The sequence below is a fragment of the Rattus rattus genome, chromosome 13, assembly GCF_011064425.1.
Source record: "Rattus rattus isolate New Zealand chromosome 13, Rrattus_CSIRO_v1, whole genome shotgun sequence".
Classification (NCBI taxonomy): domain Eukaryota; kingdom Metazoa; phylum Chordata; class Mammalia; order Rodentia; family Muridae; genus Rattus; species Rattus rattus.
Window position 1 is genome coordinate 61,200,191 of NC_046166.1, and position 143,116 is coordinate 61,343,306.

General features: G+C 47.1%; 1 protein-coding gene across 3 annotated transcripts; it reads left to right on the top strand.

Annotated features, from left to right (window-relative positions):
* Positions 1–65,571: 65,571 nt before the first annotated feature.
* Tacc1 (transforming acidic coiled-coil containing protein 1) lies at positions 65,572–114,161 on the top strand. 3 transcript variants are annotated; one of them, XM_032918444.1, is made up of 16 exons: positions 65,572–65,910; positions 66,830–66,945; positions 87,439–88,555; positions 91,024–91,059; positions 92,366–92,426; positions 95,030–95,196; positions 97,590–97,608; positions 98,840–98,861; positions 99,037–99,089; positions 101,394–101,519; positions 103,055–103,131; positions 103,539–103,582; positions 104,780–104,940; positions 105,756–105,862; positions 108,766–108,886; positions 110,157–114,161. In XM_032918444.1, the coding sequence occupies exons 1-16, from the start codon at positions 65,747–65,749 to the stop codon at positions 110,223–110,225; spliced, it is 2,460 nt and encodes an 819-aa protein (XP_032774335.1). In that variant the 5' UTR covers positions 65,572–65,746; the 3' UTR covers positions 110,226–114,161. The 3 variants fall into 3 exon arrangements, with proteins under 3 accessions (XP_032774335.1, XP_032774337.1, XP_032774336.1); XM_032918445.1 differs by lacking the exon at positions 91,024–91,059 and having other exon boundaries at positions 65,649–65,910; XM_032918446.1 differs by lacking the exons at positions 66,830–66,945; positions 87,439–88,555; positions 91,024–91,059 and having other exon boundaries at positions 65,575–65,910.
* The last annotated feature ends 28,955 nt before the right edge of the window (positions 114,162–143,116 follow it).

Genomic DNA, 143,116 nt, shown 5'->3' on the forward strand with positions numbered 1-143,116 from the left:
AGCAGCCTGGGACCACGGAACATGTGGGAAATCCCTGTGCTTCTTAGTTCTGCTGTGAACCTTAAAGTGCACTTGAGAGGTTTGGGGGGAACAAAAAAAAAAAAAGACCAAAAAAGAAAGAAGGCAGGGAGGATGTTAGAGGAAAGAAGGAAGAAAAAGAGTCTTGGACCAGCAAGATGGCTTAGCAGGAAAAGGTGCTTGCCACCCAAATCCAGCTTGACGATCATAGCTGGAGCCCAGGAACTACCTTAAGGTGAGAGGAGAAAACAAACTCTATGGAGTTGTCCTCTGCATCCCCTACACTAATAATAATAATAATAATAATAATAATAATAATAATAATAATAATAATAAATTAATTAAAATACTTTTTAAGGCCAGCCAGAAATGTGAATAAATGCCCAGCTCAGGCTATTCTGTTCCTGGCTCGTGACGCATCAACACACTCGTACTCTTTGAGTTCTACTAAGATTTTCTTCCCAGACATGTCAGGAGAAAGTAGGACAAGCCTTGAAACAGAAGATGAGAAGTGAGGCTATTTTGATGTGCGGGACCTGCCCCGCCCTCCCCATCACTTATTTCCTGAGCTGATTTTCAACCCTGTGAGTTTCTGGTACCCAAGAGCAGTACAAATGGGTGTTTTCCATGCTCCTACTCTGTCCAGTGAGGAACATCCAGCCTTCTAATACCTACTTGGCATCCAAGTTTATATATTCACTTCGTGACGGACCTCAAGAGGCGTGGTGCTTTCAATTCTCCTCCGACTCAACCATCGTATTGGGCTGCTTTTCTCATAAATCTATGCAGTAAATGCACCTCTGGCAGATGGACCTGTTACATCTGTATAAGAATCATGAGTTCCCTTTTAAGAAAAATATCCTGTGGGCTGAGGGTGTGTCCCAGTGACCCAGTACTTGGTTAGCATGAATGAGGAACTGGGTTCCACCCCTAGCACTGAGACAGACAGACAGAGACAGACCCTTTAACACATTCCTTCATATTATATTCTTTCTCTTTGCCCATCTAGCTCTGTTTATTCTTTAGGTCTGAGCTCTGATGTCACCCCCTTAGAGAGGCCATCTCAAATCCACAAGTCCTTTCTGATCCCTTCTCTTACTGCTCTGTGACTCGGAAGTACTTAGCATATAGCTTACGATCTGTATTTTGTGTGCTTCTGGGAATCAAACTGCCTGGCAGTTACGTTTTTCTTCTTTGTATTTTTCTTTCTTCCTTTCATCATCATAGCATCATAGCCCATGCTGTCTTCAAATTCATGCCACTTCTGCCTGTCTCACAAGTGGTGGCTTTACAGGTCCCTCCCACCATACTCTGCTTATAATATTCTTTATTTTGTATATTTTCTACCAGGAATGTGTATACTTTTGTAATGTCTAAGACAGTATCTGTAATCATTACTTTCAAGAGGAATAGAAGAACTAAAAAGAACCATAGAATTCTCGTAGATTGATTGCCTCTTGCATCTCCATGGAAACCTCTATCCCCCCAAAACTCTAGCCTACCCAGATTGCTCCCCACACAAATTCCTATTGCAAAGTACAGTTACAGTCACTTCTATGCAGTCATCCTTACTGCAGAATTCAGTGACAAGGTAGCGTGCGTGTGTGTGTGTGTGGGAGTGGGAGTGTGTGTGTGTATTACAGTTCCTACTCAATAAGAGTTTGTGTTGTGGTGGTTGGGAGAAGAGTAAAAAGGCAGAGGAGGGTTGGGGATTTGGCTCAGTGGTAGAGCGCTTGCCTAGCAAGCGCAAGGCCCTGAGTTCAGTCCCCAGCTCCGGGGGGGAAAAAAAAAAAAGAAAGAAAGAAAGAAAAAAAGAAAAGGCAGGGGTTGGGGATTTAGCTCAGTGGTAGAGCACTTGCCTGGGAAGTGCAAGGCCCTGGGTTCGATCCCCAGCCCCAAAAAAAAAAACCAAAAAAAAAAAAAAGAAAAAGAAAGGTGCCCAGCTCAGGGTTAGAACCTGTGCTTATAATAAATAAGGCTGTGGGTTCAGTCCCCAGCACCAAACATACAAACAAACGAGCAAACAAACAAACACACACAGAAGTCACATAGCACTATGAGATACCATCAAACCAAGTGCCAGAACTTTATACAAATGTTCGGCCTTGAGCTCATGGATGATTTCATGCCCTGTTGTGACTTTAGCTTTGCCTCTTTAGAATCTTGTGAATTAGGCTACGACAGTGTAGCTACACAGAAGAGACAGCCCCACTTTGCTGGCTTTAACATGGTACACTATCACAGTTGCAGCCTAGATAGATGGCAAACCTTCCCAATGATGGGTCTACTTACCACCCAGGTCAGTGGGCTGGGTCCACTGGGAAGACTTAGTTTATCTGGGATAGGCATTCTCTCCTACCTTAGCGCAACGTGTCTGTTCCCATTATGTACGTGTTCTCTCATTGTCTAATCCTTGTGTTTGATTTCAAACCCCTAGGATGGCTTAGTCGAAATGAAGAAACTACTCGGAGGCTGGATTAAAGATGCCTGTGTCCATTCCAGAGCTCTTTTGCCATCGGAGAAGGGCAAGGGCTCCTTCCTGAGCAAGCTGTGTTCTTGGAAACCCAGATACAGACAGCAACAGTGCTTCTAGAATGTGTGTCTTGGCTTAAATAGAAGCCTTAGACCGGTTGCCTTGTCAATGCCTGACTCTTCGCTGTGGCAGCAAAAGCGCCACCTGTTGAAAAGCCTGGCTTCTGCAGCGTCTCTGCAGAGAGAGCTTTTAAGTCAGGCCACTGCTGAGCTGATACATTGTAGCTTCCCAGCCTCCCACTCCAGAGCCCTCTCCCAGGTACCCATGAAAATGCTACCATTGGGCAGTTGAGAACTTTGGCTGGGAACATTACCTAGTCGTCTCTTCGCATAGGTTTGCCTGTCAGTCTAATCAGGAACAGAACCAAGTGGACCAGAGGAATCCGGCTGGGAGAGGGAGTCACTTCGAATCCTAATACTCTATTGCATTCCTAGGTGTGCTTAGGAACTGTCCTGAAAGTGTCCTTTTGTCCTTCAGACTGGAGAACTATTTCACTATCCTCCTGCATCCTTTGTTGTTGAAAGCTCTTACCCAATCTGAGTCTTCTTGCGAGACTCAGCTGGACCCCTTTCTTGGGGACGCGCCCTTTCTCTTATCTATCTTCTCCCTAAGATGTCAAAAGTCGTCATACGGTTCCTCCCGTTTCCTTATTTATTCCCTCCCTCCCTCCCTCCTTACATTTTTGTACTGAGGATGGAACCCAGGACCACAGCACGCTAAACCATGCTCTATCGTGTAGCTGCACCCCAATCTCCTGTGATGCTGACTCCAGGATGTACCGGGGTTTTAACCCATCCTTTGAATGGCTTTGCAGGAGAAACCACGCTGAGGCAGCTCTGGCTGGCGACTAAGGATAGAAAGTTTCTCAGAAGCTGTTATGGTGACCTAGTAGGAGTCTCAGAACCACACTGCGAATCTCTCCCAATGTGACAGTCCTGAATACAACAGAGGCAGCCAAGTGTAGGGCTGGAATGCCAGGCAACAGAGCTCTCGGCTCCCAGTGAGGCCTCTCAGGCCACTCTAGGACAATGTCAAAGATTGTCATGTGTTCTTTGCAACTTGGCTGAGATGGTTTTCATGCAGGCTTGCGGGCCATATTGTTCTTCCTCTCTTGGCAGATCTTTGGCACCCACTCTCCTTTCTGGCTGCCTGCAGGCCTCCCTGTAGCTCTGCTTTGGCCTGATTAATGGAATCCAGCTTCCCCCAAGGTGCCTGGGCAGTGGGGGCTAAGTCATGCTAGAAGCCCTAATTGACTGGTCACTTTTATTTGGGAGGGGTGGGGGTGTAGACTTCCTGTTTACCGCTCTTTCCTACACAAAGCTAAGCAGACACATGATGGTTTAAGAGTTTCTTCATTCAAGGATAGCCAAGAAACAAAACCAGAGTCTGCTAAGAAAACAATAGAAGCGGTGACTGCAGAGCATTCTGGCTCTGGGAAACGACTGCGTCCCCTTGCGGGAGTTAGGGGGTGGAGGGAGGTGAGGGGAGTTAGAGGGGTGGGGGCAGGGGTGAGGGGTGGCTGCCACCACTATGCTCTACGTGATGACTGTCAGTTATTAAGCCTGTCTGGCTGAGGGGGAAGCCAACGAAGAAAACAACAATAAAAGAGAGATAAATGACTCCTGAGAAATAGGAACTAGGCAGACTGTGGGCGGTGGGAGTGGAGGTGGGGAGGTGGATCCCCTGAACTGGCTTAGAGTTTATAGGCAGGAGGTTAAAGACCACGTAATTCACAAACGATTACCATTTGGAAATGATAAAACAAGTTAAAACTATCCCTGGAAGGAAAGTTTACAGGATAGAAACCCGTGATAGCCTGTGCAGAACATTCCCGAATTCTGTCTTGGGTCTGGGGTGTGCTCATTTCCAGCTCGGCTTCTGGGGTTGTGGGGGCCACAGGAACCTCTCCCTTACATCACTGGATGATGGTTCTCCACCCATCCTAACGTTCAAAGGGAGGAGGGGCGAGTCCTGGCACATCCTTAGGGCGAGGCTGCTGTGCTCCGAAAAGCATCCCCCTCCTCGTCTTTCTAGTCCAAAACGCCCACCGCGCAGAGGCTGAAAAGGTCTCAACTTCCCGAAAGATGTTAAGCAAAGAGTTCCCGATTTTCCAGAAACACGGAAGTTATGGGGGTCTATGGAGCTGGCATCCCAATCTTGGTGTGGCTGAAATGTCTCCCGTGCTTCTGAAACCCTGCACTTGGGCCGGAGGGTCACTCAGGTCCTCGGAATCCAATTGCCAACAGCTCAGATGCGGGCGGTTGGCGCCCTCTTGAGGAAGAAATGCGCACTCGCCCAGCGGGCTGGAATGCTAGGTCCTGTGGGCCTCCTAAGCATCCCAGTGCCCAGGGGAGAGCCCAGGCTTTGCTTGACGAGTCTGGTTTCAGTTCCAGCTGGTCTGCTGGTTCCCAGTGACTAACGAGGCACCTCTGCGTCAGCGCTGTGCAGGAGCTCTCAGGACTTCTCAAGGGAGTAAGCAGTGAGCAAGCGCAAAGGCACGGGTCAGTTGCAGCCCTGACATTTTATGCTCGCAAGTATCTGATCATTGCCAAAAGGCCCCTATGAATAGGGCAAAAAACCCGTGGTGAGTATGGGAGCGGTGCATAATACACAATGTCATGTCTACCGTAGCTCCTGCCTGCGGTCCGGACACTCGAGCCCTAGTTTGAAACCCTGCTTTAAAACAAACCCTAAATGAGATACAGTGTAATTCCAGGATGGGTTGACTGTTTTGAACAACACAGAAAGCAGCAGGATGCAGACATTTGGGGGCGGGGAGGTGGGCACACTCTCGGGTGTTCAGAGTAGGCTAGGAAGGTCTTGGAGCAAAGAAGTCCTAAGCGAGAAGAGAGGCATGACCTTACTGAGAGTTACCTTTGGCCAAGGCAATAGAGGCCACACCCTGGGCCGTGGGATTCAGAGGCCCGTGTTTACTCATCTTGGTCAGACTCCAAGCAGATGCTTCTCTACCACCTCATCCGCATGCGTCACTGTTGTGGGCTGTGGTCTGCCAAAGTTGAGACAAACACAGGGTCACATGGCTGACGCGCTTGGGTAAGAGGACAAACAGATTAATGCACCCAGGGCTTCTGCTCAGATAACATCTGTGCGGTGGGCTGAACGAAGAATAGAGTCCGGAAGTCTGGGCATCCCCTGTGTTTGCGCTCTGCAGATGCTCGGGGGTTAAAGCAGTATCTGCAACCACGCACACAGAATGAGGAACGTTTGGTGGTGTTAACCTTAAACAATTTACCTCTCTGAGGCTTGAAACTGGCCAGTCCCTTATCTTAATAGCCATCTGGATGGGCAGTGGTGGTCTATGCAGACTTTTGGTCCCAGCCCTGGGGAGGCAGAGGCAGGTGAATGTCTGAGTTTGAGGCTAGCCTGGTCTACAGAGTAAGTTCCAGGACTGCACAGAGAAACCCTGTCTCCAAAACCTAAAACCAAAACTAAAGTCAAACCAAAACCAATGAAACAACCCTCCAACGGCCAGATGGGAACGGCACGCTAAAGCTGAAAGCATTTAAGGGTTATAGCTTAAAGTAGTATATATTTAGCATAAATGAGGCCCAGGCTCAATCGTTAGGAAAAACAAACGGGCAAACAAACAAAAATACAAGTAAAAAAAAAACTGTTTTATGTAATTTAGTTGAATTCTTAAGCAGTTTCTTCTAATGTAATTTAGCTGAATCCTCAAATGGTCTTTCAAGTAATTATTATAAAAATTCACACCACACATTTGAGTATGAATTTATGTAATTATAAATAATTTTGAGTACTCAAGTAAAAGTAACTTTTCTTGAAAGCATACGTTGAAAAAACATCTTAACTTCTAATTTATGGCTGTCCTATTTTAAGTGATAATGTGCTTAAGTTCTGTACACGTTGAGACAGTGACATTTAAAAACCTTTATAGCTCACCTTAATAGAACATAAGTTACTTGATGGTGACCATAGTAGTGATTTTCTTTAACTCAAAGTATCTCTGTGCAATCAATGTATACTTTGTTATAAATAATGCATGTTTCCGTTTGATTACTTGTTCACGTTTCAGTAACAAGAACCCAGACCACTCAGACAGGCACAGTGATAATTGAATTCAGTTGTCCTATTTTGCTCACATGTGTTTAGCACAGACTCTTCAGTTTTGTCATTAGGAAGAATTTGTCATGGTAGGAACAGAGGACGTATTTTATGTAACAGTTTTTAGTGTGCTTTTGGCTTGTTTGAGTTCCCAGAGACATGGTATACATGACCAATCTGTACCATCAGTCAAGGTCCCTGTGAGGGGAACATTTGAGAGGCAAAGCAAGGATTATATTTGAAGACACAGAAGCAGCAAGGTACTGGGCATGGTTGAGGGTCAGAAAGGGACCTGACAGACGAGACTAGAGGACATAGGCAGGTCTAACCACCATGGGGCATTTGAAGGATACTACACTAACACTGGGAAGTTGTTGGAGTTTGAACTACAGAACGTGCGTTGTTCTGGCGGCTGGATGACGGGGAGCAAGAACAGAAATTGGCCCATTGGGAGCGTCTTGCTTTGGCACTGATGAAATACCAGGCACGGTGTGCTTCCTTTGAGTTTTGTCAGCAGAGGTGATGATGAGACGTCATCTGAGAAAAGGAGTTGACAGGGCTCGCCGGTGGATTGAGTGTCCATGACAGGGAAAGGAAAGACTGCTTTCTGTGCTGTTGGTTTACGTGACTGAGTTTGCAGCCGTCCCCAGCATCTGTGGTATTGTTTCTAGGAATTCCCCCAGAGACGCCCAGACTGCAGATGCTCATATCAGGTTCGAATTTAGCCTATGCTTATCCTCCAGTGTGCTTCAAGTCGTCTGCGCTTAGGATCCCTCATACAGAGCGAATGCAGAGTCTAATTGTTAGAATGCATTGTTCAGGAAATTACAACGCACAAAGACTGTGCGTGATCCATAGAGATGGAAAATGGTCTTACTACCAGTATTTGTTTGGATCCTTATATATGGAACCTATAGATACCAAGGTCCCATAGACAGACAGACAGACAGGTGTGTAGATATAGATGGACATTTGAAATAGAAATTTGACTTTGGGGCTGGAGAAATGGCTCAGCAGTTAAGAGCACTGACTGCTCTTCCAGAGGTCTTGAGTTCAAATCCCAGCAACCACATGGTGGCTCGCAACCATCTGTAATGAGATCTGGTGCCCTCTTCTGGTGTGTCTGAAGACAGCTACAGGGTACTCGCATAAAATAAATAAATAAATCTTTTTTAGAAAAAGAAATTTGGCTTTGTACAAGCGTGTGAGTATCTGATGATGGTCAGGGGAGAAATTGATGAGGCAGCAGAAATGTCCCTATATACCTGCTCAGAGCCTTATCAAGTTTGCAGGGCTCACTGGGGCTTGTCACCCACATCTGATCAAGCAGTCAGTCAACTGAGGCTACAGAGTTCTCACTGAACACCTCAACTCTTTGCCGAGCTCCTTTTGACCTTGAAACCCCAGCCATTGAGTAACACAGTGGGGCTCGGAGGATCTGAATTTTCAAAATGAATACCTTCCCTCCCCCCTTCCCTTCCAGACTGGGATTACAGGCGGCGTGTGTCCCAACACACTCGGGGCTAAGGATCAAACTCCGGTTCCTTTATCCTCTGACCTACATGCCCAGTCCAAAAGTCAATAGACATGTTCTCTCTGACCATCTTCCGACTGGCGGTTCACATGCCAGGATCATTAGGTCGGTACTTGCACAGCACGAGTCTCTGTGCAGGTCCTGTTTTTGAAATGAACAAGTTTATGTAGATGTCACAGTGTACCCCATAGACTCATAGCTCTGTGTACTTAAAGACACAAGGAAGCAGAACAAGGAGCCTCAGGGACCGTGTTAGAGCTCAGTGATGGAGTACCTAATTCAGCGCACGCGCACACACACACACACACACACACACACACACACACACACGCAAGGCCTGAAGTTCTATCCCCAGCACCGGGAAAAATTGACTGACTGAATGAATGAATGAGTAAATAGAAAAAAAGGAAAAGGGAACTTGAGCGCTCAGCTGCTCAGCCCCTCTGCTGCCCTAATGAAGCGGGGACTAGAACTTCACTGTGACACTGGATGGCCACACGGCTGAGACTTCAAGTGTGTTTCCCAATAAGTACAGCCCCTGCCCCAGGGTAACATGACAGATCACATGGTCGAGAACGTGACTGTGAGGAGGTTTAAATGGCTTCCTGCAGCAGTGGTGGCCTTAGGTCATTTCCTAATGGGTAGAGTCTTAACAGGCCTCTCAGGAATTCTGAATTCTGTTCTAAGTAAATTTAAGCCAGTCTCTACCACCAAATCCAGTCCACCAGCATCTGTCGAGAACCTTGTAGCAGCCCTGTGGAGGGTGGGGCCTCAGTGATCCTATGGTGGGGGGTGGGGGTGGGGGGTTAGGGGTGGAGAAGCTGATGTGATTGTTCCAACGGAGTTTGTCACTGTGTCCACAGGGTCACCAGGGGTGACTCAACGCTAACAGAAAAGCCAGGGGAGGGAAGACATATGCAGCCCTGGGCAATACAGAGGGACGGACAGGAACTAAGCAGGCCAGAAGGAAGCCAGAGGCAATGGCGGTTCTGGGAACAGCTTGTTGCAATGACAAAGTGGCAACCAGCAGGATCTGGGACATCTGAAGAGTCCCAAGACCTTGTTTATGACTGTGGTTGTGGGGTGGCAGCTGGGGGGAGGAGGGGAGCTGAGGTGGGTGGGGTCATTGCCTTAGGGTTTTACTGCTGTGAAGAGAGACACATGACCAAGGCAACTTTAATAAGGACAGGCAGTGTGTATCACAATTGGGGGGCTGGCTTACAGGTTCAGGGGTTCAGTCCATTATCATCAAGGTGGGAACATGGCAGGGTCCACGCAGACGTGAGGCTGGAGGAGCTGAGAGTTCTACATCTTGCTCTGAAGGCAGCTAGCTAGGAGAAGACTGGCTTTCCTTCAGGTGTGACCTGTGTATGCCCTTCAGGTTTGACCTCTCTGTGTGAGGGTCTTAAACGCCCACAGTGACACACTTCGAAGTTCCTCCAACAAGGCCACACATACTCCAAGAAAGTCACACCTCCAAATAGTGCCACTCTCTGGGCCAAGCATATTCAAACCACCACAGCCATCTACTGAAGTGACATCAGATAGGTCTCAGAGCCCCGGGCCTTCTTGTTATTTATTTCAGAGGGTCAAGAAATGCCCTAAATGAAGATTGCATCCCCATTATGGTAGCTCCCTGCCTCCTTCAACATCCCTCCTGAGCAAGTGTTTTAGATTAGTGAAGCAGACAGAGTAACAATCAATGATACAACTGGGGCCTTCTGGGAAAGAGGCTGTGTGAGGGCCAGGCCAGGCTATTTCCTGTCAGTGAGGGTGTTTACAGCTGCTTCTGGATCCTTCTTTTGCCTTACCTGGTATGTTACCCTGTCCCTGCCCCTCACACCTAAGCAACATAAAGCTCCTTAGTTTACCCATAAAGTGGGATGGGCTCATTGCAGTCATTAACTGAATGCAAGGTGGTTCCTCTGATCAGCAGTTTTTGACCTGTGGGCTGAGACCCCTTCAGGATCAATGACCCTTCCACAGGGGTCACATATCAGATATCCCGCATATCAGATATTTACATTACAATTCCTAACAGTACCAAAATGACAGTTATGAAGTAGCAATGGAATAATTCTATGGTTGTGGGGTCACCACAGCTGTATTTAAAGGGTTGCAACATTAGGAAGGTGGAGAACCGCTGTTGTAGACATGTTATAGACGTGGGTGTCACGATCTACATGTGTCAGTGGGGACAGTTTTGTGTCCTTCTGGGCTTTTTACCTAATTTTGCAGACTCTAATTAGCATGGATAGGGACAGAAGAGCCCTGGAAGCCCTGGAGTGTGCGTGTGTGACCTCTCTGTGCGTGCCCTTCAGGTGTGACCTCTCTGTGCATGCCCTTCAGGTGTGACCTCTCTGTGCATGCCCTTCAGGTGTGACCTCTCTGTGCATGCCCTTCAGGTGTGACCTCTCTGCGCATGCCCTTCAGGTGTGACCTCTCTCATGTGTCCTTCAGGTGTGACCTCTCTGTGTGTGCCCTTCAGGTGTGACCTCTCTGTGTGTGCCCTTCAGGTGTGACCTGTTTCATGTGCCCTTCAGGTGTGACCTCTCTGTGTGTGCCCTTCAGGTGTGTACACCCTCAGCGTTTACATCAACCCAGCAGCTCTTACCAGAGGCTAAATGTGCTTTGGGGTTCTGAATCTTTTCAGATTTTGGAAAGGTAATCCACAGTAAATATATTTTTGATGTGGTGAACCTCTACTGGATAGGGGAGCACCCTGTGGCCCAACAGACAGAGCCTTTTGCCTTGCCATGTAGGGCTATCGGCACACAGTAGGCCCTCGTGGGATTTAGGTAGGGCAGTGTGGTGCCCACGTGCCAACACACACACACATACACACACATATGTGTTTACAGGTCTTAAGTAGCTCAAGGTAGTTTTGAACTCGGTATGTATCCAAGGCTGGTCTTAAGTCCTGGATCCTTCTGTCCTTGCTTTCCTAATGCTGGGATCATAGGTCTGTTACATTAGCAGAATGGGGATCTTCGGAACTTGTGGAGTCCTCAGTTTTTGGACCCTGTGGGTGAGGGCTCTAGAGAGGTGAAGTCATGAGCCTGAGGTTGCTTTGCCTAGGGTTATCATGTGTCTATGTCAGACCCCCTACGGCCCATGCTTCTCCTGCATAGTTCTGGCCTACATGACTGGCACCTGATAGAAAAGACCTGGTTGGGGGCTGGGGATTTAGCTCAGTGGTAGAGCGCTTACCTAGGAAGCACAAGACCCTGGGTTCGGTCCCCAGCTCCGAAAAAAAAGAACCAAAAAAAAAAAAAAAAAAAAAAGAAAAGACCTGGTTGGTCTCCCGGCAATGACCCTCTGCAGAACAAAATGAAGTTGGGAATTTCTTCTGCAAACAGCAATGCCGCCATCTACTGGACACTTTGAGAATGACCTCTATCTGCCAAAAGATGTGAATTCACTCACGGTTCTGGCAGAGGGCTCAGAAGGGCCACTGGTCCGTTTTTCCTTTCTGTACAAATGGTGTTTCAGGGCCTGGGATGGAGCCACTAACTTACTCCTATATAATCTGTACCATGAGGTGTTAATAGCAGTCGCAGCAAGTAAAGCGTCAACACTAATAATGAAACCTTTGGCCAGAGACTCTAGAAAGTACCAGTTTCACAGTTAGCCAAGCTGACAGAAGAGAGGGGTTGTGGGAGAGGGAGGGAGAAGACACAAATAACAAACTTAGAGGTCAAAGGGTATCACTACAACGGACTCCACTGGAATGCAGAGCGTCATTAGACAGTCTCACGAAAACCATGCTCCAAAAGGCTGGATAAATAGAAGAATTTCTAAAAGTGCATCATTCACCAAAACACAGCCCAGAAGACAGAAGTGAACAGACTAATTCCAAGCAACAAGTTGGGATTTCCACTCAAAGGCCTGGACCAATCGGAGCCACTGCGAAGTCCTATCTCACCTCTCCAGGAGACCTGAGAACCAGTTCCTCTTACCCTGTCCTCAAACTAGAACCCGAAGGAACACTGTCAGATCTACAAAGTCAGCATTATTCTGATGCCCGGACTAGGTAAAGACCTGGGAAAAAAGAGAAAGAAAGGAAGAAAGAAAGAAAGAAAGAAAGAAAGAAAGAAAGAAAGAAAGAGAAAGAAAGAAAGAGAAAGGAAGAAAGAGAGAAAGGAAGAAAGAAAGAGAAAGAAAGAAAGAAAGAGGAAGAAAGAAAGAAAGAGGAAGAAAGAAAGAAAGAGAAAGAAAAAAAGAAAAAGAAAGAAAGAAAGAAAGAAAGAAAGAAAGAAAGAAAGAAAAAACTATAGATCAATTTGATGAAAATAGTTGCAAAAATTCTCAACAAGGTGCTTGCAAACTGAGTTCAGGAACACATTAGATTATACCTTATGTAAGTGGACTTTGTCCCAAAAAAGTAAGGTTGATTAGTGCTGATGAAGATCAGCAAGTGTAATTTAGCTTATAAATAAACTTAAGGTCAAACACCACATAGCTATTTCAATTGATGCTGAAAAAAACCTTGATATATATATATATTATATATTATATAATATATAATAGATACATTATATATTATATATAATATATAATAGATACATTATATATTATATATAATATATATTATATATAATATTATATATAATATATATATGCGCTAACATTGTATTAAATGGAGACAAACAGTGTTTTCTCTAAAAGTCAAGAATGAGACATTGTTGTCACTCTCATCTCTCATTATTTACATAGTGCTTCAAGTCTTAGCAGTGATCAATTTGGTGAAAGACACAGAAGAAAAATGACCCACTCTTGCAGAAGACGTGATCCTGTATTTAGAAGACACTACGGCTGTCTCGGCTGGCCTCAGTGGGAGAGGATGTGTCTAGTCCTGCAGTGACCCAATGTGTGTGTGGGGGGGGGGTAGTGAAGAGGTTGGGGAGCAGTGGGGGAAGGTGATACTTAGAGGTGGACTCCCCCTTCTCAAAGGAGAAGGGGAGGGAGGGAGGGGAGTTCTGCCTGAGCAGGTACTGAGAGGAAGGGGGAGCCGATATTGGGATGTAAAATGAATAAATAAATGTGTGTGTGGGGGAACCACTGTAGCATCTACAGAAAACTCTTAGACCTAATAAATACAGTAAGGTTGTAGGATACAAAATCAATATATTTTAAAAAAAGTACTCTTTACCATTTCCTGATGTTTATGTCAACTTGACACAAGCTAGAGTCATCTGTGAAGAGAGAGCCTCGGGAAAATGTCCCTGTAAGAGCAGCTGGAGGTAGGCCTGTAGGGCATTTTTTCTTTCTTTTCTTTTCTTTTTTCCTTCCTTCTCTTCCTTCTCCTTCTCCTTCTCCTTCCTTCTCCTCCTCCCCCTCCTCCTCCTTGTTTTGTTTTTCAAGATAAGGATTCTCCATGTATCCCTGGCTGTCCTGGAACTCACTCTAGACCAGGCTGGCCTCAAACTCAGAGATCTGCCTGCCTCTGTCTCCCAAGTGCTAGGATTAAAGGTCTGTACCACCATTTCCCACCAAGGGGCATTTTCTTATTAGTGATTGATGTCTGAGGACCCAGCCCATTCTGGGTGGGGCCATTCCTGGGCTGGTGGTCCTGGTTGCTATAAGAAAGCAGGCTGAGCAAGCCTTGGGGAGCAAGTCAGTAAGTAGCACCCTTCCATGGCCTCTGCATCAGCTCTGCCTTCCCTGCTTGAGTTCCTGTCCTCACTGCTTTTGATGATGAACCGTTGCATGGAACTGTGTGTGAAACAAACCCTTTCCGCCCCAAGTTGCCTTTGGCTATGGTGTTTCTTCACAGCAATAGAGACCCTTATTAAGATACTAGAACTCTAAAACATGCCTTTATTTAAAAAAAAATTATTTTGTACTACTCTTTACATTTTTTTTTTTTTCGGAGCTGAGGATTGAACCCAGGGCCTTGCGCTTGCTAGGCAAGCGCTCTACCACTGAGCTAAATCCTCAACCCTACTCTTTACATTTTTAGAATACATTTATTATTTGTGTGTGTGTGTGTGTGTGTGTGTGTGTGTGTGTGTGTGTGTACACACGCACTCACTATGGTACATGTGTAGAGGTCAGAGGATAATTTGTGTCAGGTTCTCTCCCACACCATGTGGGTCCTGGGCACCCTGTTTGTTCTGGGGTTTGAGCTCAGATTTGGCAGCAAGCACCTTAATCTTCTTTTTTTTTTTTTTTTTTTTTAATTCTTTTTTTTACGGAGCTGGGGACCGAACCCAGGGCCTTGCGCTTCCTAGGCAAGCACTCTACCACTGAGCCAAATCCCCAACCCCCACCTTAATCTTCTGATCCCTCTCACTGGCCCCATTATATGATTTCTAAGTGGAGAGATGACTCAGAAGTTAAGAGCACTTGACACTCTCTTCCGGAGGTCATAAATTTGGTTTGCAACACCCAGCTCCAGGGGATCTGGTGCCCTCTTCTGGCCTCCACAGGCATTCACACATATAGTGTACATTCATGCAAATATGCGTCCTAGTTAATAAAATTAAGCTTTCAAAGCATAGTCTGTCTCTGTCTCTGTCTCTCTGTCTGTCTCTCTGTCTCTGTCTCTGTCTCTCTCGCTCTCTCTCTGGTTTGACCATGTTATGATTTGTATATGCTTGGCCCAGGGAATGGCACTGTTGGGAGGCGTGGCCTTGTTGGAGTGGGTGCGGTCACTGTGGGTCTGGGCTTTAAGACCCTTATCCTAGCTGCCTGGAAGCCAGTCTTCCACCAGCAGCCTTCAGATGAAGCTGTAGAACTCTCAGCTCCTCCTGCACCGTACCTGCCTGGATGCTGCCATATTCCCACCTTGATGATAATGGACTGAACCTCTGAACCTGTAAGCCAGCCCCAGTTAAATGTTGTCCTTATGAGTGTTGCCTTGGTCATGGTGTCTGTTCATAACAGTAAAACCCAAATTAAGACACCTGCATACCACAGAGGTCCCGGTTCTGTCTGGCCTGGCACACCATGGTCCACTAACCCTGCCTGCTCTAGGTCACCTGTGTATGCTACTGTAAAGTCCCAAGCTTCCTACACACTGCCAGACCCACTTCCTGACGCTTGCAAAGATCCTGGAATAGAGTCAGAGTTTGCTCATATCTACACAATGAAAAATTAGGGTGAATTTTCATTTGCTTGAGGCAGCAAATACAAATACAGTGACTATTCTTAGGCTTCTGAGTGTATGATTTTCCTTTTATGAAATCCCTTAAAAGGGGTTGGGGACTTAGCTCAGTGGTAGAGCGCTTGCCTAGCAAGCGCAAGGCCCTGGGTTGGGTCCCCAGCTCCAAAAAAAAAAAAAAAAAAAAAAAAAAAAAAAAAAAAAAAAAAAAAAAATCAAGCAATAAAATCCCTTAAATATGTTATTTATTTGTTTACTCGAGAACTTATTTATGTTATCCTAGCTGCCTGTTATGAGACAGGTCCTCATGTTGCCTAGGTTGGTCTGGAACTTGCTCTGGAGCCCAGGTCAGCCTTGAACTTTGATCCTCAGTTCTCTTGAGTGCTGGGACCCCAATGTGCAACACCACACTTGGCTTGTGAGCATTTTTTTTTTTTTTTAATGAGGAGCAGAAGTGAAATGAGCTTGGGAATCTCATTCCCCAGAGATAAAGTTCTTCAGAGACTGTGAACCCAGCTCACGGAAGAGTCATTCTAAGTGCTGCTTCTTCCCACGAATCTCCTGTGAATCTTTTGTTTTCTCTGACAATGTCTTGAGTGTCTCACAAGAAACATCAAAATGAATCAGCTAAGAAAACAAGAAACTACATTCAATAACGGCACTTTAAAAGTTGGACTGAGTCAAAGGATAAACAGATACTACCTTTTTTTCAAGTATGGAGCCGTTTGTGGTGGGTTCATTTGCTGTTTTGTTTGAGACGAGATCTTTCTATACAGCCCAGGCTGGCCTCAAACTCTCTGTCTTCCTGTTTTAGCCTCCTGTGTCCTTGAATCCTGGTGCAAGCCACCATGCTTGCCCAAATTTTGTTTTTGAGACGTCTTTCCTTATATGTAGTTTACAGGACATAAACCCGCCCACTATGATTATACTGTTCAGTGGTTATTAGCGTCCTTGGAAAGCTGTGCCAAAAAAGAAATGAAGGACCAATGGATATATGCTTAGTCATAGATAACCCTGAGCTTGTTCTACTAGATGAAGAAAGCCAGACACAAAAGAACACATATGTGCTTGTTAATATGAAATGTCCACAGGAGGCAAACTATAGAGGATATCTTTCAGAAAGGTAACAATGTTTCAAACTTAGTTGTGATAACAATGGCTGTGACAATTAGTTTCTCTCGGGTATAAACACCTAGGGGTGAGCAGGTGGTTGAATGACACAAGAGTGTTCATTTCTCTGCCTAACAGATTACAACCATCCCTTGGACATTCCCGCATCTCCTGGGCCAGTGCTGTGCACACTGATTTTTATAAATATTTACTAACGGATGAATGGACAGATGATATTCTCAATGCTCACATGGAGCACCATAGAGAGTTGCTGGAGTAACGGGCATCATGAATTTAAAAGAAAAGATGCTTCATCCAGACACAGCAGGACTGATGTGAACTCACAGAGCCCAGGGCAGCAGGCACATACCCTGAACAGCTGAGTTCTAGCACTCAGAGGGGAACATGCACTCCAACCCCTGACCAGGAAAGTACATGCAACTGACACCAGCTAGCAAAGGGAAAATTAGTCTTCACCAGTGGAATCTCACTGACTAGATCAACCACATTTCAGGGTAAACCTCATGTTAGCCAACACAAAATGAGCTCAGTGATATTATTTTTGTAGACTTTTAGTCTCACTTTACTTTGCCCATTTTTTTTGTCTTACTGGTTTTTTGCTTGTATATTTTTTTAGTCTTTGTTTTGTGGGATTTTGGGGGTAGGTGGGGGTTGTGTATGTTTCTTGTTTTTGTTTAGTTTTTTAAAGCAAGTACTACTGATTCTTTAAAGACTTATTTATTTATTTTATGTATGTGAGTACACTGTACCTGCTTTCAGACCCGCCAGAAGAGAACATTGGATCCCATTCCAGACGATTGTTAGCCACCATGTGGGTGCTGGGAATTGAACTCAGGACCTCTGGAAGAGCAGTCAGTGCCCTTTACCACTGAGCCATCTCTCTAGCCCTGGCTTAGTTTTAAAAAAGAAAAAACATAAAGAAATGCTAGGAGGTAGTGGCACACACCTTTAATCCCAGTACTCAGGAAGCAGTGGTAGGAAGATCTCTGAGTTCGAGGCTAGCCTGGTCTACAGAGTGAGTTCCAGGACAGCCAGGACTACACAGAGAAACCTTGTCTCAAAAAAAAAAGTAGTAGTAGTAGTAGTAGTAGTAGTAGTAGTAGTAGTAGTAGTAGTAGATGTACATGCATAATTAAAATAAACTAAAACTTTAAAAGCCAAAATGCAATAATACTTGATATAATTGTGATGTTGAAAAGTTTGTTTTCTAAGAAATTTCCTAACAGACCTGACACACATAGTAGGTACATGATCAGTGCTCAGTCATAGGCCAGCCTGACACACATAGTAGGTACTTGGTCAGTCCTGGGTCATAGGCCAGCCTGACACACATAGTAGGTATATGATCAGTGCTGGGTCATAGGCCAATATAGCACACATAGTAGGTACTTGGTCAGTGTTTATCATAGGCCAGCCTGGCACACATAGTAGGTACTTGATCAGTGCTGGGTCATAGGCCAGCCTGGCACACATAGTAGGTACTTGGTCAGTGCTGGGTCATAGGTCAGTCTGGCACACATAGTAGGTGCTTGATCGGTGCTGGCCAGCCTGACACACATAGTAGGTACTTGGTCAGTGCTGGGTCATAGACCAGAAGATGGTGTTGAATCCCAGGAAGGCAGAGGTGTAGTTGTGAGCAGCCTGAGGTGGGTGGACCAGAGAGATCAAATGCTCTCGGAGGCAGAATAATAAGTATTCTCTATGTTGATTTTGCTGCTGTGGTTTAATATATTAAAACATAGAATCGGTACTTAATTACTTTTCAAAGTTTTATTTTTGTGTAGATGTTTTCCTGCATGAATATCTGTACACTGTTGCAGTGCCCCCAGTGGCCAGAAGAGGGCATTATATCCTCTAGAACTGGAGTTTCAGGCAGTTGTGAGCCACCATGTAGGTGCTGGGAGCCAAACCAGAATCCTCCCTAAGAGCAGCAAGTGCTCTTAACCTCTGAGCCTCCTCTCCAGGTCCTAATTAAATACGTTTAATAATGGGGGTTACATTTTATTGCCACATATTATAGTTTTTACGCCTTATGTATCAGTTAAAATACATTAAATAAAAATTTCTCCTAAAGGAAAATCTCTAACCTGATGACTTGTTAAAAAATACCCTTTCTTACAGTCTTGCTTACGTTATCAGTTTATTACCTGCTTTCTGCTCAGACAAAGGATAGACGAGATAGCCCATGTCCTGACTGCAAACACATCCCCATCAGCTCTGAGAATTGCTGAGTTTCCCTGCAGGGCAGTTGATCTAAAGGTTTCCAGTTTGTGGCGTGACCATTCACAGAAAGGCTAAAGATGGTTACCAACAACCAAGTCTTCTGACGGGCCCCTCAGACCTGTGCGACCCCGGGTCTGTCCCTGCGTGCCAGAGGAGATAGATAATAGGTTGGAAAGGTAACCAGTTCTGTTTCCTTGGGTACCTCTTACTGCACTCCATACAGGCTACAGGGTGGTCGCCCCAACAGGAGAGGGGCGCCCACAATTAAAAGGCTGTCTCCTACCAGCTGTTGTTGGTTTTCCTCCGGAAAGAAAGAAGGGTGGGACCAATAAGAGGGATGTGGGCGTGCGTTTGCTTGGAATCCAAAGGGTCAGGGTTTAAAAAAAAATTCTATCAAAAAAATGTTCCCAGTAAAAAAGTTCAGGGGTCGGGGAGGAACCTCTGGATTTATTTATTTATTTTTAAAACTAAATTCTGTAACATGAGAAAGTCTTTCACAAGGAGAGTGTTCTGGAGCCAAGTTTATCCAGAGGAAAATATTTTCAGTACATGACGAGAGGGAAAGAGGGGGGCGTGGGGGTAGGGAAAGGAAAAAGGGGAGGCAGCAGCAAAGCGATTTAAATACCAGTTATTGCAAGTAGCTTCCAGGAAGACCCGAGATTACTCCTTGAGCTCCATGTCCCAGAGGACATTTCCTGTCCGGCCTCTGGAAGGTCTAGCCAAAAGTTACAAAATATCCTTTTCCCTGTGCCCCAGGGCTGGTGGAGGAGGGAGTGCCTGCCAGCCAGTCCTCGCAGCAGGTGGGGCGAGCCGCTGCGGACCCACAGGTAGGAGCCTTGTGCACTGGGGGCATTTCACTGGGTTCAGCAGCTTCCCACTAGCGTGGGTGGCCGCAAGGCTATCTCGGGAAAGGTGAGAACGTTTTTAAACTGCTGTTTGAGTAGAAAGCGTTACTGGCCACTCTAGGAGGTAAGTTGTGTCAAATGAAGCTGTCTCCTGCGTCCCCCTAGTGTCTGACTTGGCCAAACGCATCCATAAGTACGGTCAGCTCTGAGTACATTCAGAGAAGGGACTGGCTAGAAAGGGCCCTGATTAACCAGAGCCTGGCTCTTCCCCCAGGCCTGAACCGTGTGTGTTTCTGGCCGGAGGATGATCCTCTTCCTCCCATCCGTGGTCCTGGGTCAGTGTGCCCTGAGGTACTCAGGCACCTTCTTTCACAGCCGAGGAGGGTAGGCAGTAAGTAAGGCACCTTTCGGATGCCTTTCTCCGGTTCCCGCAACTCTCTGCTCTTTATCACACTTTTGCCCTTTGGCCACACCTCACCTTGACCCCTGGGTTCGGTCCCCAGCTCCGGGGAAAAAAAGAAAAAAAAAAAAAGGAGGCAGACGCCAGCCGTCATCATAATTTCTGGTTTACAGGTGACCGATGAGCCTGAGAGGGAGGGTCTCATGTCCATACTGCTGAGTTCAGAAACTAGGAAGCCCGGGGTTTAAACCTGAGTTCTGTTGTGTTTTATAAAAAGATAAGAAGGTTTGGTGGGGGCGTGGTATGGGGTGGGGGAAGGGTGTGCCACTGCCGGCCAATGCTGAGGTATTCCTTCCCCCTAATAGTTTATTTAGGGCATGGGGAAGGGAGTTGAGGGAGTGGAGGTAGAGAAAGGCCGAAAGAGAGAGAGAGAGAGAGAGAGAGAGAGAGAGAGAGAGAGAGAGAGAGAGAGAGGAGGAGGAGGAAGGGGAATGGGGAGAAGAGGGTAAGCGATAGAGGGCAAGAGAAGTAGAGAAGAGAGCAAGAGAGTGAGGAGGGGGCAAGCAGCCCCTTTTCTAGTGAGTCAGGCAAACCTGGCTGTTGCCAGGTAACTGTGGGGTGGAGCCTAGACGAAATGCCAACAGGTTCCAACCAGTTGCTGACTCTGGACAGTTCGTTGCTCTCTACCTCTCTAACATTGGCTAATAAGAGCCCGGCCTCACAGAGGCGTTGTGAGGGGCACTGGTGGTAAACATTATTTTGCTATAAAGCAGGTGAGCAATGCAATGTGCTCGTCTTGGATGCTGCAGTATGCAGGCTTCCTGTGGAGGGGTGCGGCCATCACTCCCAGTGCAGAAGCGGGAGTTCTGCAAGGTGTCCCGAGTGCCTGGTTAGGGTCAGGACCTGCTGTCCCGGCTGTGCATGTTCACTGGCCAGCAGAGTGTGACTAAAGCCAGCAATTCACACCAAGCTCCAGGGCACCCTTCACACCTCAGGAATGTGCATCTCTTAGAAAGTGTCCTTGGTCATGATGCAAGAACTGTGTTCTCTGTGACGATTCCTTCATGGAAGTAGAGGCATCTGGTGTCCCGTAACCTCCTCTTGTAAGTTCCAGCCCAGAAGCTGCGACTTTGTCTGGCTTGAAGGGAAGGTTTTTGGTTGAAAGGAAGTTCTAACCCTTTACAGAACTACTGACCTGAGCACACGGGGCTTTGCCGGGACTGCAAATGAGTTGGTTTGCAGAGTTGCAACCACACAGGTCAGTTCATACAGCCCTCACCAAAGCCCTGGGAGGCATGGGCAACCTCTGCCGGTGAGCAATCTAAAGAAAGGGAGAGACCTTACATGACCGGCTCATAAACACCCGACCTGTTTGTCTGAGCCTCCAAGCCTTGGATGATCTTGTAGGCCAGTCAGACAAGGTAGGAGGAACTGTGGTGGTGGCGACTTTTTTTGTTTTTGTAAAGGAGGACTCTTGAGAAAAAGCTGGCCTGAATGGGTCACAGAGCCAAGACAGAATGTTCTATGGAAGGAAATGAGTTCTGGAATAGGTGGAGTTAACACATTTTTTTAGACTTGTGATCCTGTGCTAAGATTGCAGGGGCCAGCACTGAGCCATGCTGCATTCCTGGTAAATATTTATTTACGAAATGCTACAGAGCTCTCTCTCTCTCTCTCTCTCTCTCTCTCTCTGTGTGTATGTGCACATGTGTGTCTCTCTCATGTGCATGCATGCATGTGTGTGTGCTCTCTCAGTGTGCATTCATGCATGCATGTGTGTGTGAGTGTGTGTGGGTCTCGTGTGCATGCATGCATATGTGTGTGCTCTCTGTCAGTGTACATGCATGCCTGTGTATGTGTGTGAGTGTGTGTGACTGTGTGTATGTCTCATGTGCATTCATGCATGCATGTGTGTGTGAGTGTGTGTGTGTGGCTGTGTGTGTGAGTGTGTGTGTGGCTGTGTGTGTGAGTGTGTGTGTGTGGCTGTGTGTGTGAGTGTGTGTGTGTGTGGCTGTGTGTGTGAGTGTGTATGTGTGTTTATGTGTGTTAGATGGAACACAGGGCCTCGTGAATGCTCAGCAAACACTTAGCCATCGAGCTCCAGCTCATCCCCGGACGCTATGACTAACTGATAGCAAGCCGAGTCTTGCATTCAGGCTGCGGGTTCACATTTCAGTTCTGCCACATGGCAGCCAGGCTTTCTTCAGCACAAGTACATAACCAAAAAGATGTGGGGCTTTGTTTTGGTTTGTTTATTGGTGTGTGTGTGTGTGTGTGTGTGTGTGTGTGTGTGTGTGTGTGTGTGTGTGTGTGCGTGTGTGTGTCTTTCCCTTTTCCCCAGAGAGTAAATACTATTAGCAAAACCACCTGTATTTCTAGAAGAATGATGCGTTAGGATTTCACGCTGAGATATAAAATTTCTAGAGCTATCTGAAGCTTATTTTTAAAGAAACAGGGTAGCTCGTGATTTACAAAATTCTGGCAATATAGCTAGGCTCTTCTCTGACTAGACATAACTCAAAAATAACCCATTTATTCTAATCTACATTCTGCCACACGGCTTGTTACCTCTGCCCAGGCACCATGCTTCCCTCTCCTCACATCTTCCAGATGAATCTCCTACCTGACTCTTTCCCAGAATCCTTTCTGCCTCCCGGATGTCCCACCTTCTATTTCCTGCATAAGCTATATTGGGCCATCAGACTTTTACTGACAGATGCTGCATCCATCCAGACACAAGATAGTCTCTGTACAAAGCCGTTTTGGTGGTGGTATTTTAGCCTAGCATGGAAAAGTAACGGATACACTGCGTGATAAAATGGAGAAAGCGCCAGCTAAGCCCAGCTCTATACCTTACCTCTCAGAGCCCCAAATCCCAAATTAGTCCTCTTACTTTCAGGACCCTCCCTTTCCTCCCCCAACCTCCTCCCTCCCCACCTCCCTCCCTCCCCACCTCCCTCCCATCTATGCCACAGTGTGTTTATAGCAACCATCAAAATTATGTTGCTAGAAACATTATGGCACCCGGTTGAAGCTAGAATATAGGGAAAGTGTTGTTTGTTTTAATAATTTTATTTTATTTTGTTTAGTCATTTTATTTTGTTTAAAATTTTTGTTTATGGGCGATTTGCCTGCATGCATATCTGTGTACCGCAATCTAGAGTGTTGGGTCCCCTTGGGGTTATAGATATTTATGAGCCATGTAGGTGCTAGGAATCAAACCCGGGCCCTCTGGAGGTACAGCCGGTACTCTTAACCACGGAGTCATCTCTCCAGCCTGGGATGAGTTTTTAAGGATTTGGGAATAAAGATCTCTTTGGCTTCCCTCTTCCCTCCAAATAATACAGGATAAAGTAGTACACACTTAGGACCCACGAGTCACTGGGGAGGCCATAGCTTAATGACTGAGACTGAGGAAGAGAGAAAGGCAATTGTTTATTCCAGTCCACCCGAGGTTCACGGAGATGGGAAGGGAGGGGAACACCTCTATGCTTCTTCCCCTCAGCCCTGGAAATACCAAGGAGGAGACTTTCTTCCTTAGCTGCGTCCCCTAGTCTCGGAGACCTCAAAGAAACATAAGTGAACAGAAACAGTTGAAAACCAGAGCAGATGTGGATGTGGCAAGGCAGGAACGGAGGATTCCGTATGTTTGTCTTCAACACAGGGCCTTTGGAATTTTCCATAGTTTGACTCTCTGGCTAATCATTACCGGCACCATAATTGCTGGCAGCTGACCACGGGCTCGTCAGCCACCTGCCCAGCAGCCCGAGAACTGCAGCAGCTGCAGCCAGATGCTGAGGTCCTCAGTCCAAAGAAGACTGAAGACCAAGTGAGCATGCGTGCTGGTTGCCTGCCCACCCACCCGGATGCTGGCTGAGCGAGTGTCTCATTCCGTTTCCTGGGCTCCCGGGATGAGCTCTCCAGAGCCTGAAGAACTCACATGAGCACACACTGCTCATTCCGCTGGAAGGGTCAAGAGCTGGCCACCAGTGCCTGTGCTCGCACAGATGCTAGATGTGTGAGGAAGAAAGGCCTGGGTGTATTTAGCAAGCACGCAGCTGTCAGCTCTCAAGGCTCACACCCAAACTGGAAAAGGCCTTTAGTCGCTTCTAGAATCACATGCATTAGATCTGAAACAGATCTGAAAGACTACTTTAAGTTCTTGCTGTTGGGGATGGAGAGATGGCTCAGTGGTTAAGAGCACTGACTGCTTTTCCAGAGGTCCTGAGTTCAAATCCCAGGACCACATGGTAGTAAACAACCTTCTATAGTAGGATCAGATGCCCTTTTGGGCATGCCAGATATATAAGATATGAATCTTTAAAACAACTAACATGTTAAAAACATATTTTATATTTATGAATTTATATCTCCCCTTGTTTATAAGATGCTGGGAACACCATTTTTCTTCAATAAAACAACTATATTTTGTTCATGGTTTTAAAGATTTTATTTTAAATTCTCTCTCTCTCTCTCTCTCTCTCTCTGTGTGTGTGTGTGTGTGTGTGTGTGTGTGTGTGTGTGTGTGTGCACGCAGGTGCCAGAGGAAGCCAGAGACATTGAACATTGGATCTTCCCAGAGCTATGATATAGGTTGTGATCCACAAAACATGGGTGCTGGGAACTAAACTGAAACCCAGACCAATGCATGCTCCTCGTCACTAAGCCATCTCCCCAGCTCTACAAAAGGGCAAACATGTACCTTGAATCTAAATATACAACAGGCATGGACACAAGCCAAGCATGTTAAGTCTGAAAGTACAGAATAAGTTATTATCCTCAACATACTATAAAAAGAAATATATGATATAATTTATGATATAATCAAACACCTTAGGATTATCTTCAGACTTTAAAATATCTATGTATGTCTTTGGCAGTTTAGATGGGTTTTTTTAATGACCATTATTTAGTTTTAAATTTTGTATGGCTTAACAAGGATAAGAACCTTGTTAAACTACTTTGTTTTTAGCAGGGTGAAATCATCTTTAAAATCTTTACACATGGGCTGGAGAGATGGCTTAGCACTAAAGAAACACTGGCTGCTCTTCTAGAAGACCTGGTTCAACTCCCAGCGGCCACAGTGGCCCACAGTCAGATGGAACTCTAGCCCCGTGGAACCTGATGCCCTCTGCTGGCCTCTGGGGGGACCGCATGCCTATGGTACACTTACATGCCTGCCAAACACTCAAGCACATCAAATAAATCTAAAAAAAAAAAAAATTATGCACACACATTGCAATACATACATGAACACACCTCTTAAAGTTAGGCACATCCCAAGCATAGTGCTCAATATATTTAAAAAGGTGAGTAAACGAAGTGGACACTGATTTTGGTATTTAGATTGTTTTTAGGACAGAATGCATAAAGAACGCTATATGAAAATAATTACCGTACCTATGTATAACAGCCAGCTAGCAGCCAAAATGACATATAAACAGTTACATGAAAATAATTATGAACTATAACAAAAAAAATCAAAGAACACACACGGGATTATCTGAAATAAGTGTCCCCTTAGTAGAAACAGGAAGATCATTTATATGCCCAAGTGTAGAGCTTACGGGCCCCAGTGAAGGCCACATGTAGAGCCAGTGTTAGAAAGAAGGGGTAACTTCTCATTGGTTTTTTAATTTTATGATGCAGTTCCCAGGCAGGTGTGTTTTCTGGCAAACTTCCTAAGAGCTTGATTTTTAACCTGGGCGGGGGGGGGGCTGCATCATGGAGAAATATGGCTTGAAGGCATTTTCTCAGGCTGCAGAGAACGGTTAGGAGTCTGCAGGTTCGTTTGGGGTTTTTGTTTGTTTTATATATATATCAGGGGTAAGGGAAAGGGCTCACAAATTGAAATAGACTACAAATCAACTGTGGAGAAAAATGGGGAGCTCACCATTTTTGGAGATTTGAAAACTGGGTATCTGTAGATCTCTTAGACCAATAAAAAGAAGGTACAAACGTTGTCAGTCTTGGTCCCGCCCACTATGAGGAGGAGCAAGCGCAGCAGCTCTGGGTGATGAGGATGCTAGGCAGGGAGTGGCGGTCTTGCTGGGGGTGGAGGGCAAGAGCTGGGGCTGCCTAGCAGAGTGTGGTGGTGGGCTAAGGGAGTCCCTTCCGCGAGATGACCCTCTATGCTTACCGCTCCAGCTCTCAGCTAAAGAAAGTTCTAGAAATGGATATTAGGATTACAAGGCAAAGATGGGATGGCCTCGTGCAGGGCGAGCTCTTCCCATGACCTTTCTCCTGAGTTGTGGCACCGAAATATAAGGATATTGCAGAAGGAGTGAAGGGGTCATTTGAGAGGAACGCTGAAGCAGATTTTCCTTCAGGCAAGAGGTCCATTACCACAGGCAAATGGACAGGAATCTCCATGGGAGAGAGGAGGCTTCAGTCTCTCCAGAACAACTTAGTAGTTTCTGTTTGTTTGTGTCGTCCTTGCTTTTGATTTTTAAAAGTAAACTTTATTATAAGACGCATTTATAAATAAATAAGAACACCACCCACCAACATTAACCAGATCCAAAGTCTATACAATTCAACGCACTTTTATGTACAATTAGAATTGGCATTTGAAATGGAGCCTGTGAAGTTCCACATTAAATTTTACACTTTTGGTATCAAATAGGTTATGCACTTATCCACTACCTGTGAGAGAACTAGAAAAACAATTAGTTTTGTAGCCTTTTTTGGGAATGGGGGGTGTGTGTTCAGACCTGGGTTCTCTGTATCCTGAAACTCACGCTGTAGACCAAACTGGCTTTAAACTCAGAGATCCGCCTGCCTGTGCCTCCTGAGTGCTGGGACCATGGCTGGCTTTATATCCTCTTTCATAACTCATGTTCATCACCTACATTTGTTTCTTTAAAGGTATAAACTCTTAAAGGTTTCTGAGGTAGGGCCAGGTCCTGGACCATGAAGGAGCCACTTTAGTTAACTGGCTGTCTGTGCTATTTGACTGCAGTCAGACTGTCTCCAATCAGGTTGTCTTCAATCCCCGGATGGTGGTGGGAGGCTGGGCATGTTCTTGCCCTGCTCACTGCTCTCTTTGCTTAGAGCCAGGTTACTTAGAGTGCCTGGATTCTCTAAGAACCCCAGACAACTCAGAACAGGGAACAATCCCACTGGGTTCGAAGTTAATGAACCAGTGAACGTTTTGAACTTGCTGACACAGGACGGTGACTGGTTACTTACAGGGGTGTGGGTGTTCTCACACCAATCCCACTCCAAAGTCCCACCCCATTGTAGACAAAAGACTCAGGGAAGATACATCCTGGAGTCCCCTGTTATCAGTTATCTTCCATTTTTTTTTTTTTTTTGGTTCTTTTTTTTTCGGAGCTGGGACCCAACCCAGGGCCTTGCGCCCCTAGGCAAGCGCTCTACCACTGAGCTAAATCCCAACCCTATCTTCCATTTTCTAAACATCTCCCAAGATCCCTTGCAGCTGGGGGAGGAGCCAGAGGCAAGGATGGACGGTGTTAATCCCAAAGATTCAAGGAGAAAGACCACTGGCCCAAATGATACGGGCCAAATTAATTAAAGCAATCATTTTTATTCATGTACACTGGCTGTCTCTCCCGGGCTTAGGCGGTCAGTCTTGCGCATGTGCAAGATAATGGTTTTCTTATAGCTCAGGCGGGAGTAATGGGTTTCCAAATGGGGGTAATGGTAGAAGGCAGGGTTACGGAAGTAGCATAATGAGGTGGTCACAGTAACAGTTTGAAACAAAAGTAGGGTAGCAAGATGGTCAAACTAAGTTATGGTTGCTCTCTCTTCTGAAGCACAGAAACATTTGTAGTTATAGGTAGGGCATAGCCCAATCCTTAAGGAACAGAGATGTAACGATAAAGAGGAATGAACTGAGTTTGTCTTTACTATTAGATGGCTTTCAATTCCAAGATGGAGGCAGGCTGGTTTTTCAACTAGCGTCCAGGTGAAGGTCTGTGACCTTCCCTTTTTCTGTTAGGGAGTGCCAGTAGCTCCCACGTAATTACCACAGACCATGCTACCTCCAAAAGTGTTCTGTGCAGTTAGCCAAGGTACCTGGCCAAGATGGTCTCTACTCCAAAATGAAGATGGGGTGATTATGTTATCTCGAAAGGAAAAAAAGCCACCCTACGATAAAGAAGAGAGAAAAGAGAATCGAAGCATCCTTCGGGGAACGTTGTTAGGATAGGGCATAGTTGTTAGATAGGGATGACTGAGCAACGTGGAAATGAAATAAAGACAGGCATCTCCAGGGCAGCATTGTTCCTTAATCAGAACAGCTGAGGGCCCATGGTCGCTCCCCGGAAGTGAGACTGTGCACCTGCGCTGTGGGGGGCTTGGGACTTTATAGGGTGGCAAAGGGGAATGTTGGGAATGGAAGATCTCTGCAGTTTGGAAGCGAGTAGACACCAGCAGCAGGAGATGTGGGTCTCCTCAGAGAGGACCGGAAGTGGGTGAGGGTAAGCCTCTGAGAACCCGCCCCACCGTGAACTTCCTCCAGCTAAGCCCACCTTCTAGTTTCACAGTCTAGACTCTCTCAGTATAGCTGCTGGATGGGGAGGAAGTATTCAAGACACGCACGGTCTTATGGGGGACACTGACAATACTGACGGCTCAGGAGGCTTCTAGACAGTTTCAGCTGCAGCTGACGTGTCAAGCTAGAGTCCGTAACCTCTGTCTATAGAGCAGGATGGAGTGGTTGCTGGCGGAGCGGGGCTGGTAAGGAAGAGTTATTCCAGGTCCCGGGGTTTTGTCTGTATAATAATGGAATTCTTCTCCCAAATGAATGATCAGAGTCTTCAATGGCTTGCCCACATCTCATGCAAGACAACAATGGATGGATTCCATTCTAACCAGCAGGGAAATCGAGGGGAAGAGAACAGGACTACTCATCTCCCCGGCCTCATTATGATACTTCCAAGGAGTTGACTTGAGGCTTCTATTTTCATCCTGCTGACTAAGATGAGTGATGCTGGCACGATATCAATTGTATCCTCCTAGCAACTATTATTCGGAATCCAAAATGAGGGCTGCAGAGATGGCTCAGTGGTTAAGAGCACTGGCTGCTCTTCCAGAGGTCCTGAGTTCAATTCCCAGCAACCACATGGTGGCTCACAACCGTCTATGATGGGATCTAATGCCCTCTTCTGGTGTGTGAAGACAGTGACAGTGTACTTATATACATAAAATAAATCAATCTTAAAAAAAAAAAAAGCAGAATCCAAAATGATAAAAATAGCCCCATTTCTAATAGAATGAAATACTTAGAATAAGTCTGACCAATGATGTTCAGGACCTAGAGACTGGGGCTGGAGAAAGCTGGGTGGTCAAGAGTGCTTGCTGCTCTTCCAGAGGACCAGGGTGTGGTTTCCAGCGCCTTGTATCAGGTGGTTCACGACCACCCCTAACTCCAGTTCCAGGGGATCCAGCGCCCTCTTGTGGCCTCCACGAGTACTCACATATACATTTGCATACATGCACATAAAGACACAAGCACACATACACATAAATATAATAAAATAAAAATTAAAAAAAAAAAGGCTGAAATTTTCCAAGCATGACAGCTTAACAAGGCATTAAAGAAGGCAGACAAAATAGTCACGTGCTCTGTTGCTACATTTAAAGCCTCCGTACCTGCCATTGTCAGTTCTTCTTGGACTAATTAACAGTTTAATGCAGTTGACAAGTTTATTCCCAATGGCATATGGGAAGATCGAGCTACTTACATGCACAACTTACTCTGAAAGAGGATGATGGCATTGGCACACTTGCACTGCTTGATTTTAAGGATAATCTGTGATTCTAGAAATATGGAGCAGTTTTATCCTTTACAAGTGGACATGGGGCAGGGCACATGGCTCAGCAGTTAAGAACACTGGCTGCCCTTAGAGGACCTGGGTTTGATTCCCAGCGCCCACACAGCAGCTCACAGCCACCTGTAACCTCAGTGGCAAGGATCTGATGCCCTCTTCTGGCCTCCGCAGGCATCAGGAATGCAGATAAGGCTCAGGCACACACAGGCAAAATATTTATACACATAAACTAAAACAATAAAATTTAAATTTTTAAAATCAACATGGGAATGATACTCAGGTGAAATGTTGCATCTTTGAGATCAGCATGTACTTCTCAAGGTGACTTCTTCTGAAACCTGATACTCATTTGATACAAGCTGTTTTAGAGAGACAGAGTCTCTCCCCCACACACTATGTCTGCATTGGAAATGCTGATGTTGCTTAGTTTTTAACTGAAGCATAAAAAAAGAGAGGGCTCTGAACCAAGGCACATTAGACAGAGATAGCAGATAACCCCACAGGGTGTTCTGATCTGAAAGGCCACAGCCGTGCCAGGAAGAGATGGAAAAGTCTTGGTTTTGCATCCACAGGAACACACAGTCTATCCTGGGGGCTGAGGAACACCCAGGGGTCTCGATCAGTCTTGGACATGCTTCCTGGAGAGCTCTCACCAGTTCCTTCCCAAGGACAAGATAAGCCCCTTTCTTTATCACTCCTGTGACTCCGGAGATCCAGCTACCCATAAACCTTTCCTGTAGCTGCCAGGGCAGCTGAACAAACAAGGCAACCTTGTGGGCGAACACCCGCTACCGTGTGACAGGTCTCAGTCATTCACTTATTTTTTATAGAGTCATTGCACTCAAGTCGTCTCGCGTCGTCTCTGCAACAGAGCAGCAGATTCCCTATTCTCTTCCTTCCTTTCTTATTTATTTGTTTATTTACTTAGTCTCCTCTTCCCCTACTCCCCTACCTCTTCTCCTTCTTCTCCTTTTCCTCCTCCTCCCCCACCTTCTCCTCCCCCTCCTCCCCCACCTTCTCCTCCCCCTCCTCCCCCACCTTCTCCCCTTCCTCCTCCTCTTCTTCCCCCCCTCCTCCCTCCTTCCTCTTCTTCCTCCTCCTCCTTCCCCTCTCCCATATTTTCTTCTTCAGTGCTGGGAATCAAAGATGGTTTCAAACTTCCTAGTCAAGTGTGCTAATACTGACTTTCGCCTTCAGCCCCACCTTTTCAAACCACTACAGTGACACTGCCCTCTGCCTTTCTACACAAACAGAAATAAAATGTCCCACAGTCCATCTTATCAGCCCAGGGAGGGAAACTCTCTGGTTCCTGCCCTCTGTCTGCCCCATCCCTCCCATTTCCCTTGGAAGGTCTCACTGAGAAAGAAGGAGTTCCCAGGAGGGAGAGTTGAGCCCAATGCAGTTGACAAGTTTATTCTTGCAGTTGACACTCAAGGTGCTGAGCCGTCCTTGGGCTATCAGTGGTTTTTCAGCCCCGAGGCACTGTAACTTCCAGACAACCTGGGAAGAGTCTGGATTTCTTACAAGATGGGTTTCTGCCTGCAGCCAGTTTCTCTAGCTGTTTGAAACCTTTGCTACAAAATTCCCAGTTCCAGCTTCAATATGCTTTTCTTTTTGTTTTTTTTTTTTTTTTTTCCTGATTTGGTGACCGATCCCAGGGCCTTTAGCTCCCTTGGTAAGAGCTCTTCCCATGACCTCAATCCCCGCCCCCTCATATTGCTTTTCTTAATTAATCTTTAATTTCCTACTCTAGGTGTGCCAGCATTGTGACCTTAGGGCTACTCAGATTGAGGGACTGAGCGGTGAGAGTAAACGATAGGTAGTTAATACTTTGACATACAAGAGAGGTTTGTTGTAAAGGTAAGGCTTACAGCTTTCTTATTCCTCATAGAAAAATAAAAGTGTAGCCACACACCTCTTTATTTTTCTATAGCTCCCAGTCAAGAAGAGAGTTAATGTCTGGCCCAGTTCTGTGGGACCAGCAATTAACGATTTTATTGCATATTTATTGCTAGTGAAGCAGGAGACAAACACTAAGCTATGAGACAGGGATGTGAGAGTTTTCTAGTCTTCAAAAAAGTTACACAGTCTCGTGGGCTATTGAAAAATCAGAAGTCAGTTCAAGGCCAGCCTTTTGTAACCTTAAAAAACAACAACAACAAAAACTCACAAACAAACAAAGAAAAACCCTGAGCAAATAGCTGGCTCTCCTGGCCCAAACTTATTGATATTCACACTTGGGAGGTGGAGCAGGAAGACTAGGGATTCCAGATCATTCTAGGCCCGCAGACAAGAAACAAACAAGTTCACTGCTGTCTTCCTAAAACTTGCATTCTAGAGAGAGAGGGGGAGACACCAAAGGTCATGTTGGAAAGATACAGAATTGTGTGATGAGAGAGACTGAGTAGGGATGGAAAGATGGACAGATGTGAGCAGAAAAAGGCTTCTGAGAGTGCCGGGTAAAAAGCTTTCACATGGGGTTGGGGATTTAGCTCAGTGGTAGAGCGCTTGCCTAGGAAGCGCAAGGCCCTGGGTTCCGTCCCCAGCTCCGGGGTGGGGTGGGGAGAACCAAAAAAAAAAAAAAAAAAAAGCTTTCACATCCGGCTGGAGAGAAGAGGTGAGGTGCAGAAGTGTGCCTGAGGGTGAGCCGCCTTAGGGACCGGTGAATCGAACCGCAGGCAGTTTCTTTCCCTTTCCTTCTTCCTCTTTCTCTTCCTTCTCCTCTTCCTTCTCTTTTCTTTGTTATTTTGGTTTTTCTCTCTTTCTTTCTTTCTTTCTCTCTTTCTCTCTCTTTCTTTCTTTCTCTCTCTCTTTCTTTCTTTCTTTCTTCCTTTCTTTCTTTCTTTCTTTCTTTCTTTTTCAAGACAGGGTCTTACTATGTAGCTCTCGCTGTCCTGGAACTTACTATGGAGATCAGGCTGGCCTCGAACTCACAGAGATCCACCTGCCTCTGTCTCCTTTGCTGGGATTTAAAGGCGTGCCTTCTTCTTTCCTCTCTCTTATGATTTGGAAAAGAGTTCATCGCTTCTCGGCCTTTTGGCTAAGATCAAGTGTGGAAAAGAGTTCATTCTTCGGTCGACAGAGGCAAAGTGCACATTTAGCGGTGAACGCGCTAAATGTTTACAGTTGAAGAAAGCAAGTCTTAGAAAGGGTGCAATAACTTGTCCCAAGTCACCCAGCTAGTTGGGATGAACTCAGTGACAGAAGTAGCATTCGCCAAGCTTCGGTTGGTTACAGCCAGGGCGAGCGGGAGGGCGGGCGGGCGGGAGGCTGCGGCCCCGCCCTGCCTCTGGCCCTTCCTCCCGCCGCCTCCTGCGAGGTCACTCGTGGGCTGGCTGTGATGGGCGGCTCGCACTCCCAGGGTCGCGGCCCGGGGCTCGCGTGGGAGACGCCCCCGACAGCCGTGGATGCCGCGTGAGTCTGAGCAGGGCGTGGGGCTTGGGGACTCAGGACAGGGACGGGCGCCGGACAGGGTGGGGGTGCTTGCTGAGACCCGACGGGGCCTGCGGGGTCTAGGGACGGGGAATGTGGCGCTTGTGGCTCCCAAGAATTCCCTCTTGTTTGCGGCGAGTTTCATGATGACCTCAGAGAAGGGCAGCATTGTAGCAGCAGTAAGTGCTTTGTTCCGGGACAGCGACAGCTGGGGACACCAAGTACTGTAAGGAGTCGCAGGGAACTCGGTTGTGGGACGTTAGTAAAAGTTGGCTGTGTGTGGGGAGAGGGCGGGGTGGGGGAGTGTAAGTCGATAAAGAATTGTCAGAACAGTTCAATCTCTCTCTCTCTCTCTCTCTCTCTCTCTCTCTCTCTCTCTCTCTCTGTGAGTGTTTGTGTTTGGGTGCGTGGGCGCGCGCGTGCTCGCACGCTAGCGTAAGCTGGAGGGTGGCTCTTTATTTCCAGCAAACCTTAACCCTAGTTTGAGGGATATAGAGGCTGTGGCATAGTGAGACTTTCCTTTCCTTAAAAAAAAAATCATCTTTTCAATGGAAACTAGCTTCCTTGAATCCAAATACTAAATACATTATTTTTACCTCCTGCTATTTAAAAACCTTTATTAATTTTTATACTTACTTTTTATGTCAGCCATGGTGCACATGTGGATGCCAGCATGCTTTCCAGCAAGTGGGTGTGGGTTCCTGGAGTCAAACTCCGGTCATCAGGCTTAGTAACAACTTTCTTTACCGGTTGAACCATATAGGTCAGCAGCTCTGGACCTCCTAATGTTTACATAGGAATACAAACCTTCACGTAGTTTGAACACCTTGTTAATAGAAAGGACAGTTGAGATTCACTGAGCCTGTAAGATTTGTAAGAAAGCTTAATAATTGCTGGTGTGCTATTTAATCTCCAAGAGTTCGTTTCTTGTATTGTTATCCCACCGGTGAGTAAACTGCAGCGCAGAGAAATCAAGTAATTTGTCCAAGGTCACCTAGCAAGAAAGCTGCAGACCCCAGGGCGTCTAACTTCAAAGTGAGTTGCAGCTACCTCCCCTCCTGAGAAATGTGTGTGGGGGGATGACAATCAGATGTTTAGTTCACTTGACAGAACCCCACCTCACACCCCCCTTCTTTCAGAAGAAATCTGAATTGGCATTGCTTTATACAAAAATATAAACTTGCTAAAGTTGACCTGACTTTTAAGAAACAAGCATAAGGGTTGGGGATTTAGCTCAGTGGTAAAGCGCTTGCCTAGCAAGTGCAAGGCCCTGGGCTCGGTCCCCAGCTCCAGGGGGAAGAAAAAAAAAAAAATCACGCCTTTAACCCAGCACTCAGGAGACTGAGGTGTGCGGATCTCGGAGTTTGAGGCTAGCCTGGTCTACAGGTGCCAAGACAGGCAGGGCTACACAGAGAAACCCTGTCTCCGAACACACAAACAATCAAATGATAAACCAAAAAGAGAGAGAAAAAAAAGGGGGGCTGGAGAGATGACTCAACGGTTAAGAGCACTCCTTGCTGTTGCAGAGGACCTGAGTTCAATTCCCAACACCAACATGGTGGTTCAGAAACATCCATGACTCCAGTTCCAGGGGACCTGACATCTTCTTCTGACTTCGTTGGGCACTAGGCACAAACTCGGTGTGCATACATACATGCTGGCAAAACACTCATACTCGTTAAATAAAAACTTACTCAGAGAGACAGACAGACAGATGGACAGACTCAGAGAGAGAGACAGACAGATGGGCATGTCTTTGGGGAGTGGAACTAGCTGTGCCTTTAATTCCAGGGTCGGTTTCTTGAGCGCTGGGTCTCAGTCCCATCATTTCCTAACGGAATGGTTGGAGCAGCTTCATAGGCCGTTCCAAGGCTGATAGCAGGCTGTGTGAATCACAAAGCCTTTTTATCTGCGAACCATCGTATCTGGGACATACAGTTTATTCGTGTGGCTGAGGATGAGAGCTGAGAGCCAAATGCTCGCTGGGAATTGTGGCCAGGTCTATGGCATAGTTTGAAGGTAGACCGTGGACCTATTCACTGGCAGCATTTGGAGAAATGAAGGCACATATGAGTTCAGGTGCTGGGAGGTTAAGTCGTCAGTTGTTAAATTACCTAGTGCCTTGCTGTTCCCCTGGAGTTCCTCGTGTACCTTCTATGTTTGGCCAAACGTGCCTAAAATTGACTGATGCAAATGGCGCCCATCCTTGGTCTTTGCTTAGGAATGCAGCCCCTCTAACTGTGAAAAAATAAAAATAAAAAAAAAAAAAAAAAAAAAAGGAATGCAGCCCCTCTTCACTTCAGTTAAGAAGGACACGGGGTATACGTCAGAGGCTTGCCTAGGCTCTGGGCTTTATTCTTGGGACTGGGATTTTTGGTCTCAGAGTACACAGGCTCTCCTCAGTGAGGCAGCCTAGCAGACACATGGGCGTACCACATAAAGACCCATCAGAAGCCAGGCATGATAGTGCATGCCTTTAGTCCCAGCACTTGGAAGGCTAAGTCAAACATATCTTTGTGAGGCTAGCCTGGTTTACAGAACAAGTTCCAGGATAGCCAGGGCTACACTGAGAAACCCTGTCTCGAGAGAGGAAAAAAAAAAAGAACAGACTCTTTAGAGATGAGATTTCATAATCGAAAAGTATTCTTTTTACCCAAGGGCTGCTGACTGGAAACAAACACATGCGAAAGGCTCTCCAGGGTCTCCAAGAGAGCAAGGACACATTGTTCATATGGGTCCTTACAGACTTCCTGTCGGACGTGTGGCTGCCCTGGATAACGTTGACCTCAAGGACATCTCCATTAGCATGAAAGTCACGTGACTAATGCACTCAAAGGCTCTTTCTTTTGAGGGAGAAATTGTCTTTGAGAATGTTCACAGTTCACAGTATTTCAGATAAAGCTTTTACAAGAAGAACTCAGCTGAGAAATATGAAGAAGTGGGGGGTGTGCGTGGAAACCAGTGTGCGGCTTAAGGTCGGTTTCATCAGTGTTAAAATTTAGCTCTGACCTTCCCTGAGCCTAGGACTTGGGTAAAAAGCTAAGAAGACTGAAGAGAGGGTTTAGTGGTTAAGGGAACTGATTGCTCTTCCAGGGGTCTCAGGTTTGATTCCCAGGACCCACATGGTTGCTCACAACTCTGACTCCATGCTGAGAATCTGACTCCCTCTTTTGGCTAACATCAGGCACGCACAGGGCACAGATGCGTGAAAAGGCAAAACAATAGGAAGTAACATTTTAAAAATTCGTGGGGCATTGGTGGTACTTACCTTAAATCCCAGCCCTCAGCGGGCAGAGGCAGGCAGATCTCTGAGTTCAAGGTCAGGGTAACCAGGGCTATGCAGAGAAACCCTGTTTTGAAAAACAAAACAAACAAAAAAGCTGGAGGAATTTCATTCATTCATTCATTCATCCACTCATTCATTCATTCCTGGGGGCTTTGAGGACTGAGAAAGCACAGCTGTGAGGTCAGCAGACCTGGGTTAGAATTCCTGTGACACCGACCGAAGCATCCACTTTAGGACTCTTGGGAAATACCTGCCCTGGCTTCGACAGTGCTGGGTCTACAGCTGTGCATGGCCAAGCCTGGTTTTATGCAGAACTGGGGTTTGAACCTACGGCCTCAGGTTTGCCACTCAGGCTCTCTCTCAACCAAGCTGCATGACGAATTTCAGCCACCTCTGGATTTTTAATTCAGGTTATTTCCAGTCATTTCAGGAAGGAACTACCAAGACGATGGGCACCCCTTGGGTGTGAGGTAGTTTGCTGCACAGTGTTAAACACCTCCCCGCCCTCACCCCTCCTCCCTCGCCTCCCTGCTTGATTGCTTTCGGCAATATGACCTGTCCGTGGTGGCTTTTCTAAGAACAGTGAGAGGGTTGTGGGGGAGGTTGGAGAATGACATAAAGCAGAGCTTGCGATTTATAAATAATCACCTCGTTCTTCTTTAGCCTGTCTGTCTGAAATATAAGATATGCACCTGCTAAATTTCAATTTCTGAACCAATCTTTCCATTTGGGATTTAGTGAATAATGGACTGTCAATGACCAAGTGTGTGTGTGTGTGTGTGTGTGTGTGTGTGTGTGTGAGCGAGAGAGAGAGAGAGAGAGAGAGACCAAGTGTGTGTGTGTGTGACTGTGTGTATGACCAAGTGTGTCTGTGTGTGTATAACCGTGTGTGTGTGTGTGTGTGTGACCGTGTGTGTGTGTGACCGTGTGTGTGTGTGTGTGTGGAGACCGTGTGTGTGTGTGACCATGTGTGTGTGTGTGTGTGTGTGTGTGACTGTGTGTGTGTGTGTCTCTGTGTGTGTGTGTGTGTGTGTGTGTGTGTGTGTGTGTGTTTCTTTCTGTGTGTGTGTGTGTTTGTGTGTCTGTGTGTTTGTGGTTGTGTGGTTGTGCGTGTGTGTGCGTGTGTGTGTGTGACTGTGTGTGTGTGTGTCTCTGTGTGTGTATATGACCAAGTGTGTCTGTATGTGTGTATGACCGTGTGTGTGTGTGTGTGTGTGTGTGTGTGTGTGTGTGTGTGTGTGTTGAGTGGGGTTATCACTTCTGTGTGTGAGGGGCTGGAAATAGTCATAGTCACGTACTTTGTCAAGATAGCTACTGAGTAGGAGAGCAGGCACGACTTAGTTCGGCAAACTCTTCCTTTTTGGGGCTAGCGTCCAGCAGCACCCCATCCTCCCCTCACCCCACACCCTCTTCCAGTTGGCACATATTTCAGGATTAAACACTCAGAAACACAAGGAAGAAGGAAAACAACAATAAAAAGGACACAGCTGCAGGATTGTCTGGAGTCTGAGCTGGTGCGATGCCAGAGTGAGCTATACTATACAGAAAGCTACTCCCTGGGCCGAGCATATACAGACCACCACACAGACACAGGCATGAACGGGCACCATCTGTGTGGGTCTGCCTTCTGACGAACTCACTCTGGCTGGGGGGTGGGGTGGGAGGACATGCTTTTTTTTACTTTTCTGTTTCCCACATTGTGGTCAGAATCGATACTAAAGTTCATGATTCTAATCATTTGTGTGTGTGTGTGTGTGTGTGTGTGTGTGTGTGTGTGTACTAGTGTGTGCACATATACAGTTTTACATTGGCTAATATGTGATTCAGTAACGCTAATGACGTGCACAATTATCGACACTGTTAAGACCCTTTTCACAACCACACACAGATTCTGCACTCATTGAATGATGGCTCCCATTCTTTGTCACCTAGCTCCAGGTAACTTTTGTCATGTTTTTTGGTTTGTATCTGCCTACCCTAGGTCCCTCATACAAATCGAATCATACAATATTCTTCCTGTGTCTGTGTGGTGGTTTGTATATGCTCGGCCCAGGGAGTAGCACTGTTAGAGGGTGTGGCCCTATTGGAGTAGGTGTGGCCTTGTTGGAGTGGGTGTGGCCTTGTTGGAGTGGGCGTGGCCTTGTTGGAGTGGGTGTGGCCTTGTTGGAGTGGGTGTGGCCTTGTTGGAGTGGGTGTGTTACTGTGGGTATCAGCTTAAGACCCTCATCCTAGCTGCCTGGACGTCAGTATTCCACTAGCAGCCTTCAGATGAAGATGTAGAACTCTCAGCTCCTGCACTATGCCTGCTTGGATGCTGCCATGTCCTCGCTTTGATTACCTCTGAACCTATATGCCAGCTCCAAGTAAATGTTGTCCTTTGTAAGACTTGCCTTGGTCATGGTGTCTGTTCACAGCAGTAAAACCCTAGCTAAGACAGTCTGGCTTATTTCACTTAGCATGATACTTTCAGATCTGTTTGTGTTGTAGTATGTATCAAAATGAATCAATGTGGCTCAAATGTGTACACGAGCATACTCTGTGTGTGTGTGTGACATTCTTTTTCTTCATTCATTTGTGGGTGGTCATGTGACTTGACTCCTTGTTTTAATTATTGTGAATAATTCTGCTTTAAACATGTAAGCACAAATGAGACCCTGCTCTAGATATTTTGGGCTATGTCATAAAATGGTAGAATTACTGAGTGATTCTGTTTAATTTTTTTGAGGTTTCCCAAAGTGGCCTCAGCATTTAACGTTGTCACCAACAAGGCCTGGGTGTTTTCCTTGCCCTTCTCCGTGTTTATAATTTTCATTCTTTTGTTTTCAATTGTGTGAGTACTTGCCTACATGTGTGTATCTGCATGTGTGTGCCTGCATGTGTGTATCTGCATGTGTGTGCAGTGCCTGTAGAGGATGCCAGATTCCTTGGAACGGGAGTTATGGATGGTTGTAAGCCCTAGTGTCAGTGGTGGGAACTGAACCCCGGTCCTCTACAAGAGCAGCGAATGTTCTTGACTACTGAAATCATCTTTCCCTTCCCCAAGAATATTTTTATTTCATGTATATACATGTTTGCCTACATGTATATAGGTATCCCATGCGCATGCCTGGTGCCTGAAGAGCCCAGAGGAAGGTGCGATTCCCCTGGAACTGGAGCTACAGGTGGTTGGTTGGGAGTCAGCATGTGAAGACTGGAAATCGAACCAGGGTCCTCTGGAAGGACAGCAAATGCTCCTAACTACCGAGCTCTTTGTAATAGCCATTCTCAGAGCTGTGAAGCAGTGCTGAATTTGATTTCTATTTGCATTTCCGTGATAATTAATTGTATTAGTTACCTTAATAACCCGGCAGAAGGAACTTAGAGAAGGATGGCTTATTGGCTCACCGTTTGATGTTACACTCCATCCTGGCAGGGAGGACGGAGTAATAGAAGCATGAAGCAGCTGGTCTCGCTGCATCTGCAGTCAGGAAGCAAGAGCAATGCCTGCTTTTGCTCAGCTCAATTCCTCCTTTTCATTTAATCCAGCCCCCACACCCACACCCAACCACGGGAAGGTACCACTTAGGGTTAGTCATTCCACTCAACCTAAGTTAAATAAGTTAAATCTCACAGACCAGTCTAAAAGTTTGTTTCCAGGTGCTTCTAAATTCCACCAAATTAATAATCAAGATCACCCATCACAGGGGCTGGAGAGCTGGCTCAGCAGTTAAGGGCACTTGTTGCTCTCCCAGAGGACCCCGTTTTGGTTCTCAGTATCCATATGACAGCTCAAAACTGCGTGTAATTCCAATTCCAGGGGATCTGACATGTTCTTCTTGCTTGTCATACATGCAGCCATAACACTTATACACGTTAAGAGTAATTAAAATAAAATTAAAAGATACTACCCATTACAGTACTGATCTAAGGTACTGTAAGTGATGTTAAGTACGTAGCACCCCATGTGCTTAGTTAACGTATATTGTTTTGCAAGTCTATAAACTTTTTCAGCCACCTTCATTTGTTAAGCTTTGAGGGAAAGTCTTTATTACCTGGCTGTCCTGGAACTCAGTCTGTAGACCAGGTTGGCCTTGAACCTGCAGATCTGCCTGCCTCTGCCTCTTTTGTGCTGGTGTAGAGGAGAGGTATGTCTTAAATAATCTTTTCCTCACCTTACAGAAGAGTTGATATAGGGAGCTCCCTTGTATTCCACATGATATTTCTCCTTTTAGCAACATGTTGCTTTCGTACGGTACATTTGTTATACTGGTGAGTCAATATTGATACCATAATATTAACCAAAAACTTTATTTTATTCAGATTTCTGTAGTTTTTACAAATATCTTGAATATCACAATATAAATTCACTAGTCATGATCTATCTATCTGTCTATCTGTCTGTCTGTCTATCTATCTATCTATCTATCTATCTATCTATCTATCTATCTATCTATCTATCTATCTTAGACATGGTCTCGCTATGTCTAATGAGCCATGGATGGCCTGGAACTTACTATGTTGACCAAGCCTCAGACTCATAGAGCTCCACCTGTCTAGGGAGTGCTGGGATCAAAGCCGCTGCTTGCAGGTATGATTACTTTAAATCGACCCGTGATGTTACTCTTTATTGATTACTTTAAATCAACCCGGGATGTTACTCTTTATTGTCCCTTCGCTAGCTTCGTATTCTTTTTTTATATGATAATAGAGCTTGTTTTTTCTTCCCAGTTGTCCTTTGGCTTCTTCTTATTCATAACAAACGATTTATTCTACCTGAGATTCTAGAATCGCCAATGTGAAATGAGGCTCTAACAATTCCCCTGCTAAAATAGCCAATCAGGTCGAGCACAGTGACTGGAGTCGCAACACTTGAGAAACGGAGGCAGGGGCTGGTTAGTCACTCACACCTTTAGTTCCAGTGCTGTGGAGACAGAGGCAGGGGGATCTCTGAGTTCTAGGACAGTTAGAGCTACGTAGTGAGGCCCTATCTTGAAATCTATCCCCCCCCAAAAAAAGAAAGACAGAAAGACAGACAAAGACAGACAGACAAAAAGAAAGGAAGGAAATGGGAAGGATGGAGAGAAAGAAGGACAGAAGGAAGAAATGGAGACAGGAGGATGAGGAGTTCAAGGTCACTGTGGTGATTTGAATAAAACCACCTTCCTCCTTCCTCCCGCCTGCCCATCTGGATGTAGAACTCTCAGCTCCTCTCCAGCACCACGTCTGCCTGTGTGCTGCCGTGTTTCCCAACGTGACGACAGTGGACTAAACGTGTGAGTCTGTAAGCCAGTCCCAGTTAAACGTCTTCCTTTAGAAGGGTTGCCATGGTCACAGCGTCTCTTCACAGCAATAGAAACTCTAACTAAAGCAGTCACCTTCAGCTACATATCAAGATTTTGGCTAGCCTGGGCTTCATGAAATTATTTCTGTAGAAATAATAGAAATAATAGAAAACCAATTGCTATTGCTTTAGTATAGTCTTCTTTTTTCTTTTTTTTTTTTACGGAGCTGGGGACCGAACTCAGGGCCTTGAGCTTGCTAGGCAAGCGCTCTACCACTGAGCTAAATCCCCAACCCCCTCTAGTATAGTCTTATGTGTTGAATAACCCTTTCTCCTCTCTCCCCCCTCCCCCTCCCTCTCTTGACATGACTTGTGACACAGTTAGGCTTGAGCTCTGAATCCTCCCACATCTGTTTCCCATGTGCTAGCAATCACAGGCGTGCGACCTCATATCCATCCGATAATACCACTTAAAGTTTATAATATAGTCTGTCTTTCCTTCTGGTTTTCCCTCTCAGTGACTGCTTATTTTATTTTATTTTTCTGTCATAAACCGAGGATGAGAAATTTATGACTGAAGTCACAGCACATGTTACTTGGCTGCTCTCTTAGGGCTAAGCACTATGACTACGTTACTTGCATGAGCATCTGCATGCCCCTGGGAAAGGCTTTCTGAATATATGCAGTCTGTGTTCCTCTGTATGACTGAGGGCTAGGAGTGAGCTAGGAGTGAGGCGGGGGAGGTGACCTCGAGGATGGGTACCTAAAAGAGGGACATTCACAGTAGGACCTTTCCTGTGCATGCTACGCCAGCCGTATCCATGCTAAAGATGTCATTTCCTCTGCAACACAGCATCGGCACGCCTTCTGCTGCTCCCTGCTCAGTCATGCGCTCTGTTGCCTCCCGCTTCATAGACTGGATGGGAGGGGCTAGCAGGTGCCCATGAGGAAGGGCAAACAACCCATTACTAAGCTCACCTTTCATCCTCTCTTTTGCCCCTGAAGACTTGGTAGCCTTGGACACTTCTACCAGTGGGAGCCCTACATTTGACATTTACTTCTTCCAGAAGTCTTGCTTGTCAGGATACCCGGAGTGTAATTTTTCAAGGTGTTTTTTTTTTTTTGGTTTATATATAGTACAGTTTCCCCTCGGTGGCTCTCATGCTAGATCTGCTGCAAGCGCTGTCAGTAGCAACGGTAGGCAAAGAAATTGTGTGCAGCTGGCTTAAACTCAGGAGTTGTCTTCGTCTGAGTTCTGTTGCTGTACCGGCTGGTTGTGTGTGTCACTCAACACAAGCTGGAGTTATCACAGAGAAAGGAGCCTCCCTTCAGGAAATGCCTCCACGAGATCCAGCTGTAAGGCATTTTCTTAATTAGCGATCAAGGGGGGAGGTCCCAGCCCATTGTGGGTGGTGCCATCCCTGGGCTGGTGGTCCTGGGTTCTATAAGAAAGCAGGCTGAGCAAGCCAGGGGAAGCAAGCCAGTAAGAAACATCTCTCCATGGCCTCTGCATCAGCTCCTGCCTCCAAGTTCTTGCCCTGTGTGAGTTCTAGTCCTGACTTCCTTTGGGGATGAAAAACAATGTGGAAGTGTGAGCTGAATAAACCCTTTCCTCCCCAGCTTGCTTCTTGGTCATGATGTTTTGTGCAGGAGTACAAACCCTGACTAAGACAGTTGCCATAACGCGATGTTTGAGGCTGGCTTATTTGCACAGGGAGAAGACTTGGCTCACCGTTCTAAGGAGTGAGAAATTCAGGGTTAAGCCGTATCTGGTCATATCCTTTTTAGGCGCTCTGCGGAGTCTCAGCGTTTACAGGAAAGTTGACATCAAGCGACACAAGGAGTGTGTGTAAGAGAGATAGAGCCAAACCTGCTCTGGTAATAGGGCCATTCTCATTAGTCCCTGGATCCAGGAATGACTCTGGTTGTCTTGGATCATGGGACATCCTCATGACCCAATCAAATTTTATTGAGTTGTGTCTATTTCTTTCCTTTCTTTTCCTTCCCTTTCCTTCCTTCCTTCCTTCCTTCCTTCCTTCCTCTCTCTCTCTCTCTCTCTCTCTCTCTCTCTCTCTCTTGTTTTTGTTTTTGTTTTGTTTTGTTTTTTGTTTTGAGACAGGGTTTCTCTGTAGCCCTGGCTGTTCTGGAATTAGCCCTGTAGATCAGGCTGGCTTGAACTCACTGAGATTCCGTCCCTGCCATCTGAGTGCTGGTGTTAAAGGCACTCATCACCAGCTCCAGGCTACGTTCTGAATGCAGCGTAGTCTCACTTCTGAGAAAACTCACGCACTGATCTTCCACAGCACATTCCTGGAAGATTCTGATGGTGGCCAGCACCAGCCAGGCTGAGGGCTCCCAGGATTCCAGCAAAGGAACTGTCATTTACAGCAATGGCGCCGTTGACATTTTCTTTATACTCGGATGCTATCCTTACAGACATTTCCACGTGAAAATATGCACGCACAATATGTAAAAGGGGTGTCAGAGACCCAGAGACAAGCTAAGGCTTGGGGAAATCCACACAGTAGGTCACAGAGTCATAAAGGGGAAGCTGCGATTCAGGTGTGGAGAACCTGGATGACGCAGAGACAAATTACCAGGTGTCTGTACTGGTGGCTCATTAACCAGCCGAGGTCCTGTGCCTCTCCAAAGATGATGGGCGTCTACAGTTTCTCCCCTTCAGCTAACGTGGTGTCAGGAAAGGAAGTGTCTGACGGAACATTGTCCAACCTGTTCTACAGATAAATATCTTATTGGATTACATTTACACGGAAAGGTTGCCTCTTGTGGGTTTCTTTGCAAAAAAAAAAGTTGTGTGTATATATATGTGTGTGTGTGTGTGTGTGTGTGTGTGAGAGAGAGAGAGAGAGAGAGAGAGAGAGAGAGAGAGAGAGAGAGAGAGAGTGAGAGCGCATGGCTACTTCTGACTGTTCTGGAACTTACTATGTAGACCAACTCAAACTCATCGAGATCTACCTGCCTCTATTTCCCAATGCTAGAACTAAAGTCATATACTGTTCTTTTGAGCAGATTCAAGAATCTATTGAGGGGTTGGGGATTTAGCTCAATGGTAGAGCACTTGCCTAGCAAGCGCAAGGCCCTAGGTTCGGTCCCCAGCTCCGAAAAAAAAAAAAAAAAAAAAAAAAAAAAAGGAATCTATTGAAACTGGTCATGATAGCACAGGCCTTTAATCCTAGCCCCAGGGATCCAGAAGCAGGTAGATCTCTGTGAGTTTGAGGCCAACCTGGTCTACACAGCAAATTCCAAGCCAGCCAGCACTGTTACACACACACACACACACACACACACACACACACACACACACACACGGTGGGGGGAAAGGAGATGGAGAGGGACCTTATGTCTCAAAAGAACAACAACAAAAGTGAATTTACACAGCGTATACAGGCTTCACATTGGATTTCCAGCAACACACCATCGCCAAAACAAGTAAATAAATTTTCCCCTCAAGCTGTGGTACCTCACATGCGAAGCCATGAGTATTTAGCCTCTGCCTCTGTAACAAAATAATACTTGAGGTAATCCATTTATAAAGAGAAAAAGTCTATTCTCACAGTTTTGGAAGTTCTAACCTATAGCTTTGGGCTGTAGAAAGCCATGGGCACCCTAGTGCCAGAGTGTGGCAGAGAGGAGAAAACTGGGATTTACAAATCTGAAATGGCACTCCACAACCTCCCACCAAGCCCACCCAATAAAGCTTTAGACACTTTCCAGGGGTGACTTCTCCTTGGCCAGGCCTGTAGTCATTGACCTCTTACCAGAGAAGGCGTTGTTCTTCAGTCCTGCCACCAGGGGGAGCCAACCACCAACCACCGTCTGTTTTTTTTTTTTTTGTTTTTTTTTTTTTTTTTTCCTCTCTTTTGTTTTTGCGTTTCTGGGAGTTGGAACTCTTTCTTTGGGTTCTTCGTGACTTGTTCATAGGTATCCATCCATGGCCTGAAGTGCAGTGTAAACACCTTTGCAGAGGGGATTCATAGAGGCGTGTGTGTGTGTGTGTGTGTGTGTGTGTGTGTGTGTGTGTGTGTGTGTGTGTGTGTGTGTGTGTTTATAGGAATGCAGGTTTAAAGACATCCCTTAAAAATTGTATTGATTGTGTGGCAGAACTTGTGGGTGCCCTCTGTGATTTCTGTACGGCTTATGAAGGTTTTTGTCACAGAAGCGGGGAGACTGCTATTTCACCCTTAGGAGGATAACCATTCTCCACCAAGAGGGATGAGTGGGTTCCCAGAGTCCCAGGTACCCTTGGCTTAAGAAGGAGGAGTGCCTGAGCCTAGGAATTCAAAACCGGCATGAGTACCATACTGAGACCCCATCTTGGAGGGGGGGGGAAGAGAGAGAGAGAGAGAGAGAGAGAGAGAGAGAGACTTCTTTCAGGTCTATAACATCCACTTGACTGGCTCTTCCAACATATTTTAAATACATTTGTAGTTTCTGATAATGGTCTCCTTTGAGTCTATACTCCTGCACCAGGACCAGTGTGCTTGAGGAGTGTGCTCATGGTATGTGGGTAGTGTATGAGTGGTGCTTGGGGTTTGGGGGAGTTGCTTGTGTGTGACTCTGCGGGGACATTTATTCATGTGGGAGATTGGAGTATATATAGCTCTATTATATATATACATACATACATATATATATATATGAGACTGTATATGGGATTGTGTGTAGTGAGTTTAAGGTATATTGTATATATGCGATTCTGTAATACTATGTGAGGGGGAAGTGTGTGTGCGTGTACACGTATGTGTGTGTCTGTCTGTGTGTGTATGTGTGTATGTGTGCCTGTGTGTGGGCGCACACATGTGTGCGTCTCTCTCTCTCTCTCTCTCTCTCTGTATGTCTCTGTGTGTGTGTGTGTGTGTGTGTGTGTATGTGTGTGTGTGTGCACATACCCTGTACTTCCAGCTGGACTTTCCCATAAATCTTCCAAAAAACAGTAACAATTCGACACAGCGAGATATCAGAAAACTGTGCCGTCCCCTGTCAAGCCGCAGGGCCCTACTGTGGTTTATCTTGTTTCTGTAAGAACACTGGAGATGACAGTTTCCAGGCCTTGATGTCTCAAGGACTTTACAATCCGGGAGGGATCTTTTGGAAGTCCCTCCCTGAGGGCAGTCGCTTCGCTGTCTTCTGTAGTTTGTTGCTGGGTAAGATTTCAGTTCTCATTTCTCTCCTTCACCGTCTGCCCTGTTGCCACTACCCGGTGTGCCCTCCTTCCTTCCTCCCTCTCAGCTAGCATTCCCCCTCACCCATTGGCAACTCCCCCCCCCCCCCCCCCCCCCCCCCCCACCCCATGGAAGCTAAATCATACTGCTTCCTTTTTTGGTCATGGCTGAGTTTCTTCTACTTTCGGAGCCTTCCTTGTGTTATGTAAAACGAATCAGTCCTTTGCTGTCAGCTTCAGCGCAAACTGAGCAGCTCCCTTGGGGTGCACTGTCCACCCCCCCCTCCCCAAAGCCACTTGATGGGAGGTTCTGAATGGTTGACTTTTAAATGTGAGCGCTGACGCTAAAATGATTCTGAATATCTTGCTTGGGGGACAAAAACCAGCATTTTCATGGGAGCAGAGAAAAAACTCCAGCCAAGAAGAAAGAATTTAGGGAAATTCTTTCAATTTGGTCTTAGTACTGGTAGGGAGGAGTGAATTCTGGGAATCACAGAGACAGCCTTTGGCCACACAGATGTACCGGGAGCGGTGGAATGAGGCAGAGGAATGGTTCACGCCATCTGTGTGTATGTATTCCTGGCATCACCAAGCTGGGAAATGTCCCTACCAGGGGCTTACCATAGAGGTTTAACCCAGCATCTCAAATAGAGGGATGACATACAGAGGCCAGGAACCAATGAAAACGCCCGCTTTGTTCACTAATTCAGTGCAGAGCCAGGTTTCTGCATATAAAGCTCCCAATCTCAACTCGGTCTCTGGGATCCACGCTGGGTACACTGTCTCCATCTCAAAGAGGCCTTTTCTCCTGTGAGGGTGTGGGTGGGCAGCCCTGAGCACTTTTCCCACACCGAGGATGCTGACTTGGTTCTGGAATCCTGCCCTGGATTTGATCTCATAAACTTAGCTGAAGGGTTAAAAGGCTGTCGAGGGACAGCAATTGGGTTAGGTGTGGGTCCTGCATGCTCGCCCCAAATACTGTTTTGGGGCAAGAGAAAAGAGAGATAGGGGTGGGAGGAGAGAATTTTGAGTCAGCTCTGAGTCACTTTCACACCCTGGAAAGCTAGAACTGGCGCTGGCCCCAGGACCAGAAAACATAAGCCTTCGAGTTCCAGAGCAAATGTGGATTGCGGATGGAGAAAATGGAGTCAAGAAGATAAAACCGGGGTTGGGGATTTAGCTCAGTGGTAGAGCACTTGCCTAGCAAGCACAGGGCCCTGGGTTCGGTCCTCAGCTCCTGGGGGAAAACAAAAGAAGACAAAACCGGAGATGGCTCTCATAGTTGTGATCCGTCTGCTAAGGCTCTGGGGCGTGCGATGCCGTGGGCTTGAGAGTTTTACTGAGGGGGAAGTAGCCCATGACGTGCCGTAAACATCAAGCAGGGCACAAAGCAATGAACTTGGTGCGAGGAAAGCTTCCGTCTCTAGTGTGGGTGCTGAAGACGAGGGCCCTGCAGAGAGAGCGTAGTTGTACAGATGGCGCTGGGACCATGACAACCACGTGTGAAAGACGAAAGCGAGCCTATAGCTCTCATCCCAAACACAAATAAACTCAAGATGTGCCAGGAGTCTTCATGTACACGAAAGTACCCAAGGAAACATAGTCAAAACTCTTCAGGATCAAGGCCTACGCAAGGACTTTCCGAAAAGAAGACTCCAGTCCCACAGGAAGCGATCCCAAGAATCAGCAAATGAAGAACGGGAATGTAAAGGCTTTGTCTTAGCTAGGGTTTGACCGCTGTGAACAGACGCCATGACCAAGGCAACTCTTCTAAGGACAACATTTAACTGGGGCTGGCTGACAGGTTCAGAGGTTCAGTCCATTATCATCAAGGCAGGTACGGTGCGGGAGGAGCCGAGAGCTCTACATCTTCATCTGAAGGCTGCTAGGAGAAGACTGACTTCCTGGCAGCTAGGATGAGGGTCTTACAGCCACAGTGACCACACCTACTCCAACAGGGCCACACTCTCTAATAGTGCCACTCCCTGGGCTGAGCATAAATCATTGAACACATTACAAAGTGTGTGTGTGTGTGTGTGTGTGTGTGTGTGTGTGTGTGAGGGAACCTCTGCTAGTGATAGGCCAGATAGGAGATTAATATATAAAATCTATAAAGAACCCCCCAAATTAAATTCAACCCCCAAATCATCCAGTCAGTAAACAGCCAACGAAATGAAGGCAGCTCTCAAAGGAAGAAATGCAAATGGCCAATAAATATCTGAAAAGCCATCCAACAGCCTTAGCTTCCAGGGGGATGCCAGCTAAAACCACATCGAGATTCCATCCTACTAAAGCCAGAATGGTGGCCGGAGAGATGGCTCAGCGGTTAAGAGCACTGGCTGCTCTTCCAGAGGTCCTGAGTTCAATTCCCAGCAACCACATGGTGGCTCACATCTATCTATAAGGAGATCTGGCGCCCTCTTCTGGCCTGCAAGCAGATATGCAGGCAGAATGCTGTGTACATAAATCTTTAAAAAGAAAATGGCAGGGTGAAAGCCATTTCTTTGTATGCTAAAGGAAAGACATAAAAATAGTAAAAGTGGAAAAAAGAGTATCACTTTGCAGTTATGTAGAGAAAATGTGGAGCATTCGTCTTCAAATGGAAACATTTTTTTTTTAAACAATGGATCAAAACTATACCCCAAAAGAAGATAGAGATAGGGATATAAGTAGAGATGTGTGTGTGTGTGTGTGTGTGTGTGTGTGTGTGTGTGTGTGTGAGAGAGAGAGAGAGAGAGAGAGAGAGAGAGAGAGAGAGAGAGAGAGAGAGAGAGAGAGCAACATTACTGAGGAAAACAAAACCAAGGTGTTTCTGAATAAGTGGACATCACTCTTTTTTTTATCACTCTTTTTTTAATTTAATTTTTTACTTATTCATTTTACATCCTGCTCACTCCCCCCCTCCCAGTCACCCCCTGGACATCACTCTTGAGGGCTTGTCCTATTGCGGATGGTGGGTCCACCCCAGGTTTCCCACTCTGCAATGACACGTGCATTTCTAATGTCCTGGGGGCTGGTGACGCAGCCATCACAACTTAGTTGTACAGATTCAAAGCAAAGGAGTTAAACCCTCCATTTTCAGAAAGAGGGAGTAGACAAGTAGGAGATGAGTGACCGGGAAGACAGACAGAGGGAGGGGAGAAGGGAGGGGGGAAGGGAGGGAGGGGGAGAAAAGAGAACAAGCTGGTTCAGTAAATGTATCAAAACACCCCGCCTTATAGATAATTGTTCAGACCAGGGCACTGATAGGAATAAATCATTTCTACACATTAGACAAGATTTAAAAGATTAACGGAACTCAGTCAGTATTAGCTAAAGTCTGAGGGAAAGACTATTTCATATTCTGTCATTTTAAAACGTGGGTTGGCATTGCTGCTAGAGTCCTTGGCCAGGCACCACCTCGCCTCAGAGCGTCCCAATAGTCGGATCCAGCCATTTGCCCAGAGATGGGGAAAGTAATGCTAACAGACAGGAAGGGAATTTAATCTCCGAGGCTGCACCTTGGTTACTTTTCTATCGCTGTGATAAGACAGTTAATGGCCTATTGCTGGAAAGAGATCTGTGGCCGTGGCAATTCTTATAAAAGAAAGCATTTTAACTGGAGCTTGTTTATAGTTTCAGAGGTTTAGTCCGTTATCGTCTTGGCAGGAAACGTGGAGCTGGAGAAGCAGCTAAGAGTTCTACGTCTGGCTCTGCAGGCAGCAGGAAGGGGTGCTGGTGGATGCTGGGCCTGGCTTGAGCTTTTGAAGCTCACCCCCACAGATACACTTCCTCCAACAAAGCCACACACGTTCCAACAAGGCCACATCTCCCAACCCTGCTTAAGCAGCACCGTTCCATGATGGCTAAGCATTCAAATACGGGAGCCTCTGGGGGCCATGTTTATTCGAACCACCATAGGGACTTATGGTTTCAGAGGGTGAGTTCATGACCATCATGGCAGGGAATATGGCAAGAGGTAGGCAGACAAGGTGCTAGAGTATCAGCAGAGAGTACCCATCTTGATCTGTAAGTAGGAAACAGAGAGGACCACTGGAACTGACATGAGCCTTTGGAAACCTCAAAGCCCACCTGCCCTCGGTGACACACTCTCTTCAACAAGGCCACATCTCCTAATTTTCCCCAAATGGTTCTGTAAGACTCGGTTACTCGGGGTTGGGGATTTAGCTCAGTGGTAGAATGCTTGCCTAGTAAGCGCAAGGCCCTGGGTTCAGTCCCCAGCTCCGGGGGAAAAAAAAAGACTCGGTTACTCTTAACTACCAGGAGACCCCACCCCCCGACTGAGACACGAGAATGGAGGTTTATTTTCCAGCGCATCAGGGTCGACCCTCAATCAGCCCTTCATAGCGAGTGACTGGAAGGCAACCCTGAATGGCTACAACAAGCAGCTTTTATACTTTTTTAGGGGTACAGGTGACATCAGCAAGGTTACAGTTTAAACGTATTGGCTAAGCGTATTGACCTTTGAATCTATTGGCTAGCAAATATATGACATGCATTCGAACTCTATCTGGGACCAGAGGGTCCGGTGACTATCGGTCGGTACATTCTGTGGTTTTTCAAGAATGTCCCTGCTCCTCCTGAGAACTGTGGGTGGGGAATGGAACTTGGCCTAGCCTTGACCTGAGGAGGGAATCTGGTACTTGGCCTAATCTTGACCTGAGGCGGTGGGTGTAAAGCTGGCGAAAGCCCTTAGGGTCCTTCACAGGAACTCCATAGCCTACCTACTTTCTACCAGGCCAAGCCTCTTAATAGCTCTTACGCTTCAGTAAGAACTAGGGGTCCTGGGGTTGGGGATTTAGCTCAGTGGTAGAGCGCTTGCCAAGGAAGCGCAAGGCCCTGGGTTCGGTCCCCAGGACCGAAAAAAAGAAAAAAAAAAAAAAAGAACTAGGGGTCTTTCAGTTCCACCAGCTGGGGACTATTCATTCAAATATATGAGCCTGTAGAGGCCGTGCTTGTTCAAGCTACCAAGCTGTGTTAGCAAAATGGGGGGGGGGCGTTTTAGCCATGTCTTGGGGTGGAGTATAAGCCTTGTGGGCAAGAGGAGGGACTGGGGCAGGAGTGAGAGTTTAATCACTTAAACAGTGGTGAGCGGCCTCTGTTTCCAACCTGAAATAATTGCTCTCTGTTCGTGTTAGGGGTGGCCTAGTGGTAGGGTGGTCTGCCCGCAAGGCTTTGCTGTTTCCGGAAGGTTACAATGACAGGTGACATTCAGACACCACTTTGCAGGGTCTGGGGCAAGACATTATATGAGCCGGCAGTTGTCAGTCTCTCAGAAATACATTAGCTATTCTTTAGTCTTCCAAGGGACAGATAGGTCAGGTAAGCTTAGGGTTCCTCAGCCTTGTTTTACCAGTTTGTAGACATTTACTCCTTAAATGGTTAGCATACCTGTCTGTAGCATTGAGCAGGAATCTGACACAAAGTTTAAAGTAGTAGACAGATACAAAAGGAAGTAGAGAATCCAAGCTTTGTCCTGCCTTTAAATGCCCACCGGGCATCTGTGGGCCCAAATGAAGAGTCAGTGCTTCTTCTTTTTAACCTTTTAAAACAATGTATTTATTTACATATTTATTATTTTAATGAGTGCTCTGCCTGCAGTACACCTACCTGCCCCAAGAGGGCATCAGATTGCCCTCCTAGATGGCAGTTGCTGGGAATTGAACTCAGATCCTCCAGAAAAACAGTGTTCTTAACCTCTGAGCCATCTCAGCAGCCCGAGTCAGTGCCTTTTAATAAAACTTGCTCCTTAATCTTTGTTACAGTATGACTTTCTTAAGGGTAGTTGACTACGTACATCAAATGTAAACTACGCGTGACTTGATACTTGATACTCAGTAGTTGCGCTAAGAAATCATTTATGTGTAACAAGAGATGCATATGTAAATAACATGTATTTGCATCAGTTTGTTCGTCGGGGTTTCATGTATAACAGAGAATCCATCTATATACCCTGACTCCCATGAGCACCAAGTTGGGCACACAAGGGGTGCTACACAGCAGAAGGAAAAGCTCTTGGCTCTGCTGGGAGGCACATGATCCCGGTTCCTCCCCTCATCTGCAGGTCAGAACGATATGAAAATGGGAGGTGTAGACAATTGTTACTGTCTTGCTGGAGACAACGTGTGCATTTAAATCCTATTTCTGTATAAGTTTGTGTGTGTGTGCGTGCACATATGCGTGTGCATGCATGTGTATATATATATATATATGTGTGTGTGTGTGTGTGTGTGTGTGTGTGTGTATGTACGTATATGTATGTATGAATGATCTCTCCGGCCACATAAACACATTCTTGTATGTAAGAGAAAGGCAGGCTTGTACGCTCTTTGGTTTATGCATGTATGGTCAGGCAGATGGGACCCAACTGATAAGACTTTGTGGCCAGAGTTAACTTCTGTTGGTAAATGCAGATTGCACGTTTAAAAAGAAACTGTAGATAGGTTGATTTCGGAAAAGCTAAGGGCAGGGCCTGTCTGTTCACTGCCACTGGAGAGCGGCTGTTTATCAGCGGCAAGAGGTTCTCCTTTACTTCCTTACTTTGCCTTTCCCTAGCGTTGGCAATTTTACTCTTGTGAAGACGGTGGTCCCTCATATGTGTGTAAGTCAGCTTCTTGTAGCGGTGACAAAATACCTCAGAAAAGCATTTCTTGTTTTTGTTTTGTTTTGTTTTGTTTTTTTTGAGACAGGGTCTTACGTTTTGTAGCCCAGGCTGTCCTGGAACTCACTACATAGCCCAGGCTGCTCTTGACCTTGTAACAATCCTCCTGCCTCAGTCACATAAACAACCGTTGTTGAGACCAAAACAGGAAAACTATACCCTGTAGGTTAAGAGTTCTGTCTGCAGTTAAAATAAGTTCCTGTTTGCCTGTTTGTCTGACCCATCTGTACCAAGTGTGCTTGATCACATGCAGGTGAGAGGTGCATGGGTAGGAAATACATCGGGATGTTTGCTTGTCCCTGATTGGACCTGTTGGGAAATTGGGTGAATTGTGGGGCTTTTTTTTTTTTTTTTTTTCTTTTTTTTTTTTTTTTTTTTTTTTTTCGGAGCTGGGGACTGAACCCAGGGCCTTGCGCTTGCTAGGCAAGCGCTCTACCACTGAGCTAAATCCCCAACCCCTGGGCTTGTCTTTTTAAGCCCCTGAAAAATAAGACTTTTCTGGGCACCCAGAGAAGTACCTGGCTGGAGTCCATCCATCCACCCGGCCAGCATTTCACTAACGCTTGCTTCAGAATCAGCTTTTAAATTGTGGTAGTGGTCTAGTTCTCAGCTGCTTAGATTAAGACTTTAAGGAAGAAGGTTGGTTATTTGGCTTGTAGTTTCAGAAGTTATGGTCCACGTTAGCCCCGCCATGGTGGCATCATCATGGCAGAATTCCTGATGGAGGTGGCCCATTCACCTCAGGGCAACTGGGAAGCCAAGAGAAGTAAGAGAGGATCAAGGTCCCATTGTCTCCTCCGGGACATCCCCCCATATCCCAATTTCTTTTAAGCTCATCTAAAGGTCCTGTCACCTCTTAGGAGTGCTGCGGGCTCGTGACCAAGCCTTTAACACACGGGCCTTTGAAGGCTATTGATGCCTGGCTGGGCGATGACTGCATCGTCTCCTCTTGACCACATTAATTGCTCCCACTCCTTCTGCTCCTGGATTTGCCTCAGCTGTGCCTGCATGAGGACTGGGACTCCCCCCCCCTTTCCCGCTCAGCTTCTTGGGGGCACATTGTTCTGTGTGGGAAATGCTGTCACCTTAATGTATTTCACACAGGACAACTCATAAGTTACATCCGTATTTGTTTGCCTGTAGAATTGGGGTCTGTTTCAATCAGCGAACTACAGCATAGGCCGGCAGAATTCTGTCGTTTGTAAAATTTGGAATAAAGGAACGAAGATACATCCATATGTATTTTGACTCATGCAATTAAGATATTAAAACCCCGGCACTCAGGAAAGGGCGGCAGGAAGATGGTGAGTTTGAGGCTAGCCTGAGCTACATTAGTCTCAGACACCAAAAGGCTGGGAAAGTGGCTAAGAGCGCTTGCCTAGTATGCACAAGGTCCTGTGTTTGCTCGTCAGCACTGGGGGAGGGAGCAGGGAACAAAGAACATTATCTGTATAGAAAAGAGTTTTTGCTGGCCTGAGGTGGCTATGGAGGCACGTGCCTTTGATTCCAGCACTCGGAAAGCAGAGGCAGTTACAGGCCAGCCTGGTCTACAGATGGAATTCTGGGACAGCCAGTACAACACAGAGAAACCCCGAAGAAAAGAATTCTTTGCCCTGTAAAATGATTCAGCTTGCTTTTTAGGGTGAGGCAAATGGGGGTGGGGGTGGGGTCGCTTCTCTGTTACATATACTAAGCGCCCTTAGGTGGGGAAAAAAGTTCTGCCAGCATCTATTCACGGCTTCCCCGAGAGGTGTGACCTCGGAGCTGTGCAAGCTTTAGTAACTCTCTATGATTCTTTAATGTCTCTGGGTGAATTTGAGGCCACTGAGCACAGAGATCTTCGGCGAATGTTCCTTTCAGGTAAAAACCTGGGCGGTCCTGTGAGAGCTGGGGTACATGCTTAGTTTAGGAATCAGGGGTGATGTTAACCTGTTTGAGCCGCCTCAACCCTCTCATGAACCAGGCGTTTCTAAACAGCAGAAAGCACACTCCCCAGGCTCTGAAGGGTTTAGTCTGAGGTCAGTGTGCTAACAGACTGGGGGTTGACTAGCCCCTCTTCTGGTTCAGAGAGCCATCTCCTTCCTGTGTGCTCACAAGGCAGAGTAGGGGAGGGCTCTAGGGTCTCTCCTACAGGACACCCATCCCCCGCTGAGTTTCCTAAGTACCAACGTCTGCCTCCTAGGATATGTGAACATTCAGCACATAGTATAGATACAAGCAATTCTGGCGGGGGATGCGGTCAGTGGCAGAGCAAGAAACACTCAGTTCTGTCTCTAGAACAAAAGGCAAACACAAAAACGTTCTACTTGGTGGCTCTCTAGGCTGTGGTCAAAGGACATAAAAAAATGCCCACCATGTTATTAGACCATAAATGATGAGATGCAGGAGTAGCCAGTGGGGATAAGGTTATTTATGGCATTTCATAAGATAATACAGCAAAAAGAAAAAAAAATCAACTAATTTTAAGTTCCTAAGAAAGTTGTTTCTAGGGGTTGGGGATTTAGCTCAGTGGTAGAGCGCTTGCCTAGGAAGCGCAAGGCCCTGGGTTCGGTCCCCAGCTCCGGAAAAAAAAAGAACCAAAAAAAAAAAAAAAGAAAGAAAGAAAGAAAGAAAGAAAGTTGTTTCTAGGCTGGTGTGGTGGCTGGAAATCTCAGGGCTTGGGAAATCTTTAAATTGGAGGCCAGCCTGGTCTACAAAGTGAGTTCTAGGATCAGCCAGAGCTACCCAGAGAAACCCTGCCTTGAAAAGCAAAACAAAACAGCAAAGAAAACTGTCTTTAAAAAATGCTTTCGATGCGGGGACTTGGATGGAGGTTAGAGCGCTTGCCTCCCGGCATGCTCTACTGTTCAGTCCTTGCACCACAAAAGAGAACAAAATGTTTTCAACGCCGAGGGCTGGGAATGCTCAGTAACATTAGCCGGTGTCAAAACCGAACAATCGGATTATAGAATGTGGGTTATTCTTTTATCTGTAGAGTCGAACAGATGCTCAGATTTATTATTTAGTATTTTCCAGACTTACAGAGTCGTATTGTTTCAAGGGCGTCTCCCCAAAGACATTAACAATGACTAATCAGGATCCAAATCCATTCTATCTGTAAGTCTTGGCCTTAAGTGGAATCTAAATATTGACTCCTAGACCTTCAGATCCATACCTGGCACCCCCGAAGCAGTCCTCACTGCGGCCATTTTCAGCTGACAAACAGCTCTCACCTCCAAGGAGTACAACGCATGGTTTATTCTGGAACATCTGGGAGTGACCATGGCCAGGGGACACAGACTTTGGTTACCCTAAATTCTGTCTTCCCATGTGGAAACGGTTCCACGGAATCTTACAGTTTTACAGAACTAAGAGAGTAATAAGCCCAAGCACGTTTAAAACACACTGGCGGATATATCATGGAGGAGAGTACATCGAGATGGGGCGGGGGGCAGATGCTGTCAGATGACCTTCTTAGCTTTTGCGTCCATGGAGGCTACTGGTCTGCTAAGTTAATAGATTCCAAAGAGGTTTTTTAATCTATTTGTCACAAAACGTTAGTTCTGAGAGAGAGGAGGGCAAGGAATTTAACCCAAGATAAGACAAATTAGTCCCCGGACTTGGGACATTCCAGTCTCTTCATGGTGTTGAAGTTCCGATCAGCCCACCAGTCCCTGTAGACACAACCTTTTTTCAACCAATCAAGCAAGCTTCCCTTCAGGAATTCTCCTCTAACGCAGAGCATTCTCTCTGTCTTGTCTAGGGGATGATCAGGGTCCAGGTAGTAGATGTGTCCCATGACTGAGGACTTGATATGGGAGCTTAGACACTGGTGTGCCTCTGAGGGGGCTGTGCCCCGCCTCTGGAGGGGATCCAGAGGTGTCTGTCAGAGAGAGCAATCCCCATGGGCTGTAGGCTGTTCTGCCTCAGGGAGTTGGCCTGGTTGCTCTCTCCACCTGTCTGGTTGGTGACCTTCTCTCTCTCCCACGTGCAATCTTCACCCACACAACAGAGGTCTGCTCACCATTTACAGGAGACAGAGAGGGTTACACATATCCTATTCTGTCAAATCTTTCTCTGATAGGTCACTTCGTCTGCCACTCAATTAGACATCACTTTCAAACATGGCTGCTTCCTTCCACAAACTCAACTTTACCTTCATTGCTCGGGACTAAAGATGTGAACTTTAGGGCGTGTCTGTGTTCCAGCCAGAGGTGTGTGCTAACGCTGAGCCATACAACTAGAAAGTTTTTTTTTTTTTCTCTTCACTAAATAACACAATCTCGGGGTTCACAGCGTGATCGAATATCCTGCAATGTATATATGTTTTTGACCACCGTGTACACATCGAGGGGCCTGGAGTTTGAGAAACTTCAGCTTCACGGTAAATTCAACTTGTCTGGTTAAAAAAAAAAAAAGGAGATACTTGTGGCTCCTGAGTGGGCCAGCTGGCTTCAAGTCAGTAAGTGAAAATATAGATTTATCGAGGGAGGGAGGATCATGCTGACCTCCTCCTTTTTCTCAGAGGAAATGAAAAATGTTAGCTGCTGGAAACTCGATAAAACTGTCAAAAGACATCTCCTCCACTCAGCGCGAAACACAAGCCCCCAACTCCATCCCTTTCGTGCCAACTGAAAACACCCACGTACAAGTTCGATGGTAGAAACAAAAGGGAAGACTTCCGCGTATGGGTCTTGCACACGCATAGACTTTACAGTTACATGAAACCACCATGCCTCGGCCCCAAATTAAAGTTTAATCAGTCTGACACACTATTCCTGGATTGAGCTGGGCCGCGTGCGAAGACGAGGAGGGGAAGAAAAACGGGCGCAAATATATATTTAACGTCAGGTTCTTTTGAAGTCCCTGCTCTGGAGGTTGAAAGGGTAGCCAATTTAACTTTTCTCTCGGTTCTTTACCTTCTCTACAAAAAAAAAAAAAAATCCATAATAATGCCTAGGTATAAATGAAATACCAGAACATATAGCTCCCTTTCACTCGCAGAGATGGGAATCAACTTTTCAAAGATTGGCTTTATTTAATGCGTATGACTGATTAGCTTGCATATATGTATGTGCACTGTGTGTGTGCACTGTATGTGTGTGTGCCTGGTGTCTGTGAGGGCCAGAAAAACGTGCCAGATCCTCTAGGAACTGGAGTTGCAGATGGTTGTAAGCTGCCATGTGGGTGCTGGGGCCCTCTTACAGAACCTCTGTAAGAACAAGTGCTCTTAATCAGCGAGCCATCTACGACCCCAGAATTGTTTTATTTTTTTTAAACCCGTCATCCTTTATTTGGTGAACTCTCATCCAAGAGGAGAGTGGTTTGACATCCTAAAGGTCTGTTTTCCTCTAGTCTCCAGGCAGCAGATTATTCAGGGAGAAGTGGGCAGGACAAAGGCAATCATTCAGGAGTTTAGGCTCAATCCTCTGGTCCAGTTCTCAAGGACTTTTGGTCCTACTGTTGTCTTTTCTACTCATCCCTTGCTCCCTCTCTCCTCTGGATGGGGAGCCGGAGGCAGAGAGAGGAGAGACATTTTACTGGGAGAGTTTTACATAGACATGTTGTGGAGAACAGTTAGACACAGGTAAAGACAGAGAATGAGAAGGGACCAGAAGACGAGAACAGAGTTAGTTTGAGGCCAAACAGAGCAAAGAGCCCGAGGCTGAGTGAGAAGCCAGACTGAGTCAGTCAGCATGGAGAAGAGTTTTGAGCCTGAACAGTTGAGTTGACCCAGCCGACAAGAATTCAGAAAGAGCTAAAAAGGTGTGAGCTCGTTCAGCAGTAAGTTTCAGAGGCCGAAAACATTCTAGGCTTAGATAAGATTGTACGGTGGCTGGAGGCTTCCAGGACTAGGTCTAGGTTAGCAGACTGAGGCAGTGAGCCTTCAAGACAACAATTAAAACAGGAGAATAAAGGATACCTTTACACATATACGTTCTGTTTCCTTTGGCCAATATGGAGTATAAACAACTGTGTCTTTAATGTAGAATATGAAAGTTCCCCAATCATAAGGTCCTGGGTTAAATTCACTCTCTAGCACTACACAACCAACCAATCAACCCACCAACTAACAAACCTAACAACCAACCAACCAACCAACCTACCAACCAACCAATCAACCAACTAACCAACCAACCAATCAACCAACCAATCAACCAACCAACCAACCAACCAACCAGCCAGCCAACCAACCAGTCAACTAGCCAGTCAGCCAACCAACTAACCTACTTACAAACCAACCAACCAACCAACCAACCAATCAACCAACCAACCAACCAACCAACCAACCAACCAACCAACCAAGAAGATCTGTGATAAGGTTTGCCCCTTAGACAGTGTGTTGAGAGGACAGGATCCAATCTGATAGTTCAGGTCAAGTGCTCAGCAGTTGTGTGACCCATAGGAAGCAATTGGGACTGTTAGGTTCCCTGTTGAGATGTGTGTGAACTCACGGGTTTTCACAGGGAGCCTTGGTGTCGCCTAGCCTGTTGTTTGCCTCTTGAGTTGAAGACACACATTTACAAGCCACACTTTGCATATGCAGCCCGATGAATCTGGGCTTTGATTTTGTCTGTGGTTTCATTAATTACTCCCAACTTGGACTGGCATCCTTCCTACGGAGCGCTGACAGATTCTGTTGCTTCTAGACTGCTCTCTCCCCATGGCTTGGTTTTTTATTATTTAGCCATCGGATCCATCTGGAATTTCCTTTGATATTTTGATATACTCCGAGGTAAGAGTTTATGCTGATCTTTTCCTTGGCTCGGCAGCGTCCCCCATGCTTCTATTAAGTAACCATCCTTTTCTATGTTGTAATGTCTTGGTCCTATAGTAATTCTTACATCTTAGAGGCGCCTTTCCAGAGGTTTCTACTGATGCAAAAGAATAAAGATATGCTTATTTCGGCGTAAATGTCTTGCACTGGCTAGTTTTCTGTCCACTTGACACAAGATAGACTCATCGGAGAGGACGTACCTCCATTCAGAACATGCCTTCAGGCGATCTGGCTGTAGGCCCAGCCTGTAGGGCATTTTCTTAATTAGTGATTGGCCTGGTGCATTATGGGTGTCGCCATCCCTGGGCTGGTGGTCTTCAGTTCTATAAGAAAGGAGGCTGAGCAAACCCTGAGGAACAAGCCAGTAAACAGCACCCCTCCAGCCTCCAGGTCCCTGCCCCCCTCAGTTCCTGTCCTGACTTCCTTTGATGGTGAACAGTGATGTGGAAGTGTGAGCTGAATAAACCCTTTCCTCCCCGGGTTGTTTTGGTCATGGTGTTTCATCCCAGCCATAGTGGCCCTCACTGAGACACGCATCATAAGCTCTTTCTCTCCGGTATATGTTCCTGTGGGTGTGTGCAGATGCGTGTAGACGCACTTGCACATGCTTGCACATCTGTGTGATGGCCAGAGGCCCAGCTCTCCCTCGATCAGGCTTTCTTTTCCTTTTCGAGTCAGGGTCTCTGAGTGCACCTGGATCTCATTGACTTAGCTAAGCGGAGTTGGTTGCTCAGTGAGCTCTGGGGATCCACCTGTGCTGCCCTCCCTCCTTGCCTCTTGCCCATTCCCGTCATCTCAAGCAAATGCCTTCCTGTGTCCAAAAAGCTTTTTTTGCCTGTTGCTGTTGTTCTAAAAGCAGCCGGGACTTTCTGTTCCTTCCTCTGCAATCGTGTTCACGGAACGCTGGGGTTATCGACACTCTGATAACTTCCTGAACAAGTGGTGGGTGGGGAGAACAAAGTGACCACTGGCTTGAATCTTGCCTCTGTGAGAGAAGCTATTATCTTCCCTAGGCGGTTCCGGGGCAGAGAATATCCACTTTCTTGGGTCTCCCAATCTTGACTCCCTTTAATCCAAGCCTCCAAGAAGCCAGAATGATCTATGGCCTTTCTGAGTGGAGTCACAACTTCCTGGCTTCAAAGTGTGAGTTCTCTTCTTGGCCTATTTGGGTTGATTGGTCCTTCAGCTGCACTGGATATCAACAGTTCTCCCTAGGGAGAACGGTCGTGATATCGAAAGATTTCTTATAAAGATCGAAGATTTGGGTGTTGCATGGAAGGTGGGCAACAGGGCCTGCTGGAGCTCCCGGCTTTGCCCTTTGATAGAGGATAAACATTTTTGTTTGCTCCCCTTGGTCCAGGAGCTATGTATGTGGAAAGATTGATCACAGTGAGGCTGCCACTTTACCTGCCTGTCTTCTCTGACTTTGTCCTCATAGACAGTCTCATAGCGGCTATGCTACTAATAGTTTGCTTGTTAAAGGAAGAGCTGCCAGGACTTTTATTAAATAAGAAGACTTCACTTAAGATGGGCAGACTCTGAGCTGGGCATGGTGCCTCATGCCAGCAGAGGGAGGAGATCTCCTTGAGTTCAAGGCCAGCCTGGTCTACAAAGTGAGTTCCAGGATAGCCAGGGCTATTATACAAAGAAACCCTGTCTGGGGGTGTGGGTGTGTGTGTGTGGGGCACAACTCTGCTAGGGTTTTGTAAAAGTGGAGAGAGATCTGGTTTAACTCCAAATACAAGGACAAGTTAAGTATTTATAAGCAGGGATCTGCATCGAGGGGGGTTGTGCTTATCTGCAAATGAAAAATTGCTAAGAGGAAGTTCTGGGGGCACAGGATGATTCCGGCTAAACCTACTTGACAAGATTCTTGCTGAAGGCAGGCCAGTGTGAGAGAATGAGGGTGGAGACTCTCACTAAACTGAACCTGCAGGATTCCCGCTAAATCTAGACTCTAGAACAAAGACAGAAGCTCCAGGTTGAGGCATGCTGAGGCTTAATGGAGCCTAAGAGAATTAGGACCAGCAGTCTTAGGCAGTCAGACTTTATTTAATTGTAAGTTTATTTATTTCGGTGTATGTCTGCTTTGTCTGCCCCTATGTATGTATACCACGAGTACATGCTTGGTACCCTTGTCGGCCGGTAGAGGCCTAAAGCTAGAGTTCGGAATGGCTGTAAGTTGCCTTGTAGGTGGTAGGAACTCAAACTGGGTCCTGTGCCACATCAGTTAGTGCTTTCAACCACTGGGTCATCTCTCCAGCCCCTTACTCCGTTATTTAACCTTTGCCAAAGAGACTCATTTTGCAGACACTTCTGTAGCTTTGCTCCACGGCAAAATCCACATTTGGCCTGGCCACCATCTGTAGAATGCTTCAATCGAGTTTCTTAGTTTTGTTAGTGAGAATCGAACTCAGATCCCCACTCATGCTAAGTTCTTGTTATACACACAAAGCCACATCTACAGGGAGTTATATTTTAGATTCTCATGTTCTGTTAATCCATAACCTCTGGGAAGGGCATGAAGTAGTGGAAACAAAGAAAGGCGGTTTCTCAGCTTCAGGTCCTTTCCAAAACAACTAGAATTCCGTTGGCTACTTAGCTAAGTATTTGCGTTCTGCGAAGTGAAGCCGAGGAGAGGACAGATGGCAGCATTGTCATGTTGTGGTCTGCCGTTTCCAGAAGGGTATGGAAACGGACATGGGAGACTTACCGGATTTCTGGAGCATTCGTCAGCGAAGGCTGCGGAATGAGATACTTTGTTGCTGTTTACTCTAAACCCAAGACTCGAACAAGATAGGTGTTTTAGAAACTGGGGCATCTGTTTCTCTTGTCTTAAGCTGCTGCTGCTGCAGGGAATCAGGATTTATCACTCCAGGCCACCCTGGAGCTGGTTCTGTTTTTTAGCTCGGTCAAGACAAGGCTTCCCCAGGAGCGTAGCCAAACTTGGAAAGACCAATGGAAACTGGTATGTTCATTTTTATAATTTATCGAACGTCTATTAAGTGTGTACTCTTGCCCAAAGTCTCTGCAGAAGCAAAAAAAATTATAAATGTGACGTGGTCTCTGACCTTTGGAATCTTACGATCCAAAAGTAGAATGCATACATGTAGATAAGCATGTTACCCGTGCTGTGCTGAGGGTAGCATGACCTTATATCCAGAGACAGTCTTGGCCTGTTGTCTTGGTGTTGCTACTAAGAATGCACCTTTTCAGGTTTTAGAACTAAGTGTGGCAGTGTGACCTGTAAGAATATTCACGTGTAAAGGGGGTAGAAAGTGTAGAGAGGCGAGTCGGTTCCCTGCACTAGTCACGGAGCTGAGAGCTAAGAGAAGTTTGGCCAGCCAAGGTCAGGGTCTTACGGGAAGCTTGAGGTTCAGATGAGAGAGGAGGGGTGTTTCAGAAGACTCTGCGGGCAAAGAAAGAGAGTTCTGGAATTAGGAGCAGTGGTTCGACCTAAGCTAAATAATTGTTTGCCAAGTTTACCCTTTGACCATCCCTCAAGGCCGTTATTAGACTGTCTAGACACCACTGTCCTCTTCCTCCCCTTCCTCCCCTTCCGGGCTAGGAATGGAATTTAGGGCCCAGAGGCCTGTGAAGGAGCTGCTCCCTCTGAGGTACATCCCCAGTGTGAATTTGTGTTTTTACCATCTCTTAGGTGTTCTTGGGCACACAAATTTTATATTTGGATCTCTGCTGATGGTGACTAGGGAAGCAGGATTAACCAGACGGAGAAAGCCCTGAGGGACAGACAGCCCTGAGGGGCAGACAGACACTAAGTCTAACCAGTTAGGGAGTGCAGGAACTATGCAAGGATGGGGGAGGAGGGAAAAGAGGAGAGGGTAGCACTCTCGAAGAGGAAGAATGATCAAGACCAGGTATCGACTTACATGGGTACTATTTTTAAGCTACAGATACACGAGTCAAATCCAGGAATCTAAGGGATTTCTAGTCTGAAGATTTACTTGATCATAAACCCAAGACGGCGACAGCTGGGTAGTGTTGGCATATTTGGTGTAGACCTAAAACAAAATGTCTTCTGCTCACATTGTAAAAAAAAGTCTTGCGACACTCTTTAACAGTCAATGTGTATCTCAGGCAAGAAGCAGTAGTGGATTCTAAAGCATCCTCCTGCTATCATTATTATTATTGTTGTTGTTGTTGTTATGGTAGGATACCTGTCAAGCCTTATCTTACATGTTTGCTCATCTTTGTTATGGAGTGTATAAGACATTTGCGATTCGTCTGCAGTCCACGTAGTGCCAACTCCTTTCAGGGGAGATCAGCAGCGTCCTGCAAATTTTAGCCTGACCTTGTCCTGAATTTTGGAGGCACACACACTCTCTGTGGGAATTGTAGCCACATCATAAATTTCTCCGAGACTCTGAGAAATGTCAGTCCTACGGGAAACACTCGGATGAACTAATAGTCTCAGACTTGGCTTTGGAGAAAATGGATTCACTGGGAGAGAGGGCCTGGGGCAGTCTCTTAGTGGAATTCCTCAAAGATAAAGGAAAAAACTCTTCTCTTCAAAGATAAAAGCCTTACTCAGAAGACTGCTGTCACCAGGCCTGCTGGTTCTGTACTGAAGAGGCAAACCAAGGACCCAAGAATTATCAGGAAAAAAAAAAAAAAAAGAAAGCTTAAAGTTATGAAAAGAAAGGACAACGGGAAATCGCTCAGGCTGTCTTGTCAGGGGGCAATTTTGCATCTATCCCAGGTCATGCCACTCCGGAGGCCCCCATGAGTGCGGTTTGGTACCAGCAAGCATCTTCAATTCTTGTCTTGCCCGTGAGCTTTCCAAATCCTGGGAGTAACAAGGATGGAGATGACCAGTGCCAAGGAGCGGGTACAACACTCTTCAGAGAGTCCGAGTGTTTTTGTTTGTTTGTTTGTTTTTTTAATTAAATAGGGGGCTTAACTCCGGTGCGGTGCAGTGTCAGTCACGCCATTAAGTCCTAGCGGCAGGAAGCTCACATAAAAGGGGAAGAGGAACGGCGCCGCGGCGCGCACACGCTCGGAAATGGATGTCGGCAACGCGCAGCGCTGCAGGCGCGGGTCCCGCCAGGAGGGCGAGCGCGTCGAGCAGCCCCCTGCCCAAGGCCGGGCGCGACCAGCGCGGCAGGGGAGCGCGCTTCCAAGCGGCCGCCCCCGCGCGCCGCGCCAGTAGTTCGGTCCGAGGGGCGGCTCCAGGGGCGCGGCTCCGCAGCGGCCGAGGCTGCTCCAGGCGGGAGCGGACCCCAGAGCCTGTCGTCTCAGAGCTGGGCTGGGGAGAGGCAGGCGGGCGGGCGCGCGCGGGGCGAGCTTCGGCGCGGCGGCCCCCGAGGAGCGGGGCGAGCGGCGCTGCGGGGCCGTGGGAGGAAGCGCTGCGCCCGGCCCGACGGCGCTCGTTGAGCCACATCCGCGGGTCGCCGGCGACGTTGCCGGCGCCTGTCAAGGCCCCTCCATTTTGAAGGAAGAGGCCGCCGTTTCCCCACCGCAGGGGCGGTAGCCGCGCTCATGGCGTTCAGTCCCTGGCAGATCCTGTCGCCCGTGCAGTGGGCCAAGTGGACGTGGTCCGCGGTGCGCGGTTCGGGCGCGGGAGAGGACGAAGCTGGAGGTCCCGAAGGCGACCCCGAGGAGGAAGAGGACTCGCAAGCCGAGACCAAATCCCTGAGTTTCAGGCAAGTACACCGCATCCCAGCCGAGATGCAGGCGCGCGCCATCCTCCCACCGCGGTCATGCTGTGTGCGCGCAACCGTGCTCCGGGCTCTGCTGCGTCCTGCCCGCAGCCGGGTCCCCGCTGTGTACCCGAAAGTTCGGGATGTTCTGTCTGCCCGTGTGCTTTTCGTCCCCTGTCTTCGCTGTGAGCTTTCTGAACCCAGCCCCGAATCCGCAGTCTCCGCATCCCGGTTTGCCTGGGTCGCTTTCTCTAAGCGTCGACACCCCGGTTCCGACGCAGCCACACCGGTTAGTGTCAGTTGATAAGGCCAGGTGGGATTTGGAGCTTTTCCCCTTGTGGGCAAGAAATCGCTCCTCCGCCCTTCTTGGCCCCGCAGTGTCCTAAAATGCAGCGTTGGTAAAAAGAGGATTGCGTGATGACAGGCCCCTGGCAGCTGGTGAGAAATGGTGGTCTCTGCTGAGCTGTCACACGTGTGATTGTGGAAGGCAGGTGACGGCATTTTCAGCCTCCAGTGACTTTGAGACAGGTAGAGGCCTACCAAGGGAAAACAGCATAGCTAGAACTGGCTTAGTTTGGGGGTGGGGCGATATTTTATGCCCCTGGAAAAGGGTATGGTGAGGAAAGGAGTTGATTGGGAAGTTTTTTTTTTTTCTTTTCTTTTCTTTTCTGGTTATAAAAGGCAGAGATGACCTTAAAAAAACAAGTGGTCGTGGTGAGACGCTCCAGAGGACGAAAGAGATTTCGGGGAGCTAGGATGCTGGGCATCGCTGAAAATGATGCAGCCTTTCTCAGGCTGGGTTGAGGATTGGTTGGTTGTAAAGTTAGAGGCGCTGTACTTGCACTTTTGTGGCTGAGTACATTTTAAAGGCAGTTGGAAATACCGTTGACTGTGGTAATGCCTCGTTTTTCCCCCCTGGCAGCTCGGATTCTGAAGGTAATTTTGAGACTCCTGAAGCTGAAACTCCAATCAGATCGCCTCTCAAGGAGTCTTGTGATTCATCACTAGGATTGTCAGAACCCGAGGCCAAACCCCAAGGTAACAAAACTTGAATTTTCTACCTCTTCGGTTTTAACTTAAGGAAAGGGGAAAAAAAGGACACAAAAAAAAGGGGTGTTATGTGTGTGCAGTGAGGACCACTTCAGACAGGATGGACTGGCTCCTTGCTCCAGAAGAGGTTGCCCTAAAGTTCTTGCTGATTTGGAAGGCCCTTTGCTTCTTGTTTTTGTAAAATAAACCTTTTGATCGTTTGATGATCCAAAGTTTGCTTTATTCTCTGACTAGAGATCAAGCTTTTGGAGTATGAGATTATATTTTCAACCACTCCTGTTAAGACTTCCTTCTAGACCCTGAATAAGTAAAAATGTAGCAGTGTCTGGGCTGGTTATGTTTTAGATTTGGCCTCAAAGATTTCAGAGACTAGTTTTCTACAAGGGTGTGGCTAGACCCAAAATTATAGGTAAGAGTTGATTTTTGAGTTAGGAATCTTAGGCAGTTTCAAAATTGCTTGCCTTTCTCCAGCAGAGGACCAGTGGGGAGCCCTTCAGTCTAACCAAGAAAATCCGTCACACATACTGTCCTTCCCTACCCCCACCCCTACCCCTCAGTCCAAACTAGTACCTGCCCTTTAGTTCTCAATGCCTCTGACCCACTACATTAATGGAAATCTTTTTTTTTTTTTTTTTCTCTAAAGGCAGGATTTCAGATAGCCCAGGCTGGCCTTGGAGGGAAGCTGTCTTAGTCAGGGTTCCGTTGCTGGGAAGAGACACATGACCAAGGCAACTCTTTTAAGGACATTTAATTGGGGCTGGCTTTCAGGCTCAGAGGTTCAGTCCATTATCATCAAGGCAGAGGGCATGGCATGGTAGCTTCCAGGCAGGCATGGCTGAGAGGGCTGGGTTTTCATCTGAAGGCTGCTAGGAAAAGACCGGCCCCCAGGTAACTAGTAGGAGGGTCTCAGATCCCACCACAACAGTGACACACTCCCTCCAACAAGGCCACACCTCCTAATAGTGCCATTCCCTGAGCCAAACATAACATACAAACCACCACAGAATGGAACCTTTACGGGTTAAAAGCAAAATACCTGTCTGGGTCTGTTAAGTACTGTCGAGAAGGATGGGCGGGGGTGGGAGGAGGTATGGCCTGTGGGCCTGACCGGTAAATGCTGGAAGTTAGAGGAGCTGACTTGAACAGAGTCCTAAAAGGGGAGAAGTGAGGAGACAAAACGTGTGTGTATTATTGGGAGGAGAATCCTTTCAGCAAAGGGAACAGTGCTTGCAAAGAAGCATCCCGTAAGTGGTGAGGCCCTGGGGTGTGGTTCTGGAGGAGCGGGCAGAGGCCAGTGTGCCCAAGAGGGATAACTAGGCTGCGGGTAGAAATGGGAGCTGAAGTCAGCAAGGGGAGAGGAAGGGCCATGTGATGCCATGATGACGATCTGATTTTCTGAGCGAGCTGGAGAGCAGCTGTAGGGCATCTGAACAAAACACCATAACCGAGTGGCTCAGAACAAGGGGTCCATTCTCACTCACAGTTCGGGGGTGGGAAATCTGAAGTGTGGGCAAAGTCATGTTCCGTCTGAAGGCTCAGGAAAGACTTGCTTCTTGTCTGTTCTAACTTGGACTGGTTACCAACAGTCTTTGGTGTTTGGCTTGCAGCAGCCTAACGTCCCGTCCCTGGGCCTTAAGACATGGTGGGTTCTCCTTGTAAGTCTGTCTTCATATGGCCATGCTGTGGGGATTCCAGTCATTCAGTTTAATGCTCTATTCTAGTATGACCCCATTTTAACTGCATTACAACCTCCAAAGACACTGTTCCGAGTAAGTGCCCATTTCTGATAAATCATGACTTTGGACATATCTTCTTGGGAGACACAGTTCAACTCATTCTCATAAGGATTTGACTTACATAATCATCATCATCACCATCATCACCACCATCATCATCATCATCATCATCATCGAGACAGGACTTTCACTCTGTAGCCCTGGCTACCCTGGGACCTGCAGTGTAGACCAAACTTTGAACTTACAGAACTTCTTACCCCTATAGCTTAGCTCGGTTATTTGCCTGGGCGGGTTGAGTCACGGAGGAGTTGAATTCACTGGGAAACCATCAGGTTTTCTGCAGTTTGTTTTCCCTCCTAGAAATGGAGATCTCCATGCCATGTATCCCGCTGAGAATGGAGCAATGCCTTCACTGCTCTGGGCTGGCTCTGCTTCTGGGTTAAGGGCTGTCTGTCCACACCGACTGACCCATTACAGAGGGGTGCGTGGCCAAGTTGAGCAGTGGCGTTTCCTGTAGTGAAGATGCTGTCCATCCCCATAGATTTCCTTTCTTTTCTCCACAGGGGCAGATTGGGAGGGAGGTCTCGATGTGGGAAAGGACTATTTTGTGGTCCTTCTCATCAAGTTTAAATAAAGCCCGTAAGACTTATGTAGCTGTTTGAAAGCCTCTTTGAATCACCCTCAGCTTCCTTCCCTCAACATTCTGTCAGACTGCTAGGCTAATCCATCTGCCAGATTCTTCACTAAATGAATAGAGGCCCGGATTGGCCTAGTCCCCCCACCCCCCAGCCCCAGCCACAGACACTCAATTGTTTGGTCCTTCTTGTTTCTGTGGCTCTCACAGTCTCATTCAGAGTAAATGTTTTCTTTTCAGAGAGTCTTGGATCAGAAAAGTTCTCCAGGGTAGGCCATGCTGTAGAGTGTGACGTTAGGGAGGAGACTGGCGGTGTATAGTCTGGGGAACGGTCCTGGGTATTATAAAATCCCTCAGTTTAAGGTCTTGAGACAGTGGGATGACTCCTGAGTCTGGTTAGTGTCTGGCCTTTTAAGGATCTTGTGGAGTTAGTCCAAAGTGGGGATTGTGTTGTCACAGACACAAAGTCAGTCTCGAGAATACAGCTGAAGCTCAGGTCTGGCTGAAGATGGTTTCACTGGGCAAAAATTCTTGAGTCAGTTCACCGTGAGGTTTTAATTTCTTGAACCGGATGTTTCATTTTTCCCCAAAATAGTTAATCTTGTTTTTGACTTTCTGTGTTTTCTTAACATGGTGGTTAGACAGCGCATACAAATTGGGTAGGGCCGTCTTCATGCGACTCGTGCCTGGTCACCCTCACGCACACGTGTAGGATAGTCCCATATTCCAGTTCTGTCACCGGCTTCCTAATTGTTTAAACTTGGAGGAAAACACAGTTTTGCTTTATATTGGAACTGCTTCAAGAACTTAGAAATTCTTCGTAATGGGTCCTCTTATGATAGTTATACGCCAGGAGTTAAATATAAGGGTTGTGGTTTGTTTTTTTTTTTAAACACACAGAAAAAAAGTTGGCTTCCGAACATATAATAAATCCAGACTAAGCTGGAAATATTTCTTGAAAATACCAAACCAGTGGCTGTATTTGCTGTCTGTCTTTCCCAACAAAGGTTGCTTAAGCTGATTTCACCTATTTTTTTTGAGACAGGGTCTCACTGTGTTCGTCTGAACTAGATGTGTAGCCCTTCTTGGCCTCAAAGAGATCCATCTGCCTCTGCCTGGGTGTGCCACCATACCCAGCCACTTAAAGTGCTTTTAAAAAAAAGTCACTATTATCATTACTGTGGGGAAGAGGCACACATGCCATAGTGTGTGTGTTTGTGTGTGTGGTGTTTGTGTGTATGTGTCTGTGTGTGTTTGTGTGTCTGTGTGTGTTTGTGTGTCTGTGTATGTGTGTGTGTTTGTGTGTCTGTGTGTATATGTGTGTGTGTGTGTATGTGTGTGTATGTGTGTTTGTGTATGTGTGTGTTTGTGTGTGTGTGTGTTTGTGTGTCTGTGTGTGTCTGTGTATACAGCAGACTTCCACAGAGTTAGCTTTTATCCAGCCTTCTGTGGATCCTAGGGATGGAACTCAGACCCCTGACTTATACCTTTTCATGGTGAGCCTTCTTATTGGCTGGTTTTAGCTAGTCTTTGCTGGGATGTATGTTGGTGAAGGAACTCCCTCAGGGGAAAGAGCTTAGAGGAGGCCTCCTCATCTCCATCCCCCACATCCCTCTGCTTGCTTGTGTTACTCAGAAGGGCAATCTGATAGCAGGGCCTTCTGCTGCTTGTGTTCACGGGGTTAGTGGCCGCAGGCCTGTCAGCTCCTTCAGCCTATAAAAACTTCAGAGCTGGCCTAGCATGGTGGCACACCCCTGTACACCAGCGCCGGGGAGGCAGAGGCGGGGTGGACCTTTGTGAGTTCTAGGCCAGCCCAAGCTGCATAGTGAGAGCCTGTCAAGACAACAGTAACAAAAGAAACAGACAGAAGACCTGCAGACATTGCCTTTGTCACTTGGACCCCTCCCTTTGTGGTCACGCTCACGTTTAAAGGTAGTTGGCGAGAAGAAGAAGGCTGATTAATGTAGAAGTCTCCACTTCCGCGTTATCCCTGGATATCTAGTTAAATCCGTCTCGTCATTTTTTATGTTAGAACACATTGAGGTGTGGAATAGAAATGGGAGTTTACCGACTGATATTTACTGCTGGTGTTCATGTGAGGAATGCAGAATTATTCAATGACCGACGTACTTTTGGTATTTAGATTCAGAAATAGCAAACCATGCTCAAGGCCAAATCAGGTCACCTATTTTTTTTGGGGGGGGGCTTCCAGGGAGAGAGGATTTAAAAGTTTTAGATTATTGAGCCCAGAGTGGTGGTGCACACCTTTAATCCCAGCACTTGGGAGGCAGAGGCAGGCAGATCTCTGAGTTCAAGGCCAGTTGGTCTACAAATCCAGGTCCAGGCAGTAAAAAAAGAAAAAGAAAAAAAAAAAGGAAAATTTCATCTCGAAGTGTATGGTTGAAAAAAATTATAATATTGTGGTATTAAAAACTTAGGTGAAATAACACGTTAGGGCTGGTAAATAACGGTGTTTGGGAATATAGCCGTGGTAGTGTGCTGAGGTCTCCCACGTGGCTGCCTTTCTATCTTGGTGACAGGTCGAGTACTTGGGACTGGAGAGGCTTGTTAACCTCTCTATGTACTTACGCTGTTTTGAGAGTGTGACTAGGGACTACGGCTAACAAAGGAGCGCTGTCGACCAAGTCCCACCCGTGTGTCCCTGTGGTCAGGAAAGGCCTCCTTAGGGAGAGAGGCTGGGTCTGACTGCCTGTCGTCTCCTTTGCTGACAGTGCACTTGAGTTTTAAATGACTTTCACTAAAAGATTCGGAGAGTTACAAAGAAATAAGAGAAAAAAAAAAAAACGAGAAAGCACGGAGAAGTGGGATCATCTAACACAAATACAGACACAGCCATTTAAAAATGGAGCTGGGTTTAGTTTTTGGTTCTATGTCTGTGTGTGGGTTTGACATGGACTAGGATGCTCAGATGCCCAGGGCTGCCAGAGCCTTGGGGCTGCCACTACATGTGGTTGTGAGCCAAACAGGGTACTCTGCATGAACAGTACAATTCCTGACCACCGAGCCATCTCTGCCGTCACCACCAGAGACTTTGAACTTGTTCCTACTCAGTATTTCTAATGGGATGTTGGGGCCTGAGCTTGAGTAAATTGCAATGGCGCATTTATCGGAATTATATATAAATTATATATGTCTAAGTCTTAGAACACAGATCTTGCTGAAATCTGAGCCCCAGACTTATTATTCTAAGGCTTTGAGCCTATTTATAAGCAAATACACAAATATTGTTCATTCATTAACATGCTGAAGTGGTTCATTCAAACCTACAAGTCTGTTTTCCTCAGGGTTTACTTGAATATTTCTCTGCTTTATTAGAATTTCCTATAAACACAGTGGGACTAATAAAAACCTTAAATATACCTAGTCTAACAGTTTAACACGGGTGGCCCCTTGTACCATGTCCCAGGTTAATGCTTAATTAATGCCTTTTTTTCCCAGCTTAATTTAGTTTTTTATGTGATTATAGCATAAGATGTTTAAGAACTCCTAGCAGCATGCTACTTCCCCCCTCCCAGCTGCATGCTACGTGCCCCCTACCCCCTAGCCACATGCTACATTCTCTCCCCCACCCCCCAGCTGCATTGCTACATTTCCTTTTTTTTTTCCCTAATGGAGTCAGGATTGTTGTCTCAGTGTAATGAGAGGAAGCTATGAGAGGAAGTACTTCCGCTCTTTGATCGAGAACACCAGGGCAGAGGAACCACCTTTACCTGTGCAAAGTGAAGACTTAAGTAACTTTCAAGTCACATTTTAGATGTAGCAAAGGCAAGGCTTAAGAATAAGGGTTAATTAACTCATTCCAGAGCTGCACTTCTCCTCTACCCGGGTAGCCACTAAAACTGCTAATGTGCTCTGTTCATTTCTGGTGGCAGGGACAGGGCGCTTAGGGGATGGTCCTGAATGCCCCACTGGAACTCTGAGTATGGTCTAAAGCACTTTCAGTGACAGTAGGTCTGGGGTGACGGACGAAGTGTAAATCAGGCATGGTGGTGAGCCGACAATTCCAGTACTCTCAAGGCAGGAGGGTCAGGAGTTCAAGGCCAACGTTGGCTATTCTGTAAGCTCAAGCGCAGTCTGGCTTACATGAAACCCTTCGTCAAAGAAAACCCAAAACTAGCCAGGAATGGTGGCCCACATTTTTAATTCCAGCAACCAGGAGGCAGAGGCAGGAGGATCTGAGTTTAAGGTCTACGTAGTGATAGGACAGTCAGGGCTACACAGAAACCCTGTCTCAAAAGATAACAAAACGTGGCTCCCTCCCCACAAGAACCCCGGTAATCTCCCTGTAGCAGCAGTCCTATCTGTAGGCAACCTTGGGATGTAACTGTTTCTCATACTCCCCGAAATCAGAATAGTGTTGGGAGGCCACAGTTTGTCCCCCAAACAGTCATCTTCCTGGAGCTGTGATGGCCAAGGTTGCTAACTGCATACGACTGTAGCCACCCAGCCTCCGTGTTGTGTGTTAGTCCTGACTGACTCCGGGTTTGCTCTTGGCGGCAGACTCAGTAATAGCAGGGTCTTCTGCTGCTTCACAAGGGCAGGTAGATAACTCTGACCGCTCTGCTGCTGAACTGCATCCTTAGCCCCTAAATTCTCCTCTCCTCCTCATTCCTTTTGTTTTTGAGGCTGGGTTGAGTCTCCTTGAGCCCAGGCTGGCCCGGTCCTCCCGCATTAGCCTCCCACATGCTGCGTGCCATTAAATGTTTGCACCACAGGGGTCCAGCAGCCTCTTTTCTGCTGCGTTGCTGGGAGGCAGGGAGGGTAACGTGTTTCCTGGCTCCCACTGCAGGATGCTCACGTAACCTTGGCTTTCTGTTTTAACTGTATTTCTTTATTAAGGGGTTTTTAGATGCAGGTAGTTTCTGTTTATAGCATTTCCATTGTAACTGATGTCGAGATGTGGTTTCTGTTTGAAAACCTGAGAAGTCAGGGGCAGATAGCCTTGACTGACAGCAGTGCACCTTGGTCAGAACTTAGCTCTTTTTTTTTTTGGAGCTGGGGATCGAACCCAGGGCCTTGAGCAAAACTTAGCTTTTTTAAGGTGGGAAATCTCAAGGGTGAGATGGCCCAGCAGGTTGGGCCCCATGATTTGACTGATCTCTGGAACCAACCTGGTAGGAGGAGAGAACCATCTGATCTATCTGATCTGCACATAGCGTACCTCACGTACCTCACTACCCGGTCCCACCCACCGTACACACACACACACACACACACACACTCACACTCACACTCTAACTCAGTGTCAAGTATCTTTGGAAAGGTGTAGAACCCACAGTAGGCTAATGCTAAGGAGGAAGCTGAGTGAGACGGGAGGGCGGGGGACAGCACAGATTGAGACCAACCCGAGCTACACAGCACCAGAGCCGGCACAGGGGCACAGGGCCGTCTCCACGTCTTCAGAGTTACAGGGTGGGGAGGAGGGGGTGGAAACCCCAGAGCTCCAAGAAATGCGTTCACAGCTTTTCCTCTCCAGGGAATTTGTGAGTCTCCCCCCACAACTCCCAGTTCACTGTTGGAGAAGGCCAAGAGGAAGTGAAAGGCCTTAAAATGTTGCCAGAACAGGGTGTGTGCTGGGGAAAAGCACCCTCCTGAGTGACAGCAGAGTGGGTACCTGTGAACTTGGCATCCGTGCACAGACACACAGACACACACACACACGCACACACACACCCCACAGAGTGTCGTTTGGGGGTTCTGAACAGCAGGAGTTCACTGCACAATTTAGATACAAACAACAGAAGCAGGAGTCTTCCTTGGTAGCTGGTGCAGCCGCACTGGACTGTTTTGTTTATTATCAAAGGTGTGGTGGCCCGGGCCTTTTGTCCCAACACTCCCTGGGGGTAGAGGCAGGAGGATCTGAGTTCAAGGTTGGCCTGATCTACATTCTACATAGGGAGTTCCGGGACAGCTAGGGCTACATAGAGAGACCCTGTCTCTCCCCCTTCCTCCCCCCTCCCCGTCCCAAAATGAGTGTTAGCTCTTCAGTGAGAATGAAGTAGGAAGGGGTCAGTCTCTTCTCTGGGTGGGCCTTGTCTGGTGAGAGAGTGGGTTATGGGAAGAGATGTGGGGAGTCTCCGGGACGCAGCACCTATTTTTAGGTCGAGAGAAGGGTGGTTTGACTTTTGGTTTAGTTTTTGTTTTGGGATCACACCAAGGTCTCACCCGAGGAAGACAGTGATTTTTCTCCTAGCCATGTCCCCAGCCCAGAAAGGCAGACCTTCTCACCAGCTGTTGCTGGCTACGAGGAATGGAGCTCACGCACTCATGTGGGGCCTGCAGTGTTGGTTCCACGTCCTCACAGTGTAGCATCCCGCTTCACTTCCTCCTCACTAGCAAGCAGGTCTCGGGCCTCAGAGGTCACACTGTGCCTTCCACAGCACCCTCCTGGTGACACAGGCCAGCCCAGTGCTGTGAATACCGGGAGGTGAAGACTCACTGGGAACTCCACGCCACAGCTGGTCGCGAAAAGCTCCTGCTATGCCAGAGGGTGTAATTTCCACACCAACAAACTTCTCCCAGCTTTCTTGCCTTAGGGCTCTTCTGTAAGGCTTTCCTGGGTCCAGGATGGCCGTCCTGCTGGGGAGGTGCCTCGTGCACCTAATGTCTGCGTCTCTCCTCACTAAGCACTCTTCCTCTTTTATCACCAGCCTCAGCTTCCTGGCTGCGTGGGTGGTTGCTGCTTTATGAAGGAAGCAGTTGGTATTTTGAATCCTCCAGTAATTATTTCTGAGGAGATTGCACGCCATGGCTGTTCGGTTGCAGTGGATTGAAGTTCCACAGTTTGGGGTCTCTGCACCGAAGCCCCATCTGCTAGCACGCGTCTTCCTGCCTTTGCTCTTCCTGCTGGGGTAGTGTAGCCTAGTGCTGAGGGCTGTCTGACCTCTGATGGGGTAGAGGATCTCTGCTCTGCTTGGAACACGTTCTCAGTTAGATCCGGGTGGCTCCTGTCCCGAGGGGCACCTTGTTATTGAGAGGAAAGGCATAGTAATGCTCTTGCTTCTCTGGAGAGGGCCTAGGCTTGCTGGTAGGCAGGCAGTTTCTGGCCAGTCCTCCTCTTTTCCTTAGAGTATGGCCCTTCAGAGGGGAGTTCTTATCTCCAGTTGGGGGACAGATTGTGCTTGGGCTAGAATCTTAGGGACTCAGCGCATACTGAGTCCTGCCCCCAGCCCACGCCTGTTCTCTCGGGTCTCTTTTTCTAAGATTTGTTTATATTGTATGAGTACACTGTTGTTCTCTTCAGACACACCAGAAGAGGGCATCAGATCCCATTACAGATGGTTGTGAGCCACCATGTGGTTGCTGGGAATTGAACTCAGGACCTCTGGAAGAGCTCTTAACCGCCGAGCCGTCTCTCTAGCCTCTTGGGTCTCTTTTTCAATGAAATAGCATAAAATGCTGTTTGAGATGCTTTCTTTAACCTTGGGACCAGTTCTGTCTGTTCATCAAGTGGACTTACCCCCACCCCCATTTTAACACCCAGAGCTTTATGTTGTGTATGCACAAATTGGTGTGTGTTTTGAAACAGAGTCTCTCTGTGTTGCCCAGGCTGTGCTCAAACTTGTGATCATCCTGTCTTAAGTGCTGGGATTATAGGCAGGTGCCACTGGGCCCGAGTGTGACTTGAGACTGGGCCTCTGTCAGAACAGAAGAATGGTAGGGCAGCTGGTACTACCTGTCTCTATTCAAAACAAAACACAAAATAGCTGAACTTGCCCTCAGTCCCTGGCTAATTCAGACATGAGAAGAAAGGTTACAACAGTGGGCTCCTACTCTTGTGAGTGCGTGAGTTAGCGATGGTGTTCTGCCCTGGGTGGTAAGACATCCTGATAGGATAGTGGCCCTCAGGAGACATTCTGCCTTGACTTATGGGTCTCCACACTTCTTGGTGACCTGGGGCCATAGGATTGTCAAGGGAATGTGAGCTCCGCAGTGTACTTATTCTGTCCCTGGACAATGTAATGTATTGCTTCTCAGTCTCCATTTAAGGACTGCGGCCTTGGCTTTTGTGGTGATTTACCTTGGGAGAGGGAATGTCTTGAGAACACACAGTCTAACTTGCAACTTGAGGGAAGTCAGAGGCACTAGAAGCTCAGACAAGTAGTTGGTGGTTTAAAAACAAAAATCCTCTCAAGGTTTGGACACTTGTCAGAAATGCTGATGTGTCCCTCATTACCATTCTCCTCAGGTTAGACCACTTGAGCAGAAAGGGGTGCTGCCTGCTAGAGCCACTTTCCCTCCTGACACCCTGGACTTCTGCATGGGAGAGAAGGGCAGTGTGGAGTGGGGCCCCGCGGGGTCTCCAGGAGGAAAGGGCCTCGGAGATAGAATGCTGGTCCTGAAATAGCTGTCAGCATGGAGCCGAGCTACCTCACTGCTTACTGTATAAATATGCATGAGAGAGATTCCCAGCCATGCAGTGGGGAGCACTGGGCTCTCAGATTGGTGGGCTACAGGGAATCAGAATGCTAAGGCCCCCCGTGGACTGAGGTCTCTGGGGAAATTTGTTGACTCATTTCCCACACCGCCTGGCCTTGGCTTTGCTGCCGGTTAGGTTTTTCCTTAGCTTGGTCCAATCCAACTATCTAGGAAGAGAGGCTGTGAGCTGAGGGAATGCCCGGGCAGACCAGCCCATGGACAAGTCTGTGACACCTTTTCTTGATTAATGATTGGTGTGGAAGGACCCAGCTCACTGTGGGTGGTGCCACCCCTGTCTGGGAAAGTGGTGCTGTGTTGTGTTAGAAAAGCAGGCTGAACAAGCCGTGAAGAGCAAACCAGTAAGTTGTGTTCCTCCATGGCTTGTGCTGCTGCAGTTCCTGCACAGAGTTCTGCCTCAAGTTCCTTCCACATTGAGCTATAAACTGTAAGCTTAAATGATCCCTTTCTGCCTTGGTTGCTTTTGGTCGTGATGATTTTTTTGTGTGTTTTTTTTTTTTTTTTTTTATAAATATCCTATCTAACAACACAGCTTCTTAGAGATTGGTTTTTGTTTTATTTTCTTTTAACTTATCTTTATTTTATATGCATTGGTGTTTCGCCTGCCTGTATGTCTGGGTGAGAGTGTTGGATCTTGGAGTTACAGACAGTTGTGAGCTGCCATGTTGTTGCTGGTTATTGAATCCTGGGACCTCAGGAAGAGCAGTCAGTGCTCTTAGCACTGAGCCATTTCTCCAGCCCTGTAGCCTAGGCTGGCTTCAGATCATGCAGTCTTCCCTCCTCGCTCGGCCTCTGGGTGTTGGCTCATTCCCGTGAGCCACACTGCTTGGCTTCTCCAGAGTTTTAGTACCAAAGGCAGGAGATGCGTGAGTTGAGGGTGTGAAGACACCAGGTTAGAGTTCAGAGTGAACATGACCTTAGCACCCCTACTCTTGGCCTCGTGTTTATCTGTCCATCTTTTAATGAAAGCCCACGCCCATGTCCTGCAGAGAACATCTTGATTCTGCCCCACTCTCTCTCTCTTGTGTCTAAAGGGTTACTTACTTACCTTTACTGAGCTCCAACTCAACTTTAAAAAATAGAATTAAAAAACCCAAAGTTAGGCAAAGGTAGAGGCAGGAGGATTATGAATTTGATGCCAGTGTAGGCTGTATAGTGTATGAGACCCTGTCCCCAGAATGCAAATAAAGCCCAAAGCCCCCAAAAACCAAAGCAGGAGAAGAGGAGGAAAGCCTCTGGCGCTAGGGAGCGGCCCTAGGCTGTTTCGTATGCGTGGTTATTCCTGTCAGAGAAGGAAGAGGTGATGTCATGTTTTTCACTTCTCTGTAAATAGAACTTCTCTAGCACATGTGGGCTTCCTCCAGAAGGATTTACAATCCAAAAGTGGCAGTGCGATCTGCCACCTCAAGGGTGGGTCCCTGCGAGCAACACAGGAGAGATTACTTAGAACGGCAGACCTGTGTACAGTGCTGTTTCCTGCAGGACCAGAGCCATTTTGTTGCGTTCAGTAGTTCTTGTGTGCTTCCAGTACGGCCCTGTCAGTGAAGTGCTTGCATTGCAAAGGTGAAGATCTGGGTTCGAGCCCTGACTACACAGTGCATAGTGGCGTGCTCTTCAGGGATGGGGTTCAGAGACAGAAGGAGCCCTCTGTGATCAGTTTAGCCTGCCAGTGAACTCTGGACCAGTGAGAGAGCCTGTCTCAAAGGAGGTGGTTGGCACTCCTGAGGGTGACGCCCAAGACAGCCCTCTGTAGATACTCACACCTGAGCATGTGAATACACAGGTACAGGAGTTTTTAAAAAGGTGTGTGCAATTAAAAGTTGTTTAAAAAATATTTATGCATACGAGTACGCTAGCTGTCTTCAGACACACCAGAAGAGGGCATTGGATCCCATTACAGATGGTTGTGAGCCACCAGTTGGTTGTTGGGAACTGAACTCAGGGCCTGGAAAAGCAGTCAGTGCTCAACCACTGAGCCATCTCTCCAGCCCCCCCCCCTTTTTTTTTAAGAATTATTCATTTATTTTATGTATATGAGTACACTGTAGCTGTCTTCAGACACACCAGAAGAGGGCATCAGATCTCATTACAGATGGTTGTGAGCCACCGTATAGTGGCTAGGAATTGAACTCAGGACCTCTGGAAGAGCAGTCAGTGCTCTTAACCACTGAGCCCTCTCTCCAGCCAATTAAACTTTTTTTTTTTTAAAGATTTATTTATTTCTTCATTCATTCTTGAGACTGGGTCTCACTAGGATGCAGCCATAGACAAGCTGGGCTTGAACTCCTAGAGCTCTGTCTCCCACTGCCTCCTGAGTTCTGGGATCTAAGGCGTGCACCACCATGCCCAGCCCAGTAACTTGAGTTTACACTTTGAACTAGTGGTTGAGTACTGCTTTGCTGTATGTCCTGTGGCCTGCAGTCAGTCCCTCGATTTGTAAAATGCTGATGCTGGTGTTGGGCCCCTCAGCCCGGTGACGTGTTCCTAGTCTGTGCCCTCAATATCGTAGAACACAATTTGGCCAGAAATCTAGGGTCCTGTTCTTAGTTAGCTGTCAGAGATTTCTAGTGACATGTATTCCGGTTGGCCAGCCTGTTTGAATTTGTGGGGTTGCCTCAGTTAAGGACAGAGAGAGCTGTGAGGTAGACTCCTAGTAGAGATAGCTGGTCTTGCTTGCTCGGATTCCTCTGAGTGCCCAGACGCGTGGCATTGCGGGGTTGTTACTAGGCATTGACCCTGTGATTCTATGTTGTCTTTTTTTTTGTTCATTTAGGTGTGTGTGTGTGTATGTGTGTGTGTATGTGTGTGTGTGTGTGTGTGTGTGTAGCCCTGGCTACCAGGAACTCTTTCTTTAAATCAGGCTGGACTTGAACTTATAGAGATCCACCTGCCTCTGCCCTGAGTGCTAGGATTAAAGGCGTGGACCACCACACTCAGCTTCTGTCCCGAGCCTTGGAAGCCTGCTGTCTGTCAGCGGCTCTAACAGATGGGAATGGCCTTGGCTCTGAGCCTCAGTGTTGAACCTCTGCGGTGGAAGGAACCCCCCTTTTTGGCTTATGATCCTGTTTGGGTACTGAGGCTCCTCTCGGGAATGAAGAGAATTTAGATTCACGAGGATGGCTTTAAAGCTGCTTATCTACGATGCAGGAGGCAGGGAGAGCTAATTAGGTCAAAGCCCACCCCTGGTGACACAGTTCCTCTAATAAGGCCACACCTTCTAATCCTTCTCAAACAGTTCCACCAGCTGGGGACCAGGCATTCATAAGTATGGGCCTTGGGGTGGGGGGCACTCTGAAAGACCACCACTACTCTTGGATTTGGGGTTACCATAGAGAGAAATAAAGACTGCTTGTGCTGTCCCTCATGGTTCTGTAACAGTCTGTTAGCTGAGGTGGCTAGAGAGAGCATCCAACTTTTATTAAGAAGGGCTATCCCTCAGTTCCTCATTCCTTTACATGAAATGGTATGGGCTGCCTGTCTCCTGCACTTCCTCCCATGTGCCTGAAAACCTCCTCTCGATGACTCATGATACCTAAGATCATTTCAAGATCTGTGTGTGTTTTATACAGTTGCAATTTTTCCCGAATATTTCTGTCCTGTAGTTTATCAAACGCACAGTTACAGAATGCATGAATATTTATGGCTAGCTTACTGATGTCTTCTTAGGGTGCTTGACTTACAAATTAGACTTTATAATATTTATACTTTACCATAGTTATCTATGTAGCGAAGTCGTCATCCACATAGGGTTAAATGCTTGCAGTCATGTCAGGAGTCGGTCTTTCTAGGACAAGGGGAGGGCAGGTATATTGGTTCTTTATTAGGGCTTTGATAAAACACTTTGACGGAAGCTGCTTATAGAGGAAGGGCTTATTTTGGTGCCTAGTTCCTGGGGGAAATGGTCTGTGTTGGCTGGAAGGCCTGTGGCTGGTCTCATTGCTTCCTCCTAGGAAGCAAGGGGGTGGGGAGGCTGGGCAGTCAAGCCTCAGCTTTCTCCGCCCACCCACTTCCTTCAGCAAGGCTTCGCCGCCTCAAGATTTTACACGAGGCAGCGCCACCAACTGGGATGTTTGAACACATGAGCCCATGGGGGACATGTCACATCCAGACCACAGATAGCAGCAGCTCTATAATATTGGGGAATCGTTTAATTCTTGCCTACAGTTTAACGCATAGAAATTACTTACAGTAAAAGACTTGAGAGTAGCTCCCAAAGGGGTAGCCTCTGTTCTATAGAATAGAACATATAGAATAGAGGATATTTTGCCGTGTCAATAATTACTTTGACCATTGCATACACGCGCACACTTGTCTGTTTTGTTTTTGATTTTTGAGCCCGGGTCTCAGTTTTGTAGCTTGTCTGGCCTCAGACTTGAATGCTCTTGCTTCTGCCTTGTATGTGCTGGGATCACAAGCCAGTGCCACCACGCTAAGCTGTGTATTGGAATTTTTTTTTAAATTTTTATTTATTTTATGTATATGAGTACACTGTCACTCTCTTCAAACACACCAGAAGAGGGCATCAGATCCCATTACAGATGGTTGTGAGCCACCATGTGGTTGCTGGGAATTGAACTCAGGACCTCTAGAAGAGCAGTCAGTGCTCTTAACCACTGAGCCATCTCTCCAGCCCGTGTATTGGGATTTTAATTGCTGATGTGTGTTCGGATTACTGGTACCGAGAAGTGAACGGTATTGTGGGTAAGGTTTTCGTGTTCTTGGTTTGTTTGTTTTCTGGAGAGCCTGTACGTGGGAGACCTGTAGAGTCTCAGAACTTGCCAGGTTTTCCTTGAGAAGATGCTGCCGCCTTGATAGTCACGAAGCAAGCTGCTGCTTCTGAAATGCGGAAATGATAACTTTCTTCCTGTTACTAGATAGCTTGCTTTTCTCCACATACCCTCGTACAAGCAATAGCTTCCAGGGTATGAGGTCTTCTCTACAGCAGTGCCCTGATTTGCCAGCATCAACTGGCTGAACCGTCCTAACCTTACAGTAGGTGCCTTCAGTTAGTCGAAAGGGTTCGTCACCTGCTTACAAGATGCTGGTCTCTTAGCTCCCCAGGGCCTGGCTTGCCTACAAATTTTAGGGTCCTGTAACCCTTTCAGGTGTGATAATTCCTTCACATTGACTCTGGGACTCCCCAGACCCCAGATGCTACACTAGCAGATGCTATGAGGGAAATAGTAGGGAAAGGAGTGTCTTAGGATTTACTGCTGTGAACAGACACCGTGACCAAGGCAACTCTTCTAAGGACAACATTTAATTGGGGCTGGCTGACAGGTTCAGAAGTTCAGTCCATTATCATGAAGGCAGGAACATGGCAGTGTCCAGGCTGGCACGGTACTGGAGGAGCTGAGAGCTCTATATCTTGTTTGGAAAGCAAACAGAAGACTGGCTTTAGGGTGAGGGTCTTAAAACCCACGCCCACTGTGACGCACCTACTCCAACAAGGCCACACCTACTCCAACAAGGCCACACCTCCTAATAGTGCCATTCCCCAGGCCAAGCATACTCGAACCATCACAAGGAGCGAGTAAAGTCGTGTGTTCCTGACTTCTAACTGTGATTGCTGTGGTTGTGGTTGTCAGTCCTCATCCCGTAGCCACTGGGCATGAGCTGCTTGTGAACGTTAAGGTCAGTCAGAGCCAGCGTGTGAGCCTGAGGTACAGGAGGCTTGTTTTTCTCAGGGTAATATTACATATTTAGAAACAGAAGAACGGGGTCATTTGTCTGTCTGTAGCCAAAGGAGAGGAAGCAGCAGTGTGCTCAGATGTGCAGATGGGGAAGGAGCCCACGGGCAGCATTTCTCTGCAAAGCTTAGAAGTGAGCTCAGCGTTGGTGAGGATGGCAGTCCCGGAACCCTGGTGCACGCGTGTGCCGTGTTCCGACTGCTTGCCCTTCTTCATTTGTATGTGGATGTGTTTATTTGGGAAATGTGTGCATTTGCGTGTGGAGGCTGGCGGTTGGCAGGGATCGTTTCTGGTTCACTTATCTTTTGAGACAAGGCCTCTGACTGAACCTGAAGCCCAATGGCTGGCCGAGGTGTCAGCCAGTGAACTCAGGGGACTGCTGGGTCCTCCCCTTCCCACCCAGTGCTGGGGCTGCAGAAGTTTATCCTACCCTGGTTCTTGCCTGGGTGTGGATCTGAACTTGGGTCCTTGTGCTTGTGTGACAAGCACGTGACCACCTGAGCCACCTCCCCGGCCCGGCCCGTTATCTTTCCTCAGATGAGGTTATGAATTTGAGAGCAACTAACAAAGTAGGCTCTCTGTGTTCAATTTTGAGCATTTCTCTTGAGTTACAAAAATACTTTGTGAGGCCAACATGGTAGCTCAGACCTGTAATGCCAGCACTGTGAAGTGGCTGCAGGGGAACTGCCCCAAGTCGGAGACCAGCCCGGGCTGCAGAGGGAAACCTTGCTCCTGACACAGTCAGGAGAGACAGCTCGGAAATTGAGGGTTTTTTTCTGCCAAACCTGACAACTTGAGTTCAGTCCCTAGGACAATGGAATGAGAAACCCGACTCCCTTGGATTGTGTTCTGACTACACATGCAGACTGTAGTATGTGCACACACACACACACACACACACACACACACACACACACACACACACACACACATGCACACTCACTGTAATTAAAAACAAAAACAGGTCTAGTGGGTAAAGGAGCTTGCTTTGTGAGCCTGGTAACCAGAGTCCGGTCCCTGGAATCCATTAAAAAGTGGAAGGAGAAAGTTTATCCCACAAAGTTCTCCTCAGATTTCCACGTGAGGTATATAGCACACATGCACACACATCATGCACACACATCCATACACAGTTGCATAGCACAATTTTTACATAATGCATACATACTTTTTTTAATTAAAACAAATTTATGTGATATCTGCTTTTTTCTAAGGTTTCAAAAAGGCTTCATATAAACTTGTACTTTAACTCAGAATATGCTTAGCATACGCTCTAGACTCTAATTAGCTTAGTCTTTGATGTTCCAGTATTCTATACACACACACACACACACACACAGTGATACACACACACACACACAGAGTGATATATACACACACATACCCAGTGATACACACACACACACAGTGATATACACACACACCTACAGTGATACACACACACACACAGTGATATATACACACACACATACCCAGTGATACACACACACACACACACACACACACACACACACACACACACACACACGATACTCTAAGGAAGGAGAGAGGGACGTCCATGACAGTCTTTGTGTTGAGCAAGTGTCAAAAGCATCTCCTGTGGTAAAGCAGAGGATCCGCTGTCCTTTTGCTCGAAGTGTCTTGTTAGCAGCAGCTGTGGCAGGATGGGTAAGCGGCTTGGTTTTGGATTTCCTCTGTGCTTGCTTTGAATTTATTTCTCCAACCTGAGCTCCCCAGGCTACTGGCCGAGTCCTGCTCCTCAGAACCAGGCTTATCGCTCACACTGGCTGTGGGGAAGGAGCCTCTGCACTCGGCAAGGATGGCGGGGCATCTGAATAAGTGGTAGATTAGCCGCATTCGGAGGAGAAATAAGGCCGAATCTGGCTAACTGTGGTCTGAGGCAGGGTCCCGGGTGTCCCCTCCATTCGTGACAGTGACGGATGCTCGACCTGGAGTTTCTGATCTAGGGCAGAGGTTGGTGGGTGTGCTGTGCAGCTGCCGTTGGGATCGGGACGCTTGCCAACTGGTGGCGCAAGTGCAAATAATGTGTCACTAGATCCCTTTCAAGTTGAGAAGGTAATTTGTTTTTCTCTTTTTCCCCTGAGACAGGGTTTCTCTGTGTAGCCCTGGCTGTCTTGGAACTCACTCTGTAGACCAGACCTTAAAGGTGTGCACTACCATGCCTGGCTGGTAATTTTTTAATGTTAGGTTTTTGTCTCTTTCTACAATTCGTACAGCATCTGAAGCAGGTTTAATCAAAACTAAATTAGTACCTAGTTCCAGACTTTTTGCTGGTGCTGATACTGAAGTGGGTCCCACAGTGCCTTGATAAAGAAATGTTCAAGTCTATGGACGTGGCACCCGCCCTGAGCAGGCCAAGGTATGACTGACCGACCGGCCGACCGACCGACCGGGAGGTTGTTCTTTGGCTGGACTCCTTTGCTATCTGCAGGCTGGAGGTGGAAGCTGAACCACAGACTTTACAGTACAGCTTCTGCGTGACATCCAACATTAGCGTTTTCAGTTCCTAACCAACATGACTACTAGTCTGCACGTGGGTAACAGCCGAAGACAGCATGTGGGGTCAGCTGTCTCACACCAAGCTCTCTGGTCCATTTCCATGGATGAGAAAGGCCAGCAGGAATAAGGGGGTGGAGGAGGGGGGGAGACAAGATGCAAAGTCATGTGACTTCTGAGAGGGATTGATAGTGATAGTGGTTGGGTAGCAAAGGAAAGAACTCCAGAAGTCACAGACTGAAGGGCAAAGGGCTGCTCAGCTCCTGGCTCCTTTCCTGTCAGCCTAAACCACAGCTTTCCTGGGGTTATGAAGGAACTTGGAGGACTGGGGTGTTAGGGCCGGACACCCAGGGAGTGTGTCAGAGCAAGGGTCTGGGAATGGCAGGCAGGACAGATTTACAACTCCATGACTGAAAACAAGAAAAATCCACTTGGTTTACTTTCTCCTTTTCTTTGATTCCTCACGCTGGAGACTGAACCCAGAGCTTGTGGATTATAAGTGGGTGCTCTCTGGATGAACTGCAGCCCTAACATCCCACATTTGTAAAACTACAATTACCAGGGGCTGGAGAGATGGTTCAGTGGTTAAGAACACTGACTCCTCTTGCAGAGGACCTGGGTTCAACTCCCAGCACCCATGTGACACTCACAGCTGTCTGTAACTACAGTTCCAGGGGCCCTGACTCCCTCATACAGACACTCATGGGAGCATACCAAGTTGCCAGAAGACCGGGCACAAAACCTGGTCTTATCAGAGCTGGGTAAGGCAGCCCAGGAGGAACTAGGGTCCCAAGAGCAGGCAGAAGCTGTGACCTTAACTTTCCCAGATTCAGTTCTGCTCATTGGAACATTCTGAGATCTGGCCTGGTGTTTGTGAGCAGCCTTTCAGCTGAGCTGCAGTGTGTGGATTCTACAGGGGGCGAGCATCACACGGGACAGTCTGCAGCAGAGCATTGGTTCCCTTCGCTCAGCACCGCGGTACTAGACTAGCAAGGACAAGTCACGCTAGGGTGTGGAGCCATTTAGGCCATCGTGGCTGAGCTAAGAGGAGAAGAAATTGTGGCTGCTTCTTGAGCCAGAGTCACACAGTACAGACTCTCTACAAAAGGGGGAAAGAGTTCTTTTTTTTTTTTTTTTTTAAGATTTATTTATTTATTATATATGAGTGCACTGTAGCTGTCTTCAGACACCCCAGAAGAGGGCCTCAGCTCTCATTACAGATGGTTGTGAGCCACCATGTGGTTGGTGGGATTTGAACTCAGGACCTCTGGAAGAGCAGTCCATGCTCTTAACGACTGAGCTACATCTCCAGTCTTTTTTTTTTTCTCCCCCCGGAGCTGAGGACTGAACTCAGGGCCTTGCACTTGCTAGGCAGGCGCTCTATCACTGAGCTAAATCCCCAACCCCAAAAGAGTTCTTTAATAGAGTTTTCTTCTTCTCTTTTTAGAATCACGAGAAGCCGATGAACAGCCGGTAGCAGAATTAATTGAAAAATGCTCGCCTGATGCGTGTTCTAGATCTTCAGAAAATGAAGCGCCACAGGCCACTATCGATTCTCACTCAGTCAAGGATGTCAGAGGGAAGGCGGAACATGATGTTAGCAAGATCTCAGTAGTGAGGCCGTTTTCCATAGAAACCAGGGACTGCACAGATGGCCCTGCGGCTCTCGGCACAGCAGCTGCTCATGGCTGTGTCCCTGTGCTCCCAGGCAAGGCCTTGCCTTCCACCACACCCGAAGCCACTCAGGACCAGCCAATGATGAACAGAGGCATGGGGGTTACATTGGAGGCTTTTACAGAAGTCAGTCTGAAGACTGGAGGCCCCTGCCCAGAGCCTGTGCCCAGCAGAAGCAGGCTAAGAAAGCCCAAGCCTGTCTCCCTGAGGAAGAAGACAGCTGGGGACAACACCTCTGAACCCGAAATGTTGATGGAGGGTTCACTTCTCCCTAAGGCTTCCTCCCCGTGGATTCCTGAGGAGTCTGATAAGAACTCGAATCCTAGTTTGCTGAGAGGCTTGAGGGCCCACAAATCTCCCCTTAACCTTAAAGAAGCTGCTAGCATTCACTGTAACAGCGCCGGTGACTCGGGGGTTGATCTGCAGGAGGGGTCCAGGGCCTCACCTCTCAAACTTGATGATTTTACAGAAGATGGGCGGAGTGTTGAGACCAGGAGTGCCCTTCCGAAGCAGCCTGGCAGGAAACCCAGCCACAAACTGGCACCCAATATACGAAAAGATGGCTCCAGTAAGCCAGTAGGAGTTGAGCAGCTTACAGACCCAACCGTTGAAGATGCCTCCCTCGCCCAGACGTCTCCCAAGTTAGACCCAAGTAAATGGGGTCGTCCTAACTCTAATTCCTTTGGGAGCTGCCCCGTTCTGCAGAGCTCCCCGCCCGTCTCCTCCAAAGGTTCCTACCACCTTGACCCAGATAACATTAACGCCGATGAATCCGGGGACCCCTTTAAGCCGGTGACAGCTTTGACAGGCAGCGGCTTTTGCTCTGCCACTGGTAATCATGTTAATGAAATCTTAGACTCACCCAAGAAGGCACAGTCGCGTTTAATAACGTACGTGAGTGATACTGGGCGCTGGGTGTGTGCTCTGGATTGTTCTCTGGGAGTTCAGCGGCTGCTTCTGGTGTCCGTGAATTACACTCATAAATGTTTGAGACACAGTAGGGCATTTTACACCGTAGCCTTTGCTCCTCTGCCTAACTCTTCTGTGCAGAGGAAGCCTCAGAAATCAGTTGATTTCTCTGCCTTATTTCTGAAACCTTGACGTATTTAGGTCACCTCCCCATACCCTAGGTACTTTAAAACAAATGCTTAAAATAAACCAAGATTTGAGGTTTTTAGAAATCCTTATCATGAATCACATTTTATACAGAATGAATTCAGGTTTCAGGGCTGGTTACCATCTATGCGTTCCGGGATTACGTGTGCAGGGTGAACCATGTTGGGAATGACGCGGAACACCTTAGAGAACAGAAAGTTGTGATTCATGTTGTTGGTGGTGATGTGAATTCTTGCTTCCTTGTGCGTTTCTAGTTCATTGGTAAATTTCCGCGATGAGAATCGATCGAGAGTTTCTAAATGGTCAGTTAAACCCTGGTAAACTTGTTGGGTGTTCCTTCTATCCCCAGCTTCTCCTGGGAAACCTGAATGAACTTTTTGTTTAGTTGTTCCAGCCATATCCCATGTCAGGTTTTAAATTGCGACCCAAGATTAAATTATTAGGAATCTCAAAATAGTATAAAAGATAGGTATAATACCTGTTTATAACTCTGTGACATCTTGTGAAAAATTGGATACGTGGGTTAAAATGCTGAAAGGAAGTGTATTCGTGGCTGTCCTTAGATTGGCTAGAGAAATCTGGGTGTTTTGCCTGCATGCATGCATACCCATGTACCACTTTGATGCCTGGTACCTCAGAGGGCAGAAGGGGGCATCTGATCCCCTGGGAACTGGAGTTACAGACCATTGTAAATATCCATGTGGAAACCAACCTGGGTCCTCTGGAAAAGCAGCCAGTGCCCTGAACCGCTGAGCCGTCTCTCCAGCCCCGGGAAATACTGTCCACATCCCTGTGTCTTAAAAACCCCGGAGATGGTAAATTAGACCAGGGGTTCAAAGAATAGAAATTTCAAGACCAGTAAAGAAAGTCAAGCCATACAGGAATCAGTTCTGAGTGTCACCAGTATGTTTAACGTGAATAACGTGACAGGAGCGTTTCCCGTCCATTCTGCCCTGGGATTGCATGTGAGCAGTGAACGGGCTCTCTAAACCTCCACCGACTGTTCTGTACAGTCCTCTCTTGGCCTTTAAGGCTCAGTAGCGCTCGGGGTGGGGGCATCCTGGTCATGCCCTGGTTCTTCATCTCTTAGTTGCCTGCCAGAGCAGAGGCTGAGGCTGTGAAGCTGGTGCTTTTCTGTAAGGTTAGATCTGGGTGCAGGACGGAGAGACAGGCAGTATTTTATATCTAGAACCAGAGAAAGCCCACGTTTGAGCCCTGCCGTCCTCATCTGGTGGCATTCTCTTTTTACGGGATAATTTCTTGATCTAATAGATCACATACATTAATGACTTTTTTTTTTTTTGCACCCGATTAAACCTATTTTCTTGAAAGAAAAGGGCCCCGAAGCACTTGTGCGTTGGTGGGGTTTGGAGCATGAAGCCCCCTCACTTTTGTGAAGACTGAAGCATAGCCGGGTTAACAGCCACAGTGGACAGACAGACAGACAGTTTCTGGGAATGATAAAAAAGATGAGTTGAATTAGAGACGATACAGTCTGGTTAGGACTCTGCAGACCAAATAATATAAATGATATGAAATCATTTTGAACTTGTTTTGAAGCAGAGTCTCACTGTGTGAAATGCAGGGTAGCCTGTAGCGTTTGATCCTCGCCTTGACTTACCTCCATATCACCCCAGGCTTGACTCCCGGTAAGGTTCCTAGTGTCGCCCACGGCGGAGTCCGGGTGTCTTTTCAGCCGTGTTTCTTTGCCCCTGACCTGGTCTGGGATGGTTAGCTGGAGTGTGCTCAGTAGAGATACACTGTGCTGTACAGTTAAATGCATGGGCGGTTACTTTTCAGTCTATAAATCCGGACATAAAACGTTTCTCAGTGTCTGTATCAACCTCCCCTTCATTAATGCTGAGCTCTCGTTACACTTACCATTCACTGGCCAGGGCTAACGTTCATGAATATCATTTTTAATTTTTTTAGTATTCTCTCTCTTTGGCATTTTGTCTGTCTGTTTTGAAGCAAGGCCTCACTTGTAGCTGACCCAGAACTGGCTTTGTAAGGTCAGCCTGGCCTTGGACTCCCAGAGCTCTGCCTGCAGAGTGCTGGACTTAAAGGTGTACGCCACCATTCTGCCGGCTTGAATGTGATATCTTTAATTTGTATCTACACGATATCAAGAACTATGCAACTTTTACATCTGCTAGACAAAAAGATGAACGTTCTAGTTTTCACATGGCTCTCTTCCATCTGTCTGTCTCTTTCCTGTCTCTAATTTTGTTGATGGCATCAGGACCTCTGAGCAAGTGAAATTTCTCTGTTTTCTGTTGTAAGTACTTGTGTTGAAGGCTCTGTCTGTCCCCGGGACTGTCGGCGGTCGTCCGCCTCTTCCCAGCTGCCCCCACGACCCCTGCATGCTGGCTTCTGTTTGACCTTCTGATAATTTTCTTGCATTTTGTTTGCCTCATCTTAGTCAGCTTAGCCTTGCAATCGTCTGTAACTCAAGGAGTGGAGATTGCTTTTTCCACCTCGGGTGCAAAAAGCGTGCGCCCCCGGCTTACTGAGCATGTGTCACGTGGTACTTTGAACCAAAAGCTGGCTTGGCCCCAATCGTGTGGCAGTGACTGATGGACCGCTTTGCTACTTAATGTTGGGAATAATTAAAATTTTTACTTTTTATTTTTTGGTAGGATGCTGCTGCTGTCTTAGAGCAGGTAATAAACTTTACCAAGAAAACTTAAGTTTGGTTGCACTTAGAACATTAGGGAAGGAAGACCATGAATTAGTGACCCTGTACACTCTGCTAATTTATATTCTTGTCTTTGTTTTTGTTTTTCCATGAAAGAAAAACAAATTGGAAATGGCTATAATATAGCGTTTGGTTTTTTTTGTTGGTGGTGGTTTTTGTTTTTTTTTTTTTTTTTTTTTTGGTCAGAATGGTATTGGGTCCCCCCTACCCCCAAATATTTTAAGTTCACTCAAACCTAAGAGATTCTGTAATAACCTTGTGATCACAGATTATGTACCAATCTAAAAATAACAGATGGCCAAGTTGTCTAAAGTTCTGGGCATTGTACAACGCAGGGTACTTTTCCTTTTTCCACTTTACTATGAAGTAACAGTTTGTTTCCTTTTTCCTCTGATACTCTCTCTTGGCCATAGTTCCTTTCTGTAAGCTGCAGGTCTAGACTGCAGCTGCCTTTGGAGAGTCCGGTGGTTTCTAGTGCAATAAAGACTTTTCAAAGAATCTGGGCCAGCGTGGTGATTTTTCTGGTGACCGTCAAAACCAAGTAAAGATCATAACCAAATGTCACTGGCTGCCGAGGCAGCAGTTCTCAGAGGTGCTTAGAGTCTCTGAAACGTTGTTTTGTTTTTTTGTTTTGTTTTGTACTGTGTAGTTGAGCGCGTGGGGTTCAGAGTTCTGGTATCTGGCAATCCATAGAACCGAATGGGGTGGTCTTGCCAGAGAATGGGTCGGGCTGTGGGTACGCTTATCTCCACGGCTCTCCGTGCCAGTGTATGATCGTGTGCTGTGCGCTTTGGCTTCTCTCCCACACCCTGTGCTGTGCTCCACCTCATACCCAGAGAGCTGCCATCAGGATTCCAAACCGCCTGTCTGTTCCTCTCATTTCTAGGAGTGGCTGCAAGGTGAAGAAATACGAAACTCCGTCTCTTGATTTGGACGCCTGTTCTCAGGTAAGTCTGTGCTGCTCGCCAGAATGGGTTTTGTCCCGGGGGCATGTCCAGGTCCTCTGCCTCAACAAGCCCAGTTAGTAGACTCTCATTGTCCTAAACTGTCCAGGAAGACTCTGACAGAAAAGATAACTCAGGGGCTGGAGAGGTGGCTTATGGGCTAAAAGCACATGCTACTCTAATGGAGGACAAATTCAATGCCCAGCACCCACATGGTAGCTCACAAGTGTCTGTAAATCCCATTCCAGGGGATCAACACCCTCACACAGACATACATTTAAGGAAAACTCCAGTGTACATAAAATAAAAAAAAATTACAATTATACAAACATATATATCCCCCCTCTAACACCGCCCCCCCAGCAATGACCTTTTCTTCAGTTGGGGGAAAATAGCCTTAATCCTATTGTATCAGCAGTGTGCAGTTCTCCAGGTCACCAGAGGTGGTGTGAAATATTAGTATAGGTTCAGTGTAGGTAGCTGACTGATAACCGGGTAGCTCTGTTTTATTTTTATCTTAAAGTTCAGGTGGACTTCTGATTTGTTGCCTTCCCCAAAATGGAGAACCTGAGAATAACCCCGAAGGGAGGCGGCTGAGCGTTGATCCTGGAGAGGGGTCAGAGTAGAGAGCCGCGCTCAGCACAGGCTGCCCTCTGCCTCCCCTGGGTTATGGTCAGCAGTAGAGCTTACTATGGCCTGTATTGCTGCCTTCTGGTTATAACTAGAAAGATGGAGTCCAGGAACTAACACGACACTTTAAAGATAATTAAACCTTATTTCATCGAGTGATCTACGATACACATACTCACGTGAATATATGGAGTGATTGTGAGACAAGTAAAACCCCTAAAACCAGAGCGTACAGTTTTGACTGAGATGCAGCCTTTTTATGTTTTCAGACTTTATTTCAGCGTAGCCACAATTATAGAAACACGCTGCATAGTTAAGTTTACTTGCTCCCTCTGTGCCAACAGCTCGATGTAAGAGGCTTTAAATGGAGCGGAGGGAATTTGCAATTGGAATTCTTTTTCCGACTGTTACAAGTACATGAAAGAAAAAAAAAAAACTTTCTTCAAATTTTGCCAAATCAGGTAGCGCAAACCGAGACATTTACTTTCAGTTTTCTAGGACAGATGAACGAAAAACAGGTGTGAGACACGTGGCTTTAACCTCAGCACCTTGGAGGCAGGGGCGGGTAGATACGGATGAGTCTGAGGCTAGCCTGGTCTTACATTGTGAGTGTCAGGCCAGCCAGGGTTACGTAGTAGACCCTGTCTCAAAACCAAACCCAGAAGCCTTATGTATTATACTGTGAAGCTTCAGAGATGAATTAGTTCAATAAAATGTGCTTTTGTGTATATTCAAAAGCATGCTAACTACACTTACTTATTTTGTATGTGTGTGGGTGTACGTAGAAGTCAGGGAACCACTTAGAGGATGTAGACTCTCTCATCCCACCATGTGAGTACTGGGAATTGAGCCTCCTTGGAGGCAAACGCACCTGCTGGTCACCTTGCTGTCCCCCGTCTCTGATAATTCTTGTAAATCTTAACAATAGTGTAAGAATAATGCATGCATTGGTAGTTACAGCGATAACCTGACAGAGGACAACAATAACCTTCAGAGACTCACAGTAAAAGTAGTTTGTTTTTTTTTTTTCCCGGAGCTGGGGACCGAACCCAGGGCCTTGCGCTTGCTAGGCAAGCGCTCTACCACTGAGCTAAATCCCCAACCCTGAAAGTAGTTTTTTAAGCAGAGAAGAGACTTTAAGGGAAAGAAGACTTTCAGGGCTGGGGCTTTGTTGGTAAACAGCTTGCTCTGCAGGCCTGAGGGCTTGAGTCCAGTCCCCACCACTGATGCAAACAGCTAAGGAACAGCAGTGATCGCTGCCACCCAGGGCCGGGGAGGCGGAAGCAGGGGCATCCCTGGGGCTTGCTGGTCAGCCAGCCTAGCTGGATGGGCGAGAGCCAGCTAATAACTTCTTTTTAAACAACATTTTGTCTGTTCTTGACTATTTCTATGTGTACATCGTGTTTTGATGTTACCCACCCCCAGCCCCATGGGATAAGTTCTTGATAGAAATGGAGTGGAAATATAGATTCAGAGGAAGAAAGTTCTATAAATTCATGACTACTAAGGAGCGTGTTTGTGCAGTTTTAAGATGGGCCCTAGGTTATCATGTCACTGGGGTAAGTCACATTAAACAAGCTCGGTATTTAGAATAGAATGCCAGGTATTAATGAGAATCATTTATGATCATTCCAGTATGGTCCCGGAAAGATAACTGGTCATTATCTTGTGTACTTGAGCTAAGGAGGAATATACTTAAGGAAACTTGGAGACTCTCTGTCTCGGACCTCTCGAAGTGCTTGCTGTCATATTTAGGCTAGAAAAGCTCAACTTTTAAAATTTCAGGCCCAAACCACACAAACAAAGTTCTAGGGACAATAGCATTTCCCGTCTGAAGGACTAAAGCTTTCTCCCAGTTTTGTGGCAAACCCTGAAATACCCTTGTGCAATCACAGCTACGAGTGTTCATTCCAAAAGTGTCACCGGGCGCCACGACTGCCCTTCTGAAGAACAGTCTCCTCTCTCATGTTTCCCAGGATGAAGGAGCCGTGATCTCACAGATCTCAGACATTCCTAATCGGGACGGGCACGCCACCGATGAGGAGAAGCTTGCGTCCACGTCGTGTAGTCAGAAGTCAGCCGGGGCTGAGGTGAAAGGTGAGCCAGGGGAAGATGCAGAGCACTCTGAATGTTCGGCTCTACTGTAAGCCGTGAGGTCTATCTCACAGAGCAGGTACAGAAGCACAGGTGTGCCGGAAGTCACCCAAGGGACAGTTAGCCGCAGATCTGCCCTTTCACTGTAAGAGATACAGAAGTGCTTTCTACAGTCCTAGTGCCCTTTGGGGGGACTGTGGAAGGTGTCCAGGGGATGCCGTTTGAATTTATTATTTTGTGTCAGTCCAGTCAACCTTAGAGTGTTGTGGCCTATGAACATGTCCTTCATGTGGCCTTCTGGGATTGCTCTGCTCGTTGTTTAGCTTCCAGCCATGGAGGTTGTAGTGCTCGCCGCCTGTGTTGGCCTAACTCTCAATGCTCTGCCTGTCGCTCACTCTCTGCCATCCTTCAGAGAAGCTGTGTGGCCGAGTACATTGATCAGGCCACCTGATGAGGAGAAACTGGCATCTGTTTTCCCAAGGTTCACAGCTGAGATTTGTGTAGCCAAAGTGAGACTGAGAGGAAAACACAGATTTATTTAACGTTCTTTTTGTTTGAGTGTGTCTCTGCACTGCTGGGATTTGAACCCGGGAATTTTGTGTTGCCAGGCAAGCACTCTGCCACCTGGCTATATCCCAGACCCTTGGTTTTATTGAGTTGGACTTGCAGTATAGCCCAGGGTAGCCTTGAGTTCAGAATCCTCCTGCCTCTGGCAGTGGAGCGTTTGTAGATATGTCTCATCATGACCTCATTAAAGGAAGTTTGACAGAGCATGAGAACCTTTTAAAGCGAAAGCCAAATAGAAAAGTATATGGTTTGGTCTTGACTTTTTTTTTAGGGCACACTAACTGAAACTACTACTACTACTACTACTACTACTACTACTACTACTACTACTACTACTACTACTTCTTTTTCTTCTTCTTCTTCTTCTTCTTCTTCTTCTTCTTCTTCTTCTTCTTCTTCTTCTTCTTCTTCTTCTTCTTCTTCTTCTTCTTCTTCTCCTTCTTCTTCTTCTTCTTCTTCTTCTTCTTCTTCTTCTTCTTCTTCTTCTTCTTCTTAATTATTTTGAGACTAGCTTTATAGCCCTGGCTGGCCTAGAACACTCATGTAGATCAGACTGGTCTTAAATGTGTAGTAATCCCCAAGCCTGTGCTTCCCAAGTACTGGGACTTCGGGCTTATGTCACCATGCCTGGTGTCTTAGCCACTTTACTTTTGCCATGACAAAACACTACAACCAAGACAACTTATAAAAGAAAGCATTTTCCTTTGTATATTTGGGGGTTCACGGTTCCAGAGGGTTTAAGTCCATGACTGTCATGTCATGGTGGGGAGCATGGCAGCAGGCACGGCCCTGGAAAAGTAGCTGAGAGTGTATGACAATCACATATAGGCTGGGAGAGAGGGAACTGACTAGCCATGGCTGGATTTCTGAAACCTCAGTGAAAGTCAGAACCCAGTAGCATGCCTCCCCCAGCAAGGCCACGCCTCCTAACCCTTCCCAAACAGTTCCATCAGCTGGGAGCCAGGTATTCAAATATATGAGCCACAGGAGTCATTCTTACTGACTTTCCCCATTCCTCTCTGGCCATGTCATAATGCAGAAATACATCTAGTTCAATTTCAAAAGTCCCCACAGGTTTTCAGTCTCAAGATCATTTAAAGTGTCTTCTGAGACTCAAGGCAATTTCTTCATTGTAACTTACTGTGAAGTCAAAGAACAAGTTACACACTTCCAGTACACAGCGCACAGAATATAAATCACTATTCCAAAAGGGAGGAAGACATGGTGAGCAAATAGCAAACTCCAGTCTGAATTTCTGTGTCCCATGGCAGAGGGTTCTGATGGCTCTTCCCTTGCATCACACTTCTTGGGGGTTCCCTTCTCTGTCTGCAGCTTCCCCCCTGCAGATAGGACACACCCAAAACGAGGCATCTGCAGCATCCTGAGGTCTCCAGCTCAATCCAGGCCTCACTTTGACAGCTTCTTGTGGTGGCCTCTCAGGGCCTCCATGTAGAGGACCCATTCCTTACTGGGTCAGCCACACAGCTGACCTCAGTGGCTTTCCCTAACCCCTGAGGAAGATTGCACAGCCCTTTACTCCTGTATTCTTCATGAGTCCAAAGCCAGAACCCGGTGGCTGTTGGTGCCAGTGCTACTGCTTGCTTGGAATGGCACTCGGCTCCCTCCTTGAACAAATTACATTAGCATAAGCTTTGATTTACTGCTGCCTTTCAGAAACAGATAACACCTTAGGGGTTTTGGAGCCGCAGGATTAGTCAGCTAGGGTCTCGGGGTAAAAGGGGCTTCATTCCACTTCTAATCTCACACAAACCCTGGCTCCAGCATTAAATTTCCTGGTGTCCTTTTTCTCCCCAAACTCTACACTTCGTATCCTTTTTGCCTCACTTTTCTCTGATTATCATAGATCTGCCTAAGAGGGGCCACTAATAACCATGTGGTGTAGTCAGGGTTAGGCTGTCCCAAAGTCTCTGTCACTGAGACTAATCCAGAACATATCACTTTGGCCTCAGGCAGATTTTACAAGGGTAAGAGCAACCATGTTCTTTGCCTAACTGTGACAAGCATGGTCTCTAGGCCAGCTGCTATATACTGTTCCCTCAGAAGCCTCGTGAGTCGGGCTTCCCCGTAGAGTCCACATTGCTCCCAACACTGTTGTCTTCCAAGCTCCTACTAGACTGGCCGTTTAAGCCCCCTTTACAGTGTTCAGCCACTTTCCCGGGCCAGAGTACCACATTCCTCCAAACCCCCCAACATTGTCAGGCCTGTCGAAGCGGGAGCCCACACCTTCATACCAGCTTCTGCTGCTTCAGTTAGTGACTGATCAGTATCTGTGAAATCCTTCACAGGTGTGCTTCTAAGCTTTGCTCACTGAAAGTTTAGAATTGTGGGCTAGGCAGAAAACAGTGTTGAAGATTTGACTCTTCATAAGTAACAGTTTAATCTGTGAGACTCTGTATATAGAAACATAGAACTCATGACCTGCTGCTAACCCAGGAAAGAGGGTAGAAAGTCAGACTTGGAGCAGGTCACTCCCCGCAGCCTCTCGCCTGTGCTGGGTTCATTTCTGTGCTGTATCTGATGCCTGAGACAGACAGCTTGTGAAGAAGGGTTTACACAAGACTTGTTTAAAGTAAAACAGATTTAAATGAATCGTTGTGACACTCCGGTAGTGTTTTAAGTAAATATTGACTGAAATAGTGCTTAAATATTGCAATAAAGAGATGTTTAGCTTTTCTTTTCTTTTCTTTTTTTTTTTTTTCGGAGCTGGGGACCGAACCCAGGGCCTTGGGCTTCCTAGGCAAGCGCTCTACCACTGAGCTAAATCCCCAACCCCTGTTTAGCTTTTCTTATGTGCTTTTTTTTTTTTTTTAATTTCTTCATTGATGTAGTGTCCTCTCCAGCTGTGTCGTGTCCTTTCCCCCATCCCCAGGAAACCAGTTAGAAAGATGGGAAGGAAATAAGGAACTTGGTTTTCAGGCTTATCTTATTTGCTACGTTAGTTATAGTGTGAGGGCAGAATTTAAATGTTCTCAGACTTAGGAGGATTGGTTCCCGCTTTCTGAAATCAGCCGGGTTGGGTAACAGCTCACATGCTAAACCTCCAGTGGACACAAGAGGGCAGAGTGGCCATTCCTTCTGCCTGTGGGTGGACAGCTCATGGCCAGCACTTTGCAAGCTTGCCTTCTGGTGGACTTTTAGTAGCAAACAGGAGCTCAAAAGAGAGAATGCCAGGACACCTCCTAGATATCTTGAGGTTCTGCGTCCGGGCATTCTGGGTCTGCACTGGAGTTGCTTAGTCTTTACCAGGAACGAAGGGACCCGCTCCTTGGGCTAAGTGTAAAAATGACCGTGTATGTTTCAGGCGTAGAGAAGGAGACATCCCAGAAGATGGAGGAGGAGGAGCTGACTGTGCATGTAAGTTGCCAAACGCGGAGGGTGGGGGTAGCCTGGGTTTCTTTCCGTGATTGGAGCCCATGGTCATTTAATCAATTCTAGCTAATAGTAGGTGATGAGGAGAGGAAGAAGTATACGGCTGCCTCGATGGCTCCGCAGGCAAAGCACCAGCTGCTGGAGTCTGGCCACCAGAGTTCACTCCCCAAAACCCACGTAAAGACATGAAGAACATGAACTCCACACAGTTGTCTTCTGACCTGTGTATGCGCACCGCAGTACACATGCCCACTCATATGCATATATGTTACATGCAGTTTCTTTTTAATATTTTTTATTGGATATATTTCTTTATTTATATTTCAGATAATGTTCCCTTTCCCAGTTTCCTGTCCATAAGCCCCCTATACCCTCCCCCTCCCCCATAAGGGTGTTTCCGCCCCCCCATCCCCCCCCATATTCCCCTGCACTGGGGGTCCAACTAAGGACTTCCCCTTCCACTGGTGTCCCAACAAGGCTATTCTCTGCTACATATGCAGTTGGAGCCCTGGGTCAGTCCATGTATAGTCTTTGGGTAGTGGTTTAGTCCCTGGAAGCTCTGGTTGGTTGGCATTGTTGTTCTTATAGAGTTACAAATCCCTTCAGCTCTTTCAATCCTTTCTCTAATTCCCCCAAAGGGGGTCCTGTTCTCAGTTCGGTGGTTTGCTGCTAGCATTCACCTCTATATTTGACATGCTCTGGTTGTGTCTCTCAGGAGAGATCTATATCCGGTCCCTTTCAGCATGCACTTTTTAGCTTCATCAATCTTATCTAGTTTTGGGGAGATCTGTCTATCTATCTATCTATCTATCTATCTATCTATCTATCTATCTATCTATCTATCTATCTATCTCAGTATTCGGGAGGCTGAGGTGGGAAGAATGGCTCTAAGTTCAAAACCATCCAAGATTCTAGCACAAGTGTTTCAGGTCATATGTCCATCACTGGGATTAAACACCACAAATAGGGCAACCTATAGGGGAAAGGGCTCATCTGGGGTGTACAGTCCCAGCGTCTAGGAGAGTGGAACAGAGGTGGTGGGGTACTGTTATTGAGGATGGAACAGAGCCCCTAGCTAGAGTTCACAAGCTGGAAACAGAGAGTTCACTGAGGATATCAGGAGACTCTTGAAGTCTCAAGCCTGCCTGTAGTGACAAACTACTTCCAAAAAGGCTGCACCCTCCTAGAGAGCCATCTGTAATCCTTAGTTAAGTTTTAGCATTGCTCACCTAATCTCCCTTTCCTGGTACCAGCTCCAGCTCAAGCCCTCACTCTTCCTTAATCCATGATGGTTCCTCATTCTTTGTCTGTAGAGACCTCAACATTTTGTTTTTTACTTGAGACAGGGTTTCTCTGGGCAACCCTCCCTGTCCTGGATTTTGCTGTGTAGACCAAGCTGGCCTTGAACTCAGAGATCCTCCTGCCTCTGCTTCCCAATCATGGGGTTAAAGGCATGTGCCACCATGCCTGGCTGACCTCAACAGTTTTTAAGAGTGATGGTCAGTTATTATTTTTGGTCTCCTTTTTGTGTGTGTATATATTGTGTGCATGTGTGTGTGTATGTGCTTACATGTGTGTGGATGCACATGCATATGTATACATATGCCTATGGAAGCCCAAAGTTGATATGAAGACTTTTATGTTTTCCTTTTTTATATTTTTTGAGACAGGGTTGATCTGTGTAGCCCTGGCTATCCCAGACCTTGCTCTGTAGACCAGGCTGGCTGTAAATTCAAGAGATCCACCTGCCTCTGCTTTCTGAGTTCTGGGATTAAAAGCGTGGATCACCACTGCCCACCAAATATCAGATAGATTTGCCATGTCTGCCTATTTAGGCATGGAAGTTGGTAATGCACATTAGAATCGTTGCCAAAAATAGCTGAACAGATCCACACAAGGCATCTCATGTGAGTGGAAGGGTTATCAATGTTCTTGAAAAATTATTTGCATGGGACACATCCCCAGAAAACATGAGAAAAACGAGGCATTGAAGTGTGCTTCCTTTATGTATGGGATTGTCTGGTAACTGACCACATGACAATTCTTCCTTTCCATAAGAAGAGAGATTATGTTCCTCCAACATAATCTCACCCCAGTAGTCATTAGCATTGCTTTCATTAGTAAGAACTATAACTGGATTGCTTATTTAAAGCTTCCCTTTCCCCGTTTCTTCTGCAAGCACATTTTTTCAAGGGTTTGATCTTTTTGATTGGTGAGGATGTTTCTGAGGGCCATTTAGAGTAAAGTAGCTGGAGACTGACCATGATACATACAACCTCCGTTCTGCAGGGACTGCTGGACACCTCTTCAGAAAAGGCCCCCGTATCTGTGGCCTGTGGGGGTGAGAGCCCTCTGGATGGGATCTGCCTCAGTGAAGCAGACAAGACTGCTGTGCTTACATTGATCAGAGAAGAGGTAAAGTTCCCTTTCTGTCTGCAGAAGGTCCCATCTCTGCCTCACCTCAGCCTGCAGGTTCCCATTCTCTGGCCTGTGTGGCTCACATAAAGGGCTCCCCATAGACTTCAGCAATGGCGCCGGTGTTCAGCAAGCTGACGTGCTGAGGTGTTTGTTCAGACCCATGCACTTCTCTACCCCCTGCTTTGCCATGTGTGCCCATGCCTAAGAATTGTGGGTGTTTAGCAGTAAGATCCCACATACCCTTTAAGAAGGTCAGCACCCCAATTTCTGTTCTGTGGTCCTGAAGAGACTCAATTCCAAGTGTTAACAACGATCCATTGTTGGATGGCTGCCTTCCTCATCTACCGTATTTCTGAACCACTTGAATGAAGGGAGCTTTGGCATTTGGGTTTGGCATTCAAGATTCCATGTTGTTTTAAGAAATAATTTTTATTTTGCCGTACAATATAAGCCGGGAAGCACTTAGAAGGCTTTCAGAGCTTTCTGAAATAATGTGTTGCACTGGTGATTGGGGATGCCACGTAGTCCAGTGGTCAGCACTTGGGAACTGCGTTCAGAAGAAACAGAGTCTTGTTGGTGAGAAGAATCGCTGTGCCTTTCTCCCAAGAGTTAAGCTGTGAGGCGACACGTCGTAGTTCCAAGGAATGCTCTGTCTAGTCAGCTGAAGCACACAGGGCAGCCTCTGTAGGTTCTTCTTTTTTTTTTTTAAGATTTATTTTTATTTTTTTGTGTATGTCCAGTGCCCACAGAAACCAGAGGGGGACCATCTGATCCCGGAAGCTGGAGTTAAGGCAGTTGTGAGCTGTCCTGTGGGTCCTTTGCAAGAGCAGCCAATGATCTTAACCTCTGAGCCATTCCTCCAGACCCATCTTTTATTCTTGAGATCCTTAATATAAGCACAAACGTAGAAGATGTTCCAGTTAGGAAGAAGGGAGAACCTGTACTCCTTAGGAGAGCACTGGGTGTCCTTTCCATCCCTGTGCAGGACAAGCAGGACTGAGACATGGAGTGGGGGAATTCTCCAGTCATGAAGAGGGTCTCAGATATGAAGCTAGTTTCCGGTCAGAGTAGCAGGATCTCCCTGTGCTGATGGTCACACAGTGGGGTACACCCTGAGCCCCTTCACTCTAATTCAGTTCTTATGAAGCGCTGAGAAGTCACTATAGAAAAAGAATGTGCGTCTGTATATGGCGGTACGTGCACCCAGCACTTGGAAGGCTGAGGCAGAAAGATCACAAGTTTAAAGCTGTTATAGGATTCATTCTCTCTCAGAATAAAGAAAAAAAAATACTCACAGGAGTTTCCAGAACCCCTTAAATGGAGGGAGCTGTGCCTTACTTACCTGGTGGTTGCCCCTCACAGCATCCTGTGTGCTGAGAATGCTTTCCCGGAAGCTCATGGACATTATATACACACGTTGAGATGGCACTGTATTCCTGAATGTGAACTGAATACCTTGTGCCAGCCGCGGTCATGGATTTTTCAGTCTCCACTACACTGAAGAGTTAAAACAAAGCTTTACTCTACTCTAGATCATCACGAAAGAGATTGAAGCAAATGAATGGAAGAAGAAATACGAAGAGACCCGAGAAGAAGTCCTGGAGATGAGGTTAGACTGTTGCTGGGGTGGGGCTTGGAGGTGAGGTTAGACTGGCACTGAAATCATCGAAAGCTTTTGGAGTTCAGGACATAGCTTGGGCAGAACACCATGTACTTCACTTACTCAAGACTAGGGTTCTGCTTCTAGCACCAAAGGCATAAAAGCCTTTTTCATTTCATTTCATTTCATTTCATTTCCTCTTGTCTTGTGCTAAGAACATTTAACCTTCCAGAACTTTAGTAAGCCTTACATATAGAAGGGAGGCGGGGCAGAGATAACGGTTTCTATACGTGTTATTATATGTTAGTGAATTTCAGACAGCATTTCTCTGGCCACCATTGCTTTCTTCTGATAACAAAACCAGTTTTAGTATTATAGCTGTAATAAACTGCTTCTTTTTTTTTTTCCTTCCTTAGGAAAATTGTGGCAGAATATGAAAAGACCATTGCCCAAATGATCGGTAAGCAGGAGGAAGGCGGGTTTTGTTTTTGTTTGTGTCTTAGTCAGGGTTTCTATTCCTGCACAAAGGTCATGACCAAGAAGCAAGTTGGGGAGGAAAGGGTTTCTTCAGCTTACACTTCCACGTTGCTGTTCATCACCAAAGGAAGTCAGGACTGGAACTCAAGCAGGTCAGGAAGCAGGAGCTGATGCAGAGGCCATGGAGGGATGTTACTTACTGGCTTGCTTCCCCTGGCTTGCTCAGCTTGCTCTCTTATAGAACCCAAGACCACCAGCCCAGGGATGGCACCACCCACAAATGGGCTGGGTCCTCCCCCCTTGATCACTAGTTGAGAAAATGCCTTACAGCTGGGTCTCATGGAGGCATTTCCTCAAGGGAGGCTCCTTTCTCTGTGATAACTCCAGCTTGTGTCAAGCTGACATACAGAACCAGCTGGTACAGCTTGTTTGTTTGGGGGGTTGTTGTTGTTGTTTTTTGAGGATGAGCCCTAGAACCTACTGGAGTCTGCTCAGATCTCCATAACAATGGGCAAACACTTGTTTTTCACAACTGTGGAATCTGTGGAGTCCAGAGCCAAGGCTCTGGAAGGGCCCATTGCTCCTGCTGCCTTCCTGCTTGATCACTACGGGATTCCTGGCAGAGATAGCTATCTTTTTAGAGTCTTCCTTTCCTCATAGCCCAGGCCAGCTTTGAATTCAGTATTCTTAGCTTAGTATCCCAAGTACTGGCATTGTGTGATGTAGTGTGTTAACCTTACTGTGAGCTCTGATTCCTTGGATCAGACCCAGTGGCTGTTTATAGTAACAGTCACCAGATCTCCTGAATTGAACGGAAAGCCTCATTTAATTGCCATTCTAAGGCTCAAAGCTTCCTTAAATGTATTCTGATCTCCTAGCACTTAAGTACTGGGAAGATTTTCCATTGTCCACACCCCCACCTGCCTTCCCGGCCTTGGCCATCCCATTCTTCCTGGGTATCTGCTCCAGTCTCTCCGAGAGGCCATTCTGAGAACAGCAGCAGTTGTCCCCACCTCCCACGTCCTGCTTGTTTCTCTGTCACTTGTCATTGTGTGTACCTTCCCACTAGGACGTGTGTTCTTGAGAGTGGGGACGCCTGGACCATGCCTCCTTTTCCAAGCACACTGTTTGGCACACCCAAGTCAGTGTTAACATTGTTCCCTTTGACTTGTGATTCCAGAGGACGAGCAGAGGACAAACATGAGCTCTCAGAAGAGTTTCCAGCAGCTGACTATGGAGAAGGAGCAGGCTCTGGCTGACCTGAACTCTGTGGAAAGGTCCCTTTCTGATCTCTTCAGAAGATATGAAAACCTGAAAGGCGTGCTAGAAGGGTTCAAGAAGGTAGGCGTCCATTTGTGTCCTCTGTGTGGTGGTACAGTTCCTTGCCATGTGTCAAGTGGTGGATGGACTCTTCTGTGGGGCTCAGCATTGTTTGGCTTGTTCTTCTGATCGTTAACCTTTTGGTGTTAGTAAAAGCAGAAGAGATCTTAGTTCACTGAAAATGCCTGAGCCACGCAGTACAGAAGAAATGAGGCGGGGTCATCCAGTTGTGTGCTGTCAGTCAAAGGTGTTTCGGAATTCTTTCCTGGCAGGTGTAACACGGGGCCTTCAGGGTCTCGTGCATGAAAGGCTGTATGACTTGTGGCTTGGGCTAGTAGGCCTACCATTCAGGAAGCTGAGGCAGAAGGATTGCAAAGCCCAGGCCAGTCTGGGCTGCATAACAAGCAAACCAAAGAAGATGGATGGATGGATGGATGGATGGATGGATGGATGGATGGATGGATGGATACATAGATAGATACATAGATAGATAAATAGGATAGATGGTAGATGGATAGGCCTGGCCAATCATCTAATGCAGGACTTACAAAGAAACTGTATTAGGAAGGTCAAGGCCACTGCATAGATGCAAATTAGTACATGGAGAGCCTATATAGGCTTTCTTCAGTGAGGGTTGCATAAGCTGTTGAAATTGCCATGGATTATGAATTAAATGCATCCCAATGGAGCAGACTTTTCTCTTAAAAAAAAAAAAAAAAAAAAACAAAACAAAAGAGAAAGAAAAAAAATAGAGGAAAAAGCCTAACCTTGTGACCCATGGTGCAGGAGAAACAAAGAGACATATGTGTTTGTTTTGAATTCTCACATTGCCGTAGAATGAAGAAGCCTTGAAAAAGTGTGCTCAGGATTACTTAGCCAGAGTGAAGCAGGAAGAGCAGCGCTACCAGGCCCTGAAGGTCCACGCTGAGGAAAAGCTGGACAGGTGAGTGCGTTCTCCTTGGTTCTCCTTGGTCACTGTTGCGGGTGGAGGCAGACAGTTGAAGCTACAGTTACGTTCTTACACCCTTTGCCATCAGTCTTCTCGGTTACAGCCCGGAGGGTTTTGTGGATGTGTGATTTTTCTTCTCTGCATGGACAAAACATTACTGAGTATAAAAAGCTGTGTATGCCCACATCCCGGGCATCCTGTGTTTCCTCACCTCGTAACCCTCAGCTCGTCCATATTGGTATTCTGTGTTTTTCTTCAGACATCATGCTAACGCCCTTCGTTTATCTTTCCATGTCCACAAGGACCTTCTCCCTGGCGTGTCTTTGTTGGAAGGAATCCATTAAGGCAGCCACTTCTGCTGGACGCAGAGTTATTTAACTTGTCCTGGGGCAGAAGTACTTTAGGGAGTAGAGCTGTAGACGGCCCTTCTTCATGAGAAGAGACAATGAATTGGGGACCAGCAAACTGGAGTTACAGTAATTAGAGGAACATCAGCTTACCCCTTCCTAGAGTGTGAGAGTCTGTTTTCTCTGAAGCTCTACCAACAGTCAGCTTCTAGGTTATCCTCAAGGAAATAGGTCAAAGTGGAGCTCTCTGCGGGGTTAGGCAGCATAGATAGCACTTACCCTATTCACAGTAAGTTTGCTTTATGTTATCTTAGTGAAATTAAGTGTGTTTCGGAGGTCCTCCATTCAAACAGCTACTTTACCATGATTGACTCTTCTTCGCCCTTCCCGTCACAACTTAGTGTGTCATTAGTGTGTCATATATGAGGGGCACGGCGGCTTTCATTGTGAATTATAATTCATTTTTCCAGCTTTGTGTGTGTGTGTGTGTGTGTGTGTGTTGACCCTATGAAGGAGAGAGAGAATCTTTATTGAACCCAGACTTGGCATATACTAGGCACAGAGCCCTACAAGGAGCTTTGTCCCCAGCCTGCGGTGTGCCCGGAGGTGCAGAAATAGGTTTTGTTTCGGGTTTTCTGAGTCAGGAGCTTCCCAGATAGTGCGGGCTGGCCTTGAACTTGCCCGAGTGTTACACCTAATGGCATGTGACACCAAATATTCAGATGTGGTAAGAGTCTCTCCATTTGCACTTTCTGGTTTCCCCTTATCAGTATTCCAGGGAGAGAGGATTTTCTCCTTCTAACCCGAAGTCCGGTGATACGTTTTAGAATTCACCCCAGGGGGTTGGGGATTTAGCTCAGTGGTAGAGCCCTTGCCTAGGAAGCGCAAGGCCCTGGGTTCGATCCCCAGCTCCGAAAAAAACAAAACAAAACAAAACAAAAGAATTCACCCCAGGGAATGGCGTATCTTTGTTTTACGAGATCTTTTTTGAAGATGAAATCTCAGCTGTGTACTCCTGACTGGCCTGGAATTCATCTAAACTCAGAGATCCCCCGCCTCTGCTGGGACCAAGGGACAAGTGCCACCACAGTCAGCTTCCACCCTGGTTTCTAACCGCAAAGTAATACAGTTTTTTTTTTTTTTTTGTTTGTTTTTTTAAATTTTATTTTTTTAATCCTGGAGCTGAGGACTGAACCCAGGGCCTTGCACTTGCTAGGCAAGCGCTCTACCACTGAGCTAAATCCCCAGGCCCCAGTCAGTGCATCCTATGGTCCGTATTTCTAGTTTCAAAAATGTTTCTCCTTTACACTCTCCTATGACCTCATTTAGGAGTGCGTCGTTGTGTGTCCTTGTGTTGCCTTTGTGCTTTTACAGGCTAGCCCACATGGTATCTTCCTGTTGTTGTTGCTTTGAGATATACATCAAAATAGATATACATCCAAATTTCTCTCTTGTCCACGTCAGGACACAGCTCGGTCCACTCCCTGTGTTAGACAGCAGGATCTTTTATTTTTACTTCATGCATGTGAGTACTTTGCCTGCATGTGCGTCAGCATCACCTGTGTGCCTGATGCCCGCGGAGGCCAGAGGAGGGTGAGCCACCCTGTGGAGCTCGGGGCCTGTGCCAGGGCCCCCGGAGCTCTTAACCACTGAGCCAACTCTGGCCACTCACTACAGCTTCTTTATGGATGAGCATTTGATTGGCCTAAACTTTGCATGTTGAAAACAGCCACATTAGCAGGTTATTTCTGTAAATAACCAAAGTTAGACAAAGATGGGATGGCGGTGTCATAGGGTGCGTTTGTTTGGGTTTCCTTGGTCCCCACGCCGTGCCTCCCATCCTTCCTGTTGCGTGTGGCTCTGTTTTTGCATCCTTAGGAGATGACCATACTGTACTTTTGACCATGCACAGCTCAGTGACAGACCCTGGCTTCAGTCACCCCCACCACTAACACACACACACACACACCCGTGTCACACAAGTGCTCATCACTTTAATTTTTACATCTCGTTGCTGGTAAAGTTGTAGCAGCTTTATTGATTAGCCGGATGTTCCTTAAGTGACCTGTTTCCTCTGGAATCTCATTGATGAGGACGCTTCTGAGGGCTGTAACTCCCAGACATTGGGAGGGCAACAGTTGACAGTGGGAAAACCCAGAATTATTCCATGTGAGAGCCTGTCAGTCTCATAACAAAGGTTTGATGTAGAGTGGCCTTCATGCACTATTTACATGGAAAAGGAAGTATTTTTTTTTAATTTTTATTTATTTTATTTATGTGAGTACATGTCACTGTCTTCAGACACACCAGAAGAGGGCATTGGATCTCATTACAGATGGTTGTGAGCCACCATGTGGTTGCTAGGATTTGAACTCAGGACCTCTGGAAGAACAGTCAGTGCTCTTAACCGCTGAGCCATCTGTCTAGCCCGAGTCTGTGTTTTGCGGAAGTCAGTAGTTAGCATCCTGTCTCTCTGTCTCTGTCTGTCCCTGGTCTCTAACCTGTGTACTTGTTATCTCTTCCCCAAACAAACCCAAAACCCCCTCACAGAGCCAACGAGGAAATCGCTCAGGTTCGATCCAAGGCGAAGGCTGAGAGTGCGGCTCTCCATGCTGGACTCCGGAAAGAGCAGATGAAGGTGGAGTCCCTGGAGAGGGCCCTTCAGCAGAAGGTATGGAGGGGACAGTCATGGAGGGGCTCCTGGAGCTGACACAGGGACATCTGGTTCCCGCCAGTCCCTGGTAGACCTAGCTTGTCACAGACCTGGAGAGAGGAAGGCGGCCTCCATCTTTTCACTCAGACCCTGCAGGCCGGCTCCCTTATGAAGTGAGTCTGGGGACACACATCGCACTACTAACCCAGGGTAAGGGGAGTCCTCAGCCAGTGCTAGGGTTCAGAAGACAAACGCTGTGTTTTAACCGGAGTCCAGGGGCTTGGACACTTGGTCAGGCCCCATGGCTGCCTTTCATTCTCGATGTGTGTTAAAGCATCTTCCCCTCATTGCTGGGGATCCTCAGTTGTCAGAGCGGATTTGCCTCCCAGGGCTCCAGACCATGCCCAGAGATTAGTTTGACTGTCGTAACAGGGAGATGCTAGGAGCCTCTGAGTGGGTAGAGGCCAGAAACGCTGCCAGGCATCCTATCATGGGCAGGACGGCCCAAATCAAATCACAGCCCAACATAATTGATGCTGAGAAATTGACAGCAGAGATAGTGTCACCGGGCTCAAGGCTGGCTGCTCACAATTAGACATGCCAGCGAAACAGAGAGACCAGCCTGAGGCCATTTCATTTGGAAGGCAGTGTGAAAAGGCGCTTGCCCAGGCTGTGTTGGGGGAGCGTTATGGAGGTGGGTGCTAAGGGTTCCAGACTGATGCCTGCCTCTCACACCTGCCCCTCATGTGCTGGGCTTAATGGTGCATATTCGCTTTTAACTTTCCCTCTCAAGATGCTTATGGAAGTTCTGTGACACCAGTTGAATTTCCCTCTGATTAGCGGTTTCCAGGGTTTGACCTGCTGTGTAGCCTGTATGCGTCCACACAGGGTTATAGCTGAGTTGCCCTGACTCACACACCTGAGTTATAGCTGGCAGCCCTGACTCAGATCTGGAATCCCACTCCCTGAAGCTCCGGTGTGTGGATTAAGTGAAATCCACATACTTGCGTTTTTAGCAAGTGACCCACACAACCAGAGAGAGAACCTGGGACCTAAGGTTTATGGGCAAGATTCAAGAGGGCTGGTGGCTCCCCGGCCCTCAGCTCAGTTTTAGCACAGTACTGTGTGAACACAGGCACTTGTTGGGTGGGAGGCATTTGGCCTTCTTTCCTGTGAAGACCGATGCAGAGAAGTGGTGAGCCACTAGGATGCCTAAGGAAGGTCTAGCCACTGGCTTTCCCCTCCGAACACAAAGCAGCCTGCAGAATCATCATCTTCTGTCTTTCAGAATCAAGAGATTGAAGAACTGACAAAAATCTGTGACGAGTTGATCGCAAAGCTTGGAAAGGCCGACTGAGAGTCGTCCCGTGAGCTGTGCAGATCCGAGTCTGGCTGCTTCTGTCGTGACCACATTATCTTGCCTTATCCAGAAATATCTCCCCCCTTTGCAGAGAAAAATAACTGTTTCAAAAGCACATGCCTGCTGCTGCCCGTCCGTCCCGCTTCGCCGCACGCAGCTGTGGCCAGGCTGGTGGAGAGGGAGTCACGTGACCGCAGAGCCCCGCGACCAGGCTGCCAGCTTCCCTTAGGCACGCTGCTGGGTCCGGCTTGTGCTTCTCCAACTTGAGTTCATCTCGCTGTCGTCCTTGCTTTTCCCAAGTTTGTGACATTTCTAATTTTGTGGCAACTGTGTGGGTTTATCTTCCCAGCTCCTGATATTTCTATGGCCTAGTTAACCTTTAAAATTTTCAGGATCAGCAGTTTTATCGAAGCGGGGGACGGTCTGGCCCGTCATTACGAACACTTTGTCTATGAGGCTCCAAGCTCCCTTTTATTTACAGACTGTACATTCTGCTGCTCCCCCCCCATGCAGATAAGAACCTCTAGGGAGGAGCTTGGCTACATAAATAAATATAGACTCTTATTTTGAAACAGAGCCCTAGGTCTAAAAGCCAGCCTCAGACTTCACAGGGGCTGAAACATAGCTCCGTTGGTAGACAGCTTCCTGAACACAGAGCCCTGGGTTTGGCCCCCAGAATGTTGGAGGGTGTGCCTATAACTCAACCCTCCAGAGGTGGAGACAGGCTGATGAGAAATTCGAGGTCATCCTCAACTACGTAGCCACTCAGAGGCCAGCCTGGACTAATTACATGGGGCCTTGCTTTACACAAGGAGTGAGTGGAAGCATGGGGTATCCTAGCTAGTGGGAGATGGGACAGGACGATCACTTGAGCCCAGAATTTAAGGATAGCAGTGCACCAGGCAAATAGTCCTTTTCTCAAAAATCCTACTAAACCTTGAGTCAGGGTGGAAAGGTTAAGTGTGTGAAGGCCAGGGGACATAGGTTTCACGTCTAGGGAAGATTTGCTGTGCTGTCTCTTGCCCTGGTATTTGGACACCCCAGAAGCTCAGCGTGGTCCCACGCGCTCATACTGAAAGCAGCATCACGTGACCAGCAGCATAAACCTCCCTCAGAGCTGGCCTAGGCTGCATGTGTCCACTCGGGGCCGGTTAGTCTCTGAAGCAAAGTCAACTTTTGTCATCCATTTGAAACACACACAAATGGGACTTGGAAAAGGTTTAGTTGGTCTTGTTAAAAGATGGTGGACGCTTACAAACCAGTTAGAGAGTGAAGATCCTTAGTCGTCTACGTTTTCTAGCACACAGCACCCTTTTAGAGACTTAAAAACAACAGCCACAGCAAATCCTTCCTTCCTTACTCAAGCTGGGCTTTAAAACAAAACAGGCAGTAAAGAGTCCAGTAGCTCCCCTGGGCATATTTTAAGCAAAGACTGCTTGAATGCTGGGGAGGGGAATAGGGAGAAGTTCCACACAGACAAAACAAAAGTCTGTGAACTCATACTGGACTTACACTGGGGGACATTAACCCCCAAATAAGAATACCCCACATTGACACTGGTGACTTCCTTTCCATGATAGGCAAAGCCAAACCCATTTAGGTTTTATTGCTTTTATTTTGCCTTAATCTTATACCCTGAGTCTTCATAGTAAGTGTGCACTATTCAGTTCACATATATTTTCCTCCTTGTAACACCATTGCATGAGCCAAGTCCAGCAATGAATTGTGCCTCGTAGAGAGCCTCCATAGATCTTATAAACAGTGTCCTTAGCAGCGCGTTACCGTGTGGTGTAACCTTTAGCCCCAGGGAAGCAATGTCTTTTCAAGCTAGAAATCACATCTTGTCAATATGCATTTATTATAACCGGTGCTTAAGTTAGGCTGTATCCTGAGGCCTACTGTCTTTTAACCTTTTGTACAAAAAAACACAAGCAGACAGAAGTTATCTGTGGTTGGAGAAATGGCTTGACAATCATTTGGGCTCTGAATTTAGTTACAGTGGCTTAACGTGAAGCCCATAGCGGTAGACGTAGCGTCGTGTTCAAGTGTCTTCAAGGGATAGACCCAGTGCCAGCTTGGCCATCTTCCTCAAGGGAAGCTAATTTTGCATTTTAAGAACCCCCCCAACCCCGCAGAAATTTTTGCTACAGTGTTACAGCGGCATCAGTGTGTGTGCTCATTTTATATTGACTTATTTTCAGTATGAAAGGCTTCAGAGTGGTCTCCATTATAAACCTCTTATTTCCTTTTTTTTTTTTTTTTCTTTTTGGTAGTACTGAGATTGTACCCAGGGTCTTGAACATGCCAGGCAAGTGCTTGGCCGTGGAACTACATCTTCCCCGGTCATCTTTTTAAGCATGCATGGTTTTAAAGCATCCTGTGCTGTGCTGTGCTGTGTGTAACCAAGGCACAGGAGAGGAGTGGTGACCGTCCCTCCTTGCCTCACTGGCAGACAGGCCTTGAAAAACAGGCCTTGATAAATGTCCCCATGTACAGAGGGCATAAACTAGCCCTCTAAGCAATGTTTGCCAGTGGCCTCTTAGTCACCCCCATCACCAGGAAATGTCACAGCTTCTAGCTTCTGGAGATTCTCCAACAGGAATAAGAATGTAGCCCGCACAGCTGGCAAATTAAGAAGATATACTAGTCTATTTATTTTCTTTTAATTAAATAAGCCCTAAAAAGCTTTTTAGCACTCTGGAGAGTAAAAATATAAAGTTTTCTTCACCACATGCTGGGGGCCAAATGCTTTTTTTTGTTAAGTGATTAAAAGGGGGTGGGTTGGGGGACCAGGCCTGGTGGCACATGCAGATAATCCTAAGTAAATCCCAGCACCCTGGAGGCAGGCAGGGAGGGACCGGAAGTTCAGGCTTTGACTGGGCTATAAATGTGAGGCCCTTGTCTTCGAGAGCTGGAGCTGTGACTCAGTGGTAGTGTTGCCAATCCCCGGCACTGTAAAAACAAATAACAAAAGATTTAAAATACAAGAGAAATGCTCCGAGTGACTTAGGAATATTAGGTGATCTTGTTGACACTCTCAGCATAGAACTGTTCCTTCAGTTCCGCACTGCCAAAGTCCAGACGACTCTTGCCTGTCAGTCAGTACCACAGACTGACAGGTTTACTGCGTGCTGGAAGGCGGCGCTTACTCTGTTTGGAGACCGGGAGTCCCCCCAGACTTAGTATTCTCTGAAGCTCTAGTGTGGACTCAAGCGTCTTCAGAAACAGACCAAACTAACAAGTGCGGAACGGAGCACGCGGTTGGGAGGCCCGGAGCGAGCGAGCGCGTAGGATGAAATCCCTGACTTCAGGGTTAGAGCTTAAGCTAAACTTTGTTTCCAACCCTGTTCTCCCTGCAGACTTGGCACTGCCTGCGCACACATGTCTGCACATTCGCTCGGCAGCCTGGGTTGAGCCTGGCCGGCCCAAGCCCTCGCTTTCAGCAAAGATCGCACAGGCTAGAAAGGGCACTGGGCGGCCCACGGGCTTTCAGGATCTGTGGCCTGAGCTCAGGGCGTACTGAATTGAAGGTGGTGTGGACCTTCTGAAGCCCCTCCCGAATTCCCTGAGGCTCATTTCAGCTGGTGATCCTTCGCCTCAGCTGCCCCTGCTGTCTCTGTGGGACTGCAGCCCTCTAAGCTCGCTCTCAGGTTTTTTGTTTTTTTAAATCTTCTTGGGAAGAGAGAATATAGATGTTGAAAGAGTACAAAATAGATTTAGGCAAGGAGTTTAGAGATGTCTATATTATGAAGCATTTTAAGGGTAACAGATTATTATTTACTTACCAATGAACAGGTAAGGTCTGGGGATCCCAGACCGACAAGCCAAAGGTGGAAGAAATCGCCTTTCAAAAAGTTTTAACAATGAAGTTATTTCAAAGGAGACTAATGTCCAAGAAAGGTTTGACTGGCCTCCAGATTCCGATTATTTTTTTTTTCTTTTTTTTTTTTTAGGAGCTGGGGACCGAACCCAGGGCCTTGCGCTTGCTAGGCAAGCGCTCTACCACTGAGCTAAATCCCCAGCCCCTCCGATTATTTTTTAAAAAGCAATTTACCAGGGCTGGGGATGTAGTTCAGTTGGTGACACACTTGCTCAGCACAAGTCCCTGAATGTCATTCCCCAGTGCTGGGGGAAAATCAGAAAAAAAGAAATATTTACTACTAAGTCCTTCCTGATATGGAGAGAAAAGGGAGACGCGTGTAGAACCAGGTCTTCTCCATAGGCGCTTCTAGAACAGTTCAGGCGAGCACTTGGCCCTGCGGAGAGCGAAGCTCGCACTTCTAGTCGTTCCCACCCAGATGCAGCGCCCCCTGTCTGTGCCTCTCAGCATGCAGTTAGATTTGGACAAATAAGATTCCCGAGGAATGACTTTCTCCATGACACCACGATTTCATCTTTATGTAAACACACACATCCCCTTATAGTTCTAGTCTGGAGATGCTGCTGCCATGCTGGTCTCAGGTAGTCTGTGTGATGTTTTTACCACTCAGAGGAGGCCAAGCGTGGGGCTGAGGTGTGGCCTGAACCTTCCCTGTATGGAGTCTTCAATACCAACTCTCAGGATGCCACGCTACCCCCCTGCCTTCTCGTGGTATCTGAGTACACTCAGCAAAAGCACTCCCCCACATCACGAAAGAAACTGATTCTGTATTTGTGAATCACTTTGCAAATGGACACACAGAAATCTGAGCTCTGAAACTACATCCAGACCAGATACAGGGCAGTGTGAAGATCACACCCTCAGCCTCAGCGCTGTCCTTCAAAGTCCTTGGGAGAGGATTCAGAAACGCTGATGAGTCTCCAAGGCACCTGTCAACTTTCTAGTATTGCCGTTAGCGAGTCTGTGTTTGCCAATAGATACCCACTGTACTAACGTGCCAAGTGTTTATTTGCACATCTGCTTCCACTGTGTCCAGCACCCGCCCCCCAACCCCGCCTCCTGGTGCCCCGGAGTGCGTGAGGAGCCCCTCACTGGGTCGGGGGTAGGGGGCACACACTGCATTGACTCCTGCTGTCAGGACGGTGTTGTGCGGAATAATCATCCTCATAGATTTTATACACATAGTAATTCCCCTTTTTATATGTCAGGTAAATATTTGTAAAAGTTATACTCACACAAAAGAAATTATTATGATAATTACTAATATATTTTTTCCATGTTTCATTGCCTGAATAAAAACTGTTTACCACTGTTGCATCTGGGGTGTGTCGTTTCTTTGACTGTCTGTGGAAGCCTCTCTCTCACGAGTTCCGTGTTTCTGTCTGAACGTAGGAAACATGACATTTTCTCGCACTGGGGCTCACTGGGCATATAATTGAAAACAAAATAAACTCTGGAATCCAGATCTCGTCATAGAAACCACCGTAACGGCATCTGTGCAAACAGAACTTTTGCCAAGTGCTCTGTGGTCTCACCAAGAGTCTAGTCCACTCCTGCGCTTTTCAAATCCGCAGAAGCCAAGTCACCCCAAGTTCTCCAACTTGTGGAAGCACCCAGAGTGAGCGAGAGCTGTGTAGAAAAGAGCTGGTCCTTCATGAGTTCTCTGTTAGTCTGAGAAAAGACTTAAATCACTAGTCGGCCGGCTAGGGGTGGGCAAGGGCAAGCTGGAATAGAGGTCAAGGAAATCAGGCACCTCCTTAGCTGCTTCTTGTGAGGCTGCAGCCTGGGGTGATCCTGGTTTGAGAGTACAAGGTACTTCTCACCAGCCCATGGTGGTCTTGGTTGGGGGGGGCAGGGTACTTCTCAGCAGTGTTCTCTGTAGAGGAAATTCTACAACAGGTCTCATTTTCTTTGCATTATTAGATGAAAATTCGCCACCATAGGTATTGCCACCCCCATTTTTTTTTTCAGTCAAAAATAGGAGCCCGGCATGGTGGTGGGACATGCTTTCAATCCCAGCACTTAGGAGTTAGAGGCGGGTGAATCTCTGTGAGTTCGAGGACAGCCTAGTACACACAAAGTTCAAGGACCCCCCAGGGCTACATAGAGAAACCCTGTCTCAAAGGATGCCTGCTGGAAGGCTTTGGCATGGACAGTTGAGATGACCGTTTAGCTTTGGTTGGGGGAGCACATGGACTCCTCGTTTAGGTGAAGAGTACTGGCAGGGAGCTGAGGTCCTGGAGTTGACAAGTTTCTCTTCTAGAATTGTTGCCTATAAGGGAAGATACTCCCTTTTCTTTCAGCCGTCCTGGGAGCTGTGATCCTGCCCCCTGCATGTTAGATTAGAGGCTCAGATTTCTCTTATAAAGTCACAAAGCCCGACTGAGATGTGTGCACCAAAAGCAGATGTACTGGAAGCATATGCCTTTGGCTTACAAGGTCCAGAGCCGTGACGTTGCTAGGCCATGTTAGAGTGACGGAAGAACTGGCTTTCCATCTCAGACCCAGATACAAGCCTAGGCTAGAAACCATGCTCTAACTGTCTCTAAGCTTTTGCTCATTTTATGCATGTGTGTGGTGGTGGTGGTTTCGATAAGACTGACCACCATAAGCTTCACACGTTGGAATACTTAGTCACCAGGGAGGGGAACTATTTGAAAGGATTTGAAGAATTAAGAGGTGTGGCCCTGTTGAGGAAATGTGTCACTGGGGTGGGCTTTGAGGTTTCAAAAGGCCCTGCCAAGCCAGGGTCTTTCTGCCTGCAGATCACAGTGTAAAGCTCTCTCTGGGCTTCTGCTGCAGTACCTCTCTCTCCACCTCCCTGCCACCATGCTCCTAGCCACGATAATGGACAGAACCTCAGAAACTGTAAGAAAGCCTTCAGTGCCTTCTCTTATAATAGTTGGCTTGGCCATGGTGTCTCACCAATAGAGCAGTGACTAAGGGTGTTTTGTCTCTGGCTATGTCTGCCTGTCGTGTGTGCCTGATGCCCCTGGAAGCCAGAGAGAGTGTTGGATCACCTTGGAGTTACAGGTGGTTGTGAGCCACTGTGTAGGCGCTAAGAATCCATCTCGGGTCTTCTGGGAGAGCAGCCATTAGTCTTAGCCACGGTCAAAGCATCTCTAGCAGCAGCCGGCTTCACCTCAGACCTTCCTTAGTTTTGTACCCAGGTGAAAGAACTAGGGTTGTATTCTCCCGAGTTCTCTTCCCAGAAGCAGTGCCATTCCAACCAAGTCTATCAACACTGCTACCAACACACACTGACAGTCTTCCTGAGAGAGACAGGTTACATTTCCCACAGCTCAGCAGCAGGGAAGTGTGCCACAAATACTCAGCTGGAAGACTTTGTGTGGAATTAGGCATTTTTGTTCCACAAGGAAACCAGTTCTTGTAGGTATAGTTAGCTAGTGTGATGCAGAAGCTGAAGAATTAATGTCCAGACAGCCCCTCCCATTGCGATGGTTGATACAGGACATGCCTTCTATTTTGCTGAAGGGCCTTTCCCTTTGTCTTGCATGACTAACTTTGAATTCTCCAGAAACTGAAGGTTTTAAACATTTTTTTTTAATTTAAAATTTTCATCTTATTTTATTTGTTTTTTTTTTTTTCAAGACAGGGTTTCTCAGTCCTGGCTACTCCAGAACTTGCTCTGTAGGCCAGGCTGCCCTTGAATTCAAAAGATCTACCGACCTCTGCCTCCTGAGTGCTTGGATTAAAGACGTGTGTCACCATGCTCAGCCTTAAAGTAACCAAGTTTCAGCCAAAGGTGTCTTTTTCTCATGTAACGTCAGCTTCGGTGCAGACACGCACAATGGCCACTAGGTGGCTCCACTCCCGAAGGCTTCCGTACTGTCGTTCAAACTTCAGCTCAAAACTGTTTTTTTGTTGTTTTTGTTTTGTTTTGAGGTTATGGATGAGAAGCAAACAGGAGCCTCAGTAAGTATTTGGTGTGCAAGCAAATCTGGAGGGTAAGTGCTGTGCACAGCTTGGATCAATCACACGTGTATTTGTGCAGTGCTGCCGTCAAGCACTTTTTTTTTTTATAAAAGATTTTTCTGTTTTGCCTCTGTGTGTGTGTGTGTGTGTGTGTGTGTGTATTACATGCATGCCTGGTGCCCATGGAGGGCAGAAGAGGACATTGGATCCTCTGGAACTGGAGTTATTGATGGTTGTGAGTCACCACGTGGAACCTGGGAGCCAAGCAGGTCCTTTGTAAGAGTAGCAAGTGCTTTTCACTGCTCAGCCAACTCTCCAGACTTGTGGTCTTTAATGCCCTGGGCAGGAGGCCTGGGAAGTTTAAGATCATTCTTTTTTTTTTTTTTTTTTTTTTTTTTTTTTTTTTTCGGGGCTGGGGACCAACCCAGGACCTTGAGCTTCCTAGGTAAGCGCTCTACCACTGAGCCAAATCCCCAACCCCTTAAGATCATTCTTAAAACTTTAAAAGCTCGAAAAAGGAAAGGCAAAAAAAAAAAAAAAAAAAAAAAAAACAAGCAAACAAAAAAACCTTCCCCCCCATCCCCCTTACGTCAGCATAAACCAAGCTCTTCCCCTCTTGTGGCAGCAGAGGGCAGCTGGCTTAGGCTCAGGGCCCTGTTTCTGTTCAGGGCCATAGCTCAAAGAACCTGCCTTGGGGCTGAAGGGATCCACGCTCTGGGCTAAAGGGCACCTAGGGACAGGGTGACTTGCAAGGGTAAAGCCTGGGCTCTATACACAGCACTGCAGAGAGTTAAAAATGAAACATTTCTCCACAGATCCCACGAAGCTCAAGAAAAAAGGACGACCAAAGTGTGGATGCTTCAGTCCTTCTTAAAAGGGGGAACAAAAAATATTCAGGGTTGATATGGAGGCAAAGTTTGGAGCAGAGACTGAAGGAATGGCCATTCAGAGGCTGCCCCACCTGGGGATCCAGTCCATAAACACACAGCCACCAAACCCTGGACAATATTGCTGATGCCAAGAAGTGCATGCTGACCGGAGCCTGATAGAGCTGTCTCCTGACAGGCTCTGGCAGAGCCTGACGAATACAGAGGCAGATGCTCACAGCCAACCATTGAACTGAGAATGGGGTTCCCATTGGAGGAATTAGAGAAAGGATTGAAGGAGCTGAAGGCGTTTGCAACCCCATAAGAACAACAACGCCAACCAACCAGAGCTCCCAGGGACTTAACCACCATCCAAAGAGTACACATGGGCAGACCCATGGCTCCAGCTGCATATGTAGCAGAGGATGGCCTTGTTGGGCACCAATGGGAGGAGAAGTCCTTGGTCCTGCCAAGGCTGGACCCCCCAGTGTAGGGGAGTGTCAGGGGGGGAAGGCGGGAAGGGATCCTTCTGCTCTATGTTGGCAACAGGAATTACTGAAGTTAGAGCAAAGCAGGGGACCTCGAGCGACCTCATTTCCAATGTTCATGTCTACAGACTCCACAGAAACTAGAAAAGGACAAATCAATAGGCAACGATTTGCATTAAATGGAGAAAAGCTCTTGTCTGCATGCTGCCCCTGTGTGGCCCTGATGACCAAGGTTCAGAGGACCAGAGGTTAAGGCTTGACTAACGTCCCTTCAATACTGCCAGACCCTTACCTCACCTTGACAACCAAAGACACCAGGAATCTGTCTCGCCCCGGAAATGTGTGTCCTGTGTGAAACTACATGCTAGATTCTGTATGTACAGAACTATGGATGTTAAAATCCGTCTGTGTGCAACGACACATGTTACAATCTATGTGTGGAACCACATCTGTTAGCGTTTGTGTGAGTGGAGCTGTGTGTTAGACTCTTAGAGACTGGGAGGTGTCAGCGGCTTAGCACCAGTGATTCCCAGCACCAGCACGGCAGCCCACAGTCTTCCCCGATTCTAGTTCCAGAGGGTCTGACGCCCTCTTCTGAACTCTGCGGGTGCCTGGCACACGTGTGGTGCGCACACATCATGCGAGCAAAGCACTTATACATATAAAATATAAGTTAAAAAATTTTGAGGGGGGGTTTCCTGGGGGGAGGCTAATTCCCAGAGGGGGGTCTCCCTTTGCAAAGGGGGAGGGGGTAGAATGGGGAGGATCTCTGTGAGGGGGTACTGGGAGGATGAGGGGTTAATGCTGGGAATGTAAAGTGATAAATAAATTTAATTAAAAACGTTTTTGGAGACAGGGTCTGGCTGGCCTAGAACTGAGTGTATAACCAGGTTGGCCTTGAAGTCGCAGAGGTCTTATCTTTGTCTCCTAAGTGCAGGGATTAAAGATGTATACTCAGCCAAAAAAATTTTTTTTAATGAATTATTTACTTGGGCTGGAGAGATGGCTCAGCGGTTAAGAGCCCCGACTACTCTTCCAGAGGTTCTGAGTTCAATTCCCAACAACCACATGGTGGCTCACAACCATCTGTAATGAGATCTGATGCCCTCTTCTGGTGTATCTGAAGACAGCTACAGTGTACTTATATAAAATAAATGAATAAATCTTAAAAAAAAAAAAAAAGAATTATTTACTTATTTTGGGCATATGAGTACACTGTAGCCCAGAAGTATACTGACACCACAGAAGAGGGCATCAGATCTCATTACAGATGGTTGTGAGCCACCATGTGGTTGCTGGGAACTGAACCCCAGACCTCTGGAAGAGCAGTCAGTGCTCTTAACCGCTGAGCCTTTTCTCCAACCCCCCTCCCGCCCCCAATATATTTAATGTAGTTTTTTAAAGAATTAAGAGGCAGCAATGACTCAGTAGGTAAGGGTGCTTGCCACCAAGACTGATGATTGAGTTCGAGCCCTGGGACCCACTTGATGGACGGAAAGAACCAGCTCCCAAAGGTGGTTCTGACGTCCATATGCACAGCGTGACAGGTACACACACACACACACACACACACACACACACACAATTTTAAAAATGTAAATTTATTTGATTTTTTAAAAAAATGAGCCCTAAAATTGACCCGGCTGCGTGCGTGACTTTGAATGACCTCCATAGTCAACTCAAATCTGTGACTCAGCCCTGAGTGATGCCGAACTATCCCAGCTCCGGAAATGGAGGAAGAGACTTCAGGGATTCATGTCGGGGTGGGCAGTGCTGAGTTGTGCACTTGGTCCCGACCCCCCCCCTGACAAGGGTAAGTTTTCTGACTTAAGAGTCATTTAATTTAAGTTTTATTTTCTAGCTTCCTATGAGACCAGGACAGGACACAGCAGAGGAAGCAGGCAGCTCAGTACGTCCCAGAGAAGGTCCAGAAGCCCAAAAGAAAGCACAAGAGGGCTCAATGGCCTCAGGGTCTGGGCTTTTCCGGAAGAGATAGTTGAGGGGTTCTCAATCTGTGGGTCGCGACCCCCTGTTGGGTAGTATATCAGATATTATGCTACATTATGACTCATAACAGTAGCAAAATTACAGTTATCAAGTAGCAATAACTTTATGATCGGGGGGGGGGGGTCACCACTGCATTAGGAAGGTTGGGAACAGCTCACTGTTCTTTAGTGATGTTGCTTTCTCTGGGTCCGGTCACGCACTTCGAAGTTTACTGTAGACCTTGTTTGCATAACCCTAACTTGCCATATGACAAGTGACTAGCCCATACCATGACAAGATCCCCGACAGAAACAACTTTAAAAAGGCAAGATGGCTCTATGAGTAAAGGCACCGCCCACCAAGGCGGAGGACCTGAGTCTGATCCCTAAGGCCCACGGGGTGGAAAGAGAGAACCAACTCCCACAAGTTGTCTCCTGACCTCTATACATACCCTCATATTTACTAAGTAAATTAAAATGTAATAAAATATTTTTAAAGGAAGGGAAAGATTTATTTTGATAGGGTGTTAGCGGATTCATTCTGAGAGAAGCTGGGCGTGGCGGAGCAGGTCGGCTCACACCTCGGTGCACCGGAAGGAGGGGGTGTGTCTATAGACTGGCGCTCTCCTTACTTTGGTTCCTTTCTGCTGCCCCAGCCCACTGGATTGTACGGTCCATACTCGCGGTGAATTAGAGGTGTCCTTCACCGGTGTCCTAGGTGATTCTGAATTTCTTCAAGTTGACAGTGGCGGTTTCACCATCACAAACATTGCCCTCGTGAGGAAGCAGAACTCTGTGAACTGCCTGCTACCCAGGTCTCACTTCTGGAAGATCCTGAAAACTGCGCTGAAGCAGAAGTTACTATTTTACTTTTTATAGCATCTGACGGGAACTGCGGGGATATACTGTAGTGATGAGAACTCAGTTATGAGTATCACACAGCTAGGATGAGGGAGGGCTAACATAGCTTGTCTTCAGTCTGTAACACAGGTATTAAGGACAAAATTTCACATACGGGTCACAGTCACGCTAGAATAGCTTCAGTGGTTGACAAGGAAAGAGAGTTGACATATCTGTATTCGTTGGACTTCAAAATTGGTCACGTGGGATTGGGGTGGGGTTTGGCTCAGCAGTGGAGGCTTGGCCTAGTGTCAAGAGAATGTGAGAGCTTGTTGACTATCTGGGGAGAAGGTCTTCAAGACCAGGGAGTGCGCAAAGGCCATTCTGACCTCTTCTCTTCTTGGAACTCAGAGATGAAGCTTATGGAAAAGACGTTCTTCCTGACCAGCATCTTCCTAGTTCCTGTTCCCCGCCTTATTTTTTATCCCCTATAACTTATCCCAGGTCTAAAAGTGTCTCCTAGCCCACTGGTTCTCAACTTCCTCACGCTGTGACCCTTTAATGCAGTTCCTCATGCTGTGGTGACCCCCCAGCCCTAAAATTATTTTGTTGCCACTTCGTAACTGTAATTTTGCTACTGTTCTGAATGGTGATGTAAATATCTGGTAATGTAATAAATTAAATATCGTGACCTGAGGGGTTCTCCACCCACTGGTTGAGAACTGCTGTTCTAGGGTTTTCATTTTTCTTGTGTAAACGCTTACAAATGTGCAAATAAAGTCTGAGTGCTTTTCTTTTGTCACTCCGTCTTACATCAGTTCAGGCTGAGGGGAATGGGAGGAAATTTATCTCCTCTCAAGTGTTTTTAAGCTCTTGTTTTTAAAACCGGGTTAAGTAAATTTATTTATGTTGTTCTGGTTATATTTTTGTTAACAGTTAGGAGTAATCTGGGGGAAAGGAGCTTCATCTGAGAGAATACCCATCAGATTGGCCTGTGGGCAAGTCTGTGAGGCATTTTCTTGATTAATGGTTGAGGTGAGAGGGCCCAGCCCACTGTGGGTGGCGCCACTCCCTAGGCAGGTGGTCCTGGAAGACATAAGAAAGTTAGCTAAGTGAGAGCCTGGAGAGCTGGCCAGTAAGCTGCCTTCCCTGGAGTCTCTGCTTCAGTTCCTGCCTTGACATCCCTCAGTGATGAACTGTGATGTAAGTATTAGACAGATCAACCCCACCCCCATCCTGCAATCGGTGAGTTAGTGTTGGTTAGTATTTTTATGACAGCAACAGAATGCAAATTAGAACATGTGTATTGATGTGTTCATTTTGAGGCAAGGTATTACTGTGTAGTGCCCTGGTTGGCCTCAAACTCTGTTTTTGGTTCTATCTTTTAATACTAAACGCAACTCCTGAGGGCCAGAGATGCGTTTCAGTGAGTAAAGCTTGTACCACATAGGCCTTGTGGAATCCTGGGAACCTTTATAAAGGTGGAAGGAGAGAACCAATTCCACAGTTATCTTTTGACCACCACTCTTAGGCCACAGCACATGAGTCCACACCTCTCTCTCTCTCTCTCTCTCTCTCTCTCTCTCTCTCTCTTCTTTCTCCCCTCCCTCCCCTCCCCTGCACACATAAATAAAAAGAGGAAGATTGCACATATTAACAGAGTGAATTCGATGTTTGAACCATATAGACATTGCGCAATGTTTAAATCGGGTTAAACATATCTGCTGCTCTCAGATCTTTGTTCATGTTAAACTAGCAAACACTATGATCAGAAGAAGTGATCCACCAACACACACCCCCCCCATTGTGTAAGTTACTGTCAAAGAAATGCATCTTTATCCCGAGCACAAAATATTACTGCCAAATGACAGACCGTGACAGACCAGGCCCCAAGGGAGCAGACCATGAGAAGACAGACCTGAGAGGCCAAAGACTGAGAATGGAGACCATGTGAAGACAGACTCTAAAAGACCAATCAGATCCTCAAGAGGACAGACACTGAAAGAGCAGGCTCTGAGGAGAGAGACACCCAGGGGACCCTGGGAGAAAAGATCCTGAGAGACCATGGGAGACCAGCAGCTGACATAAGATGATGAAAGCCCCTGGGAGACCTGACTCTGGGAGTACAGACCCTGCAAGGACAGAGCACAAGAGGCCAGATGCGGATAGATCAGATTCAGGAGAGTCAGGCCCTGAGAGAGAGACCAGACCTTGAGCTGATCAACCCTGGCAGAACTAACCTTGGGAGAGCAGACCTTAGAGATCTGGCTCTGGGAGGACAGACCCCGAGAAACTACACCCTCTGAGACCGGACTCTGAGAGATCTCCAAGCTGACATGAGTAATACAGGCTCTGTCTCAGTTCGCATATTCATGGTGGCAGAAATAGGATAATTTCTCTCGCTCTCTTTCCACGGGTCCACTTTCACTTTCTGAGGGCGCCGGAGGAACCTAAGGGTGTCTGCGAGCTTTAAAAGTAAGGAAACCAGAGCTGAGACGCAGATCAAAAGCCTGGGACCCAACCCCCAGCACAAAGGGGTAAAAAAAGAGAACGAGAAACATATTATTTTGACAGATACACTGAGTTCCCGTGGAGTTCCCTTGGAGTTGTGCTGTGCCCACCGCGGTGGCTGTTTGCGGTAGCCTGGGTACAGAGAGGCGTATTTTAAAACCGAATAGCAGTCTTCACAAGGGGAATCACGCCAAGTCTCCGTAGCAACGTCTCCCGGGGGCGCACTGATGCATGACTCTAGTAACAGCAATTTGGAGGGAGATGCGGGGAGATCACGTTCAGCAGAAACGTCACGGGGACGGAGAAGCCTGAGACGGCCCTTGGAGGTCTATCATATTCATTTTCCTCCCTTCTCTTCGGAGACCTCTAAGCTCCTTCCTTTCAGGCAAGAGCTCCTCTGACCTCTGTGATTAGCCTTGGTCCAGGCCCTTGTTCTACTTCAGGTTTCCACGTGAAGAATGGGTGAACCTCTTCTGACTGGGCCCCTCCATCTTAGGAGACCTGGTTTTGGATCTAGCACAGGAAAGGTAACCTTGAGAAGAGGGGATTTCAGAAATCAGGAGAGGTATTTAAATGAATAGCGCCCTGTGTCGCTCACTGGGACAGCACTTGACTAGCATGGACAAGGCCTGGGGTTTGGTCCACAGAGTGTATGAGGTAATTAGTAACAAACAGAGGCTTCACGTTGCCCAGAGTTGCCGAGGAATGGGGAAGCAGGTGAGCAGGAGAGAAGCGGTGGTGGTGGTGGTGGTGGTGGTGGTGGTGGTGGGAGATTTTAGCCAAGGGAACAGGCTAGGAATCCGCGTGGCTGGAGCCTTGAGTTTCCTTAAGACTGTGAGAATAACTTTGCAGGAGGATGTTTATATAAAAACGAATCTAAAGAAAAACGAACTGACACACAGGAATGGGAATGTCACTGGGTTCCCAGCAGGAATGAGCTGACAACTCTTAAATGTATTTTTAAAGGCCCCTTTGGGTTTAAATTGGCTCCGGGAAGAAGCCAGGCCCTTCTCCCAGGGGAGGCATCTTCGCAAACATGAATAGCCGAGCCTAGAGGCTTGCCATGTCCAATGGGGCAGCAGGTGCTGAGGGCAAGGGGCCAAGAAGAGCGGTTCTGCTCGTAGCAGAGTCAGTGACCAATTCTGCCAAATTCTGAGGTCAAATGTTTGGAATTTGAGAAACTCCCTCTAGGCCCCTGTTTATCCTATTCCCCCCGCCCCCCCAACACTGAGTCCCCACCAGCAGACCTCACAAAGGATGGCCAAGGTTTTTGACTGGCAACCTTGGGAACTCAAACCGACATGGCGTGTGAGTTTGAGCTGTAGTAAAGTCTGCAGCCTAAGCAGCTGGAGACATTGCCCACTGCATGCAGCAGGCTGGGCATCTCAGGGGAAGGGGACCAGCTTCCTGAGACCAAGTATGGTTGTCTTATTGGTTTGTTTATATGTTTTTTTATACCATCAACTCAAACCATAAGTTAACTTGCAAGCACAAAAATAGCTTCAAAAATTAGAATTGGGCCAGGTGAGGTGACCTATGCCTACAGTCTTAGCCCTCCGGAAATGGGAAAGGGAGGATAGTGAGTTTGAGGCTAGCCTGGACTACAAGATAATGAGTTTGAGGCTAGCCTGGACTACATGGTAAGACTCTTGTCTTGAGAGAAGGAAGAGGAGGAGGAGGAAGAGAAGGAAGAGGGAGAAGAAGAGGAGGAGGAGTTGGAGAGATGGCTCAGCGGTTAAGAGCACCGACTTCACTTCCAGAGGTCCTGAGTTCAATTCCTAGCAACCACATGGTGGCTCACAACCATCTGTAATGAGATCTGATGCCCTCTTCTGGTGTGTCTGAAGACAGCTACAATTACTCATATATAATAAATAAATAAATCTTTAAAAAAAGAAAAAAAAAAGAAGAGGAGGAGGAGGGCAATGACATCGAGGAATATCCCTCCATGATAGAACATTTGACTAGCATGTTTTGGGGTTCACTCCAGTACTCTGTGAGTGTGTGTGTGTGTGTGTGTGTGTGTGTGTGTGTGTGAGAGAGAGAGAGAGAGAGAGAGAGAGAGAGAGAGAGACAGACAGACAGACAGACAGACAGACAGACAGAATAGAGACAGAGAGGGATACCAAGCCCAAGCCCAGGAAAACCAATTTCCCCAGGCACTACACAAGCTCCAAGCCTTAAAACAATGTCACCTGTCAAGCCTATATCACATTCGAAGAGACCCAGAAAGATGTTGCCATGTTGCCTCCCCCTCTTCAACCCCCATCAATGGCCTTGGTGAGCTTGGGTCAAGGGACTGGTCCGGAGTATCTCTTACAGGCACTGTAATTTCAGGAGACTCATACTTCCCTCCTGCAGAACCCACAGCTTCCTCTCCATTTCAAGTCTGTTCCTGAAGCCTCTTCTCTCTGTTCTGGGCCACCTTTGTCACTGAGTGTTAAGAAAATAGCCGGACAAGGTTCACAGGCATCCCCAGCTACATAGCAAGTTTGAGAACGTGGCTTGGAGCACGTGAGATTTCACACTCACTCCCCAAAGTCCAGAGTATTTACCACAAGTACTCAGTCAACTTCTCACTGAGTCTTCCTTGGTCTCCTGTTATTAAATCTTCAAGGTCGTCCTGCCCTCCCCTCCCTGGGGTGGTAGGCCTTGTTCCCTTGTAAGCTGCTGGGGGCAGTCACAGATAGGCCACTCAAGACCATAAGTTTGGGGATCAGAGTTTCCTGATGAAGGTCCCTGAACAAAGGCAGAAATTTCTTTCAAGGTTTGCACTGTGCCCAAGAGAGGACACCCAGGTAGGATGCCCTAATGCCAGGGGAAAAGTGTGGATGTGACTGGTAGCTTTTGTTTCTTACCTCCTTGCCTCCCCTTTAGGTACTCTGAGTCAAGTTCTTATAGGAAACCCAGACTAGTCTTGGAGTCCTGCTTCGCCTATGTACTCGCTAGTTTTGTTTGTCAACGTGACACAAGCTGGAGTTATCACAGAGAAAGGAGCCTCAGCTGAGGAAATGCCTCCATGAGACACAGCTGTAAGGCATTTTCTCAATGAGTGATCAAGGGGGGAGAACCCAGCCCATTTGTGGGTGGTGCCATCCCTGGGCTGGTGGTCTTGAGTTCTATAAGAAAGCAAGCTGAGCAAGCCTGGGGAAGCAAGTCAGTAAGAAACATTCCTCCATGGCCTCTGCATCAGCTCCTGCTTCCTGACCTGCTTGAGTTCCAGTCCTGACTCCCTTTGGTGATGAACAGCAACGCGGAAGTGTAAGCTGAATAAACCCTTTCCTCCCCAACTTTCTTCTTGGTCATGACCTTTGTGCAGGAATAGGAACCCTGACTAAGACAGCCTGTTTCAGTCTCCAATCACCGCGATTACAAGGGAGTACCATCCCAGCCTGTCACCAAGCAACTTAGACTTGAAACTATTACAATTGTTGCTAAACAATAAAATAAAACCTAGCAAACCTTGTAGTGATAGAACTTGTTGTATTCTGTGTCCCCTAAGACGCTGCCGTAGCCATGACGAGCATTACTACAAATGACAGTTTGTAGCCTGTGAGGATCTGTGACCCCATAAATGTGTACAATTACTGTGTGTACGCTGGAAACAAAAGCTGATAGTGGCGTATGACCATAATCCCAGTAACGGAGGAGTCTGAGGCAAGAGAGTGTCAGAGTAGACCGAGCTGCCTCTCTCATGATATTAGTCTCAGACAGACAGTAACAGAACTCACATAGAGAATCCACAAGGCTTGCTGGAGGAGTCCTTATGTCATAAAGCTTTTGGCCGCAAATGACTTATTGTCTAGTCAAGACTTGAACAGAGACCTCCATGGGATGGTCATGTCTGTCAGACCCAAATAAAGCCAAAGACTCCCAGGAGAGACTCCTATGGCTGACACAGCTTACCGCCGCACATCACCAGGAAGGCAGGAACAGACATACATGGCTGCCCCCCTGAGGCCACGAGGCCCACTGAGGATTTCATACCATATAGCGGTCAATCACTCAGAATTTGAGCCTCTTGGGTTTGTCCCATGTAGGTGGGAACAAGGGGCCAAGAACTGAGACATTTGTTTCTGGAGACCTGAGCCTCTTATCTGTCCTCACAAGGAGATCTTGAGATCCTGATAACTGCTACCTGAGCAGGTGATGGTGAGAGAGAGAGAGAGAGAGAGAGAGAGAGAGAGAGAGAGAGAGAGAGAGAGAGAGAGAGCTCTGCCGCTATAAATACAGACACAGTCCTACTGCTCTCCAGTCACCCAGACCATCAGGGGGTGGGGGGAAAGCTGGAAGCCTGCTAGGACTGGGTAGGTTCAAGTACCCACCATGGAATATTTTAGCCCCTGCGCCCCAACCCAATTTGCTGTAGAATCAACAAATCCACAGACGGAACGAAGTAAGGAGGGGAGAAGGGTAATTCTCTCTCTCACACACCCAAAACCAAGAAAGAAACCACCTCTTTCTAAAGGAGGTGCTGGCGGTTAGTCCGATCCTTAGAACATAGCTCACTTACCAATTCTTTGCTAAAACGAAGCAAGAGACGGCACCACCAGCTCTTTGCCCTCTCTCGTTTGGACTTATCTGTCACGTCTTGGGTGAAGGGGAAAGGAGAGCCGGACTCTGTGCACACCGCCAGGAAATGGCTTAGTTGCTGACGTCCTTGCTAATGTGGACCAATAAAGCCATCAGGCGGGTGTGTTGAAAGGGCCAGGTCCATGGGGTGAGGGGGTCCTGGAGAGAACCTCGTGGTGGGCGTGTATACACTTTTGGTGCTGCAGGCTTCTCAGAACAAAGGAGCTATGGTGGAGGCCCGCAAATGTGTGGGAGTGAGTTGCCTAACAGCGCTGTACCTAAATAAAGAAGGCCACCGTGTGCCTGTGACTGTGCCACGGAGCCAATAGTCTGTATTTTCACCAGGCAGAGGGAGGACAGGGGTGGATATAGACTCTGCTGTCACACTAGGGACAACTTCCAGAAGAGCTCGCATGAGTCATCCAGTACACACGCACACTCGCAGCAATTTAAATATGGGTGCTGGGGGTGGCCAGATGTCAGCTCGCAAAAGCTGAAATGTTAGGTACAGAGTTATTGGACCCCCATGTCCTCTACTGTGGATTTGTAAAGTATTTTTGCTTATGCATGTGTATATGGTGTGCTGTGGTGTGTGTGTGTGTGTGTGTGTGTGTGTGTGTGTGTGTGCACATAAAGGTCAGAGGACAACCTTGGTATCAGTCTTGGTCTTCTACCTTGTTTTGAGGCAGGGTCTCCCTTATTTTATTCGCTGTTCTAGTTCTCCAGGCTGGTTGGCCTGTGAGCTTCCCGGAGATGTTCCTGTCTCACCTCCCGTCTTGCCCCAGGACAGTTGCTTGCTACCATTTCCATTTTGACCTGGATTCCAGGCATCAGATCTCAGGTTGTCAGGCTTGTGGGACAAATGTTTTACCCGCTAAACCATCTCCTCAGCTCCTTTATTACAGATTCTTTTAGCCCCTTTTATGTGAAACTTTCAGTAACTAACCTAAAGATAAGCTATTCTACCTCAGGTGTTTTGTAAGTTCTAAAGAAAGGCGGAGGAGGAGGAGGAGGAGGAGGAGAAGGAGGAGGAGGAGGAGGAGGAGGAGGAGGAGGAGGAGGAGGGGAGCCAACCAATCAAACACAAAACAAAACAAAACAAAACAAACAAAAACAGATCAGATAATTGGATAAAGCCACAGATGTAATTAACATCTGATCTGCTGTAGCATCAAATTGGGAATCTAATGTCTTCCAAATGCCTGTGTCCAGTGTCCAGTGTCCAGGCAGTTGACTGCCTGGTCCAGTGTAACACTATTTGGAGGTGGTAGAGCCTTAAAGAGGTAGGAGGTAGAGTCTCGTAGAAGGAAGTTAGGCCCTTAGGGTGTACCTTTGGATGGAACATTGGGACCCCAGCCCCTTCCGGCTTATCCCTTTGATTCCCGACAGCCATGGGATGAGCAGACCTCTCTGAGACATTGCCTCGTTAGGATGCACAGTGCTGCTACAGGCCCTGGAGCAATGGGGCTGTGTGACCACAGACTAGAAGCTCAGAAACTGTGAGCGAACAAACCTTTCCACTTGTTAAGTTGTCTACCTCAGGTGTTTTGTAAGAGTAACAGAAACCCAGCGAACACAAAATTCTGCCGACAGCTGTTTTACTTTTTGAAATCAAGCCTTTTGGCTCCAGGTAGCAGGGTGAATTTGTGTTTGAAGCTGATATTCAGAGCACAGATTTGGAGCCCAGCCCTCCCTCTGCCTGCTCCTCATTTGGCACCTGTTTCGGAGGCAGGATATTAGCAGTAGGAGGGGAATTGATTTGATGGTCAGTGCCAGCTCTAACTTGCAGATACAGGGAAGAACTGTGTGGAACACTCAGGCCCCGGGGCGTTGATCGTCAGTGCCAGGATAGACAATGAGGACCTCACACAGAAGAACCGAGCCACAGGGGCTAGGCTACGGAACCAAATTCTCCCCAGTCTTTGGAGCTACAAATTCCAAGCCTTCAAGAAGAACAAGCGAGTGAGAATGGAAGACCTCCCTTCCCCCATCTTAAAAGACCCAGGGTCCATGTCTGTCTCCGTTCAGCTGTATTGTAAGGGCCGATCACGAGGGGCTGCAGCTATGGGAATCTGGACTCTATATAATGTGGCCCTTAATCCGTATTAAACATTGTACTGTGATCTAAAATTCTAAGCTCCATCAGCTAATCAAGCCACAGGTGCTTTGTAGAGTTTTGCTGTCAATGCAATGCCCTCTTTTGAAGACATTGTCTGGGGTTGGGGATTTAGCTCAGTGGTAGAGCGCTTGCCTAGCAAACGCAAGGCCCTGGGTTCGGTCCCCAGCTCCGGAAGACATTGTCTTTTTTGTGTCGAGCTGGGTTAGTAGTCAGAAATAAATGTATAGAAGTGAGTCTGCTCACTCAGGCCTGTAATCTCGGCTACTGGGGAGGCTGAGGCAGGTGGATTTCGAGATCAAAGGGCTCAGTTTTAGCTCAGTGGTGGGCATGACCTGCTTAGCTTGTGTGAGGCCAAGCTTCTGTGATCAGGTCCTTGCTGGTAAAGCACTGTGGACTTGTTCCAAAGACTTCCAGCATTGATATTGAAGGTCAGTATAGGCAGGGTCGCAAATGAAGGCGAATTTAGACAACGAGAGTGACTGCCAGACAGTCATGCTAGGCTCCTGTCTGCAAGCATAACAGAATATCATTAACAGTGTCAGGGATTGGCTCTTGCCCATGGGCGGGTCTCAAACTGGGCCAGTCATTGGCTGGCCATTCCCTCAGTCTCTCCCCGGTCTTTGTCCTGTGCTTCCTGTACTTTGGGTTGAAGGTTTGAGGGTGGACTGGTGTCTTTATCCCTCCTATCCCTGCCTGGCATAGGAGGAGGTCACTTCAGGCTCCATGTCCCCTACTGCTAGGAGTCTCAGCTAGAGTCACCCTGATGGACTCTCTGGAGCCTCCCCATCCCAGGTCTCTGGCCTGTCCTAGAGAGTTCCTCCCCATCCCAGCAGCTAACACAAACAGTTGCAGAGACCCACAGCCAAACATTAGATGGAACTCAGGGAGTCGTGTGGAAGAGTTGAGGGACCTAGTTCTTCGATTGAAGGACCCACAGGAGCTAGGGATTCACAGGAAGACCAGCAGAGGCAACTAACCTGGACCCTCGGGGGCTCCCAGAGGCTGAACCACCAACCAAAGAGCACACATGGGCTGGACCTAGGCCCCCTGCACCTATGTAGCAGATGTGCAGCTTGGTCTTCATGCGGGTCCCCCAACAACTGGAGCGGGGCCTTTCCCTGACTCTGTTGCCTGTATGTGGATCCTGTTCCCCTAACAGGGCTGGCTTGTCTAACTTCAGCAGGAGAGGATGCAGTTCCATCTGTAACTGTGCTGGAGACTATGATGGCAGTCCAACAGCTCAAGGGCAGGCAGGTCTGTTCTGTGTGTCCCCTGACACTTGCTAAAATCATCACTATAAGCATCAGAGCCCTTCTCCTGTAAGCATCAGAACTGCCCCCACCCTGTGTAGTCTAAACATGCGAAACAGGCAAGACATCTCTGTGAAACCAAGTGTCCCAATCTTTGTGCCAACGTGAAGGGAGTAACTGTAAGTGGGAGATCCTGCGTGCTCGACAAAGCTGCTGCCCAGGGCCAAAGGGCAATGATGGAGGACGGAGGTTGGCCTGGCTACAGAACTTGGTTGCACCTTCCCCCGGGCTTTCTCTATAACTGTTCTTCTCAAGTAATTACCCCAGTTTCATTTCTAACCTCATCTTCCCTGAAAGACAGACAAGTCCCTCCTGTCACCTACTGACACTGTAAATGTGAGGTTCTTTCATGTGTTCATTATTTTCCCCCTCAAGTATGATTCACATTCACGGGTGGGAGGCCATCTGTGTCTTAGTCCCCGGTCTGTCCCTAAGCCCTAGATGAGGGGATGAAGGGATAATAAGAGCCCAAAATAAGAGGCATAGGTGGGAGGAGGGGAGGAGACACACAGCAGAGAAGATCGGTGTTGCATGGTGCCTTGCGGGGTGTGGGTGGTGAGAGAGAGGAAGAGGCAGAGAGACATTTGGGTCTCTTGCTTGGGCAGCTGGCTATGTCTGCACAGAATAAGGAATACGGGAAAGCCGGGGTTATGGGGTCTAGCCAGGGATGTCAGTATCAGGTGTCTTAAGTTGGGAACACCCCCAAAGTAGTAGACATGAGACAGAATGCTGGAGGATTTATTTCAACTGGACACAAGCTAAAGAAGGTCATCCGAGAGGAGAGAACCTAAAGTAAGAAAATCCCTAAGATCCAGCTGTTGGATGTTTTTTTAAATTAGTGATTGATGAGGGAGGGCCCAGACCATTGTGGGTGGAGCCATCCCTGGGCTGTGGTCTTGGGTTCTGTAAGAAAGCAGACTGAGCAAGAGGTGGGGAGTAAGCCAATAGGCAACAGCGCCCCCTACCATGGCCTCTGGATTCCTGCCCTGTTTGAGTTTCTGTCCTGACTTCCTTTAGTGATAAACTGTGATGTGGAAGTCAGATAACCCTTTCCCCCCCAAGTTGCTTTTGGTTATGGTGTTTCACCACAGCCATAGAAACCCTAAGACAAGTTGGTATCAGCATAGTGGTGTATTTCTGTCACAGACTTAACTATGTTTTGGGGAGAATTGTGGAAGGACTTTGGAACTTTGGGCTAGAAAAGCCATTGAGAGAGAGAGAGAGAGTTCAAAGCTTGGTGAGCTGCTCTGTAGGAGCTTGGAAGAATGTTGAAAGCCCTGCAGACAACGGAAGCCTGGGTTGTGAATTCCAGACGGAAGTTTGAGAGTCACTTGAAGACTTACAGGGTCTGTTTGGTATTTTGAGTTGAGAATCTGTGGTTCTGGTTAACAGCAGCCGACGGGTCAGCTGTGGATACCATGAGACTGGAACCACTGAAGTAAAACCTTTGCTTTACTGGGACAACTGGTGCTGGTCAGCTGGAGCTAAGGAATTAGCAAGGATTAAGAAGAGACCAGCATCACTGAGGTGAAATCCGGGAAGTGTTTCCTCAGGGTCAGCACACAGAAGCTGTGTTTCAGAGGCAACCAGAGTTGTACCTTTGTGCTGGAAGCTGAATTTTATAGCGTAAGAGACTCCCGGGCGTATGGGTTTTTGAAGGCGTGAAGGGGGTCATGGAGAGCAACTGAGGCTCGGCACTGTGTAGCATGGCTGCAGTCCCTGAAGAGAGCCTAGAAGAGGCTACTGTTGAAACTATAGCACAGTCGCATGAGACTCTAGCATTTTGGAGGTCCAGGTACCATAGGATGACCACCCAGGATAGCAGCAGAGGTGGAATGGAGCCCGCCAGAGTTTAGAAGACAGCTGTGTGTGCTGCGGAGGGCGGAGCTGGAGAAGTGACCCAAGGTCCTCGGCCGAGTCCAGAAGACAGTGAGTGAATGCCTGATATTGGACATGGAGTTATTTACACTGTTGGAGTTTGGTTTTGCTTTGAATTGATTGTGACTGCACCCTGGTTCTTCTCTCTTAAAGCAAAAGAGTATTAACTTAAAAAAAAGAAAACCAACAACAAAACAAAAGCAAAAACAAAAAACAAAAACCCAGGAGTCCATAGTTGAGAGACTGAATTTTGAAAGAGGTTTTTAGATTTTAAAGGAGACTTTAGGTTTTTAAAGAAATTGCGTTTGAAAGTGTTTGAATTTGTAAGGACCGTGGGGATTTTTAAATTTGCAAAATGTCTTATATTGGAGTGTTGCTAATGTGTGATCTTGAAGATGAACAAGAAAGGACGGGTTGTGGCTTAACAGTGATATGTTTGTGTGTCAGGTTGACAAGGGGGTCAATTGTACTTGATAGTTTTATGCCAGCTTGGCACAGACTAGAGTCATCAGAGAGGAAGGAACCTCAACTAAGACACGCCTCCAAAAGGTCAGGCTGTGGACAAGCCTGTGGGGCATTTTCTTAATTAGTAATTGATGGAGGAGGGCCCAGCCCATTGTGGGCGGTGGTCCCGGATTCTATAAGAAAGCAGGCTGAGGAAGCTATGGGGAGCAAGCCAGTAAGCAGCACCCCTCCATGGCCTCTGCATCAGCTCCTGCCTCCAGGTTCCTGCCTGTTTGAATCCCTGTCCCAACCTTCCTCCAATGATGGGCTATGATATGGACAGGTAAGCAGAATAAACTCTCACCTCCTCAACCTGGTTTCGGTCATGGTGTTTCCTCAAAGCAATCAATCAATAGAAGCCCTGACTAAGACAGGTGGTGAGATGTGTTGTCTAGAGTACAGGAAAAGACTCGGGCTTAGCAGTCACCAGAGAGTGATTAGCAAGAGGCCATAGGGAGGAGGGAAGCCATGTCTATAGGTGGATTTTCCCACCCTTTATTCCCTCAGTTTTACCCCCTATCACTAGATAGGAGGAGAGAGACAGAAAGATCCTTGAATTTAATTTCTTCCCTTTTGCTTATTCTTTGAGCATGACTACTAACAAACCACAACCGACCTCCTTGAACAACCAACAACCACCCACCTCTTGGGGCTCTAACATTTATCTACCCCATGAAAAGTGCCCCAAATTCCAAACGTCACACAATCGCAGAAACTATCTGCACCTGGCAAAACCACGCCTCTGCTAATGTATGACGCAAATCATAGCTGCTATGGACAGTCGGCCACTGCAACTGTCCACACCTACCTGGGATTAAAATATATGTGTGTGTATTCTTTTTTTTTTTTTTTTTTTTAAGAAACCAAAATTCCAGAATTCTCACAACAGCTTCCTCTCAAGCCCATGGCTGGTACTGAACCTCTGAGGGGCTCTGTCTGCCTTTTTATTTTAATAATAGCTTCCCTAGTCATGACCTGTGCAGAAGTCCCAAAAGCAGTAACTAAGGCACAGTTTACACAGAGGCCTCAAGACACTTCCCCTTGGCTGGCCCCTGGCAGAAAAACAAAAAGCCCAGGCTTGGGGGCTCATCAAGGAAGACTGAGTCTGATAGCTGCTCATCTTGGGCCTGGGGCAGACAATCTCCTCAATGAAATGTGTGCTAAAGAGCTAGGAGCCAAGCCTCTCCTAGTACTCAGGGTTCGCTTGGAAGACTGTTCCTTACCAAAGCACAGGTCACTCACACAGTCCTCGGGCCAGCAGGGATGTCCCTGTGTCGGTGATGAAGAGGATGTGTTTTCAATAGCTGTAGATTAAATTGATTAAAAAGAAAGCATAGAAATTTTAAAAATTAGTGGACAAACCAATGGAGGGATAGGTCCGTTCAGCTACACCACTGGCTTATCTCCAGTGAGTGAGGCCCACGCACTTCAGTGAGTGGTTGAGACTGAGGCCTGCATGGCAACCCCAGATTCTCTTGCTCTGTGAGGTGCTATCGGGGCCCTTTCAGGAGCTGCTCCCCAACCTTGGCTTGCACTATTCAGGTCTTTATACTGGCTGTTCTCTTGCGCGCCACTCCCAGATTTAGTTTAGTCCCTGGTTGGTTGGGATTGTTTTTCTTCCTATGGGATTGTAAACCCCTTCAGCTCCTTTTTCTTCTTTTTTTTAACGTAGTGTGTGTCATGATGCAGTTTGGGCTCTCTCCATCTCGTGATAGCCCTGCTTTAACTTCCTGAGTGCTGAGAACCGGCTACCCTTTCTAAAGCTTCTCTTTTTTCCCTCCCCACTTCCTGCTCTATTTTTAGCACCAAATGTTTTCTAATATTCCGCAGACAATCATCTTTTCGTTACTATAACAAATACCAGAGATGACCATCTTATGAAGAGCAAAGGCCCCCTTTCCTCAGTCTTTGGGAGATTTCTAAGCTTGATTCTTGTCTCTCCCTGTTGCTTTCAGACATACGGGGTGTGGTAAGACAGACACTGCTCATGGCCCAGAACTGAAAGAAAGAGCACAAAGGAAAAGCCCAGAGTCCCAGCATACTCTTGAAGGACGTAACCTGATGGTTTACAACCTCCCGACTCTGGTTTTACCTCATTAAAGGTGAGAAGTGCGAGCTGACCGGAGCCTGACAGAGCTGTCTCCTGAGAGACTCTGCCAGAGCCTGACAAACACAGAGGTGGATGCTCAAAGCCAACCATTGGACTGAGAGCCCAGTCCCCATTGGAGGAGTTAGAGAAAGGATTGAAGGAGCTGAAGGGGCTGGCAACCCCCTAAGAACAACAATACCAACCAACCAGAGCTCCCAGGGACTAAACCACCATCCAAAGAGTACACATAGACAGACCCATGGCTCCAGCTGCATATGTAGCAGAGGATGGCCTTGTTGGGCCACAATGAGAGGAGAAGCCCTTGGTCCTGCCAAGGCTGGGCCCCTCAGTGTAGGGGAATGTCAGGGCGGGGAGGCAGGAAGGGGTAGGCAGGAGGGGGAACACCCTCACAGAAGAAGGGGGATGGGGAATGGGGTGGGAGTTTATGGACGGGAAATCGGAAAAGGGGCTAACATTTGAAATGCAAATTTTTAAAAAAATCCAAAAAAAAAAAAAAAAAAAAGGGTTTGGACCACCCAGATCTTTTCAAATTCTCCATGTATTTAAGGATTTGAAACACTCGATCATAGGTTACATAGTTTTATGTCCCATTGGATTAAGGTTTTGTTTTGTTTTTTTTTTTAATGTCTCAAAACATAGTTTTATGGTAGTCCTTTTGGGGAGAATCCAGTATTATCTAAACTTATTGGCAAAGTTAAATGTATTTTACATACCCGAAAGGTTTTAGAATGTTGACAAGAAACTGAGGGAAGGATAACAGGCAGACAGGCAGAGATAACTTATGTCAATAAACCTTTCGAAAGCCTTACCATGAACTGCTGTTAGTTAAATTCCTATGGGCTGTTTGTTTGTTTGTTTGTTTTTGTTTTGCTGAGAGCATAGCCATTTGTTTTTATTGTAAAGTAACAATAATAAAAACAATAATAAAAACAATCTCTTGTTTAAAAAAAAGGGTATGGGGTTGGGGATTTAGCTCAGTGGTAGAGCGCTTGCCTAGCAAACATAAGGCCCTGGGTTCGGTCCCCAGCTCCGAAAAAAAAAAAAGGAAAAAAAAAAAAAAAAAGGGTATGGACCACCACTGTGTGACCTCATTAGGTTGTTTGTTTACTCCACTTCTGTAAGTGTGGTGAATATGCTGTCTGTCTGTCTCTCCCTGTGTGTCTCTCTCTGTTTGTCTCTCTGTCTCTGTCTCCGTGTCTCTGTCTCCCTTAAGAAAGCCTAAGTCCAAACTGACTTCCCATCCTTTCTTCCGTCCTTCCGTCCCTCTTTCAAATGGTCACGTGGCTTACCCAAGGTCACCCAGAAAACCAGTGATGACGGTGGAGGAATTAAAACCCCGTGAACCACTGGCCCTTCCCTCCACCGTCCCTAAGCAGAAGTGTCCCCCCACCCCCATCACTTAAGAATCAGTCTAGTAGCTCAAGGATAATGAAGCTTTTGAAGCAGGGTTCTCTGCAGGTCACACAGCCAAGTGCAGCATCCCCCCAAATCCCTCTGTGAAAGTAGCAGAGGTTGGAAACCCTAACATGTGTTTGTGCTTCCGGCGTATTTTCAATTCCTCGCTAATCCCCAGCCTGCCGTCCTAAGATTCCCTTAAAAGGCAATGGTTTCTGTACACAGGATGTTTCATACTTATTTTAGCTTGTGAGTGTGTAGGTAACAGTGCTGTGACAGGCTGGTAGAGCTGGTAATGATCAAAAGGCTCACATCCAAAACTGTTTTTAGGAATACGTAGTAGGTGGACAGGTGCCGTTTTACCTCTCATGTGCAACATGTTCTGTTTAGGCCAGAGCATTTATTCCCATTTCTCTATCTTTAGCTCACCTCAGAAACCCTGAAGGGTCTCTCTCCCAGTTACTCATAAAATATGTAGTGGGCAATTGTGTACTAGTTTTAGAATATAAATGTGGACACAGAGGCAAAAACAGGATGTCTGTCTATACTAGAACATCCTTCTGAGGTCTCTCTAGAAGGACACATGGGAAGCTCATGGGTGAAAACGAGGGTGAATATGGTGGGCTGGTCTTGTGCAAAGCTGACCAGTTGTCATGACACCTAGCGACAATTTCGAATGTGAGTATACAAAGTAAGAAACTAACTCAAGACAGATTCTGTGGCCATTTGACTATGCTTGACCCAGGGAATGGTGCTATTAGGAGGTATAACCTTGTGGGAGGAAGTGTATCACTGTGGGAGTGGGCTTTAAGACCCTCGTCCTAGCTGCCTGGGAGCCAGTCTTCTCTGTTTGCCTTTGGAACAAGAGGTAGAGCTCTTACCTCCTTCTCTAGCACCATGCCTGCCTGGACACTGCCATGCTTCCTGCCTTGATGATAATGGACTGAACCTCTGAGCCTATAAGCCAGCCCCAATATATTGTGCTACAGCCTGCCAGGTGACCCTGGTGCTGGGTGGACCCCCACTTGGTGTTCTTTACTTAGGAACCTCCTCCACAAGATCCTCTGTGACTCACTCCATCTCCACCTGTACGCAGGCCTTAGCATGGCTGCCGTGACTCAGATCATGTCTGCACACGGGTCTCAACATGACGATGTCTCCTGTGTTGAGCTCTTTCCCAAGGGCAGCTTATCTTTGACTATTGACTGGTTGATTTGCAGTGCTGGGGATTGAACCTAGGTCCTTACCCATACACTACCACAGAGTTTATCTCTAGCCCTCTTTTTACACTTCGTTTGACACAGGGTTCCATTAAGTGGCCCATGCTTGCTCTGTAGCCCTTTGTAGCTAGGGCATGGCTGTTCAATTTCCTTATTAAAGCTTTCAAGTAGCTGGGCTTACGAGCATGTTGCAATGCCTGATTGCCCTGCACATTTTATTTTATCCTTTTATATTTATTTTTATTTATTTATTTTTTTTTGAGACAGGGTTTCTTTGTTTAAGAATCTTGGCTATCCTGGAGTTAGTATTGTCGACCAGGCTGGCCTTGAACTCACAGAGATCTGCCTGCCTTTCATAGGTTATCTTATTTAAGAAATCCTTGCAGGGATATGTTATCTGTTGAGCATATTTCACCCTTCCCTGCTCGGATCCACCCTCCCTCTTCTTGCTTCATCATTTTTCCTATTTTTATAGAAGACTCTTTTTTTTTTGTTTTTATATGCGTGTGAATGTTTGCCAGCATGCGTGTGCGCACGCCATGTGTGGGCCTGGTGCTACAGAAGCCAGAATCACACATCAGATTCCCCAACGCTGCAGTGACAGATGGCTGTCAGCTGACGTGTAGGTTCTAGGAGCTGAACCACTGTTCTCTGTGAATGCCGCAAGTGCTCTTAACCACTGAGCCATACTGCCACCTCCCATCTTTCTCGCTGTTAATGCCCTTTGCTTTCCTAGAGAATCTTGCTTTGACTTTTATTTAATAAACATATTTGATTTCATGAGACTACATAGCATCTAGGAACCATAGATGAGAGAAAACATACACAGCGTTTTTTTGTTGTTGTTGTTTTGGTTTTTTTTTTTTGTTTCTTTCTCCTCTTGCTCCATTTTATTTCATGTCACTTCACCAACGCCCCTTATTACTTTCCTTGTCTCTGTGAGCTTCAGGAGCAGAGCGGGGACTCTCTCCCTTTATGCTCACCCTGAACACCTGCAGCCAGGCTCGTCAAGGAAAGCACTCGGCGATTATTTTCTGAGCTGATGAAGAGACGCGCGCAAAGGAATTTTATCAGCAAGCGCTGAGAGGCTGGACTGAATTCACTTGGCTTGGGAAGGGTTGAGCAGAGGATCAGCTCCAAGATGGAGATGAGGACTTGGGGGAATGTCCCAGGATGAGAACCCTGGGGTTAGTGAGCACACACTGGGGGGCAGTAGTGTTGCACACAGGACAGAATTGGTGCCCTAGGTTATCTGCTGGGTGGCTACTGCAGAAGCAGTCAGACCCTGAGCAACAGAGCCATTCTGTACAGCGACCTTGAGCAACGTGATCTGTTGAACAACAAGAATGCCCTTCTGCCTCATTTCAGTCATTTGCCTGCTCGTATGAACCCATCACCAAGAGGGTCATTATTTAACGATTGGATAAATGTTCGCAATACATCAAATGTCTGCTTATTAAAAAAAAAAAAAAAAAGTAAAGGCTTTTTTTCTTTTCCAGAGACAGGGTTTCTCTCTTTTCCTGAGACAGGGTTTCTCTGCGTAGCCCTGGCTGTCCTGGAACTCACTCTGTAGACCAGATCTGCCTGTCTCTGCCTCCCAAGTGCTGGGATTAAAGGCACGCACCACTGCTGCCTAACACTTTTTTGCCTTTGTGTGGTGTTGGCCGTCAAATGTGGGATCCCTTGCATGCCAGTCAAGTGCTGCTTGAGCCCCACACCGAGGAGGGGGAGGGGAAATTTTGCTCTCCTCCCGTCAGCTGCTGACACAGCGCTGGGTGCCCACCAGTCTGAGGCTGTCTCACTTGGCTTAAACACAGACAAGATCCTGGCTTTGTTTGATTGGTTATATTGTTTCCAGCTCTCATCCAAAGTTCTCAGGGAGCGCTGGAGAGAGGGCTTCGTGGTTAGGAGCGCTGGCTGCTCCTCTGGAGTACCCAGGTTCCATTCCGAACACCCACATGGCAGCTCACGGCTGTCTGTAACTTTAGTTTCAGGGGATCCTACGCTCTCTTCTGGCGTCTGTGAGCATTGCACACTTGGTAAACAAGACATATCTGTCTCAGGGAGGTTGACTACCTGGCCACAAGAGGAAGCAGGTGAATTGAATAGTGCGACTGTTCTACTCTAGACTAGCCTTCTACTTGGAGGGAGATCTATGCTAAGCTGAAGAAAAGCACAGAGCCAGAGACCTGAAGGGTGAAAGAGCATGTCTCAGGAATTGAGTTGGGGACAAACTAGCATGGCTCACTGGGACTGGCCATGGTATGTGTGTGGGCATGTGTGCTTCTCTCCCTTGCTCCTTGAGAGATCTCTCTGTCTCTCTTTCTTTCTCTCCCCCGCCTCCCTCTCTCCTCCCTCCCTCCCCACTCCTTAAGACAGCTTTGCCATGTAACCCAGGCTGGCCTGAAACCTGTTAGACCTCTCTTGTCTCAGTCTCCTGGGTACCTGGCATGGCTGGTACTTTCTAGCCTTCTCTCCCTCTGCCTCACCCAGTCCTAACTCTCAGATCAAAACCTCTCTGGCCTTCCTTCCACAAGTGGTTCTCAAAAGCAACCACTGTGGATGGAAACAGCCTGGCTGTGGTTTTCTGGGGTTTCTGAGCATCCTGCTAGGCAGGAGCTGTGAGCCAAGGAGCCTTCTTCAGACCACCTGAAGAGAAGTGGGTGGAGCTGCTCTTTGTGAATGATCATCTATATTTTAGTTCCCTTTTCACGTCCGTTGACCAGCCCCGCCCTCTGCTACCTGGTGCTATTATTCCTCCCTGACTGTTTAACCAGATGGGGGGTTGGGGGAAGGGAGATGGGGGGGAGGGAGATGGTGGGGTGGGGTGGGGCGGGCCTCTAAGGCCTCTATAGTTCTGTCAGCTGTCAGTGTGTATCTATCCATGGGAACAGCCCAGACCCTCACAATGGGTGTTTGCCTGGGTGGGGCCTGTGGCAGTCAGCTGGTCCATTCCTTTTATTTATCAGGGAGATAATGGGCTCACATAATGCCACAGGGGATTTTTTCTGAATCCTAATCCAGTGACACTTTTAGGACCAGCAGTAGGAACTGTAAGGGGAGTAGCAGGCACACACTTTGCATGCTGTAGACCTCAGTTTCAGACAAAAAAGAAAAGAGAAGAATGAAAAATATAGAGCTCAGGGCTGGAGAGATGGTTTAGTGGTTAAAGAGCACCGGCTGTTCTTCCAGAGGTCCTGAGTTCAATTCCCAGCAAACACATGGTGGCTCACAACCATCTGTAATGGGATCTGATGCCCTCTTCTGGTGTACA

Excerpts from the sequence above, each read along its gene's own strand:
- Tacc1 (XM_032918444.1), top strand. The coding sequence starts at position 65,747 with ATGGCGTTCAGTCCCTGGCAGATCCTGTCGCCCGTGCAGTGGGCCAAG. Across the intron at positions 65,911-66,829 it reads ACCAAATCCCTGAGTTTCAG|CTCGGATTCTGAAGGTAATT; the intron begins GCAAGTACACCG and ends CCCCCCTGGCAG. Across the intron at positions 108,887-110,156 it reads AGAGGGCCCTTCAGCAGAAG|AATCAAGAGATTGAAGAACT; the intron begins GTATGGAGGGGA and ends TCTGTCTTTCAG.